A 122061-nucleotide genomic window follows, 5' to 3' on the forward strand; every position below is an offset into this window, starting at 1 on the left:
TACAAGAAACAGAAGAAATCACAGAGGAGAGAGGCAAAGGGGGAGAAGTGGATGTTGTTTGCATGTGCAGATGTATACTGAAGATTAAGAGATCGATCTGAGGCATGCAGATTTCTGTAATCTGTGAGGCTATAAAATGGTAGAAATGTCATCGATCGAAGACTGTAATAGCTGTCTGATTTGGATGCACGATATATAAGATCCGTATCTGAATTAAAATACTTTTAAGGAATATGTCTCTCAAAATGTCAAAACAAATGATTGTCAAATTTTGTACCATGTGCATTGTGTATGACGTGACTGATGCTAACAGTGTTTGTCTGTGGCTGTTTTTTAGTTCATCTATTTTAAGCTGAATAATACGTCACACTCATGCTACATATGCTGTTAACTTTACAGCTTCACAAGTTTGCTCTGAGAAAATGTTCAGTTTTCTTAGAGGACAAGCTTCTGTATTTTTCATGGTTACACACACACACAGCAGACCAGCTGGTCCTGAATCATTCTGACATCTGCATACAGTGTGCAGGGAGTTGAGTTTCTAAATCAGGAGAGGCTCAGCTGATCTAACCCTAACCCACTCTCAACCTGTCTGCTGCTTACTTGAGACAGCCTGTACCTGCGCTATTACCGTATGAAATTCTCTGTAGAGTAGACTTGATCTCTTTACAGAATGAAGGTACATTCAAGGGAACAGAGGCTCGAAAGGTACATTTATTTAAATAAAGCAATAGAGCAAAAATCCATAAAGCCTACAGAGCATATGAGGAAACATTTGTACAAAAATATGTCACTGTGTTAGTACAAACATGATACATGATTATCATCTTAGTTAAACAGATCAGTAATAAGACTAAAGTGAGCATGCTGTATCTCCTGTACAGGTTATAAAAATATTTACAGTCATTCAACATGAATGCATTTTAATCCCCGCTAGTAAACTCGTACCCAACTCAACCAATTAAAGCATGTTTCAATTTGATCTTATAATCACCTCTATAAACCACGCATGTGTCTGGGAGGACTAAAATTTAACAAGTAAAAACTGTAGAAAAGAGCAGTCATGTTCATGTTGCAGTCCTTCATCCGGCCAGCTTATCCTCAGCAGAAAACAGCTTCAACAAAGTCAAGAGATGATTTAAATATCTACTGTACACAACCCCATCAAACTCAATTATCAAGTAAGCCAACGATACTTTTATTTCGAAGTTGTGATATTTGAGTTTTTGTCTTAGATGCCCATTGTCACCTTTTCTTGCTCATGAATTGATATGTCATTGCAACTTTGTAGTTATGGAACACAACTGTTTCATTAGCGAATTATGAAGAGCGAAACCGAAATGTTTCATTCACTTCTCTGCCGTCGTCACCACCCTTTCCTGCTTTTCCAAGTTCTCCTTCCTCTCCCGGTGGTGTCTTCTGTTCCTGCTCTTCTTCATTTCCTGAATATGTTTCCACTTGCCCGCTCCTAAACCTTTTCCTCGCACCCTGGATGGCCTCTTCTCCAGCCACAGTGAATCACAGTACTCTTCCAGAGTACCGTAGGGGGCGCTCATCACTCTCAGGTAATCTTTGTAACGCTGACGGGACTCGGCTCCGTGACGCAGCTCCACCAAGGGGTCCTCGCTGGGCTTCGGCCTACTGTCCAGTTGTCCGTGTGTAACGAGTTGCAGTGTAAGACGGAGGAGAGTGTGTGTGAAGTCCGAGTGCTCTTGAGCCATGCAGACATACACACCGGCATCGGCGGGGTGAAGGGAACGGATGAGGAGACCTCGGGCTGTGTGTACGACACGGTCATCCAGCCGTACCTTAAAGACAAAAATACACAGCTTAAATACACAGGTCATGGGACTTTAACTGTCTTTAACACATTGCAAAAAACACTCCCATGATACCAGTCACCTTGTATGCACACACATTTTCATGCCTTATGGGTGTGTTAAACATGGTATTGACCCCTGAAATAAGAAACACATTGAAGTGGGTGTGGTGAGAGTCAACCACAATGTGGGGGACAAAGAACCAAGAGTCATTTAGTGTGAAGAGAATTTAGATGTGTGATGAGTGTGAGCCGTCAGCAAAGGCAAAAGATTGTTCTTGTTTTGTGCGTGTGTCCATGTGCTGGTCGTTAAGGTCTGAGTAGCATGCTAATGTTTATGGTCCCCTCTTTTCATTTAGCATCCAGCATGATTCATCAGGTGTCATGGCGGCTCTTAGGGGCTTAAAACAACACAGCTGTGTTAAGAGGACAGAGAAGGAGTGCAATTGTGTGTGTGTGTGTGTGTGTGTGTGTGCGTCCTGCGTGTCTCCATGCATGTGGGGATGCTTCAAAAGATTACCTCCAACAGCTCTGCCCCCGACCCCCCAGGGGTACAAGAAAGCTCGAGAAGGAGGCCCATGCACAACTTTGTGCAGGAAACCGTTGACATTAGACCAAGTGTGTATGCTTCATATGTGCTTTTTTTTTTGCACTCTTGTGAGGGTGCCTGTGTAGCTCTGTGGTTGTTTGTCTGACACTGATGATGTGGCAGAATCAAAGGCTGTTCAGATTCTTTGGACCTCGACCTTTGCCCAGTTTAGTCTTACCGGTCTGTCTTCTCATTTCCTGACGCACCTCACTGCCCTGTCTGAACACATGGGATTCATATTAAAATCGTAAAATCTCCCTATTGCAGTGGCTCCGGTGACATTGAGCACCTTTGGGATTATTTATTCAGTATTTTATTTGGTTATGTGTGTCAGATTTTCCAAAATAAAGGCATCTGTGACTAAAAATGCAATGCCAGACATTAAAACTCCCCCAGGTGGTCTGTCTTTATTAGTGTACCTGTTGACATCTGGACATGTGTTTGAGCAAACAAACTCCTGCAAAGAATTTCAAAACATATTTCCTGGAGTAGCACATTTAGAAGCACACATAGGTGATTATTTTTGGGTGATGCCTTCATTAAAGGTTTTTATAGTATTGAATAATCATTTTTTTTTAAAAAGTATCAGGTCCAGAGTGCCCTATGCTTTAAAGAAAGCTGTGTTTTGGATGAAGGTTACCATAATCCATTCTTTTCTGATTACCACTCTTCTAATGGGCCAGCATTCCCCGCTCTGTGAGCTGAATACACACAGACACAAACTCTAAAACATGCTGCGAGAAAGACAGTAAATTCTTTTCCAGTTCACATCTTTGACAGCTGACTTTTTTTTTTTTTTACGAGAGGATATGAGGAGGGAGTGTGAGGGAGTGGGATGAGTGTTTTGTTTAGAGCTGCAGGTGCTGCGTGCATCTGGTGGAGGACGCCTTGATCAAAACTCATCAGGAGGCAAAACGTGTGGAGAGAAAGGCAAAAGGGAAGAGGCTGTGGGAAAGTGTGGAGACAACAGGAAAGGCATGAAGGCACAAGATCGATGGATGGAGGAGCATGATGGCAGGAATTAAGTGAGGACAGATGAAGGTGGGGCTGATAAGGGGGGGGGGGGAAAGGGAAGAGGAGAAAGGGGGATGACAGACAGAAGGAAGCAGAGCAGGCAAGGAGAGTGAGAGGTAGATATGAGCCAGACACTTCACACGTCACCTGATCCAACAACACACATCCAGCTGTGAGAGCACATAGACCACCTACTTCTAGAAAAGTGACACGCATACACCACAGAACTCAAGATATAACCAGAATCAATGACAATGTGTTCATGACATGCTTCTATGCCGTGTAGATTTCTAATGTAATCTCTGCTTTCTTCGCCAACAGTAACAGACTTCCTGTGTTCAAGGGAGAAAAAAACAAGAGCTCAAAAGCACTAAATCTTTGTATGTCCTGAGGTGAGGACATTTTTTACATTACTTTTTTTTAGTTGATAAAAAAAAAAGCAATTGACAAACATATGCACGAGCCAGACTCAGACAGAGACACAAACAAATCTGGTCATAACTTATCTCCTCCATCGCCTACAAAGTAGACGTTGTGAATCTCTGACCTCAAACTCAATGTTGTTCACTTGACCTCCTTTACTCTGTGTTGACTAACTGCAGCATTGCTAATGTTCGGCCGAGACAACAATCAATCATGTGCTTATGTGATCCCACGTGAGAGGTGGTTCTTCTTTTACAGCTTTCACAGCCTTCACGGTATTAATCAACTATATCCATAAAAACAGTTTCCCCTCTTTATCTGATCCTTACCACAGTCTGTGGTCTAATTAAATGATCATCAAGAAATATCTCAGCATTTGTGTTGCATGTATCTTTTATCTCATTAAAGATATTAGGCTGCCTCATGTATATAGTTAAAGGAGTTTTGTAGTTACATTTTCTTTCGTATTATTTACGATTCAGTTTTTTTGTAAATCAGGATTTAAGGACACTCTGTGGCCACTTGAACCCTATTTTACAGTTACATATCATGATGGACCAACTTTGTTCAGCAAATTGAACAAACATTTATAATTGTATAATCAATAAAATACATCTCCAAAAGCTACTGTAGCTGCTGTTGATCAATCATTTAATGCACGGTTATTTTGATTTCTTTACCTTCTGTATCTATCACATTTGAATCCTGAAGCAGGAAGAACTCCTGTGTTCACTCTTTCATCACTTCGTCTGGAGTACCATAGGTCACATATCATTGCACGGCTACACACACAAACACAGAAAACACCCCATTGTGTTCATTACCCCGAAACACATGGCTGTCCCCAGGGAGTACTCTGTTATGATTTCTGCTGAGGGGGATCATAAAGGATCTCGCACATAAGCACGCATACAGACACTCTAAGGGGAAACTGCAGCATGGGCCCATAAAGGACCACATGGGTCTGAGGTGACCTCTGCACCTGTCAGTGTGTTTACAGTCACCCCCTGAGAGGACAGGCGAGCAGTTGTGGGCGTAAACAAGGGTTGTGGGAAGTTGCAATGGGGTGGAGGAGAGTTTGGATGTTTAGATAAGGGGGAGGGGACACTGAGGTGCTGAGTAAGCAGGTCTCTGTTGTCTCATTCAGGAGACGAATGTCATCATCAATGAGTTTCCTTCAACACCTCAAACACAAACACATTAGCTCCCTGTCCTTGTGTGTCCTTTTGTGTCCAACATCCTGTCTCTAAGGACCCAACTTTTAAATGGGACAAAATCTCCTATGCAATTACAATTAGCAACATTTCCCCCTAATTAAATAAAATTCCATTTTGTAGGATGTTTTAGGGTAAAAAAAAAACCAACACTGAGATTTGTTTTAATTTGGTGCCACTGCGAGGGTTGACATAAACTGGTCTGTCAGTTGGTTATGAATAAGGTGTGTGTAATCTTTAGTTTCTCTTTGACAATCGCTGTCCCTGCAGGGAAAGTCAGTCGGCTACTTGATGAAAAGAAAGAGAGAGAAGTGGTGGAAGTTCACAGTTCAAAACCATTCATGTGGCTGTTTACCGATTTTTCACTTGAGATGGATTACATCTCATCCCTGTCCCCTCTGGTGGATCTAGTTTCAGTTATTTGTCATCCTTTTCAAAAAGAGAGGAGCTGCTGCAGAAGAATACCCAAAGCCCAGGACACCTATACACTTAAAAAATGCATTTGTAATATGTGATGAGACCCTGGACTGTGATTTGTGGCAGTACAGTTACTAATGGGCTCATACATCACTGAGGGCAAGGCTGATGTCAAGTATGATGTTTTAGGATGCTTTAAATCTCTTATGTAAGTGCTGCAGTAGCCAACACCTGCCTTTGACTGTTACTTCCCTGTTTTCTGACCTTACAGAAAAGAAAAATGTAACCTCTGATGTATATTTAACTTGAAAAAAACGCAAAGCACCTTCAGACTTGAAAGAAAGTGGAAAGAGAAAGCGTGTGGATGAGTGCAATCGCTGACCTCCTCCATGCGTTCAGATCCAGGTCTCAGTTTGTACCAGCGGATCTGGGCCTGTTGAGATTTGGGGATGCACTCCAAGAAGGTGGAGTTGCTCTGTACCCCATATAGGACTCTTTGTTCCTCCTTTCCTCCAATAAGACCTGAAGGAAACACAACTTTAATTCATCCTAGGCACTTGTTTGCTACTCAAACATTTCACAGTTTTCTTCAATGGCTGATTACGTATCTGCAATGGCATAAACAGACTTTCTACTTCAGACAGAGAGAGGTTGAGAATTAAGTCTACATACTGTCCTCTGTATCCCAGCAGTGACTGGCAGGGTCTCCATGCTTGATGTCCTGTCTTCTGGCTCGCCTCGAGAACAAACACAAAAATTAAGATGTGATGTGTTTTTACTTGCAAGATGGCAGTTTCACAACCTCAGCTCCCACGTTAAAGTGGTTAATGAGGCGACTTAATAAAACAAACACACGTAATACTTGTGAAGTTCTTTTACCAAAATTAGAGACACATTGACATCTAAAACATCATCGAGCTTAAAAGAGACTCTCACCGTAAAACTGAAAGATGTTTTTAAATCTCAAATTTGCATTAACTGAAAAAGGGAATGCTTGCAAACGTGAATATTAGTTTTACCTGCAAGTAACAATTATTCATAATCACTGAAAAGGTTATGATGACCTCTGAATACTCCCTCAGTGCATTTTTCAGTTTGACTTTTATTAAACTTTACCGTTTAACCTTTATGAACTGCAACTGCACAGTTACTCAGCACACTTTTTTAGAAAATGGCTTAAGTGTTTTGTTTCGGGTTAAACAAGTCGCATTTGCCTCCAGCTGGATGTTGCTCATGTTGGCTCGTTGTATTTGTACTGATTTACCTCCTCTGCCTCCTGTCGTGCCTGTGTGATGGGACATCTGCAGCCTACACTCACTGACACTGTGAAGATCAGCTGTCAAAGAGCCATGGAGAGAAAATAAAGGCCTCCTCTACTCCACAAACTATAACAGCTTCCCTACTGGATAATAATGTGGCAGTGTGACCTCTAACTGTGAGGTATGCATTCTGAAGAGTCCTGATTTGTCCAAGCTAGTACGCACATGCTCTTGCACCTCATGGACCACTCTCTAGAGGTGTGTAATCATAGTAACTGTAGTCAAATATGGAAGAACATCTCAAATCTATGCCTCAAATGAACTCATACACTCAGGAGACAAGTGTTTTTCATAAATGGCACTGATACTATTGTGTGCATGCAAAATCATGAATTTTCTAAGAGTGTAGCTTTACCTTTTTGATGCAGGGATGTATCGCGAGCATGTGTTTCCATCCCAGGCACAGTAAGGATCACGTGCCAGGCAGCATTCAGCGCAGGCCTGACCGTACAGGTGACATCTACTGAGTGACACCTGAGCAAGACCTTCACTTGAACCCACGTAGAGCTGTTGCTAGAGGGAAACACACACCACAATCGGCTTTAGGGAAGGTAGACATGCTTATCAACTTCAAGGTCAGGTTTACCCTCCATAAAGTAAATGTGTTTAGTTGTTAGAGGGAAAGTATATGAATGGAAAGTAAAGCACAAACGATGGTTTATTATCAGAGAAATAAAAGATTTGTATTGTGACTTTCCATGTATTATTTTTATTCATTAAAACTTCCTTAAGGTTCCGACTGCACAAGAACAATCGGGCTAAAGCCAGTTAATGATTTTAGGATTCCTCAATGTAAGGATTTATTTTTACAAACATGACTCAAAGTATCTGCTATGACTCCTCTAGAATCAAGGAGATTCCTAAACAGAACTGAAAACAACCACGTAAAACACTTGCCTGCATGCACATACAGACATTCAAACACACGCAGGTCAAACTTTGTGGAAGATTAATGGAAGCTGTGATTGGGGCTGAAGTGTCTACTGACACCACTGACCCCTCACATAATGAGGCAGAAGGGGGAGTGAGAGCGACAAGAGAATGAAGGCTGAAGAGAGAAAGAGAAAAAAAAACAACACATAAATGACACGGAGTCAGAAAACAGTATTTCTTCTGCCACATGAGGCGTTTGCACAACTTAATGCAGGATGGGGCAGAGGGCAAGATAAGACATGCACAAATAAAACAATAAGGTGATCAAGAAAAAGGCCAAACCTGTTTTGAAGACATCTCCATACTAAGGATTGGAGTGGGAGCCTGGAATCGTAAAAGAAACAAACTAAGTATAAATCCCTGGAGAACAGTTTGAGTCAACACATGAGGCTGTTGGTTATCAGTTACTAGAAATCCATGTATAGAGTAGAGTATGTATAACGGAGGAATGACGAGTCAACTGTCCCACCAAAGACGGCTACAGAACAGTTCAATCATCAATCAAAAGCCGCACTACGAGAAATGAAAATGTGTTATTGCTCCTGTTTGTGGACTTGTGTTTCGCACAGAACCTTGAAGACTTGAAGTTCTTCCAGCACCACTTCTTCTGTCGACCAGTTCTCTTGAGTGATGCTGACCACCTTCAGAATGGAGCCAGCATCTGTGACAAAGAGAGGAGGGAGAGACAGGAGAGCAGAGGAGTGATCGGGATGAATCAGGCAAATAAAAAAACAACAACAATATATTTTTAATTCAGATTCATAATTTTAGTCAAAAGGCCATGTCTGAGTCCTACAGTTTTCACACAAAATGACAAAGAATGTTTTTTGTCTCTACACTGAAAACTTCTATGGGAAGCTGCACTACACTAGATGAAGTGTCCATAATCTATAAAAAAATATTGTAAGACATGAAGGTTAGAACTGCAGAGTCCATACATTTCTGTTTGAAGGCCTCTCCAAAGGCAATTATCCTATTTATATCACTATCACTTGATAACAAATAAAAAGCCAGCTGCAACACCAGTTACCAATTGTTTTCCCTCATAATATCTATATTTCTCTCTTCAATTTTTAACAGTTGTTAGAATTTCAAAAACAGTTCAAAAGTCCCTCATCAGCGAAACAGGATTGGTGAACATATACTACCACTGGAACAGCTCCTGAGGTGCCCAACTGAGGCAAATTCATTGACTCTCTGCTCATTCATGGTATAGTAAGCGTTAACATGTGCAACAGCAAGACATGAACAGGATCTGAAACATTGTCTGAGGCTGAGGACAATTTGTGGTTATCTAGTGCCCTCTGCTGATCAAAGAAGGAAATGTCAACAGTGGACATGGAGCAGAGGTGTGCGTCTCACCTGTTCCCAGGAACATGACCTCATATTGTCCATCCTCTGCCATAACTCTGTCCACCACAATCTGAGTCAGGATGTAGTCCACTCGGACCCGTGTGAACACAGGCTGTCCTGTCAGAGGGTAGACTGAGCGATACATGAGAGGGTGGAATCGAATGAAACTGACCACCTCATCTGGGAAATCTTTGGTGGTCTTGATCCTGGGGTCATAGGTCTTACTGGGACACTAGAAAAAGAAAACATAGCATTGATCTTGTGTAAACATTTAGCAATTCCAAGATGTGTCCCATCCCTTATTGTGTTTAGTCACTGTTCTACTCCTGTAAATACTGACCACTAGTTTCTAATTTACTGGTGCAGGTCTCCCTCTGGTGTTCATTTTAAGAACAGCAGGAGGCAGACCACATTTGGAACATCTGCGTCATTCCTGCTTCCTCTTTTGGAGTGAACAAAAGCTTAATCACTTAAACACCTGAAGCGTTCTTTTTATATGCTTGTACTTTTCTTGATTGTGTGTTTTTTTTTTTTTAAACAAATCAAACAAGAGTCTGATTAACATCGAGTAACTTGATCAGAACCAAAGTTACATCATGCAGCAGGAGGGTGTAGATGTGAGGATGCATAACCTGCGGCAGAATAACTATGCTGGCCTTAACTTAAATCATGTCCACGTTTATTATTGTAATTAGCATGTAGGTGAAGGGGTTGTTTCGACCGATCATTTTTGGTTAGAAGTCTTCAAATATGAACTCTGTTGTCTCTGTGCCCTATTTTGAACAACTCACTGTTCCAGGTCGCGGGTACGGTATCCTACCCTCGTATTCAACCCATCGGTGGTCGGGCCCTTCCTTGTGAGCATACGGTCCATTAAATGCAGCCCGTATGTCCATCATGCTGTACACACACACCGCTGACCCACGGAAGACAGAGCTGAGGGGAAAGTAGAAACAAGAGGACAGGTTAAGGCTCAAAAAAGAAATGGAGGAGGAATTGATGACATGTTGCGAATTTTACCTTGAGGTGGTGAAAACGGCATACACTTTTGGGTTTTTATCATCTCTGGTAGGGAGCAGAAAAACATCCTCTGAAACAAATAAGGGGAGGAACATGAAGCTGGTCTTTGTAACAATTTTGTGCACTGAAAACATTTTGTTGCAACTCCAACTTTATTAAATATTAAGCAGACACTAGAGTTGTACATTGACCTTTGTTACTACTGAGCCTACTGGTGCAATTAGACATTTCTAAAGCGCAATTACAAAGTAGTTTTTTAAATATAAAACTCATTTCATTGGCCTAGATATTCACTTTGGATTCACACATTCACTTACGAAGCTCATTAAAGTGTGTGTCCACTCCATCTGGTCCGGGGATTGAGCACACAAGTCTGGTTTTAAGGAAGGTGGTCCATTTATTGGTCAGACTCCTCAGCCCACCTACATCATTCTGTTTAACACAAAAACATACACTGTTACAAAATATTCATTGTATCCATCGTGTAGCTGTCCAATATTGCCAAAAGAAAACCACAATAAATAAAGCACAAGTGCAATCTGACTGTAATCCATCTAATAGACCTTCTAGCAGAGACAACACAAAGCACCGCAGCCTGACTCTGGTTTCCTGCACTCATTAGGAAAATAAACAGGTGAAGCACATGTCTCCAGTAAGGATCTGCTTATTTAGCTAACACAAAGGAGCCCTTCTTGTTAAAATAATGACAGTCAAAGTACTTGTAGATGTAGAGGGAGAAAAGAGAGAGAAAGAGGAATGAGGTAGTGAGAAACATCAAAGGAAAGGAGAAGCAAATGGAACTGCAATGTTGGAAGCAAGCACCGAACCCTGTTATCTTAGCATATGAATTGCTGTTTAAGTAGCGTCCTCTGATTGAGCTTTGCTAAGAGCATTCAAGTGTTCCTCTTTGTGATGCTAGAAAACTTTCGAGAGCCTCCTTATTAAAGTTGGCCAGCGCACTAACTAAGTCATATGAAAAAGATTGTTAAGGTTCAATACACACAATAACACGCTGTTGATCAAGAGACAAAGAAAAAAGTAAGCACTTAATGAGGATGTTTCACAATGGTGATAATCTTCAAAGAGGACTGAAGTGAAGGACCCTGATTCTTTTCACATGCAGAGTAATAACACACTTGGAAATAATGAATGTGAGCGAAGAAAATACAGAGACCAGAAGAGCGATGGCTGAAGGAGGAAGAGTAGAGACAGAGAGATGGCCGTTATGCAGAAAATTCTCCATCCAGTCTGCTTTACAGCTTACTCCCAAGTCATAAAGACGCCGAAAGCTTGTCCCTAAGAATGTAGCAATAGGCCTCTGAATGCTAATAGGAGACTGCTGTGTGGTAATAGTCCCCTATCAGCACACTGCATTACATTCAACGTGTAACTAAATTGTACCACAAATGTAAGTCGTGTCATGAAGAGTACTTCCCTTCAAAGTCAGCAGTGTCTTGTGTGGTACTGAAACAAAGCATTCTTTTTTAATTAACCTTTTATTAGAGACAGAAAGGCAATTAAAAAAGTCGATTTATTAGCCCATCGAACACTGGACTTTTAAAATGTATGTGAAGATGCAAGTCTGACTGAAATTGTACCAAATTTCACACCTAAATTTAACACACCTAGATAATGCATTATCAACAACGCACTGTCAGAGTTAACAACACCATGCCATTATCAATGGAGCTTTATCTTCAATGTATATACAGTACCAAATGTGGGTCTCTCACGTGTCCGTCCCCTTCTTCCTAAGTTATTTGTCCAACCATCTGTAACATTGTGGCCTCCTCTCTATTCCTCTGTATACCTCCAACTTTCACCACCTCTCTGTGTGTCCGCGAGGTAATATCTTACCTTGCACACACGAGCCACTCGGGACACGATGCTCTTGTCGTTGCCTTCCCGAGACACTTCCCGGAAGAAGAAGTATATCTTATCATCGTCTGGATTGTAGGTGTCTGCGATGGGGTGAGCAGCTATAAACCTGGCCTCTGAAGACACAGAGAGAAAAAAAGAGGGAGGCAGAGTGTTAAGTTGAGTACAGTGATGGCTTTTCCATTTGCTGAAGCCTTGGTGTGTCGAGACCACTGCTGTCAGCACTTGTTTGGTTACAGTGTTGCTCTATTACTAAAGAGAAATACAAACCTTTGCCAATACTGAACCAAAAAAACCTTTCTTAAAGCAGGGTTGGTTCATTCTTTTGGCCACCTACTGCAGGGCAGCAGAACGCTGCAAACAACACTAATATTCCACAATAAAGCTAAATTAAACATGAATGCTATGCTAAATAAATCTTGACTCTTCTTTTTGCTTTGTGTACACTACCATAAAATTAATACAAGTTTCTGCATTCTGCATTATCCTTCTAGCCAGCTAGTTGCTTATTACAACGGTCTTCTGTCCTTCATACGTCAGCAGTCTGCTGCAGCAAGAACCTTGGTTGAATGAAGTTTATTAGAATGAACAAAAAACACTGAAGTTAGCATTAAAGTAAGTCAAGTGAGGTTGCTGTGAAGATGAAGTACTTTTATTTTTTTTTATTGGGAAAAAAAATTTGAAAAACCAAAAAACAAACAAAAGTTTTGAGCTTCTTTTAACAACATGTAACCTGTTGTTAAAAGTAAACACAGATTTCCGTTTCTCCATTTTCGAAACCTCATTCTCCTTATAAGACAATCTTAAAGTGTTAAAAGACCAGTAGATGCATGACGAGCAGTTAACAGTACATTATGTCTTAGAGTGAGTTTTTATTTGTACCACTGCTTTAAAATAATAAACAAAATCAGGAGAATATTTAGTAGCTGAGAAGCTAAAATGCAAATGTTTTAAATAAAGAAATAAAGATTTTTGCAGCTTTAAGAGTAACATTTCAACATCGAAGTTATACAGTATATAATCTGTATAATCCAGTCTCTGTATTTAAAAATCTTAATCTTCTAAATATTACTTTCCATAGATCTCAAATGACTTGTAAACATGTGTAATGCAATAATTACCAAGCGTTTCCTGACTCATGCTGCATGAAATGAGACATCAGGAAAGTAATGTCTGAATTAAACAGGAAAGTTTTCGAAAAATATAAAATAAACTTTTCATAATGTTAAAAAGGAAAGGACCCAGCATGTTATCATCAGTGTTCTGGCACAGGAGGAGGGGGATCCAAATGTTGAAGTCTTGCAGTGACATTACATCAACATTAGCTCAACCCCTACGAGCAGAGCCAACCACCAGAGAGTAATTCTCCGACTGGAACAACTTAGTGTATGACTGCTAACACTTTGGACAGTAGGTCATTGTTAGGAAGAAGTTCCATGGGCTCACAGGGAACAGAAACACTGTAAGAAATTATACACTCTTCCTTTCTGCTCGCCCTGGGCCGACACATGTTGTATACACACACTGAAGGAGAGAGAGAGAGAGAGAGACATAATTGCTCCAAACATCTCTGACTGTGTGGTTGTGAAATGTGGAGACCATGTGTAAGGATTTAGATGCTGGTGACAAACTGTTAATACATGAAAACTCATCATTGGTTGAAAAACACTGGAGACCGGAGATGTATTCAGAAAGAGAAGATGACTGCGCATGCCTATGTGTGTGATGTGTGTGTGTGACTAAACCCGTGAACTTCATGGCAGACTGTAAATTCCCCTGTAGGTGTGGTCCCTCTTCAGCTTTGGCATTCATATAAAAGTTCCAGAGAAATGAATAAGTGGGCTGTTTCCTCTACACTGGAATGCCAATAACCATCCTGAGGCCACAGAGAGGCTCTTTGTATCAGTATGAGAGGCTGGAAGTTTGGAGAAAAAAAGCAATAACAAGTTTTGAGTGCACTCAGCGTGTTAATGTGGATATGTGCAGGCATGTGTATACCATTGATCCAGTAGTCTTCAGAGATGTCTGTGCGTATGTAGTGCTGGTCAGGTGGAGGGCCGAGGGAGCGTGTGAATGTTGTGTCCTTGCCAAGAAAATCAGAAGATGTGCCCGCGTACAGGTACTGATCTGGACCAAAAACACAGAGCAGGCAATCAATCACAACATTAGCAAAATATTCATTAAGTACAGGAAGCACATAAAGTCCATTAGAATACATAAAAAAGTAAAACAGTAGCTTTTCTGTTTAGCATTTTTTACCATTTACCAAGTGTGTACTTCAATACAGTACATTTTGAAAAACACAGTTTGAGGTGTATTTGCAGAAACATGTAAAAAAAAAAAGAGATGAGGCTCAAAACTTGTCAACTTACAGTTTACTATTTTCTCTAAGTTCACTTATTTTATTGCCTGAGAAATGTCTGCTTGCCTCCAACTTGGCCCATATATTGGCAGAAAAAATTGGGGGCAAAAAATGCACAAACACTTAAACACCTCAGTGAAGACTTGAGGAGAAACACAATTTAGTTCTTGGTAAATTGTGATGTTCAGAAATACATTTCTGGTGCATGGATGATAAGGCAGGCAGAGGAAAGCTGCAGAGTTTTTTTGTGATGGCTCATCTTACCTGTGAGGATTGAGGTGAATGACTGCAAGGGATCAAAAGGACATTTCAATCTGCCAGACTCCACTGTAGCAGAAAGAAGCTGGAACATACCATCCTAAGATGAAAAAGGAAGAATGATTTAACTTTCAAATATAAACCAAACTCCTAAATTGAGGTCTAATCATTTTTTTCTGTGGTTTCATTGACTCATATTAACACTACCTCTCTGCGCCCGGTGATTTCAATGAAAGCACAGCTGGGATGGAAGGCTCCCGTCCCACAGGCGTAGACATGTGTTCGATTGTAGTTGTGGAGGACTCTGACAAAGTTGGCACACTCCAACTAGTATTGGCAAGTGCAAAAAAAAAGTGCAAGAAAGAAGAAATACAGTAAGGCTGATAGAACACATATAATGCATTTATATGCATTTTCTTAATGCAAAAACAGCAACAATTCCATGTGATTTTTTCTTTTTTTTTTAGTATGAATTTTTTTTTGTTTCACTTCATTTCTCTGCGGCACCTACATTTGCATTTTTGCCTGCTAGTCTGCACATTTCCACTCGGTCCCGGGGAGCAGGCCAGTGAATCTAAGGATGGATAAACAAAAGGAGACATACTTAACATCTCATAATGTAGTGAGTTGGCCTTTAGCTTCAGAAGTTAAATACTTCCTTATAAGGTCATTTTTCATTTATATACTATCATTTTTCAGCCAGAGGATTGTAATGCACTTCATACCTGTAAAAGTAAAAAAAAAAAATCCATTAGCCAGTCTTACAACAATCCCCCAAAGAAGACTCTTTTATACTCCTGTTGAGGTTACGTTAAGCACTTGTGCTTTTTAAAGAAGAATATCATATTTTATGGAGCACTTTAAAGGGTACCACGTTGAAAGTTCCTGACCCCCCCCCCCCCAACTGATAGGAGCCTAAGTGCAGCCCAAGATCTGTTTGAAGTGTCTCTTTAAGGTTAAAACAAAAAGCATCATGGGTCATTTCCATCTGTGCCTCTAAACATCTGAACAAACGGCCAGAATAATTTAGGCATGGTGTATGTATGTGTATGTTGATAAAACACTTTTTAAAAAATGTTGGGAACAATGTAAATGGGTTAACCATGCCTCTTTTGCAACACCCTGGGGATTATTTTAAAAACTTATCGCAATAATGGGATTATTAACTCCTCCTGGTACTGGTATGGGTATCTCATCCAGCGGCCCTTCAATGTTCCCCTCCATCTATGTTCACACATGTGTTATAACAGGCTTATGTGCTTAGCCTGTTACCTCGCTTAAATCCTACCAAGGAGAGCTATCGCCAAACTTATTCATGGGTCGACAGAGCCGGAATACGCATGCAAACACACCAGAGCAATTATGGAAACATCTCATGATTTTGAATCATTGCATGCAACTGAGGAATTCCTAGAGAAAACCACTGTGCAGTGTGATGTGTTGACTAAGTTCATGGAGTGTCATGTGTCAAAAAAAAACAACTTAATATGGAATAATAAATGGCCTGGTATCACCATCTCATATTGTAGAATTTAAAGACTGTGGAAACAGTTTAAAAAGGAACAGCTATCTCCATCAAATCAAAGTGGGAACAACTGCAATCCAGGGAGCACATCCTCTCCCTGGATTGCCCAAAGGTCAGTTTTCAGGTGTCTCTCTTGATTAAATGATATACACAAAGTTTGCATTTTCAAGATCAAGTTCTCTGTCAACAGTCCCAAAAGCAAGAAAGAGTCAGACTTTTGCTCCATATCTTTCTGGCATCAGTATCAATGACCGGAGAGGCAACACTTTGAGAGCAAGACTAAGAGTTAAAACAACCAGATAGAAATCAAATAAACACACCATCTCCCCCCCTCCTGTATCAGCCTCAGCTGCATAAACACACACTCACATCTACAAACTCTAACATGTGGCATCAGTCCAAGTGCATTTGTGAGCTTGTGTTTATGTCTAAGCTCGGAGCTGCACACTCCAAAGTGTGCATACACTTGTGTGTGTACTTTTGGCCTCACACAAGATGACCCTGACCTCACCAGACAGACACTTTCAGACTGCTGTTGACTGAAAGGTGAGCTCTTCACTAAAACAATACATGGCTGAGTGCAGTTCAGCGGAGAAACACCACAAGGTAATGGAAATTAATACATTTCATCATTACATTTATCGGTAAAACAGGTACAAGCACTCTAAGCTGCTGCTAGCTGAGTATAGCATCCTTATAATAATGAGCTATTGGCAGTAAATAACAGAGGGTATTTGTGAGTCTTAAGTGACTCCAAGCATCAGTCTGGGGATGTGCATGTGGGGGGAGATACTCCTGTTCAAACTTGAATTTCTTCCAGCACAACCCTTCTGCCAGAGGGTGTGGATACTCTTGAAACTGAAGTAAACACTCCAAAGTCTACCTAAACAACCCTTCAAGTATAGTAAATTGCCCGAGCAGCTTCATAACAAAACACTGCTGTTTATTTTTCACACTTAACTTATTCTTGTCCTGAAACGGGGATTGGATCGTTTTTGTATTCTTTATTTGCACATTCCTGTTTTATGCTCTTGACATCATACTACACCTTTCTTGGAGCATGGGCCAGACTGTCAGGGTCAAGCAGGTAGATGTGATCCCGAGCCCCAAATAGAAGACGGCCTCTCTCCTCATCCAACAGCAGCGAGTGGGAGTGGAGACCATCAGAGGGGCCCAAAAAGAGAGACACGCTGCCTGCCTGCAGAAGTTCTAATCCAGAGAGAGAGAAAGACAGACACACACAGGCAGAGGTAAGACATCCCTGCAGCACATCATTTGCACCGACAAGGATTAAATTACAGTATGCTGAGTCTTTAACCAATAATGCTCTGACAAGCTCCAAAAGGTAAGCCATGGGTTTTCTCTGTCAGAGAAAAACATGTCTTAGCTTGACTCGAAACTGTCTAATCCTCTGTGGTTCAACACGTCAGCAACAAACGCTGAAAGACAAGATTTACAGTAGCAGACAATCTGACAGTGCAGTCCTACAGTGTATGCCATATCAAATATCTGTATCTGTAACTACCTCATAAATCATGAAGAGGTCATGGTGGGTTTTTTTTGTTGCTGCTAAAGCTACCAGGCTCACATGTACTTTTCTGACACATTTGAGGACGACTTGAACATCTTCATAAAAATGAACTGCAGCATTGTCAAATAAATGTCGACAGCACTATGATAAATATTATACAACGGCAGATGGAATACGTGTTGCTCACCCATTAGGTGACGCTAGAGTTTTCAGTTCATTTTGACATGATTTAACATGTTTACACTCTAAATAAACAGCATAAAATTAGTTTAAACACACTGTGCACTGAGCACATTTTTAATTACGCTTTGGTTTTTTGACACAAAGCTACCGAGATCTATTTCAGGGAGCTAAATACAGACTACTTTCTCAGTTCAGTGTTGCATCCTTGAGCTCACTGATGTTGAGGAAGTCTCTTCTATCACCAACTTCTTTTCATAGCAAAATGCCCTGGATAAACACCGGCTCAATGCGGGGGAGTCCTGCGGGAGTCATTCTGAAAGGATTGACATTGTGATTACCCTTTGGGTGTGAAGGATTGGAGAGGTTACCAACCTTTAATATTTGAACTTTGAAGAGCTCCACACACAATGCAATCCTGCTTAATACCTCCTACTATACACAGGCACACACACACACACACACACACAAACACACTTCTCCCCCACACATGTTCATATCGCTCACTCCTTCACATACATCATGCCCCGAGAAGACTAAACCCTACAGAGAGATTAGGGCCTGCTAGCCCTCGGCTAAAGCTAATCTGTTCTGTAAACACCACGCACTATGAGCCCATTCAAACAGCCTGCTTAGCAGTTGCTGCTCCGCATCATGCTCTTCACCTTTCTCCAAAGAGAGCCCTCAACCAGCTAAACTTCTTTTCATTAGCTTCTCTGCTGAGGCTCTGAAAAGGTCCTATAAAATATATGCAACACTATAAGACAATCAACCAGCAGACCCATTTTAATTCTTTTCTATATGATCCAATATTCAGTATAGGTTGCAAAAAGTTACACCAGTAGGCCTGCATGCCATTGGCTCCTTTAAGTCTGGTACTTCAGAGAAAAAATTATGTCAGCAAACATTAAGATCATAAAAGCTTTAAAATGTCTCTTTCAAAGCTAAAGGGACATAAAATATTAATTCTTGGGGTGGGACTTGATTAACTAATCAAAATTAATCAAATTTTAAGTGCGTCACAATATTTGCCCTAAAAAGCAACACTTCTCAATCTAAATGGATTTGTTGGATGAGTGAATGCAATGCATCCATCCACATCAGTTTCATAAAGCTGTTGGATCTTGTTTGAAATGTAGTTTTTCTGCACAGCAGTTGGAAATTTGGATCACACATTGCTACCTGTAGCACATGTTCTAACCCCTTATCTTCTACCACTAATAGTGGTCTACAGTCCAGAGCAATCAATTTAGCGAGTGAATTTGTAAGTTTATCAGACGTTGAATTCCTAATTTTGGTCCTGAGGCCAGTTATTTGGTCAAGTTTGACCTGCTAACGCTTCTTGTTTGTATTTGTAGTGCGGAGCTAGCATGGAGCTATGAAATACAGCTTTGCGCTGTTTATGAGTCAAACTTTGATTAAATGCGTCAAAAAAATGTAATGTGTTATTTTCTTGTAATAAATTAATCGTAATTAACACGTTAAAGTGTCACCCCTAATTAATTAACTTTGTAAACTTAAAAAATGAATAAATGGTCTTTAAAGGGAAAGATACACGATGATCATGAATCATTACACTGTAAGTGTAGGAGCTTAATAGAATTACAAAAAACTATTATGATTTGCTTTTTGTCGTGTTGAGCATTAGTCTTTAATTACCTGTTTTTATTTTGAGCTGATTGTTATTATATAATGTTTACATTGTACAGAAAAAGCACTGTCTACCAAAGTGAAATTCCATGAGTGTTAAACATACACTCCAATAAAACTGATTTTGATTCTGATTCTTTTGCAGAGAAGAAGACCATGAAACACAGTACATGGGCGGTTCTACACAAGGGCTAACAGGGGCCAGTGCCACTGCAACACTGAGCTTGGTGGAGTATTTTAGCTTGGTGGAGTATTTTTGGTTGTGGAAAGTAATGCTGTGCGTCACAATTTGGTATAATAATAAACAGATCATCTTTGTCTATTTGTCCTGGGTTGAATGTGCCCCTCTGACAAAACATCTGGCCCATGCCTGGCCCCCTCAGTAAAAGTGGTCTAGAATCGCCACTGGCACAGGACGAGTAAGGCAATGCTTCATTATCCCCAGTGATGTGTATTATCTCAAGCTAATAGCTGAAATAAGACCCTGTAATGTAAAAGTTAAATTGCGATAAGGATTTTTAAATGCTGATGTTTCTTTTGTGCATTGATGCTCAGTTAAGGTCACTGAATTGGTGTTGCTTATTCACAGTCTAACTCCAACATTAATATGCAGTGTTGGATGTTCTGCCCATCTGGTTTCAGAGTACACAGAGTTATGTCACAGCCCGGGTCAAATGCTAAACAAACAGCAATGTCGTTTCAGAAATAATGAGCACAAGAACAGCATGATTAAACTCTCTCAAATATGTTTTAATGTGTTGCTTCTAGGCATATTTTATGATCTAATGGAGGTTGTTTACAAATAGAAGAATAATGTCCTCTGAGTTGTCTCTCTACTGACTCTTTGACTAATAAACTGCAGCTTTTAATTAAAACAAGCCACAAAACTATGGGGAGAATGAAAGTGGTGTAAGACTCTCTCTGGCTGCACATTAAGAACAAGGTCTAACGACAGTTTTAATGTGCAGCACATTATTTGGCAGGAGGCCATATGTCTGTCTTTTGACTCTGGATGAAACCTGAACTTGTGACGTGCTTTTCAGCAGAGAGTCCACAAGTTCTGGAGCAGGGAGTAGTTGTTTTGGAGGTGTTCACTAAATCATGAATGATTGCGCTTTGATCGTTTCAATCATTGGAGCCGTGCTTTCACAGGAGGGCAACACGATGAAGTGTGAAAGAGTGATCAGCACTGGCCGGTGTTGCTTTTGAAGAGTGTGCACTGATGAAATGATAACATGATGTGTGCAATGGGTTGGAGGTGATTTTGCCTCTGATTAATTATTTTCTGCTTCAGCCATTTGAAATTAAGAGACCAAACATGGTCAATGTTGTGCTGTTGATAACAGAAGGGTCCAAAGAAGCCAAAGCCTATAGTCTGACAGCTGTTGTCTTGAAAGGACAGTAAAGTTTATTCAACCATGCTCAGAGGCAAAGCCAATACACAAACCCTGGTAGAGTATCAAAAAGAGATTGCTTGGATTTGTGACCCCATTAAAATACAATCATGTGTAACATGATAAACTGCTTTGTTTTATCTACTGGCTTGTTTGGAACACAGACCAAATGAGACAACCTGGAGAGCTAAATATGCCTAACTGCTGGGTAAACACTGTCCCTTGCAATCTTTATTCCTGTGGCTACTTGCATGTATTTACATTGGAAACCCGGGACCTACATGACATACGTCTATTTCCAGCCATTCTGGGATTTGGAAGTCTTTGACGAGAGGAGCGCTTTCAGAAGTGGAAGTCAAAGTGAGTTTACTTTAAGGTCACCACGGGGATTCACTTTTATGGAGCAGGACTGAAGTTCATTTGTGTGGTTTTTGTAGCTAAAACATAGCATGAGGGATGGAGACTTTGAAGTAAAGTTTGCACTGGAGTGCAGAATGGGTTTTAAGGGGAGCAATGATTTAACTTTTCTCTGAAGGTAAAAAGCAAACAGACGCAGTTGATGCAAAACCAAACACGTGAACGCATTGAACGGTGCTCGAGCTGGTTTAAATACACACAAAAGATTGAATGAAAGCATGCACATGAAATGTCTGTTCTGCAAGGGAATTTGTTTATGTTAAAAAAAAATATGTAAAAGTGAGGATGAGACATTCAGACTTAAGACATTCATGTTATACATAAAGTGTCTTTCAAAGTGACCAATGGAATTGTTTAGTAACAGAGCAAGTCCCAACTCTCCCACTGTACTCTCTCTCTCTCTCTCTCTCTCTCTCTCTCTCTCTCTCTGTCTCTCTCTCTCTCTCTTTACACTGATGTTTCACAGACTGTTTACTTTCACAGTACAACAGAGTCTACTTAAATCTCCTTATTGTTCCTTTTGGCTGTGAGCACGAAGTCACAAGAGAAATAGAGACCAGCAGAGACAAAACAGTTGGATGGAGAGACAGATCGAGACGTATGAATGAGTGAAATAGTGACAGAAACCAAAGACTGACCCACAAAACCCTTAACCATTACATTAACGTTTCAAAGGAAGTGTAAAAAAAACAATTAAGAGGAAAAACACTGTTTAACTTCTTACCTCTGTGGCTGAGTTTGACCCGGGGGATACTTTGTTTGATGGTTGCGACAAAAGGGAGGGTGGCCAACAACATCAATCCCACTAATGGGACCCCTGGATGGGATAGTAGTACCATAGTCCTCTTCCTTTTTCTGCCATAAGTACTGTCAGACATGGTGCGTGGAATAGTGGTCCTGTTCCGTATTCACTCTGCCCTTCTGTGCAAACCCTGTAGGGAGATCCCAGAAAAGAGTCAAGCTAGGGAGGAGCAATCAGAAGTGTGTGTGAGTGTGTGTGTAAGTGTGAGAGATTACATGTGTGTGTGCAGTCTCATCTAACTTCATGCAGGATATGCACACAGGTTTCTGCTGTGACTATTGAGCTGTTTCACCATGGAGCCCTAAAGGCATGTCTTCTCTCTTTACCCATCATACGTCAGCTGTTGCCTGTCACTGCCTTCCCTTTTGTGTTGCCTTTAAATCTGTTTTCCCAAAACAAAGGTCAGGCTAACAAAACAGTCACATTCTCCTATCTTTTCACCCCGCGATGCCCTCTCTCTCTATCTTCTTTTGACTGAGATAACTCATTTAATTCTTCAGCTAAATAATACTTTCCAATAGTTTAAGAATTGGGGGATGACCCTGACAGTTCCTCCTTTATATCCTGTAAAAGAAAATGGGCCACGTCCTGTTAAGGACTTCACAGCGTGTTAAAGAGAGACATTAATTCACACTCAATGAAAAGTGAGCCTAAAAGTGAGGGAACAGTCATGGGAACACTCGTGAGCTTTTGTGTTACGAATGACCAAAGAGAACTTGAGTAATGTGCTCTAATTGAACGTGGGACGGATCAGAGGAGTGATTGTGGCAGAAACTTGATTAGTGTCAGGAGGGAACTTCAAAATTTTAACACAATAAACCTTCATATGACAGTGTTGAAAATCTGTACATTTAAATCAATTAAGTTGAACTTTTTTCATCAATACTGATTTCAATAATCTTACACCTACAAACAAAGTCCTTAAAACAAAAATATGATCATCGCATGAGGTTTTACAGGACGCAAAACTGATTATTTGTGCGCAAAGAACATTTTATTTTCGTTGGCAGCACGTTAAGATAACAGTTTCTTGGAACGCCATTCTCTCAAGGTAATCTCCCTTCATATTACAATTTTTCATCACCTTATAAAAGAACCCTTTCCTTTGAGTTTCAATTTTCTTTTTAAACCTGCATTTGTGCGTATATACTACAGCTATCTGTCTATCAACCAATCAGAAGATACAGGAAGAGAAGGATAAATGCATCAAAACAAAGCCTCCCCACTTAAAGCAGATTGCTTCAACCTTCCTTCCACCCTCATCACAGATAAAACGTAAAAACCTGCCTTGTAACAACATAAAAAATGTCATTCTATATTACTTGATCCAAGTGTTGCATGCACACGTTCACATATTCAAATGACTGACTCCCAAAGCATATTGCTTGGCGTTATTCTACAGAAAGTCAAGATAAGACATATTCACCATATGTACAGTAGATACACTGCCAAGGTAAATATATCAGGTGACTGATGATTATGGGCAGTTACAGTATTCACACATATGTGCAATTCATTATCAAATGAAAAAAATGCACATTTGCAAACAGTCAAGGTTTCAAAGGATAACTTCTTTCACTTCCTTTATTTTCCTTGTCCAGTTTTATCATCTGTTTTTCAAAATTCAGTTCATTACTGAGAATCGGGGGCTAAGTGGCATCCATCCAAGTCCTCTGTGGCTCTAAACTGAAGAGGATTAGGTGATGATAAACAGACTGCTGTTTATTCAAGATGACAAATTGAGACACCTTCACACCCTTGGGGTTAGAAATACAGATTTAGAGCTGTGTGTGATGGATGGGCAGCTAAGAGGGTGAGAAAGTGAGATGGTTTAAATCTGTGCAGTCATTGCATACTCTCTGAGTGACAGTGATAGTTCCGGTGCTTCGGTTCATCCTCACTACAGTATCTTCAGGGGAGCAGTGACACAATTTCCCCCATGTGAGTGGTGTTCGAGTAATGTTCGTCTCTTTACCGCTTGATTGCCTACATCTATCAGAGATACAGGCCTGAACAGCGCCCCTAAACAAAGGAGAAAAAACAAGCATCATGAAACACCCTCCATCGAGTCGAGAAAACCCTGACAACAGCATATTGTCACACGGGAAAAGACATAATTTGTATTGCCAGCAAGTCAATACTTCTGAAAGAGTGGTTAAAAGAGATAGAGTAAAAAAAAAGAGAGAGAGAGAGAGAGAGAGAGAGAGAGAGGAAGGTGAAAAAGAGAAGAAAGAGACAGCTTGTGCCATGTGAGTTTAGCTAACACCCCTGTTTCCTGGCGGCCAGAGTCCCTGTTGTCTTTGGCAGCATGTCCGGCACACGGTGCAGGGGGTGATGGGAAACCATCCTGATGGGGACGGTGACAGATTTAAAGCTAGCGGCAAATATAGTGTTGCTGGCTTCTGATCTCACAGCCCAACAGACAGCATCTCATTTGTGTCAACGCCTCAAATATACTGGCTCATTCCTGAAGGCCTCAACGTCTTAGAAAATTCAGCATGCCACAAAAAACAAGCAATTTCAAGAGTCCGTTTATCAAGAATGAACACAAATCAAGGACTTTAGAGGCTTTTAAAGAAGTTTTAAGGAAGTAAACTTTTAAAAGACTGTAGAAGTTGCCATTAGACTTGAGGACAGAGCAGATGGTGAAGAAGTGCTCTGGATATGGGCATTCACACACAGAGACCACCCCTAATGAGGCATTTAGCAGCAACCAGCTGTCCCACTGAGCAGTCTATTATCAAGCTCTCCATCTCCACAGGACAGAGTGCATTAGCATGGTTATTTGTCTTTATTCCCTGACCACAGGCACTGACCTGGCACTACAACATAGGTAATTGTTTCTAACTCTCGAGACATTTGCTGTTTTTCTTGGCAATGCTCAATCATCTTTTTTTCACATTGCATTAAATGTGCATGTGACTCCACAGCATGCAGGTCTGAGTGAGTTCGTGTCTCACATGCAAAATTCAGAAAAGCCAAATTGTTTGTGTTTTCACTGCATACAAACTATAAAGAATATAAAAGGAGCTTTAGATTTTGAAGTTGTAACTCAATTTATATCAGTAAAAAGAAGGAAAAAGCAGTGATCAAATTCAGACAAGCACCAATTTTGCATTCATATTCTGGAACTGTCATACAGGATTTTCCTTTTCTTTAGAAAAGGGTTTTTTTATTTAACTTTCCATAATAAGCTAAAAGAAAACCACTTTCACTTCTGTGAGTGCAGGCTACTAATAAAAACAGGTAATAGTCATTCGGGGTCCAACATCAATATACCTTCCAACTCCTGTCTGAACTATTTAGCTTAACAATGTGAAGATGTCACATCGTGTACCGATCTTACTGTGTTTAACTGTATGCTGAGAATGAATTGCACGTAGTAAATATGAAACATGTGCTCCCTGTGGCCATGTAAGATCATTCTGGACCAAAATCAATAACCTCAACCTTCATATACTTGAGGGTTTTTTTTTTTTTTTTTTTTTGCAACTTTAATAAAATCACTGGCTTCATCCCCCAAAAAAGATGTGTTTGCTCGGGTTATAAAGTAAACATCAAGACAGCAAGCTGTGATTCATTTTGGATTTTAACCTCAAACATTACCCCACCTGATCTGAGCGAGTATCTGTTAGCACAGCATGCGCATCTCGAGGGAAATTACATATCTATCCAAAATATGAATCGCAAAATAAATTGCCAAAGTATCACCTTACACCGAAAACCATGATATAGAGACAGAGTTGAAAAGGTTGCTTCAAATTCATTTTGCTATTCATTTGCCCTAAATAAGGACAAATGAACAGTACAAAACATGTTAGGTAAGGATACCCGATACCATCTGTGGAGTCGAACATTTGATCCCTTGCCATTAGGGAAGTCTGCACTTCCTGCACCAATTTACCCATAAATAAATCCTATAAATCAGAAATCCAGAGGCAGTCTGATGACAGAACAACCTAGTTTAACAACAGGTCACTCGTGTAAATTCCCCTGCCCCTTTTTTACACGTAAAATGTCCTGTCACATCGAGAGTGAAAACAAAAAATCTCGTGAAAATCCCAGTTTGAGTATAACAACTAAGTGTGAAATCAATGCATGATGCCAGGACATCCGTTTTGGAACTGAAAAGTACGTCTTAGGGGAAAACCCAAAGGAGGTGGATAAAATGTCCAGCCCTGAGGTCCTGTCTGTCCACATGTTGACCCTCCCAACACTGTTATATCAAAACACTCGAAAGAGAACACTCAGGGCAACTTCTGATAGTAACTAAATACAACAAAGACGAATAATAGACATAAATATGGTCTACGTCTTCACCCGTCAGGTCAAAGCAGATGGTTCACCAATGACTGATTCTGCCTGAGGTGTCTGCCTTCCCTTGAAACTCTTAGCAGGTGCTTTCTCATGGATTAATGTTGTGTCGCTAAACACAGTCTGGACCTTCTCTAAGATACATTTTGTTATGTTTCAATACAAGATGAATATGTCGATCTACAGATTGAGATGATAATGCTAGCGCCGACTTTGTTGGGGTCTCTTTATGTTTAACATTGCATTAATAATCGTCAAATATTTTCTGCAGCAGGCAGAGCCCATACTGCTTCTTCGCCTGATACCTCAGGGTGAATAGGAAGGTGGGAGAGTGGCGTGAAGAAGTGATACTGGATCTGTAGTCTGACTTTTCTCAACAGAGACTATGGAAACAGAAAGGAAAAAAAAACTGTTGGGAACAAAGCAGGGAGGCAATTCAAAACCGAGAAGCATCAATAGAAGCATAAACATGAGATTGGTTTGTTGATAAGGGACAACAACACAAGAAAATCTACTCAAGCTGAAGAGGTCATGACCTCTGAATGTGCATAAGAGTCTTCATGTATAAACATATGTGTGTAAGCTAATACCATCCTGAGGTAAGCAGATGGGAGCGAGAGGATATGAAAACAGTGAGTGACAAGTTGGAAGTGCTCTCACTTGTCTGCTGATGGCCTGAGGATAGGGGGGTACACCCAAGTATGCTATGCAACAACTCCTCTCAAGCGCATTACGGTTTTCTAGAAATGTGGGAAGTATGCGCTTTTGTTCTTTCCCAGTCCTGGCAAGGCTTAAGTAATGTGGTCACCTCCACACGGGCTCCAGGCTTCACCACAGTTCAGAGGAAACACAGAGGCCACAAAGCTGCAGAGCAGGCAAACTCAGTCGAGCTGTCTGTCTGCAAGTCATTGGCACCTAGCCGTTGTAGACTCTCTAAACACAGTAACTTCAGCACTGAAGTAATGGTTGAGCTGCTTTGTCTCTATGCACTGAAGTATTCTGGAAACATGACCATAAAAGGCTGGTCTAGTGTGAAGCATGGCTACAAGAATACCTTAATAACATTTTCCACCCAAATCCTGTTGAGTTCTGAAAAAAGGCTCTTTCAGTTTTTACTCTTCATCTTCTTCCAGGAAAGATCCGCTGCTTGAACCGAATTAAGCAGGATCGATGCTGTAGACCACTTAAAACACAGATGATGTATCAACATGTGTTTACAGGCCATACTAAACGAGGCCAAAGGGTTTGCATTGCATGGACAGTAGAAGAGATATCTAGAAGAGGAACCCACACAACCTACCAAAAACTCTTCGATGAGTTTTACAGTATGTGTATTTATCAAATCCACTTTTCCAATCAGCTCAAATTGAAGTTGGGTCAAGGTCTATTTTCATACAAACAATTGCTTTCACTTGTCAAAGGTCACTTCAAAGTCCTCTAAGCACACATGTTCTCCAGACTTTCATTTCAGCAGTCTGATCTGAACTGAACCTTTAAACTGTCTGTTTACATTTAGCAGTCTGTTTGAAGGAAGACACACTTAGAAGACTTCGCCTCAGTGACAAACTAAAAAAAAATCAGAAAGGATTGTCTCAATTATGTCCGTGATGCCATACATAAGTCCTCCATGTGCCTATGTCTTGCTGCTTTAAAACTCATGCACTCGATGTACTAGAGAAAACAACACTACACAATCGTCTTTACTAATCTCTCTCATAGCACTCACTCAATCAATCCTCCTTGTACTGTAAGATGCTGGATTATTAAACCTTTAAAGTGTACTAAGTGGGGAGTTTGTCCTTGACTAACTTCCTAACTTTATAATTAACAACTTAAGGCAGTGTCTTTTTCTTGTAATTAATCAAACAAAACGGTTCACTGCAACACGTTTGGCAATGGCAATGTGTTAGATTAGGAACTAGAAGCTGAGCCAAAAAACACTGAATGATAGTTTTTAGAGACCATACATTGCTTAACTTACTTCTATATTAACTGTATCTGTGTCTTTAAATCTTTAATGTACATTAAGTCATTAAATATCATCAGCCCATTGTTGTTTAAACAGTTAAGAACTGAATTATTTCCATTGTAATAGAAAGATTATTAACTGTAACAATTTGAGTATTTTAAAAGGACATATGGCCCTGATGTTTTGAGAAAAATCTTCATATGATACTTCAATCTTTTCAGAATCCATATTTAAAAAGTTAGTGTCAGTGTTAGTGTCACAATGCTTTTAGCAACGCTTTTTCAACGTTTTAGTGTTGAGCTTTAAACATGGTGATGTAAAAGACGGAATTTAGAAATAGTGTTGTATACAGCCTTGATATAAGTTAGGAAAATTGTCTTAAAACCAGGCATTTGTCAACAACAACAAAACACTTATCTATATCTATAGTCAAAAATATTAAAAGTAAGTTAAATGTATAGGGGGGACTGTGAAAGATCTGTCTGCCCTATAGACTATAACCCCAGGCTGCACAGAGAAACTTGAGTAACGATTAGCCGACTCTCTGAAAACAATAAAGTCGCATCTATAGCGTGAGGACAGGCAATCTGATAAATAGTGCAATTATTCGAACTGCGCCCTTATGGGAAAGCTGGCTTTTCCCATTCAATGAATTCAATAAACTATTTAGGCGACAGTATCTTTGTTGACGATGCTTGTTTCATCTTACCTGCGCATCCAGCTCTGTCTCCTCTCTCGCACGCAGCACATGGAGCGCAGTCGCACTCTCTTTAATTAGCTGACGCAAACAGAAAAGTATGACACTCGCGCAACCGCGTCCCGACCAAAAGTAAAGTGGATGAACAAACAGAACACTTTCCCAAAATAACACTTCTACTCTCCTTAATTGTAGTAAACGCTCACTGTCGCTTGAACACTTACTCTGCGTGTGTGTGGGTGTGTGCACTGGATGCCGAGCTGCTTCCTCTGTGGCAGTTCGCTCCGGGAAAGACAGACAGTAACTCGCAATTAAGCTGTTGCTGGAGGGGAGGGGCCCTCAGCATCTGTGCCGCTGTCATGCAGGACAGACAGAGTAGCCTCTATGCTTAGGCTTCTTAAATATTATTTATATTTAGTCCGTATCATATTTTTTTTGTTTAGTCCACAGTTTTTTAATAGTATGTGGGATATTGCACTATGGAGTGCTTTATGGCTAAACACATACAATTCCTTGAAATAATCCATCAATATTGTAGATGCAACATGTAAAGCTTAATGTATTACAAATAAATAAAATAACCTTTTTTTGTGCAGGAATATGAATTAGAGCTGGAAGATGACAGAATACAGAATAAAGAGCCTATACAAAGCCTTAATGCTACAAACATAAAAGGCTGATTAATCCATAAACAGTTTGAATCAATTAAAAAAAAGAGGTAACAGCTGTACAGTGTGCTTTATAAATGTATATTTTGCTTTTGTGATGCATTGTCAGTGTAATTGTATTTAGTGTAATGTTTGTTTTGTTTTTGATTTGCTCCTGCTAAAACGAGCGAGTTCCCTCATCGCTTCCCCAAGTTCCCTGGCATCCAGTGCAACACTTGGAGGATTTTCCTCAATATGGCAAAATAAAACTTGATGCATAAGATCATATAAGAGCCTTGGGATCTAGGAAACATGAGTGACTAAAATGGATTTGAATTTGAAGATGTGTCATAGACCTATTTGAAAATCCCATAATTGTTATGTTTAGCATAATTGAGCATGTCCTGTCAAGGCTTGTGCTGATTATCTTTATAAACCAGATATTAGCGCCACAGGGGCTGGTGAAAGGATTGAAACAGCAGCTGTATTTGGGTTCATTTTGCAGATCCTGCTGGGTGGGATGCCTGGGCCGTGAAAGGAGCGTGCAGTCCAAATCCCCTGCTTGATTTTGAAGTAAACATGGCTTTCTTTGGCATTCTTCTACATACACATGCAGACATTAGTCAGTCCAAATCCACAGTATTTTTTCTTTGTAACAGGGTCAGAGCCAAGTACATGCAGAGGTCAAATTCATATGAGATGAGAGCTTGTGATGTTGGAGACGGAAAATAAAGTTGCACACCATGTCACTAATTGTAGTGGATTTAGATTTGTATGTTATTGGCCTTTGCTAGTAATAAACCTATTTCTGCTCCAGCTTTGGGTGTGTATCTTTAGCAGGATGTGACTGAATCCACAGTACCTCGATGGATCAGGTTATAGGTTGTCAGGTTAAAAAGTGTCCTCCCTTTCTTTGAGGATGTGTACTTTCTGAAAACAACAGATTTTTCTTTTTTAAATTTTTCTTTTTGGGATATGGACCAGGGGCATAAGGGTTCCATTTTTTAAAGTTCTATTGTTGTTTTAAAAATTTTCATGATTTTTGAAAATACAGTAAATGATTTGTAGGGGGGTGATAAACAGAGTTGGTCTGATAGCTGGAGAGTTGCCAGGTCATTTCACAATTACTGCCGAGGTGCCCATGTGCACACCAAACAGCTCTGGCACATTTACGGTTTAGCAGTGATGCCTGAAACACAATAAACTACAGGGATGAATATAGTATGTAAATAGTTGTTTGTAAACATTAAAAGTGATTGTAGAGTCTTGTGCCGCTGTCATGCCTACAGTCCGTGTGAAGAAATAACAAAGCTACATTTTTGGTGTTGAGTTCAGAAGGATTTTGGCAAAGTTCCCAGAACATCTGCCAAGTTATGTAAAAATCAAGAATAAGGTCCAAAAGAAGCCCAGCAAGGGGTCCTTTGTCCAATTAGTGGAAGGGGCAGTTAATTGACAAGAGAACAGATGTCATATTGTCTATTTGTCTCTTTGCAAAAACAAAAAACATTCAGCTTAGGTGAATGTCTACACAGACTTGTCCTGTAAAGTAGTAGTAGTCAAAGCAAGCCATGGTAACAGTTTGTTTTATAATTTGGCGACTTAAGAGATTTGGGTTGCAAAAATCAGACTTTAGTCACACTCAAATGGATCCAAATGCATATACATATACTGATTGTGTTTCTTCCCATTTTAACTACCTCCCAATTTATTGCTCTTTTGTCTTTTCAAATCCCTATGCTTTGATAAATGGAGTATGAGGGAATAGAGAGGATTAGGCAACGCAACAGATGATAAAGAAACCCTATGAATAGCCCCTTAATCCCCTCGTATTTCCATCATACGTTTTTCCAGGTGATCCTCCATTAAGGAGGATCAACCGCTCACTGTGGATGAGGAGGAAAGCTGCAGAAAAGATCTACTGCATGCGGTTTTCAGGAGTATACACCATCTTTTAACGTGAAGATTATTCTCCCCACAGAACTGTGACAGTTTAGCTCAAATGTAAACAGGAGAAGGTTGTAGAAGTTTGAGGAGGAAAAGGATGTTATCAGAAATCACAGAGGAGCAGAAATTTATCCTCAAGGATGTGAAGTCCTCTCTCATTCAAAGGGATTAAGGCTTGAAGAATTGGACACTTTCACTGGTGCATGATGTGTTTGGGATATGTAAGTGTCGAATAAATCATTTCACAGTTTGAGGTCCATGTTCCCTCTCTTATCTTCTTAATGTTTGGCTATAACACTTGGCAGTTAGTGAAACAATGAGGGTTGAGTTATAGGGATATAAGGCAAAAATGCAGAAATTCTTATAAACTTGGGCATACATGTTCCATTAGGCGGCTTACAATCCCCAGTTGTTTAAAGAAAGAAACTTTCCCAACATGCATGTGGTTTCCTTGTGGGAGAGGGACTGTGCACAATCACACAAATTGTGCATTAGGGTAAAAAGTAGTGCAAGCTGTGAGTAATTTTTTTTTTTAACAGTAATCGTGAAAATCTGCTGTAAGAGGGCAGTCAGCCAGGCCTGGTCACCCAAGGAGCGACTACTCTACTTGGACACACGCACGCATACACACACACACACACACACACGCACACACTGATGGAGGCCACTTTCGTGCCAATAGAGTTGCTGTGATAAGCTAATCGCGATTACATGAGATGCCACCAGGCTTGTACTCTTACACAAGCAGCTGGAGCAGAGCTAATTATCAGTGACTGTAAATTGTTGATAATTATGGATAAGGATCATTCATTAGATCTCAACTAGACATGTCAGCAGAGATAAGAGGAATTTGAAAATGCTGAGAAAAGCGATTGAAGAGAGCATACAAACTCAATACTTGAAAGTTTATGTCTATTAATGGAAACTTCTATTTAAGTAGTAAATAAAATAGCACAGATCATTTTCGTTTTGTTTTTAAATCATACAAACTTCATTGCAGTTTTCTTATCAGTTATGGCTTTGTTTAGATGACATACCAGTTTGTTCCACCCATAATTTGATTGAACAAGAGAAACTCCATGAGCTCATATATACAGCGATCAGCCACACAATTGTAACCATCTGTACTGCCAAATATTGTGTATGTCCCCCTTTTTCCTTCAAAACAGCCCTGATCTGTTGAGGAACTTTGGCATTCTGATACCTTTCTATTAATAACACCATAAACTCTTTCAGCAATGTAAGCAACAGCACAGCAGCTCTCCTGATAGATCCAACCACACATGACAGTCTTTTCTCCATACACCCTTCATGAGACAAGGCCTCCCTTGACCCTGCCGCATGCGCTCCTGTTTTCTTTCATAAAGGGGCAATATGTAAATCTTACTCCTAGTGTTTAAAACAGGTCCTACAGTCCTAATTCCAAACATTAAAGAGAGCCGTCTCCCCCCCGCCCCCTCCTCCCTGGAGTCGATGTGCATGGAGGTTGCTATGTCGGTTTCTATGACACAGAAGCTTCAGTGTTTAGCCGGCTCTGCATCTATCTTGAAACCTTTGTGCCTTTTTAACCTCTCTCCATTTTCAAGAGAATCTCTAATATTTATCTTAGTTGTATAACGTTTCTGGCCATGAAGCTATGAGAAAAATGCAGAGGCTTTTTAGGATAGGTAGAATCAGTTATACCTGAACCAGTCCACATGCCTTTCATTGCTGCAACAACTGTTTTTGCCGTTTGCCTGGCAAACCAAGGAGTGTCCAACTACGTCTGAATCAAAACTTGCTGCTGCATTGTTGATCATTGTAGAACTCAGTATTGCTGGAGCTTTCAACTATATATCACTTCACCTAAAGAGGTCTAACATTACAGTAAGCAGTGTTTGTCTTGAGCAGTGTTTGTCTCGATTAATTGGTAAATTTTTAAAAACATTTTTGCTGCACTGTCAATGAAGTCCTTACCTTGTCTGCTTACTTTTTGTAACTTTCCATTATTTGGTTTTCCCCCCCAATAATTTTGTAGCCTAAAAAAAACAAACCCTTTGGTTTCTCTCTGGCATAAAAAAAAAGCATTTTCTTTGTTACAACCCCATTAAGTTTTCTCGTTTCCTCTACTGCTCACATGCTGACCCAAACAAAACACCGTAGCAGACTGCTTTTCCCTCACTAAATGGAAGGTAAACAGCTTCAAACATCACACTCTAAGCAGTCTAAACAATAAAACCCACAGCCCAATTAAATGCTTTTCACAAATACACACATTCACTCACTCACACAGTACAGCACAAACATTTCTAAATTCAGCAAACTAACTAAAGGTAAACACCAAACATACTGGCCCATTAGACAGCAACTGTAACAAAGACAATTAAACCAAAGACAGAGAGAGAAAGCGCACACTGAGAAAAGTTGTTACTTTTTCTCTCTCTGTCTCTTTTTTGTTTATTTATTATTTGAGCTAGTTTCTCGTAGTCAAGTGTCCAAGCGTAGGATTATTTATTTATTTATTGTGTCCCCAGAGAGACAAGCTCTGTAGAAGAAGTTAAGCGACCTGACAGTGTAAACCGCTCTGGATGTCTAGCGGCTGGTAGAAGAGAAAGATAAACACACAAAGACTAGAAAGAAACAAAAAACAGCTTCAATAGAAAATATCGATAACGTATTTTAAAGTGCTGCACAAAAAAAATTGGAATATCTTCTTTTTTGAAAAATAATTAACAGTTAATGTCTGAAATTAGATACAAATAAAAGAAACAATCAATGTATGTAAATAAGAAAGGCATCCTTACTCAGCATGTTTTACCTGTTGGATGGAGACCTGCGCAGAAAAATAATACGCTTAAATCATTTTGATGCAGTCAGGTGAAGTTTTAGATCACTATCAGTTTACCGCAAAAAATAATTGGTGGAAATTCAAAATGCATTTGGATTTAGGAGGAACATAATTCAGACACAGGTACTGAACTATATTAGACAGAAAGAAAACCTGATGGACAGAACATCTAAGTAAAAGCCATGCACACTTGACTATTTGTTTATACTTCTGATTGTAATTCAATCATATAATGTACTGTATATTTTTTTGTACATAATGCAGACATAGTTTCTAGATTACATAGAAATAGAAGAAATGGTTTATTTCCTGTTTTATTCATTTGTTCTAAAGTTGCTGGAAAAGCAATAGAAATACTCTTGCTGCATCTCTTCTTTCTGATTATTTCCTGTCTAAGCTCTTTGCTCAATAACGTGCTGAACCAGCTTTTCCTCTGTGAACAGTTTAAAACTTTTCTGTAAAGCAAAAATTCTCCTGCTGAGGAAATAACCAAAAGGAAACCACAATGCCTCGCTCAGGTATTCCCAAATGTTCAGAGTGAAGTACTGCCAATATCAGCATCACTCTCTCTAAAGAATGTATCCTTATCCTTACAGCAGAGAGGAGGAAGGTAATGATCATGAAGAAGGGAGGGTCTGCACTAGGAAATGGACAGCTGTTATCTTGCCATGTTGTGTAAGTATGAATGTTATTCTAGGTGGGAATCATGAGGAAAATGGGTGTAACAGAAATTCAGACTGTAAGATTAACGATGTTAGGTTGTAACTCATGTTAGACACAACTGACATAACTCCAATATGTCAAAAGCATACTGCCCTTCATGTTAACTTGAGACACATTTTGTCGAAAGTTTCACTTTTTTGCCATGGTACCCAGACTAAATGGTTAAGCAAACGTCCATCTGAAATCTTGATATTCCTGAAATTCCTCTTCAGTGATATAAACATCTGTGGAGCTCATAAGACAAGCCGATACCGCTCTTTTGAAAAAGACGAAGACTGGAGAAAGGACTGATAAGAGGATCGAGTGTAAATGAAACCTTCAAGGGAGGAGGCTGACGTGCAGCCTCAGATGATCTGTGAGTCTTTAAACAAAACACATTTAACAACATCCTCCCCTGTGTAGTTTGTGCGTGTCTGTACGATGCAGCACAGCTGTGGTTTGTGTCTTTTACATCAGGGAGACTCCTCCCTTGATCAGCTGTTATCACTGTAAAATAAATCCTCAATCTGCAATAATGGTTTAACCACATGGGGGTTTCAGGTCCTCATTCCATTAACTTGGAGTGATAACCATTTCACAAGAAAGACAGTGGATAATTTTAAACTGGATTCGTGTTTGTTTTGTTACCCTTTATGTGAGGTAGGAACCAAAAAAGGAACACATAATCTCTGCTTTTCTTTGGTGTGTTCAAATCAGAGATATGGACAGACAAGTCAAAAGATCACAGACGAGACATGACTGTTTTTCATCGGGTTTTATTCTTGAGTTGTTGTCAGAGAGGATCAGATGCTGGTAGGAAGTCAAGACATGGAGGCATTTGCACCCAACTTCCTGTCAGAAGGCTTAATTGTTGTGTGCCAGTGGGGACAGTAGAGATCCTTCTTGCCTCATTCTCTCTCTTTTTCACCTTCCCTTGCTCAATCTCCTAAGGCTTTTCTTTTACTGCTAGAATGTTGACATATGATTCATATCTACACTTTGAGGCCATCAAACAGCGGGAGTAGAATAGATCAGGAGGGAGAGAGAGGACTGCAAATAGAGATGAAGAAATGCCTGTGGCCCAACAGGGCTAAATTTACAGCTGAGTTCTCACAGCTTATCGAACATCACAGTTCACTCAGTCAGGGCTGGTAAACATTGAGACAGCGCTCCTTTAAAGATGGAGTCGGAATTTGAAATGTCAGAGTGAACAGTGTGAGGTATGATTCCACCAATCAAATGTTGTGTGCTTGGTAGCCTTAGAAAACATGTTGTAATACAAGTATTTATGATAAGCAGCAGACCTTAAAGGACAGGGTTTTAAATGTGCATTTACAGGAAGAAATGTGTGTATCCAATCAATGCCCTTTGTGGATGTGTACAGTTAAGCATAACTGTACATTTAATCTGTTTTCGTGTATGTGGGTGGGATGCAAGGCTGCAGTGGGACTATGCGTTTCAGTGTGTCAGCTTTCTGCATTCCCTAAATGAATCATTTTAAATCACTGCTGCATCCTGTGCTGGCTTTAGCTTGTAATTGTAGTCACTCAAGCATAAAGAGAGAGAGAGAGAGAGAGAGAGAGAGAGAGAGAGAGAGAGAGAGAGAGAGAGAGAGAGGGGCAGACAGAGGAGAAAAAGAACAAAATAGACTGGGAGATGGATTCTTTGATAACCTTACTGAAGACAGGAAACTTTTAGGTTTGGACATGGAATGCTAATGAGTTTTTGCTTTAGCTTTCCACCTTTTTACCTCAACCTTTTTTAAAATCCTGTCAACAAATACCAGACACGTTGTGATTACGTTGTTTATATTACAGTATCAGGAACCACAATTCCTCAGTCTGGCCTGCGATTACTTCTCTTGAAGTTAAGGGAGCAACCCAACATACTGGAGCCAAAGTTGGACTGTACGACAAATTACTGATACAGCATCAGTGTTGTGTTTATTTCTAATCTTCTCATCGACACCACTGATTTCTCAATACAGCCAATATTATTAGGATTTAATTCCTGCAAATTTCCCATTCTATTAATGGGATAGCAGCTTTCATTAGTTCTCAAAGAAATGTGTTGGCTGCAATGTTTGTGCTGACAAAGAATGACTTTCTAAAAGTCTTCCTCAACTGTGTTTCTTATGGCTTGATTTTGGGTAACACAGTGTTGACATTTTGTGCTGGCTGGCTGGCCTATTAGAAGCCATAAATCAATCTATTACAATATTTCACAAAATTGAGAGAAATTCAGTGCAAGCTTTGAATTATAAACACATTTAGCTTATTGAGGAACGTCAGCATCATTAGGCCTACAGAGAAGTTAAACGTGTACATTGTCTCAGTCCAAGCTGCAGTGATTTTGTATGTCACTTACTTCCATAAATCTAAGATTTAACTGACCAATTTGGACTAATTGGTAACAATTGACAGCAGTTAAGAGTTTCAATAAAAGTGAGGCCACTCACAGAATGCTTCGGCAGGGGCCTATAATCGGGCCACATAGCCAAGTGTGCAAAATCCCAGATTCCAGGAATGGTGGGAGAAATTAGAAATCACATGTGTGTGTGTATCTGTAAGTATTTGTGTAAGGAAATCTGTAATAAGGGCCTTAGAGAGAGTCTTGTGTGGCACTGACTTGCTGAATGGGCCAGACCACGTCATTAAAACACCTTCACCTCCATTAGGCCATAATGAGTGCTGTGTCAGGCTGGTGGATACCGCGCTGTGGCGGCTACCAGACAGCGTAAGCCTTCAGTGAAGAGGAAATGAGGAGTGATTGGTACAATGACTCACTGTGAAGTGAAAGTGGCACTGGGACAAGCCAGAGATGTATGCTGGGAGTAGTGGCAGGGTTTCCATCTAGTGTGATGCTTATTAACCTGCAAGATGTTGGTGCTGAAACCAGAAGCAGCTTGTTGCTCTTGCATCTGTAAGTGTGTATGGGCGCAATAAAAGTAGTTTTGAAAATAACTCTCTGGCAACATTCTCTTCATTGCTCTATGTTTGCACAACTCTTGTAGAACACTGTCACAAGCTGGTAACACCGAATTATGTCACTGAACTATAATCTCATATAGCTGATAACATGAATACAGATGGATTACTTTGTTGGTAAGGATATGGAAAATATGTGGTGTTAAAAAAGCTTAACAGCCTAAGTATGTGACATAGAATCAAACTGTATTTCAACATTGTTAAAGCTATGTTTGTTTACATGGCAGAGCAAATCCTCAGAAGTTAATTGTTTTGCAATCATATCATTGTAATTCTTATGTATAAGTTGTTTTGCTGCTTGTGAAAACTGTGTGTTATGAACGTTTACGAGACGGGGCACAAAGCTGCTTGACTTTGACACCAACATTAAAGGAGCAGGTCAATAAGTTGTAAAGAGAGAAAGAAGAGAGGAAAGAGAATAGTTACACAGTGATAAAGTTTGGAAAATGAAACCTTTTTTTCTGCTTTTTATGTGCGGTAGTGGTCATTAGCAGACTGTGCTAGTCGTCAATAAAAAATGTAACCTTTCAATCACGGGGTCATAACTTAGAATCAGGAGAAGGAGCAAGTTATAAATCTAGAGGGTTTTATTTTTGTCCACATGGGATAGCTCATTAGATTTGAGCAGTGCAACTGAAACCAATACCATATGGCTGTTAAGAAAAGAAACTCAATTAGCAAGCTTACAGGGTCATACGAGGGCATCGAGTTTCAAGAGAGAGATGAACGGAAGGAAAAGAGGAAACTACATGTTTCAGTGGACCAAAATAAGAAGAGTTTTTCTTTTGGTGTGTGTTTTGGTCTTTCTTTGAGGAATCAGAGACAAAAACTTTTGAATGCAAATTCTAAATTATCACTGTATTTTCTTGATGCTTGAAAGGATCAATAACAGTGCCATTATTTTATGGTTAATATGAAGCTATAGTCAATAGTCTGTTAGCTTAATTTAGATTTGTTGAGCTTTGCATAAAGACAAAAAAAAAAAAAAAAAAAAAAACTACGAACATTTGTCTTGGAAGCACATATTAACATGCATAACTCATTGGGCATTGCTGATGACTGGCTTTTAAACGTGGGGATTGAGCCGGGCAAGCTGTTTCACCCTGCTTCCTTCCTTTATGCAAAGCCATGGAAATTCTTCAGGCTGTTTGCAATATAATTAGTAGGGCTACCGTTGATTTCAATCTCTCAGCACAAATCAAATTAACATTTTTGTCAAACTGTTTAGATAAATTAACCACAATTCTCAAACTGTTATATAATGTTGGGTGGGTTTTTTTTTTTCTTAAGTTGTTATTAAGTTGTTAAGTTATTAAATCTTGCTTTGAATCTAACACCACACTGTTCTATATATACACACACAATGCACTTGAATGCACCTTATATTAGGGGTCTTGACTGTTCAATGCCAATAAACATTCATAAACAGTAGAGAACGATGACTTGTGTCAGCCGTTTTAGTTTAGCAGGTGCTTTTATCCAAAGCCACGTTTATCAGAAAATAAGTGCAACAAAAGCAAGAATCTAGAAAGCAGGACCCAACATCAGTAAATGCCAACAAACAGCTGACAAACAGCAATGAGTCTGATCAGACAAAGGTGCTGACAGGCCAAGAGACAAAGCACAACATTGATATTCATCGATGCAACATTATCAAAGAAAACCATCATCATCATTATTGTCATCAATCATATCATTAAGTGTGTAGGTATTTAAGAATAATGTCTTATTCTTCAAAGTGCAAAGGGAGTCTGCCGATCGAATGGATTTCGGAAGTTCGTCCCACCATCGGTGGGTGACAGAGGGGGTGTCTTATATTTGAACCATTAGGGTAAACAGAGCAGACTAACCTTTTGCTCCTCTGGAGAAAAACAATGCTGCTCTTAGACCTACCTATGCCCTCTGGTCTCAACCTGGACCTCAGCTTTTCTCCGGCCCTTTCTTAACCCACCCTTTAAGCCCCTTCACCCTATAATCAAGATCACCTGGGAAACTGTCTCTAGTCTTTGGTCCAACGTCTACCTGTTTGAAAACCCCAACATGAATCATGACTTCATTCTGGCGGGTTAATCACATCACAGAAGCAGTGATCCTCGCAGGAACAAAGATTTAAAAACCAGGAAGTTCAGACACAGGGATAGCCCAAGGCTGGTAATCAGTCATGTGGTGTGAGGTAATCTGTGTGTGTGTGTGTGTGTGTGTGTGTGTGTGTGTGTGTGTGTGTGTGTGTGGCTGTGTGCCGCTTGTGTTTAGAGGATTTGTTTGTTAAATAATGTACTTTATTAAGGTTCCTCATAATCTCTGATTATCGTAATTGCCTCTATATAATATTTTACCTGGGTCAAATATTGTATTAAAGCTAATGAATAAACCTTTTTCGATGTGACAAAAATCACCTCAGTATTTGCTCAGTGAAATTTGGATCCGTCCTTACACAAATCCTTATGATGACTGACCAACAGTATCAAGAAAAATAACTAGTAGCATATGTTCCACTGACTGTCATATCTGTGATTTGGAAAATCAGTTTGTTCCCTTGTTTCCAAGGCTACAGCATGGCAACATCAAATTAGAGGCCAATGCTCTGACTGAGCGCTGGCCACAGAAAGAGCGATCATATTCTCTCTAAGACAGAAATGTGTTGATCCTTATACAGCATGAATTCAAAAGATCACCATTCGTTTTCAGAATTAGTTACATAACATTGGATTCTTAAATATGTCTGGAGATAGGAGTTTGTCACCCTTGTTCTGTCACATGAATATTAAACAATTTAAACAGGAGACTTTGTTTACATTCATCATTCACAGTAAAACTAGAGCAGACCTCTTCCATCGCACAACCCCTCGGGGTAAAACAGAGGAACACAAGCTGTCAGCAAAGAAAAAAAAAAAAGAGCACATCCTGCTGCCTGTGGCATGTGTCGTTAGTTAGAATTGAAATAGATTCAATCCCTCTGCTGACGGTCTGCAAGATCAGATTTTGGCTACACAGCAGTAATAAATCACATTAATAAGGAATGTATTTCATTTGATTAGCTTCCTGCCGTCATGTGCACACACGATCACACAAGAAGCTTGCATTTTTCATGGAATGCCCTGGAAACTATTATAGTGCTCAGGTTAAGTCATATAGAGCTTGATACATCCCACCTGTGGCTGACATATTGACTGAATGAAAGAACAGAGCAAGTCTGTAAATGAACACGCTCCTGCTGTTTATAACTTTGCTCTGAAGTACTCGTACCCTCTGTCCGCCTTTTTCTCCCTCCCTTGAAGCAGCCTTCGTCAGGCCCTTCTAGAGCTGGTCGCTTTGGTCAATGTAGCGAATCATTATATGTGACACATCCTCCTTTCATCATAGCTCTCTACCGTACGCCAAATGTTCAGTTAAGTTGTTTAGTGTGATAGGGTCTAATGTATAGAGCAGATTGTTTACATGTTGGTAATGTGTCCCCAATACCAACAGCCTGTGTACAGTTCTGAGTTCACAATATGCTTTAATTGCTTATAAAGAAAATTCATTAAAGTTTAGACATCTATACATTTTTGAAAAACCCATGAGGTCAGAGCCTTAAAAGCCATGTAGTCTAAACTTATTACACAAACTGAATTTTCCCTTACCTATAGGAAACTTTTTCTTTTAACAAGTAAAGTCGTGTTTTATGTTCTGCAACAATTGTGCACAAACTGCATAAATGCTTTCTATTTGGGCTGTATGAGCGTCTTCTGACTTATAAGAATGCACTTTGTTTTCATGACGAGAGCTGTATAAGAAAATCAACCTAACATACATTAATATGTTAAACATGTGTGCCACGAGGGAGTTCATTAACTCACAAAAAGACTAAAATGAGGCAAAGAGCATGTTGCTGATTGTTTTATCTGTCAATGTGTCAAAGAAGCAAGACATATGCAGGACTATTAACTGTACAGGACTATAAACCATAAACCCGTATTACATATGCAGGAGGACTTTCTTGGCTGGGTGCAATGGCTGTCTGTTTTGGTATGGACTAAACAACCAATATCCAACCATCCATTATCTATACTGCTTATCCTGTCTGGGGTTGCAGGGTCTGGAGCTGATCCCAGCTGTCATTAGGCGCGAGGCGGAACACACTCTGGAATGGTCTCCAGTCAATCACGGGGATGAATTATATACACAAACAAACCTTCATGCTCACACTCACACATACAGGCAATTTAGAGTCACCAATCAACCTAACACATGCTTTTTTGGATGGAGAACATGGAGAGAACAACAGGGCGAGAACATGTAAACTCCACACAGAAATGCCCCTGACCAGGGATTCAAACCATAAACCCTCTTGCTCTCAAGGGACGGCAGCAACGACTGCTCACCCATCAGTCATAACATTATGACCACCACTGCCAAGAACTGTGTAATTGCTTCGAAAGACATGAACTCCACTAGACCTCTGAAAGTGTGCTGTGCTAACTGGCACGTGGATCTCACTTGGTTGACCAGCACATCCCTCAGATGCTTGATTGAATTGAGATCTAAGGATTTAGAGGCCAAGTCGATATCTTGGACTTAATGTTGGTTTCTCCAGCCCATTTTCCCATTGCTCTGTTTTCCAATCATGATGCTCACATGTCCACTGTAGATTCTTTCCAGAGGATCCACGAGGCCAGGTGCTTCCCATGACTCTTTTGCAGGCTCAATGGTTTGCCTTCCTTGGACCACTTTTTATGGATAGATATTGACCACTCCAGACAGTGAATACTTCCAGACCTGTGTTTTTGGATATTTGGATATCTTGGTGGATATCTTACCTGCTTCCACCACATCAGCCTTTTCATGGTTAAAATACCTCTTGCTGCCTAAAATATCTCATCCAGGTGCCATTGTAAAGAGAAAAGCATTGTTAGGCACTCTCATGTCAGTAGTCACAGTGCAGTGACTGATTGGTGAATCACTACAGAGAGGCAGACTATAACAAAACTATTTCAACTTTTATTAGATTTGGATATAAAACTGTAATCAAGCAAAACAATTTCCCAACTTACTTTAAGGTTTTTTGGTTTACTTTTTATCTCTGCCTTTGCATTGAAATGTGCTTGCACTTTTGTAATCTTCGAAATCTTTTATTTGCCAAAGCTTAGAGTTATTAATTTTTTTGCTGTATGCACAGGCTTCAGAAATCCTAACAACACCTGGCTATGCATATGGTCAGTCTCTTTATAATACATCTGGTTAATTTCTTAGAATTGAGCCAAAAAAAGGAAGAAGAAAAACAAGGGGAAAATTGCACAACAAGCAAGACTGGCTTTGAAACATCATTCCCCTGTTAAAGGGGCAAACCTTGCCCCCAGGTGGTTCCAGTACTGTACAGTGAAAAAATGTAGTAACAGATGATTACTTTTCCTTTCAGGACTGCAAGTTAAAAGGAGTGCGTGAACAAATCTGTGGCCCAGAGGTAGACATGTCAAGGATTAAACTAGTCCATTGTGTCAGAGCAGCCTTTGAGCTGTTGACAACATCTTTTAGCTACACCCCTGCTGACTTAGGCCACAGCATTTTTGAAGACTCCATCAGTGAATGTCAGTTTTGTAAACCTGTTTTCATGGACTCACTCTACTCCATGGGCCCATTTTATTATGACTTTAAAAGGAAGTGCTCTGTTGACTGCCTATCCCAAAGAGCTGATACAGTCCCTCTGGGCCTGCAGACTGACTGGAAGGAATGAAAGGACAGATGGTAACAGAAAGAAGTGAGACCTTTGATGTGGGGTTAGTGATAGAGCTTCAGGTTGATGTGTTTGATGTCTGTGAGCTGGACTGAGTCTGGTAGGTCAACCAGTCAAATCCAGAGCCCACACCTGGAACATTATCAAGTAGTTTTATCAAAGGAGAATGCAATACATAAGCTAGAAAGTACAGTCAGTGACTGATTTTTCATATTTACTCACTAATAACAATGTAAGCTTTTTTTTTAAAATGTTGTAACGCATGGCACAAATATAAACAAGAATGTTGCTCGGATCTTTCTTTTCAGAAGTGTTTCAAAACCTCCAGATGCTAACTTCAATTTAAGAGGTTTTTTTTCCTTATACAGAAACTCATTTATGTCTCACAAAGCAATGTAAAAGAACCTCTTTGTCATTGTTGTAAAAGTGTCCAACCAAAGCTCCTGTGACAATTAAACAGTGGGACTCTGTATATAGACACAAATGCAACCGCGCGCGCGCACACACACACACACACACACACACACACGCATGCACCTATCCACACACACACACACACACACACACGCATGCACCTACTCACACACACACACACACACACACACACACACACCTACACACACACACACACACACAGACTTCCATATAAAGACACATAGAGATTCAAAGACTCCCCTGATGATGCCCCAATTAAGCTCTACCATATGGAAGCCATTGAGTGTGAAATTGAAATCTGTGACAGGAACTCTATTATGATCTCAGTGGTCTCACTTCACAATGGTAGTTCAGTATAGTCCTTGTGCAGACGGACAGACATTTCCAGTTTAAGGTCTTTGACAGCTCTGAAGAGTTGATGCTGATAATTAAGACATCATAATTGTGTGGTTTAACAAACAAGTCTTGAATGTGAGTGTTTTTTTGGGCTGTTTTGTTATATAACTGCTGCAGAACTAATTTTTGGCAACACAATATGTGAAACATGAATGAGAAGGAAATTACCCTGAAAATGCTTGCCAAAAAAAGGGTGCAGCTTACGTTCAAGTGGTTGATATAAATGTGCAAAAGCAGTCTTTGCTGAGCCAGATTTGCAGCAGTAATTAACCATATCAGCGTTAGGAGGCCCAAAAGGAATCAGACAAAAATAATTAAAGTCAAGAAAAGACTGAAAGGTTTTTTTCTAATGAGCTCTTTGACAACATCAGGGAAGGATTACAGGCTTGGGCACGGACGACAGAGAGAACGAGAAATAAGAGAGCAGAGGAGGGTGTTCCATGGATTTCAACGGACCCCAAGGGTGGCTTCTTATCTCACAGTATTCTGTTCCCTGTAGACAACCCAAAGAAAACAATCTACATTTCCTTAGTTTAATTTAATATGGAAATTCATATCAAATTTACAAGCTAATCAGCAGAAAGAAATAAAGAACTAACTAGCTGAAGAAAGAAAGAAAGAAAGAAAGAAAGAAAGAAAGAAAGAAAGAAAGAAAGAAAGAAAGAAAGAAAGAAAGAAAGAAAGAAAGAAAGAAGGAAAGAAAGAAAAAAAAAGAAAGATAGAACAAAGGAAAGAAGAAAGAATAAAGGAAAGAAAGAACGACAGACAAGAAAAGAAAGAAGGAACAAAGGAAAGAAAGGAATGAAAAGAAAGAGCAGAAGAACGAAAAAAGAAAGAAATGAATGAAAGACAGAAGGAAAGAAAGAATGAAGGAAAGAAAGAAAGAAAGCTAATAATATTTTGCTCTGATCGTCATGTGCTAGAAGTGATTAGGCATGAGCTGTTTTGATATTATCAACTGTCACCGTTTTTTTTTTTTATATGAATGTAACGCTCTTAGATTTAGAATTGTTGTTCTTTTTTAGCAGCCTTAGCGCTCCAAAAACTCTCCTTTCCCAGGTTACAAAGGGGGTGTCCAATGAAATAGTTGCTTACAAGCCCCTGGGCTCTAGTCTTGTAAGGAATACCCAGGAGAACCACAACATTTTGCCTCTTTTAACCTTCTTTCCCCTCGTTTGTCATGAAGACACTCTGATGACAGCCGAACCATTGTACTGCTCACACCGTGGGATTCTCCACACTGAAGGTGCTGGGTTGTAAGTCCACATCTCCGCACCTCAGACCTATAGCCTCTCCCACATAATATATTTTTAATCAGACCTGAGTTCGCACTGTCAGTGCAAACTTGCAATACTGTCAACCTCACCTGTTTACTACTTGGGATTAAACTGAAGGGAGGGACAGAGAGAGTCTGCGATGTCTGCTGGGATTCCTAAGACCTCAGAGGCCGAGGCATTGATATACTGATCTGTCATCTCTTCCTGCCTTCTTTTATTCCATCTGTCTGTCTGCTCCCTGATGGGGTTGCAATGCATCTCCTTATGTGTATTTAAATTCTCGTCTGCCCTGTCATCACATAGTTAGGATGATGTCTACCCTGCCGTTCTGCAGGACTCGCTCTGAGTTTGATGACAGGGGAACCGCTGCGGTACAATCTGCTGAGGCCTGAAGCTCTCTATCTGTCTGCCTTTTCATCCCTCCATCCATCCTGTACCTCCATCCTACAACCCTTCCTCTCCTGGGGTTTATATCTCCTCATTCCTCCCTTTGTTACAGCTTGTCCTGTCATTACTCACCCTGGCTATCTGATGACAGAAGAGGACAGATGACAGAAACATGTTTTTTATGTGTATGTGTGTGTGTGGAAAAAGTGGGGGGTGTGTTTGTGTGCGTGTGTGTGTGTGCACACTCAGTATCTTATTACGTCGTAATCAGTCGTGTAGCAGCCAACAGCAAGGAGCAAATCACATTAAGATAATTGGGAAACACTTCATGTTGGACAGCTGGGGTTGTGCCGGATTGATTAAATAAATTTGATGTCACAGAGGAAAAGCAGCCTTCCAAGAGCTACAAACACAGTGTGTGTGTGTGTGTGTGTGTGTGTGTGTGTGTGTGTGTGTGTGTGTGTGTGTGTGTGTGTGTGTGTGTGTGTGTGTGTGTGTGTGTGTGTGTGTGTGTGTGTGTGTGTGTCTGCGTGTTTGTGTGCGTGTCTGTGTGCATGTGCTTACATGCAGTGATTAAAGACCGGAGAGAGAAAGATGGAGAGGAACACAACAAAGGTTGCTTGGCTTGCTACATAATAGATTCAACACTGGGATGCTGCACACCTTTTGGGAGCAAAACTGTTAAACTTAGAGGTGAGCTGATCTATTGTTTTTCATTCATTCATGCTTCATATTTCTCTCCACTCACCACTAGATGTCACTATTATCTATGTGTTAAATCTCAATATTGCCCCTTCTGAGGTCTGTGGCCCACACTTCCAACATTTGTCTGATGTGATATGCAGCATTACACAGTTTATTTCAGCACACTTATTTGATAAATATTTGTCCCATCAACATTTATTTGAATGTTCACAAAGTCGATGGTGAGGCTAAACCTCACAAATAAGGAGTTTTTTCTTACATAGGCGCATTATATGTGGTAAATACGGAATTTGTGTGAATTCTTTAAAGTCACCTAAGTCACCTCAACTCTGCTGGCGTAAGAGCATAATGGCTCAAACTAAGAGTATGCAAATGAGCAGCAAGTAATCAAAGTTCACGCTGAATTGTTTAAGAGTTCATTGAACTGGAATAAAAAGATGTAGAGGAAATTACTTCAGTTTGTCATTGCTGTGGTAAATTAGGCAAGGACTGAATAAATGGATTAGCAGAAAATGTGTGAGTGCTTGGGCGATGTGTGTTGGAGGGAGAAAAAGTGTCGGTGTAAGTTATGTGGTTGTGCATGCAAAAGCATTTTTTTGTGCACACTACATTTTATTCATTCACACACATCATTTTGGTGCTAGCACTAGAGATGAGAGATACCAGGATGCACAACGTTGCTTCCATGTTTTTTTTTGTTATTTTTTTTAATGGCGTACGTCCTACTCCTCCCTGTGTTGTCATGGTGATGTGTCCCTTCCCAACCTTTTTTTAGAAAGGTATGCAGGGTTTGTTCCTCTCTCTCAATCCGACACACACACACACACACACACACACACACACACACACACACACACACACACACACACACACACACACACACACTATAGAGCAACCATGAACATATCCGGATAAACTAAACACAAATGACAGCATATGACAGACCTGATGTTTAACCTTAACAAACCTTGAAAGGATTTAAATAAAGTCACATTTCTCTTTGAGGGTTTTTTGTTGTTGTTGTTGTTATGTGGGCCTTCCTCACTCAAAGTTCTTCTCATTTAAACTGTAATCTTTTATAACTCCACCTTGCTCCACCCCCTGAGGTGCAACTTAACAGCGTAGAACACTTCTCACAAGGCGTTAGTAATCGATTAGGAGGAGAAATGAGGACTTGGCTGCTGCCAAACTTGAAATACGAGGCTGATCTTATTTAGATTTAGTCAAGGACAGGAGAAGGGAGAAAAGAGAGGAGTGGATAGACAAGCTTGACTTTCTTATCGGCAGCCTGTGGTAACATCCTCTTTTCACACCTGCTGTTATATCTGCTGCCCACGCAAATACGTAAGATCACACACAGGCACACACACTCTTTAATACAAGGTGGGTTGAAATCAATAGCGAAAGATTAATTGTCACACATTATCAGAAATGATTTAACCCTGTTAATACACTGATCGGAACAACTGGCTGTAATCAAGATCTGGCTGGAAGTAATCAAGATTTACTTGGCTTGAATGATTTGTTCACAAGTGGTTTAGTCACAAGAAAAATGCTTACAGTATATCATTGTTAGTATGTAGAACATTTAACACACCTGTAGCAACACTATTATCATCAACCATAGCCTGGTCCTCTTCTTTCTGATTTCCCCTTCCTTGCACTTTAATAAGCTTTTGTACCACAGCCACGTTCAGCAAAACCTCATTACACATTATTATCAAGCAGACAAAACAAACCATATTCCTTTATGAGTAGTTTCCTATTACATTTAAACAGGAAGCAAATTAAGGTGAGGATACTGTTGCTGATGAGAAGTGTGTGTCTGGATGCCAGGTGCGGTGGAGAGCTCATTTTGCATATCACAGAAGTGCTATTATGAGTACAGCCATGCATTTGTGGATGTAATGGCCAACTGAGGGGCGACTAAATGAGGGGTTACCATTCACACCAACCCACATATAATCACACAGTTACGGATGCAGTACATACACATACACACACACACACACACACACACACACACAATCAGCATCAACTCGAACACACTCAGTCGTCTGCTGGATGTGGAGAGAGCAGGGTCATCAGTAATGGAGCAGACTATGGGAGCGATAGCGACAGTGATGGATCCACATCTCCATAAAATCTGTTCCCTCTGCGCAGCCTCCATACATATTCAGACGGGACGACTGAAGCCGTGCCACGTCGTTAGCAAATGAAAAGTAGTTTAGCATGAGAATGAGCCCAGGGGTCAGAGGAAGAGAGAAGCACAAAGACTGAACAAATTCCACTCTGCCTGTAATTGGCCCAAGAGGAGAAAAGAGGAAAAGGAGAAGGTGGAAAAGGAGGATTTGTTTCATTTATTTTAAAAAGCATTTCATTTGTAGCGATGGTTTTATCTGGAAACGTTTTTGTTCGGAACATCTGTTTGCATAATGGAGGGTATTGTTAATAGACTGTGCCATCTGATATTGAAATCATAGTGGCATTGGTGAGCTGGGTTTCATATTCAGGTAGGGTGATAGATTTGCATCAGTGAGAGCTAGAGTTCTGATTGGACACTTTGAATAATATGACTAAACATTCTGCCATGAAAACAGTCACTTTTCGAGCACCTGGCATCCCGCTTTTTATAGAGATCCATTTGGATGGTATCAAATCTACTGCTCTACTCACCTTATACAGGGGTGCTTCTAGGGTCTGTTGGGGGCCCTTGGCAAACATTCATTGGGGCCCCCTCCAACCAGCGTCTATTGTTATTTTCACAGCAATAATGCATGTGACCCTTTAGCAGAGCATTGAGAGTATAAGTGCTATCAGATGGGGCGTCATTAGGGAAGTTTCCAACTGTCAGTGCAAAATTTGCACATTTTGAGGCAATGCTATGGTTTAAAGTTTGTCAGCCGTTAGGGACCCCTCTACTGGCCTCGGGCCCCTAGCAGTTGCCTACTTTGCCTCTTGACAAGTAGTGACTCTGACCTCATATAACTCACTGTATACTGTATACTCACAGTATATCCACAGCATCTCCGCGTGGTTTCCATGCTTTTGCAATTTTGTAGTTTACAGACACTAGCGGCAGGTCTGATCCGGCCCATTCAGAAATAAATGTAATTCTGATTGAGAGGGGTGATGTGTACCGTTTGCTGTTTGGATATGCAAAGATTGTTCATGGATACTGATCCATGGTAATACATGCCGGCTGACGCTGTCCACTTTGTTGATGTGTTACCACCGAACAGAGATATTTTTCTCACATTTAAGAGCACAGTTTTCATTTATGGTCAAAGGGAGGAACAGCATCTTTTCTTGAAACACACTCTTGAAAAAGAGATTTTTTTATCTCAAAGAGTTTTCTCCTGGTTAAATAAAGGTTAAATGAAATAAACAAAATATGCATATTAGACCTATTTAATCAGTAAAGTCGTAATCCCTAATCATGTGTTCTTATAAGCCTTGATGACAAATTTAAATTTAGCGCAAGTGTTCTGTTTACTGTGGGCTCGATGGTTCAGACACTAGAACCAATAATCCAGATCAACCCCACCAATTTACACCATCTTGGAGAACCTAGCATGCTTCAGTGCTCACCCCAACCTCTGTTTCTGTCTTTCCCTCTCTCTCCCCACTTTCTTTGTCTTTCCCTGCCCTTTTCCTTTTCTTAGTCCTCTTTATATGTAATCTTCCTTACCCAAGTTGTCCAAGGAGCAGAAAGTCATTAAGTGTTGGAGAGGGGACAGCACAGTGATGGTTCAGCCTGAGAGAGCACGGTCTCCCTGAGCAGGCCTGAGCACGGTTGCACATGGATTAGCTTATTACAGTTTGCACACTTTCATTTTGTGCAAAAGCATAGAGAGAGAGAGAGAGAGAGAGAGAGAGAGAGAGAGTCCACTGGGTGGCCAGGTGATTGTTATTTTTTATTATTATTGGAAAATAAGTTTGAGACTCTTTTCTTTTCTTAGTAACTTTTCTTCATTTCTTGTACTTCTTTTTTTAAAACTCCAATAAGTGACTTGTGATATTACACAGAAGTTAACCACAATGTGCTGCTTTATGTCCTTGAACTTACCCACTGTGTACCTAGACACACACTTATATACACACACGATACAAACCTAGGGGTGAAAATAAGAAAACATTTCCCAAACCCCCTCAAACTACGCCCTGTCAAATGTTATTGATTAAACATAAAAGCATTTATGCAAACTTCAGGCCAAGCAGCCATCACAGCTCACATCTGAAATTGCATGTGATGTGTGTGTGTGTGTGTGTGTAGATGTTTGTGTGTTTACCTCATTAGCCCCAGAGCAGAGAATAGTGGCCTGGCCAATTACACTGAATTCCTCTCTTTCCTTTCCTTTTCCGCTTCTTCAAACTCCCTCCTCTCTCTCTCTCTCTCTCTCTCTCTCTCTCTCTCCCTCCCTCTTGTCTCCATCTTCCTTCTTTTTTTAACTGCCTCTGTCTTTTTCAGACTTCCCAAACAAGCACAGCCATTTGTACATTGCTTAATGGATTGCAAATCCTCCGACCCCCCAAAATGAGCTTAATTGAGGCAATGCATCATTCTGTCATTCGAATTAAGAAGTATGATCATTTTTTATGTCATTGAAAATGTTCCCCATTGGTATGTATACAGTTAGTGTGAAAAGGGTTCTGTGAAGGACTGGAAGTCCATGTCAATACTTGAATTTCTGAAAAAATTAACATTTTAATTACGTGTGATTCTCAAGCCCAAGTGTAAGGCTAGCATTTACCATGTGGGTTCCCATGTTCAATTGTTTATGTGTTCTCCTTTACGTTTTCAAAGACATCACACTCTCACAATAGTTGGTTGACAAAAAAATACACCAGAAAAAGATGAAAACTTGCAGCCCTACTTAAAGAATTACAAAATACAGGCTAGGGCATGTAGGCGTATAGCTGTTAACTAGTTGGCACAAACAACTGGTGTTAATCTGCCCAAGAGGGGAATGTTGATTCTGGATGACAGAGCGACAGGGAGAAGCACCGTGTGACACCACAACATCAGATGTCTGTGTGTGTGTGTTTCGGTGTTTCGTGGGGGTGTGTGAAGAGATGGCCAATGGAGACCACGAGAGAGCAGGTTCCCATGACCTGTTTGGTGTAATAAAAGGTGTCCTCAACTTGTAAAGACGCCACTCTGCCAAAGCGTGCACACCGATAAACACACACTCATCCATACACACACATGCGCACACATGCATGCACACACACACACAAGGGGAATAGGACTACCGCACACACCAATCTGATCTTGGGCTAATTTGGCAGACAACATCCTCTCTATCTCTTCTTCCTTTTCATTCTGCGCCTGAAGATTTCATCTGTTTCTGAGAGACTTCCCAGGCATACTTGTCTCCACACGCACAACACACGCGCACACAAACACACAGTATATCGTTGTTCGTTAAGACATCAGTAAGCTCTCTCACTTTCCAATGCAATACACACATTCATTAAGTATTGTAGTTGAAATGTTTTGATTTGTATTGAATTGATTATTTTAGTAGTCTCATTCACAACAAATAGCAGATCGCTTCCAGAACTGTAGATTTTCACAAATGCAAACAAGTGTCCCTCATAATCATCCAACTAATTGTCAACATCCAATGAAAGAAGTCCAAAGAAACTTTTGAGATACTGTACATTACATGTCTGGACAGCAGAATCTTTGACAGAGAAGTTCTGTCTAGTCTGAAATATTCCGGGGCTATCATCTGAAATGATGTGAATATTTATGAGCTGGGAGAAATGAGACACAGTCATAGCTAAAATATGAATTTCCTAATCAGAGCTAATAAATATTTGACTTGTGAAGTCTATCGTGCGGATTAATAGATATTCAGGGCTAAATTCTTAATGTGAAGCAAGCCATACAGTATGGTTTTCCATTATGATCCAAGTCATCTCTGTCACGCTGCAGTGATGAACTTTTGACTTTAACTAGATCTGTCAAATACAGTAGTTCTGTATACTCTTGATATTTGAATTTGGGTATTTACAGGATTCATAATAATATGTGTAGATTATAGATGATATTGAACTTTTTTTAAAAGGAAATGTCTGGGAGTGGGATATAATGCAGTGTAGTGTCCTTGATGTCTGACCACAGCATATTTCTTTCTGTAGTTCTTTGAGATTAATCATGTGATTGTCACTTCCTTTCCTTTGATCTGTCAACCTGTTACTTCACTGTAGTCCCAATTTTGAAATCACAATAAGCAAGATAATTGGAGAAAAGAGATTCCAGAAAACATGAAGTAATACAGATTTGATATATATAGTACATTGCAAATGCTGCGTTCAAATGAGCAGTTCGAACCAATGTTTTTTTCATTACTCATAGACTGGTTTAATATAAAAGGTATTTATTCTAGTGATGTGGTGACCAGCTCCACAGGCCAGAACAGTGTTTTATCTCATTGTTGGCTTCTAAGTCCTATAACTATACAGCCTTGATTCCTTTCTACCATGCTTCCTACCAAGCACAAAATGTGGGATTGACAAAGACAGTTACTGGCATTTGAGCTTTAGAAAGACAAACACTATTACTATAGAAGTCAGTGTACGTCAACATAAAGCAAATGGAAATTAAATATTAGACTTAGACAGACAAATACAACTCCAAATGTGTGCTAATGCTGCAGTGTGTTGATCAAGTGTTTGCCAACACTAGATTTTCACTTAAGTGTCATCACATGTTAATTTTGTGTACATCTTGGTTCAGCCATCCTCAAGTGGCCAAATAATCAGGCATATGATTAATGCTTTAACAATTACCAAGTCTTATACCTTTTCTATCATTGATTCTGATATATTATTTGAATTTATGACAACTGTATAGCATTGGGGCTGTGGATTTAAGAAAGAAGTAAGATTAAATACAATGCCAATACATAGCCTAGTTTTTAGAGAAACATATAAGAAGCTTTTCTCTGGACAAAAAGAGTGCACTACAGCTTTTTGATATTTATAAGCTGGATATTCTAACAGCTTTTCATGTGATGAGAATAAGAGAGACTGAGGGAGTAAAAAGAAAGGTAGCCAGTCTCTACAAGTCTAACAATAGAAACCCAGAGCCAGAGCGCAGTCGATTTGAGTTCCCCTCTCAAGCTGCCTATAAACAGGACCACATATTGAGAGTGATAAACCAGTGGATATATTCTTCCGTCTCATTCTTACCAAAGTAGCAGTCCACATGTTGGATTCCACCCGACTGAAGGAAACTTAATAAAACACCAGAGAGAGTGGCTAATAAAGTAATAAAAATAGGTGTTTGTTGGTGTCTGTCTGCCAGGCCGTGTTCTTGACTCACCAGGAACGCCAATCCAAGTATAAGCTTTAACAGTGCTCCCCCATTCATGGTCGTAAAAACGGGCAAGAACTCTCGTAGTTATTTCAAGGAGCATGAGGGTTTAGGTAAGCAAGGATATTTCAGATCACACAGGAGAAGTTCCTTTTAAGAATTTAGAAATAGATAAATATAATAATACAAGAACAGAAATAATGAAGGTTAATCCTGTCCACAAACCATTCCCATTTAGGAGTAAGATCTTAAAAAAATAAATGCTTCTTTCTGTATTGTGTCATAATTAGACTAACTGTCCCATGAAACATTAGTCTTTCTGCAACAAAGTAAACACACTTACACAAATGAGATCAAATGTCGTCAAATCAATATGGAATCAGTTCTCTATAATGGATTAAAACATTTGTTTCATAAGAATACAAAGAAAATTAGGTGCAAGTGATCTTTGCCTACCTTTCATATTTAAGGTACAGCTTCATATCACTCTTTTATATCCTACAAGATTTATGTGTAAATGTTGTATAGAGTCATACAGAATGTGTTGAGTTATAGACATAAGCATTTTGAGAAATCACTATCATCTCTAACCTTTAAACACCAAATTATAAACTATTGTTGGAGCCAATCCCATGTTTTATCCTTTTATTTATCTTTGGAAAATTTGATGTAAAGATTTGATGTAAAGAATCCTCCAGGCATTTCATGATGTAGTGTTCACATACTGTATAGGGATAAGCAGACCAATGGATAGACAGACAAACAACCGCAAAACATGAGGCCCCTTAGGCATGACCGACTGGTATAGAAGCATACAAGTCAGTCCACCTGTGGTAATTGCTTGCAAAACCCAAATCATATATAAATTTCTAATGATATGGAGTCAATGTTTGTAATTAAGTAGGTTAAGAGAACCTTGTGGGGGAACCTTCACTTTCTTAAAATACATGCATGGTATTAATTCAATGAGTAAAACATTGAGAATCTTTAAAAATCTCCACATTATATGAAACATAAATGCTTGCAGTAATACTACTATATCAGTATTGCTTAGTTATCAAATTGAAATGGTGTTACAAATTAGCTCAAGAAGAGTAATGTGGAACAAGATAAAGAAAGCCCTTCTTCAACACCTTCAGTTCTGACACAGAGAGTAAAGTCAGCTTTCAATCATGGCTTAAGGTGAGGTTGAAAGAGCCCCACTGTGCAAAGAAGTGTTACCGTAGGGAATGTGTTGAACATGACAGTCTCATCGGATCATCAAGCTTTTTTTCAAACACTTTAAGAGGTTGATTCATGTTAAAGTATATAGCACATTTTTTTGGATTTTTTTTTTGCTTGATTTGAGTTTATATTAGCACAAGTGTTTTTGTCTCTGCATGGTACTTGGTTCAGAGCAATATTTCAAGCAACTTATTTAAGAATGAGTATGGGAAAACAGTTTCAACTTCTGAAGTCAGCAAGCTCGTTCAAAATTCAAGCTGCCGTGCCTAAAACAGATTGTATGTGTCAGTATGTTTGTGTCAAAGGTTAAATCTAAGGATTTTTTTCTGTAGATATTATTATGGTTAGTTCTATTAACACCCGATGCAGAGTCAGTCATGGTTTTTGGTGAAGAATCTTTTAATATTTCAGTTTCTGTTAACGTAAATGTTTGTTACATTTTAGTTTTCATTATTTTGTTAGTTTTTGTAAATGACAATAACCTTGATGCAACACAAGGCCTGGAGATCTTACACTTCAAACACACAATTGAAAGTGCAACAAAAATGTACGAACAGTATATGAAAAGCACAAACACACATACACACACATATACACACACAAAAGCCTGGTAAAATGTACTGACTTCTGTTTAAAATTAGAGAGATAAACCTACATTTTGTGCACATAACTTGCATTTTTTCAGAATAGCCTTGAAATTCTTGTAGTGTGTTGAGATAGAGGAGGGGGCTGAGACCTACGTATCATAGACAGCAGGAGGATTTTTGATTTGTAGAGTCAAAATCAAGGCCAAACACTGTCGTTCAATTATTGTGTTATGTAAGAGAATAAAAAGGCACAATGATGTTTGCAGGGAGCTTGTATCACTCAATTTATTAAATGTTCCAGCTCATCAGTAGAAGCAAAAGTAGAATGCTGATTCAAAAGAAACCAGGCCTGTTTTTGTCTGTAGCAACCAGGCTATAGAATAAGGTATACCTAAAGAACATTGTTTAAAAGTTGAATCAACATTTTGAACCCCTCTCAATCTTCATGTCCATTAAACAAACTCAAGAGAAGTGTTTCCACAAAATAACCATGACACATTCTGCCAGTAACAAAACTGCTTCATCATGTTTTCTTTTCAGCAGTATGTTCTTCTCTGTTCTTCAGTTCATATGGTGGCGTCAGGTAACATTGATATAAAGTCAGAAATTGTCATAATAATAATAATTTAGCAGACACTGTTTCTTCAGAATCAGAGCGCAATACATGCAGCAAAAGTTCTGTACCTGGCATTAGGAAACGATATTAGGGTCCAGCTAACACACAACAATGTCTATAATGAACACATGCAAGAAAAGAGCTTTTACTCTAAATATAGAGTCCACATTTCCCGTTATGAAGGTGTAGACTAGAGACAAATAATTAAACTGGACTTAAACAACATTCAAGAAAGCATACTGTACTGTCGATAAGCTGTGTAAGTAGCATATTGCCACAGGAAGTAACTGGCCTGGTAAAAATAATGGCAAGGGGTTGGTATGCAGAATGGAGTGAAATACAGATAAGCGAAAAGGGAAAAAAAACAACCCAGTTATACATGTGAGAACTCCAACTCAGGAGGATTTCATGTTCAGTCCACCTGGCATCTTGTATACATTTTCAGGAGTGCATATGTGAAAACAGCAACAGACTCTACCAACTGTTCAACTCCCCATGATTTTATGAGCAACACACAGGCAGAGTAAGCAAACTCAAGTTAACTGCTGCTATGTGTAAAAACCTCCAGTTATGAGGCTCAGTTGGCCATGCAGCTATACATCTATATATTATTAGCTGACTCTGCCTAGCGTCAGGCACTAAGGAAGTGGCTGTGTTAGCGTCAAAGCTCAGTTAGCCCTGCAGCTAGCTTGAGGCATTCCTGGTCTGCCCCAAAAGATCTCAGCTTTCTCTCCCTCATTGTCAGAGTCCAGGCTGGAATTGCTTTGAATTTCACAGCTAGCTATTGTAACTTTGTTGTCGACATAAATTTGATACCATACTAGGTGTCTGCTTTCAATCAATCGCTCTTTCGAATGTGTGCCTGTTAATTGAATTAGGTCAATTTACTATATTTAAAAAAATATGTACAGCTACACAAGGACATGATTATCTCCTGAAGGATAAAAGTTGCTATTTAAAACTTTTCCTATGTTGTTAATAGGAATCTGACGCCTCTAAATAATTACCTCAAATCTCTGCGCATTCTTTTGATGGGATGAGAGGAATGACTGAAGACGTCTCTTTCAGGTTAACAGAGTTTATTAACCCGATGAATCAAGAATACAAGTCACAGAGTCTCTGGGTTCAACACTACGTGTCCCTGACAACAGACAGATACCTGGTCAGTTCGTGAAGTCTGAGCCCCGACTATCTTTCCCTGAACCCTTTTATACATTAGACAGAGAATATCTAACCAAATTATGCGTTTGAGAATGTGCGGTTTCCTTCCTCCGATTGGGCAGCTTTCCAAATTATGCGCCTCCTGATGTTTGGTTCCGCTTCTCTCATTGGTGCATCATACTCCCGAATCCTTTGTCCAATCTGTAGGGGAAGACACTTCCTACCTGTTTCTTATCACAACCTGACATCTCGTCTAGTAACTAATTCTTTTTAAGGAGAAGACAATTTAGGTGATTAAGAATCAAGGCTCACTCAACCTATATAAAAGTGGGTGAGTGATTAACTGTTCAGGGCCTTAAACTAAACCCATGTTTGATTTGGTGAGTGATTCAGTTTAAAGGGCCACATCAAAACACATGTTGGAATGTGCACTCACTTCTGCAAGCCCTCTTCACAGAATACCTTTAACCTCTGAACTAAAATCTCAAACAATGAATATAATATAAATTTTCTGTTCTGTTCGTCTACTATTTCTGTTCTTTAAGCAGTCATAAGTGCTGTGCTGTCAACATTTTTTATCCTCCTCATATACCCACGTGTTTGAACATGCACACTCACATACACACACATAATATAGATTTCCCAAGCACAGCAAGTCATGCCGTCTAGACTCCACTCTAAAAATCAAACTCCTCACGTCTCAAAGACAGTACACTTCTGCTACCCTGCCCTGCACCCGGTGTGGTGGGGAAGGAGGAGGAAAAGGTTGGTGTAAGTAAAGAAGGATGGGGCAGGAAAAAGGTGAAGGATATGTGAGAGGGAGAGAAAGAAAGAAAAGGTGGTGCTTTTCTGCCAGCATTTGAAAGTTAAGCAAGACTTAAAGGATTTAAGTCAGCCTGAAAATACAGGCTGAACTGTGCAGCTAATCAGGCTGTGATCAGCCCTTGACACCCTGTACACTGCATGTCAAGTGACGCGCAATGGAGTTGAAATTCAGCCAAACTATAAATGAGTCGTACGGCTACCACATCAGGTCAGATGTGGACTCAATTGGCACATATGCCTGGCCTAAGTATAGTGTAAGTTAAAGGCAAGGACGTATGGCTAGGTGTAAAGAGATACATCTTGGAAAAAATATCTTGAGACACACTGGCAAACTCCCAAAGTTAGATTTGTTTATTCTGCCCTTAGGAAGATTAGCTGTAAGAGCTGACACAACAGCCCAGTTTACAGTGCATATAGTTGTTGTGATGCTTTATTCATTATATCGTTGGCAGGCTCATTACATTGGCACTTATCTCTTGAACGTATTTCATAACTATCCATAGATCAGCCCTTGCCCCTTTAATACAGAAATGCTTTCTCCACAGGGAAGAAAATCTTTTCAACACTCACAAGACACACAGAAACTTTACAAGAAGAAAATCCTCAGATACAAGCAATCGGAGTTGTCAAAGTGACCTAAAGAAGACAAAGTGACTGTTCTGTGTTCTGTCATTAATGCTATCCTGGGTTACAATACCTGCTCCTTGGTTTTGTTTGTCCCTTACAGATTCAAGCTTTTCAGCATTTGTGGTACAACTTTTGTCCGATATCATCTGGTACATCATTTGGATTCATAACCAGTTCCACTTGTTTATGTAAATGCTGATATGAATATCTGTCATTCCACTCAATATCACTATGATTAATGTATGCTGCCCCACATACTCAGCTAAGTCTTCATGGCAGAGGCTGCCAGCAGTTTGATAAAATGCAAAAACGACAGGATTTTTGTATTTAGCACTCTACATGAGGATTTGAGATGTTTAGCATGAATGTTCTAAAGACAGATTAAGAACTCAAATTAGTCATTCAAAGACATACCGTACACACTAACAAGGATGTTGGCAAGAAGGTACCTGTTAGGATTTCTAAAATGAGATAGGAGACATGCAATAATCCAAAACAAAACAAAACAAACAGGGCTTGTACCAAAGTGATTCACAGAAATGTTATACTGTATGTTCTGTGTATATATTAACAAAGATAGTACTGCAACTAATAATATTCAGCAGAAGGTCAAAATACTGAATTTGGAAATTGTGGAGCACAACACAAACCTACAAAAACAAATTCAATAGAAAACAGTGCATATTAACTTATCATAATTTAAGTTCTCAAGGCCTGTAGTGGGCACTAAGTGGAACTTGGATAGGCCGAGAAACACCAGACCTGACTTTGGTTACTTTGTGGATAAAAAAAATGCCGAGGGTTCTGAGTGAGGGCTGGATCTTTCTTAGTACTGTGCAAAAACAAAACTTTAAAATTTGGACAAAAAACCCACCCAACTTACGTTTCTAACTGTTTAGAAACAATAATATGTTGGGGATAACTATATACTAATGAACAGATATCTTTGCCAAGGTGAATTATGGAAATAAGGCAGAGAAATATAAAAGTTGGAGAAATGTACAGGTTGTTTGGTAAATGTTTATAACGCTATTACACAAAACTTTCCTAAGAGGAAAATTTGGACTGTTTGAAGATAAAATGCTACATGATAAGTTATGGTGGGGGCCCTCAACCGAGGAACCGTAACTCATCTGGTAGCTTTTTAGCTCCAAACAGTGTTCCACGGACCTACTTTTTTTACTTTAGATAGATAGATAGATAGATAGATAGATAGATAGATACTTTATTGATCCCGAGGGAAATTCAAGTCCCTAAAGTATCTTTAGATAAAGTTTGTGTATTTAGTTTAGAAAATACAGCTTAGCTCTTCTCCAACTTTCAAATTTCAGTACCAAATCAATATAGTGCATGTAAAATGACAATTAAATTAATCTGTAAAAATTGTTAAATGTAAGTTTGCACATCACAGCAACAATGTAGGTGTCTGTCTCTCTATACACATAAAGACAAACACACCTTTGTGTCTATTTATTAAGTTTTGTATAAACACTCTTTGCTGAAGATCATATTACTTTTCCGACAATAAATTGCTATACAAAATGAGGTTGTGGTTTTAAGTATTATTTTGTGCTCTTATGTGTTAACATTGTATGGATAGGCAGACAGTGGGGCTTCTCAGTCTATTTCACCCCCTTTTTGGGGGTCATGAGATGTAAAGTCCAATAACCCCTGTAACAGTAGATACACTCTCACAAAGTTTGTTCTAGAGAAAGAAGAAGGTGTCTCTCATTTTCATACCACAACACATATATACCTATGCCTTAAGCATGCAATTACCTGTGTGTATGTGAAGGACTGGTGGTGGTGTCTTCATGGCGTTTGAGGATATTAGCCTCAGCAGGAGTGGCTCACATCTTAGTGCTGCCATGGGGCTGTCTAACAGTGCAGAAAATAAAAGCTGTGAAACTCATTAAGGCTCATTTACATTGTGCTGCCTCTGAGTGCTCTAATTCAGACATGTAACTGACTTCAGATCTGCTCCTACAAACTGCACTGCAGCATGCAAAGCAGATTTATGCCCCAGTCTTGCTTGAGCCACAAATAGTCCACTTGCTATTTCAACCGCAGAAAGAACACAAAGAGAATGGATGAAGAGAAGAAGCAAATGCAGCATATGTCAACCAAGAGGCTATGAACGCCCTTTCTATTTTTTTTATTTTTTTTTAATGTGGATGCATTTTTTTTTTTCAATTAATGCTCTTGAGCACATTTTAAAATTGATACTTGTGTTTCTAAAAGAATGAATTGAAGAATCAATTTACATAAAAACAACAAAGATCGGTTTTAAAAAAGTTTTTTGTACTGTTTGGCAGTGTCTGATGTTTTTTTTCCTCAGAAGGCAGCTAGTCAATGTCGATTCATTTATTCCTCACTTTATTCCTTTCAAGATTTTGTGAGCTGATCTTGTTGCGAGAGAACCTCCAATGTTAACAATGTTTATCTATATCCACTACTGCAATAATATGTTACACATTATGGTTTCATAAAGATAATAAAGCCGTGGGAAATAAAGCTTTTAGACGAAGGTGTGTGGTATTGAAGAGATTCATGGTTAAATACTTATTTCTATATGTCTTTCTTCTTTCTAAATCACAGAGGCTTTTTAAGGTAATTTTTCTCATCTAAAATGTCTATTCATCATTTAGTCCTTTTATCAGTGCCAGGCAGACGATAACTCCTCTATCTATTGCTCACCTGGTGCAACACAGCAAGTCTTTTCTTTCCACCTTAAGGGTGAAATTTCAAATTGTACCCATAGGGCACAATGACAGAGTTCACACATATCCTTCACAGAACACAAACTACACAGCCTCACACACACTGAGAATATACCGGAAATGAAAAAAAACAAAACAAAAACTGAAATTGTCATGAGCCAAGTGTGTGTACTTAGTCCACATAGTCTTTCATGAATAAAATACATTCTGATCTACGATATATGTATTTTGTCATATGTGAGCAGGAAATGATTTATTACCCACATAACTTTGGTGCTCTTGTGGAAGCAATCTGCTTGTGTTTGCGTGTACATACAGGATGTGAATACATTCATGTGTTGTGATAGAAAGGTTTTGTTTTTCATTTGCATATTCATGCTGGTATGTTTAGAAAGCATAGGTCCATGTTTGTTGATGATTATGTGCATTTGGTGCACCAGTACTGTATACCAAAGCAAAAGAAACACAACAAAAGGAATAATGTAAGATATGGAGGAGAAGAGGCTTAACGTACTACCAAAAATATATACAACAGAGTAGCAGCCGAGTCAGGGCAGGGGGAACTCAAACACTAACATAGATATAATCATGTGTTTTGAGCTCATGTGTTAAGAGTCGACAGAAGGGCCAGATTTTATCAAAATGGGAAGTCAGTTACACAGTCTGCATATGCACTGTCCCCCCTACTTTAAGATTAGAGCAGAGGAAGTCCAGGAGGTCCATGTCCGACATTTGAAGGAGCCTGAGGAGGTCTGTGAATTTTGATGGGAACCAGGGTTTAATACAAATTGCCCCTCTTCAAGATCAATATATACAGTACATAACATTTCTGTAAATCACAGAATGTTGGTTGGTGTTTGATGTCAGGCTTTTATACACACACACATATATAATTATAGATATAGATATATAGATATAGAAGCATTGATACGTTTTAATAAATTAGTTAAAAAAGGGAAAGTTTTCATATAATCTTTTAGTGTATGTCTTGATGTCACAGCAGTTGCTGAAAAGGTGGCTAAAGCAACGTAATGTTAATGTCTGAATTCAATAATTAATACTTACAATCTGGGCCTGAGCAGCATAGAAATATGTTATGTATATGTTGTTATTATATTAAAGGGAACAAGGGTCCATAAAAGCCTTTTTTTTGCTAGAGTATCCCCAATTGATTTAACACTGCTGGGTAACTTTCTACGAACACATGGGGGACACCAATATAATATGCCATCTCACTGTGTACAAAAACCAAAATGGCATATAAATAACTGTTTTAAGGCTTGAAGAGGTTTTCATTCATTTAGTTGTTCCCTGAACATGGAATGTAAAGGATAGGCATGTTGCCAAATCGAGGCTCTGGCATTTAAGGCTTTAAATAGGTGGTTATGTATTCATCATTACATACATTGTCTACAACTTTACTTTATACCACTGTGGTGAAGTTATTTTCAACCAAGTCACGGAAAGGGTCTTTTTGGACCCTACCTAATGGTTGACTTTCCCTCTTTTACAGAGGCAGACAGTGAGACTATTGGCCAAAGACAAGCTCAGTGTAGCCTTGTGAGGTATCATCAGTACACAAAGGACCTGTCCCCGTAGGCAGTCGGAAAAAGAAAGAAGACCAGGGGCTCTTGGAATCAACATCAAGTACATTTTGGGAGCCCCTCCGAGGATCTGTCAAGTGATGAGCTCAATTTTTACTGTTTCCGCTCCACAGTGTCTCTGAATAGAGCGGCACACATAATTAGACACACATAATTACACATACACACACAGGCGCATATGGTCTCATCTGTAGTCTGTCTATGTTTTTACTGATTAGAAGAGGGGAGGAAACATTAAGGTAGGATTTGAAGGAGGAACAAAAAAGAGGTGGACTGAGAGAAGAGCTTAAGTCCAGGGAGAAAAAATAAACTGTTAAAGCTCTTAAGTGTTTTTTTGTCCATCGTGTTTGAAATGGTACCAAGGGAAAGTTTTATGCCAGAGCAATTGTCTGTTCCTTTTTAGTTCAGTCCAACTTTAGAAGTCCAACTTCTATTTTAATATTCGAAGTGTCCATTGTTTTGTATACCTAATAGAGAGTACACGTTTTGCTCCATGTTTACAGTATTCGTAGGTATGTTGAAAGGCATTGGATTAAGTTCATGTGTATGTGTTTGTGAGAGTACCTAGGTGTAATTTCAGTGTGGATTTGAGCATTATCCATTACACTGCAGGGCAATTTGAGTACCAGAAGGGCACTCTGGGTTGTGAAAGAGCAGAAAAAGCTTTGCCATTGCCAAGCTCTCACCTGGACAGCTCTTCAAAGCAGCCCTCTCAAAACAGCCATCCTGGAGCGACTGGCATGGGCAGAAATAGCAGTATGACAAGCAAGGGATACATAGCCAGCGCCAAGCGAGGCAGCCACTGAAAAAAAAACGGAGGGTGGGCGGATAATCTAATGGCAGCGCTAAAGATACATCGGATCTCACTGTCTGCACAGGACTGAAGGTTTCCTGTATTTTGGGCAGGTTTCCAGACATTTTTAATCACTTTTTTCACAGCTTAACTTCTTCTTCATTTCAAGTTTTCGATGCAGCTGTCTTACAGCCATGATATAATCAGGAACACAGTGAAAAAGGGTGAAAGACAGGAGGGGGAAGAATACAAAAAGGAACAGGCAGAGTAGGTCGACTTCAGTTGAGAGTTTTGTAATTAGCAACTGTGATAATTAACCAAATGGGAGATTAATGGACAGGGATGAAATTATTTCTGTGCTATTTAAAGCACACATGCAGAAGTGGAAAACACAATTTCACACCAGATAATACTGATTAAGAGATAAACCTAAAATACATCAGAGGAAAACAACGTCTCTGAATAAAACTGAGCATAAGAAGGACAAGACATGGATCCATTTTCTGTATCACAGTGCTGCTTTGGATGACTCTTGATATCCTGGGATGGATAACCTCATTAATGAAACATAATCTTTCATCAAATCATAAAATTAAATATTAAAACGTGTTAATGATCTGGCCTGCCTCCTTAACAGCTCTGACTGTCAGGAGCAGAGACAGATAAGACGCTTGAATAGGCAAAGGCATACAAATAGACACACACACACCAAAACATGCATGCAGACACACACACCATTTGTTGATTGAAAGGGGCAAACCTGCCTCTTATTCATCACGGAGCACCTACGACCAGGTCCTGCCAAGTTCCAGTGAGTTTCATCAGCGCTGACAGAGGACATATCTCACCGTAGTCTCTCTGATGAGCTCTGCTCTCTCAGCCTGACGCCACTAAGGAGACATCCCGCTCTTATTTTCCCTGCTAGATGACTGTCATTATCCTAATTTTCACTCCATGAGTGTCAGCATAACTACTGAAAGTGTGTGTGTTTGTGTTTGTGTGTGTGTGTGTGTGTGTGTGTGTGTTTTCTACATACACAATGCATTATGTCTGCTTGGTTTCAGTTCCAGTTGTAAAATAGATATTATAATATGTAATTATTATAATAGGAGGAGACATCTTTTCAGTTATTTACCACAACATTTGATATATTCAGAGGTATATCATTTTCCCTGCTCTCATCCATCAATCAGTCATCATTTGTATAGCGCCAATTCATCACAAGTTTTATCTCAAGACACTTTACAAAAACAACAGGTCATTTTGTTGTATTGTTACCAAGTTGAACAAAGCCATACTATTGAGCAGATGTAATATGTCTGTGCACATGATAATGTGAAAGAAAGCATTCATCAATAAAGTTGAACCTTCATTATTCTAGCCATGTCTTTTTAAGCATCCAATCACCTTCGCGACAGACAGCTTTAATGAAACTCTGTCTAAGCACTTTTAATGAGGCGTTCTGCTTAAAGGCTTTTAATAGGGCCAAAATAATCACTGGTAGAATGGGAAATTGGCCAATTGGTTCCCAAGCACAGATCGGTCCTGTTAAATTGTCACTAAAACTACTCAGCATATAAATGTAAACAACAAAATTATCATTTCAAAAGTATATAAAGCTACATTCCAGGTGCTAGTGATTAAATTAACAGTAAACTCTCCAAAATTATCAGTTGCATCCTTGTTGAAGGATTTTGTTAATCATCAACTAACAATTATCTATCACTTTCTGACGGTCAACTGTTTGACAATGATAAATAAGTTCAGTTAAGATAAGATAAGATGCACAATCCTTAGGTAGTGATCATTGTGTACTGAATGTCAACAACTTGCTGTTCAGTGTAAAGCTTACAGCCTGGCCTCTGGCAGGTCAGGACATAAAAAAAGATATTTCTCTTTGCCTTAGAAAAATGCTGTTCATGTTTCTTCTGAAACCAAAAGTATAAGCCCATAAATCACATATTGGGGTTTCCTCATCTTAACCAAAACAAAACTTCACTTTAAACTAAACTAAAACACTTTACCAAGACTCAGCACTTGACCAAAACTTAGTTAAAATACACACCTCCTAGCAAAGAATAGGTACAAATATTGAGCATGTTAGACCCATCCATTCACTTTACCTTATTTTTATTTTATTTAACCAGAAGTCAACCTTAATATCACCAAACCTTTACTATATTTCTTCCTGTTTGATAATGGCTGCTAATAATTGGCTGATAATTGCCATGGCTACTGTAGCGACAACAATCACCTATGTCTCACCATCTCTTCACGTCCGCCATCAACGAATTTGTATGAGGAGGTATACGTCATTTTTCTTTAAACCCGCCTACAGAGCAGCGTAAAACTTTGCACCTCAAACATGTAAAAGCATTTATTTTTACATTGGTAGCATTTATTTGTTATTAGGAGGCACTAACAGATGATATTGTCCTGGCAGTAGACACATCAGAAAACAGCTCTGGATGTTGGAGGTGTTGTATTAACCCAGCACCATTCCTCCTCTTTTTATGTGTGAGTGTGTGCACGTGTGTGTGTGTGTGTGTGTGTGTGTGTGTGTGTGTGTGTGTGTGTGTGTGTGTGTGTGTGTGTGTGTGTGCGTGTGCGTGTGTGTAGGTGTGTGTGTGTGTGTGTGTGTGTGCGTGTGCGTGTGTGTTGGTGTGTGTGTGTGTGTGTGTGTGCAAGTGTGTGTGCAACCAATGCACACTGTCTAAAAAAAACTGAGGAAGAATCTAATATTCAGGCAGCAATAATCACACTTCAGGGTACCTGTTGGGACTGACAAACTGGGGTGTTTACTCTGTGAAATTGGGTTCGGGTTCTTTCCAAAATGAGATACAGCATCAAACAACTGAAAGGGCTGACATTGGCTCCAAATCAAGACGAGAGAGGTTATGTAGCACAAAGTATGTTACATTAGTCTCGAAAATCTTGTTTCAAATCAGGCAATGTATCAATGTGTAAGTAGTTTACACTTAAGCTAAAAATCCTGCACTTGACCACTGACATGATAAAATTGTAACTGACTGACTGACTGACTTGCTGACTGAGCCCATGTGTCTCTGTGCGCGTATACATCTGCGTTATGTGTCAGGGCCCTGGCTCAGCGTTGCATTGATTGGGCATCTCTTTCCTCTCATCCATGTACTCTTATTGTCAGAATGCTGCTGCAGATCGCCTCATATCATTAATCAATTATTCACCAGTAGCCTATCAATGTTTAATGAGTGAAGCTGCTGCGGTCAATTACTAATGAATTGTGGTCGTGGTGAGAAAGCTCAACGGAGAGGCCAGATCAGATACCATACAAATTCTGAGTGTGTGTGCGATTGTGTACATACATAAACATTAAAAAGGCACATCTGGAATATTTCTGCATTTGGATGTTTTAAGTATATTTTGATCCCACACAGTTAAGGCCCATTGTTTGTTTTTTGTACATATTTTTCTCATCAAATATCCAGATTTTTGCAATCACATCCCAAGTTTGTTGTGTTATCTTGAACGTAATGCAAAGATGGCTTAGAAAACACTACTCCTGAGGCAAGGCAAATTCAAATAAGCTTCTAATTTGAATTGGTCTTTCAAAGATACATCATTAAAGTTTGCAAATTCTGTGACATGGAACATAATTCTAACTCTTGGAGAAACATTGCCCGAAGAACATAAAATAAATGCTACATTATGTTGTCGCAGCAACATTTTTTTCTATTGGGATCTTAAATTTCTTCGACCAAAGTTTGGGGCATAAGGGACTTTTGATGGAAGTAATTTTAAGTGAGTTACTGTTCAAAGAAAAGGTATGTATTTTTGTGTACATTTCTGTGTGTGTGTGTGTGTGTGTGTCTGTATGTGTGTCTGTGTGTGTGTGTGGACTGGTGAGCAGAAGAAAATGAGACAGGTCAGTGGTTGTCCTATGATGTTTGTGCCCCGCAGCCTTTTGGCCATGCCTCTGTAACCAGGTTAATGAGAGAGCAACCCCCTGTTAAGAGCCATAAACAGCCTAAAACAGCATTACAGACCATATGATATTACCACATGTTGTTTTTCAGTCATCTGAAAAACATTTAGGGAAAACATGATATATGTCATACTTAATTTTCACATATAGCCATTGCATTCAATTGCTAGCTGAGATCACTAAACCTTGATGATGTCTCTGTTTTATTTAGTGAATTGAATGCATTCTAAAGTAAATAAAAGTCACTTTATATTGAGACTTTCTAAAGGTGGATAAGAGGAGAGGAATAATAAATCAAGAAGGACAGTAGTTGACTTTACACTGAAATTGAAAGTTTTTGCCTCTAAATCCTGTCTTTTAGCATCCAGACACATTTTGTTCCAGGCTTGCTGATAAGAGACATTGGGAATCTAAAATCAAATGTGAGGCCCACATCGAAGGAGCAATCTGTAAGATATCTAGTGAATTAAGTCATAAAATAACCTTACTATATTGACTTACATTAAAGGGACATTATGTAGGGAGGGAAAAACTTCAATGCTGTATTTTCTGAACTGAATACACAAAACTTTACTCAAAGAAGAAAATGGGTGCCACCGAATCTATACATTTCTCCAACTTTTACATTTCTCTATCAAAACTCCATAGTGCACCTTTAAGGACGAATTGAAGTTATGGTCTGTATTTGGTTTTCACCAGAGAAGGTAGGTAGTTTAAAGGTACTCCAACACTGCCGTTTTAGACGTCCAATGATTTCCATGATATGCAGTTATCACAGCAAATCAACAGGTGGCAGACAAACAGACTGGTTCAAAGATAACTAATCCAGTCCAACTTTAAAAGCCACAGAGATGCTTGGAGATTCTTCTAAAAAATGGAAAGGTTAGAAGGAAAGAAAGTTTCAAGACCAGTGCAGAGCTGGCTAAACACTGAAGCTTCATTGTCCGTGACATGGCAATCCTTGTGGTCATCGACTATAGAGAGGAGGGGGCAAAGGGAGACAGTTCTCTCTACTGTTTTGAATTTGGACTGCAGTACCAATTTCAAATGATACGTGTCAGGGGTACATATTACTCCTTTAAATTAGTAAACATTTGTTTTTTCATTGCAAAGCTAAACAAAAGAGTTCAGTATGTCAAATAATTACTTTTCTATTGTTATCAATATCAGTCATTTTGGCAGATTTTTTTGTTTACCACAAGCAACCTTTGTTTTCTTTTTACAGGTCTTCCTGAACAGATAAAAAAAAAAAAATTATCTGCTAAGTATGTTTTTTGTTTTCAGAAAAATGTGATCCTATATCTGGTAAAAAAATGAAACATAAATACACAAATACACCTTTCACAATAACTGAGTAACAAGTCTTTTCATTTGTTTTAAGCTCATTACAAAGTGTGTTCTTTTTCATAATATTTCAAATACAAATTTCCTAAATTTAATTGGAAGTGTCAAAACTCAACGATAATAAAAAGTCCTCTCATCCACTTGGCAACATCACAAGTGACCAAACTGACCAAAGCAAATGGATGCTCATGGTTGTAACTGGCCGTGTTGTCGGTCTAACATTGGGCACACTTCTAAACACACTCACTCCTCTGTGTGAAGCTCAATCCATCACGGGGCCAAGACAGAACAGAAGACCATGGGAAATGTAGCATGGCTAATTCTATTAGTGCAGGGACACAAACAATCTGTGGGGAATCGAAGAAGAAGGAAACAGAATCCCGGAGGACCAACTTCCTGCTGTATAAGTTGGAGCAGTTGGCAGTTATCAGGCAAAATCACATGTAAAATTCCTTCACACTGGTTTTTTGAATGCACATACATTCAGGGCCTTTTTCCTGTAGATGATTTCATCTGGAGAGTTTGAATTTGTCCTTATTTACCATCTATCACATTATGTTTTCTTTTTCTTTCTTTCTTTCTTTCTTTCTTTCTTTCTTTCTTTCTTTCTTTCTTTCTTTCTTTCTTTCTTTCTTTCTCAGTCTTCTTTTTCTTTTAGTCTTTCTGTTTTCTGCTTTGCTTTGCTGTGACCGAGTCTATGGGGAAAGGCCAGGCACAAAGCTCTCTTGCTGAGGGACCCTTATGGGACAAAGCTGGCTTTCTGGGCTTTCTGCATATATGCATGCCATGCAGACAATGAGGCCTTTATTAGAGTAGCCAGCATCTCCGAGGCCAGAGCAGCGGGTATGAGGGATGAGGTCCGGGAAAAGCTGTGACTGACACTGGGGCTCTAGTGTGAGTGTGGAATCACTTCCCACCTCATGCCCGTGCATGCATGTGTGTCTCAGAGGTGTGAAGTGGATGCTCTTACCCTTACTTCACTGAACTAATCAATCTCTGCCAATCCAAGGCTTATCCTCAGAGACAGTAATCTAATGCCATATGGTCTCATAAGATGGAAACATGGAAAACACATGAGCTCGATGGAAAGTCCAACATCCTGCCGTCATACATCTGCATAAAAAACAGACAAAACAACATACTATGGCCTTTAGCTGCAATCAAAAATCTGCTTTGAGCAAGCCCTGCAGACTGTGTATGTCTACACACTTGACTAACTTAACAATGAAGAAATCAGGCTCCTAGACTGAGTGGCTGTGTGTGCGTGTGAATGTGTGCGTTTCATGTGTGTGTTTGTTGTAGTGTTAAGTTGTGTGCGAGAGCATTTTTGTGTTTGTGTTGAGCTGAGAGAGAGAGAGAGTGAGAGAGAGAGAGAGAGAGAGAGAGAGAGGGAGAGAGGACGCTCTGTGACTCAATCATGCATGAAGAGGATTTTCTGTTCAATAGGAGCTGCACACTTGCATACTTGCATTTTAATGACTCCATGTACATAATCATATAAATAAGCACACATGCATTGATGTGTGTGTCCATGCACACTGATATAGACACACACACACACACACACACACACACAAACACACACACACACACACACACACACACACAGAGTGTGTGTTACTGTTTCTGTCCTTACTGAAGAAAAAAGGGGGAAATGGGGAGAGAGAGATGCCTAAGTTGTAGAAAATAGAGTTAATGTGTCACGTTAGTGTGATGTATGATTAAAGCTTCAGATGTATGCTTGTAGCAATAGATCCTTGACAGCATTTAGGTCTTTAAGTGTCGTATTGAACCATGCATGCAGCAATGTTTTTTTTTTTTCAAATTTGCCTGAATAAGATGAAGCATGGACAGCATTTTTACTGCTGCTCAGTTTTTTTTCTGTTCTGACATCATAGAGTGTAATACTGCGTTAAAACATTGATGGAGCTACAGGAATTGTGTCTATTTCACAATCTATGTTTTGGATCAAGCACAGATGAATGCGTGTGTACTCTCTACATTATTTTGCACCTCAAACATGTCAAAACCTTTGTCTGGGATCATGCCTATCTCCTCCTCTCCCCTTTCTTCCTCTCTTTTCTCTCTTTAAACCAGGAGTTGTTGTTTTGAGCGGTGTACATGTGCTAAGGGGGTGAATGCCTAAGTTTTCTTTTTATCCAATAAAAATGTCTCCTTGCCAGATCGATTGTTGTTGCTAGGAGACTGAAGCATCCTTTGGCAAGGGGCTACAGCTCTCACGTCTGTTGTTTCCCTCCCCACCTCTCTCTCTCTCTCTCTCTCTCTCTCTCTCTCTCTCTCTCTCTCTCTCTTACAATCACTCTCTAACACGTGCACGTGCACGAACACTCACATACACACCCACATACAAATCTACAGAGCTGGCGCGCAGAGCAACGGCGCCCATCCTCTCTCTCAGTGCGACTCCTCCGAGGGATCAGGAGTAGACTAAGTCAAACTTCCAGCAGCTGAATATTTGTGCGCAACATTTGAATGATCCAAGTCGTAAAGGTAGGTCATTTACAACATAGTAATTTCTGTTTGGGAAATGTGTTGCAGTGTTAGACTCGGGGTTAGGCGACAGAGTGCAGTGAAAATTGTCAGTGCAGGATCGTTTAAGCGCGCGTGAGGTACCCAGTAGCGGACAATTTGCTTTGAACTTTGCGCAGGATTTTAACACAGAGTCGATCTGCATAGCCTACATGTGGTTGTGGTGAGCTTCTCCAAACAGTATCTTCCTACTGATCGCCGGTTGGGAAAAAGATGGTTGCTAATCTCTGCAGCAGATCTATGTTAAAGATACAGAAGGTGAAACAGAGAGTATCTGCAGTTGCGTATGATGCTGCGTGGAGAAGTTATTTGGGTTTGACAGACCGCACCAAATCGAGCGAAGCAGCTTTAAGCTTAAGCTCTCTGAAAAAGATGTGAGGATAGTGCGTCTCTGGGAACAGGCATACAGGTGAATCTAAACACCGTGTTTTGCTCACTGTTCATCAGTGGAATGACTTTCCTCACACTCAACACCTTGCGCCAGGGAGAGGCGCGTGGACCTTTTCGAAAGGTACAGCATGAGCAGGATGTCTTTAAGGACATTAAATGATACGCACACAGATTTTAGACGTAGACTCTTTGTGGTGCAGTAGCACTTTAACATCCACTATGACTCTCGAGGTGTGAAGTGTGGTGGACCGTAGACTTAGTTTATGGCTAAACATGTCACTGCAAACAGCTGCAACTACACTCCAACTCCGAATTACATCTTTTGATTTGGGCCCGTTGGCTGTATTTCAACAGAACAGGTGTAGCTTTTTATTTGTCAACAGCAAGCTTAGCTTGTACTTTCTTTTTGTAAACAGTGTGCATTATATTTAAAGCTGTCATAAACCAAATACTAAATAATCTTTGGACACCATATATCCTTAAAAACAGAATCTGCTTTTTAAAACAGAATAACCTTTCAAGTTTTTACCTTTTAATCTGTCTTTTCCACTTAAAAGTCTCACTAACATTAGATTTTAAAGGAGTTTAAAGACACAATGGTGCTTTTTTTCTAAATGAACTCTTTTTCCTCATGAGTTATCTTAGACAAGAGTGACAAAACAAGCATTAAGACAGAGCAGGGCATTGCCTTTGCTTCTGCTTCATGATAATAATGCATGTTTTGTGGGCAATTAAAAGGAGTAAATCAAGATTCCATATGTCTTACATTTGGATGTTAATGTTGCATTTTTATATGTCCATTTTCTGTTTAAATGCAGTGTGGGACTGGGCACAATGTTTGTGCGGGCATTTTTTTTTTTTTTGCTTTGTTAAACCTTTAGGAAATGCTTACACATAACTTGTTGGATGTATTTCTGTTTGCATGTGTGTAAGGAAAATGTGCATTCAGTGCTACTCAGGGGGCCAATATCTGTCAGCAAATTGATCCAGCCTTGAGTTTCTGAATTTTTGTGGCAGTAAATATGCTTACATGAGCTTGTGCTTGTGCATTATTTGTGTCTGGTGTGTATACAAATGGCCTTGTAGCCTCCGCACAGAAACACTCACCGGACTGCATGCAGCACTGATGCTCATCACAGCACACAGCATAAAAAAAGGAAGCACCTGCAACTGTAAAGATCCTCTGTTTTGATTGGTAATGTGTTTGTGTGTGATAGAGATGTTGAACGCATAAGCAGTGCTGACCGTTATTTATCATGGGTCGATGTTTTCTTTATAGTTTCTGGCGATATATTTGATCTGTTTATCAATGCGTTTGATAAATCAGATAACTTTGGAGGAAGCTTCTCTAAAAAGAGCAAAGCAGTGTTGACTGCAGCAACATCACAAATTAAAACCAGGGCACCGAAGGTGAGAAGAAAAGAAAGACAGTGTTCTTGTATCACTGTATGACTTATGCCTTTATATAGGCCTAATATTCAAGGGAAAAGTCATTAACTCAAAACTCTGACAACATTTTTTCCAGTATTAAATAATCAGTATAAGCTTGAAATTCTGTCTGAATTTGTTTCAGTGGCAGTCATTTTCACAGTACTGAGAAAAATATGCATCAAAATCACACCTGCATCCTGAGCTGTCTTTGACTCTTCCACATATTTTTTCTAAATGTATAAACACAACTGTTTACAGTGTGCATTTGGAATAAGACAACATTGATGTAACTGCCGGAATTCAAGTCTGCTTTCGCAAGTTTTCACTGTAATTCCTTTTTTCCAGCACATTTTCCACCTGACAACATCCACCATGCTGCATTAATGGAAGTCTGTTTATACAAGCTTAACAGTGATAATTGATATTTGAATAACACAACAAAACAATCTTACATTTTTCGAACATTTGCCAATTGAAGTGTTTCAGTTTTGTTTAATGTATGCAGTGTAACAATAGCAGCATAGATCTGGATCAGCTGCAGTTTTGGTTGCTGCAGTACATATATAGTCTATATTAAATCTGGCATAAAAGAATGAAATGCAATATAATTTAGACAAAAATATGTAGTAGTTCATTTTACGTCTGTAAGGCCAGCTTAATGACTGACCGCAAACTATAATTGGTTCCTATATATGTTACACATACAACACAAGTTCTCTGTAAACATTCTTTATAGCTTGTTAAGTTCTTCATATTTGTTTTCATGTACTATGATCAATAGTTACAGATTGGAAGTCCAAATTTTCTATTGGTGTATAGTCACTGCATTTCTTAAAATTTAAACAGCCTTGCGCTGTGCTTTAAAGGGATAGTTTGTGATTTTTGAAGTGGTTTGAGGTGACCAACATCTCTGTGGGCTAATATCCTTACTATTGATAAGTACCTCATCCAATCCCACTTTAACACCACCAAACTATCCCTTTAAACATACAAAGGATTCAAGTATAAAGTACGACTCTAGAGATATCTTTTGTAAGTGCTTTAGAAATGGACAGCTATAGAGACATAGGATATGTGGGGAAGAGAAACAGGGGTGACACGCACACAGGGAGACTCCCTGTCCTGTGATCAGTGTGATGAGGACTATAACCTCTGCAAATGATGAGCCTGCTATATCAACTCAGCTTAACCAGCAGGCCTGGAGTATGTTTCTTAAAATGTGTTGCAATTGTTTTCTAAGTAATTATTATTATTTATATTTCTTGTAATCTAAGTAGCTGATTTGTATCAGTTTTAAGTGAATGAATATCATGCAGCGATTTACAGAAGTATCAAAAGTATCCCAGACCGGAAGGCCAACTTTCCTTAAAGTCACCTTACTAAAAGAAACAGCAGCTCATTTATCATAATGATATCATAATGATATATTGGATTAATGTGTTTTAATATCAGCCTTGAAATGTGGTTTAAAAATGATACAATTTCTCTTCTTTTGATTTCCATGCACACATAGTATGTGTAAATATGCTGGTGGAGATATGAATATTCATGAAACTTAGTAAACAATGAGTTCATGCTTAATTTACAGGAATGTATTTATTTAATTATTCATTATTTGTGACCTAAACAGTCCTTTCAGCTTTTTAAATATTTTGCAGAAACATTTTGCCCGTACTTACAGATGTTTACGTTACCCCATTTGTAACAGAAAAAAAGAATTCAAGAATTTCTTGTTGTTCTCTATTGATGCTGATAATGAGCCATATTTCCCATACAAAATCAATCTTATGAGATCATATCAGGGCTGTCGGCTTTAACTAGTTAACTCTGATTAATTAAGGTCTGAATTTAAAGCATCTTTTTTTTTTTTTGCGGTCCAACGTATGCTATTTAGTTCTTTTCAGTACACTGTGGATAATCCTCCACAGTGACTCTCTGAAGTCACAGTGATGGAAAATAACAACACACCTGCATCTTTGAATGTCTCATTTCACTTAAAAAAAACCCAGACAGCTCAGTTGACGAGTTAAAAGTAATATCCACTTTTTGACATCAAACATTTCACTTTTTTGCCTTTACTTTGAGCTGTTTTCATTTTGTTTTTGATGTGTAATGAGTTCCTTCTTCCAACGATAAGTTAAATGTCAAACGTTTTTATTTACCAGAAGATCCTCACTTAAAAAAAAATAAAAGCAGGGTTTGGGGCACCAGTTGCCTCGTGGTTAGTGCAGGCATCACATGCACAAGTGCTATTTCAAACCAACCTGTGGCTTCTTTCCCGCATGTTATTCTCCACTCTCTCTCTCTCTCTCTCTCTCTCTCTCTCTCTCTCTCTCTCTCTCTCTCTCTCTCTGTCTCTCTCTCTCTCTCTCTCTCTCTTTCTCCCCAATTTCTTACTCTGCAATGTCCTATCTCTCAATAAGGACATAAAAAGCCCCAAAATTATCCTTTAAAAAACACATTAAATAAAAGCAGCACTAAATTAAAACAGCAAGTTAAGAATTCTCAGCTAAAGACAATATAAACTATTTCTTTTAAATGTAAAAGAATGAAATTTCAGGTACTGCTTTAGGTTGCTGTCCATGGTTCTGAACTCATGTCAGAGTTCCTGTAAGTCATTGTACCAGAGTTTTTACATTTAGAACAAACTGTCACTTCTGTTAAATGATATCCATAAATAAGTTTCACTGATTGGTTAATATAACAGAATGATGAAGAGTCCTCTTCTTTTTTAAGGAAATGAAAACATGGAATCCAATCTCTGCAGAGTCAGGACGGGTCTAATACGCTTATGAAACAAGTAAGTTATTGGAACCTTGTTTATTTTTTTTTCTCATGTTTTGTTTTTAATGGCCCTTAGTTAAGTCATCATTATCAGGAAGTTTTAAGGGCTCATTTGCCCCTATACTGAAAGATAAGGTATTTATCACTGGTTGAAGCGGTCACAGCACAATGCCCTGTTTGCAGTGTATCTCTCTTGCACCTCTAGAAAGCAAGAAAAGAGGAGGACACGGGTGTTAAAATGAAATGTTGCTAACTTGATGCATTTAGGTGTATACATGGAAGACATAAAATCTCATAAATCTCATGTTCAGTTCACGTGGTTAGTGCCAGGATTAAGACCTTATCACAATGTTATCTTGACCTGAAGTAGATATGGGAAGTTGTCCAGGGTAACAGCATTTCCACAAGTAGAAAATATAGAGCATTGTTTTTGTTGGCAATCCACTTGCTGAATAAATCACTGCTGCTTCTAACAGTTCACCTCTCACCAGAAATGAGCCCCACACACTCTAGTTGTAAGCACTGCTTTGTTTGTTAACTAACAGAAATGCTTCCCAAAACCAAAGCCTAACCAAAACAAAACACACACACACACACACACACACACACACACACACACACACACACACACACACACACACACACACACACACATAGACTCGGGGGATGAGGCAGTGAAAGGGCAGTGGGATGTACAGCTGTGATGGTGTCTCCGAGAAAGATCAGACTCTTTAATAAATGATGAGCTTGAGGAGGAAGCAGTGTGTCAGAGAGTGTGTGCACACTGTGTGTTTGTGTGAGATAGAGTGAGAGAGGTGGCTTGCTGGTCATGAAGTGGCTGCTGTCAACTAAAGTGTTAAAATGAAAGTTACACAGTGCAGTTTACTCAACAGCGACACTCCCAGAAATGGTTGCTTAAATAATTGCTTTTTAATAATAGAAAATGTTCCAGCCAATCCTGTTTAGTGTTTTTAAACAATATAAAACCGTTAAAAGATAGTTGAAAATATAAAAGGAAGGTGAAGTGAGATAGGAGTATCAGAATGGACACAAAGAGGTGGGAAAAATAAATAAAATATATAATAATAAAACAAGAAATTCATTAAAAAAATTGGGCAACTATACATAACCATATAATGAGATGCATTAAATTACAAATCTTCAAGTGTAAACATTATAATGGTCAACGAGTGGCTGCTGTACCTAATACAATTCATTGTCTGAGCCGTGAGTGAGAAACTGAGTTTTCCAGCTTGAAGTGAGCCATTACATCATTGACCCAGTGGCTATACAGAGAGGGCAGGTTAGACTTTCAATTTATCCAAAATGAGATGACTGCTAGGAATGATGAAAAGGCAAAAGTGTGTATGGGCTCAGGAGAGACCAAGATCTCTTTGAGCCACACCAAATACTTCCAACTGTGGCTCTGGGTCAATGTCCTTATTACATGTAACTGAAAATGCTTTAAAAATCTTGTTCCAAAATTGCATCATCCTTGGGCAAGCCCAAAATGAGTGGAAAAGAGTCTCTCGGTCCCGGTTACACCATGGACAAGTTGGATAAAATTCAGGACGTTGACAGGTGAAGTACTTTAAATTGAATAACATTATGTTTGACACGCCAAGAGTCTGAGTGGATCTCATCAACAGCCAACTTCATTCTGTAATCCTCTCTCCAAAATCCTCCTCCCTTTTTGTTTAAAGAATGTCTGGGCATGGAGAGGCTACAGACAGTAAGACACCATCAATTTAGAGTTATGCTCAGAGGGAGCTCCGTGAATACAATCCTCTGGCCAGCTAATGAATTTGAGAAGGGAAATATGTGTCATTCTTTTCATCAAAATTCCTTATCTGGAGACACTGAGAGAAGTGAGATTGTGGAATACCAAATCCTCTAACTACCTGAGAAAAAGACTTTAAAAAATGTACAAACAAATCTGTCACCTTGCAGCCACCTTGCCAAGATGCATAGAAAATTGAGGGTGCAAACCATGGGTTATTGCATATTACTGCCATAAGCACACCACTCAAACATTAAAGTCTACATCCTAATCTCAGCTATTTCAAAGGTTCAGCAATGTTACAAGTGAATTATGTTGTTAATTGTAATGTTACATATAATCATTGTTGCAAAATTAATGAGTGAATATGGCATTTTTTTAAAATCCTATCAATTGACGTGGTTCATGGCACGAGGGATTACATGACTCACTATTTCCACAGCAAATAGAGCTTCACAGTTCTCATTCAAAACAAAAAAAACCAAACTGGTCATTGCTGTTTTCCTCATGTTGAGGAGAAAAAAAATTATAAAATGTAAAAACAAAAGATTTGATTTCTATTGAGCAAAAGAAATAGGCAGTGCAAAAGCGTTCTGTCACACTTCCAACAATTTACCTGCTAACATTTTAGGCAACAAAAGCTGTTTTAATGTTTCTCTCCTATTGCATCAGGTATAATAACTACACTGGGAATTCATTTCTAATGCAATAGTTTAACCCTCTCACACCAGCCCAAACAAGCTAAGGAAGCTCACTGCTGTGTGGGCATCTGCCACACACCCAGGAACGACACATCAGCTGTCAGAGTCACTGTGAAATAATCAATAAACTATAACATCCTGCAAAAAAAAATAAGAAAATCAAGCACTACCATAGACTTTTCCTTATTAAATGTCACTAACTTGTGACTGTCTTTTCTGTCACTTTAAGACAATCTTTGGATTTTTTCTAAGAAATAAGTATATTGGTTTTACTTGATTGAAAATGGAATGTTTTATGAAGGCTTGCTTACTTCCTTGAAATGTTCTGCACATCACCAATGGAGAAATCAACTTCAGAAGTTTCAAACATTTGTTACAGTATGCCTGTCAGAGGCATTGAATGACGTCTTATCTGTCCATCCATGTTCTTTGTTAATTAGTAAGTGGCTGCATGGCTACGCCCTGGAAACGTTTCAGCAACAACTCATTTAGGATAAACTCTTTACAAAATAGATTTCATTCATTTTAATATTGCCCAATAAACATTTCTTTATTGCTTCGATGAATGCAATACTGTCCTCCATGTTACGACTCAATGTTGTGTTGTTCTATAGTAACATAAGTCCTGGGGTGGGACAAGACATTACAAAGTGCATCTTTTTGAATTCTTTTTGAATTCTCATCACCTGTGACATCACCACATCACCAGAATCAAGAAAAACAAAATAACCTGTGTGTCTGTCCAAACGATTTACTGTACATGTATTGTTCTTTGTGTGGTAGTTAGCTGTTGTCAATACACTTCATTACTCTCTACCTGTCGTGTTGTAACCCCCTGTACACCTCATGTATCGACAACAGTGACAACATACTGGCAGGGTGTGAACATGAATTAAGCAGTCTGCAGCAGCATCCATGCCATGAGAAGGTTGACTGATGCTCCATGATGACTCCCAGGGTCATTACATGACGAGTTTAGTTGATGGATGGAAAAAAATGCCATCAACAGAGGGATATTTCTTCCTCTGACAGGCCTTTCTGCCCTAAACAGTGATGAAATGCCGATCTGAAGAATGCTTCCTCACATTTCACAACCCTGCTCTGTTTTAGGCTGAACAGTCCTTTTTAATCACGGCAAGTGAAATGAGATATGGACCACCAAAACTATGAAGACTGAGGAAGCTGGCTGAAACCCAATGGTGAGACACAACAGATTCTTTTAGGCATACAATGAACCATTATGCACGATCCAATTACACAGAGCCTATGAGTTTTGTTTTGAAACGTATTTCTTGCCACGTGTTGAAGTTAAGAGTCCTCATGTCACACACCATTTCATGAGGTCTAACTGGAAAATGTGAACTGTGTAAAACAGTATGCAGAGCACTCTGTAGATTGTGTGTGGTGCTTAAAGGTTAAAAGCTTCTTTGGTGGAGAATCTCTTTGGAGTACCCACTGCACATAGAGCACAGTTTAGTATCTGAAGTGAACCACTTCTTGTATCGGTCATTCACATTTTAACCAAAACATGTATTTATTATCTATTAGAGCATATGAATTAGACAAAAACTGAGTAACTCTTTTCCCCCCACACATTTTTAACATGATATTTCTTGGCAAATGCATCTTTTTGATATATGGTATTTCTGTCCTATTTATGCTTCATCACTCTTTCCTGCCTTTAACACACTTCTTAAATAATTGATGGTCATAGCCCAATGCTTCCCCCTGACTTTCATGAGGGTGGGAAACCATGTCTTCACACATACAAGTGATAGTCATGTGAGGGTCAGTATGAAAATATGGAAATAATTACACATGACATTAGATGTTTAAAAAAACGTACAAAATTGAAAAAACTCTCACATGGGAACATGCAGCGTCTTCTCATACGATTAGATCTAAGTCAAGACAGTTGTGGTTTCTGTAAGGTGCAGAACAGACCAAGAAAATACACACAAACAAACATGTTCGCACACAAAGACACATACAAAAAGAAAACACAAAGAGAGGACTGGATTGTAGGGCTATCTCTCCCCTCAGTGTTCTGCGGTCTATCGACCTGCATGGCTGCTCTCAGTTGGATACGTGTCATCCATGGCAGTCCTGCCTGTTAGGGGTAGAGTTAGGGCTGAGGAGGCTGTAAGATAGCTGGAAATACATGGGAGAGGAGGAAAGGAGGAGAAGATCCAGGGGGGATGCCGTTGAGGAAAAAGGGGCTAAACACATGAAGCAAAAAGAAAGTGTGGTGGTGCACGCAACCAACTCAGCTGCTTCAGATCTGAACAGGGTCAGAGGTGAAATGGGGTTGTCTGTCAGATGTTACTCTGCATCACAGCACTCAGGGAGAAGGGTCAGTAGTCAGGCTCCTCCTTAATCTGATCCTCTCTTGTCTTCCTCCTCTTTTGAGAGTCAGGTTGTTTTCTCACTCTTGTTTACTTACCTCATGTGTGTCCTCCTTGTCTTTTTATAGGTGTCTATGATGATGTTGCCATGCGCCAGCTGCCATATAATCATTTCCCTCTCTATTTAGGTAAGACATTTGATACACTACATAGTGTACGTGTGTGTGTGTGTGTGTGTATATATATATATATATATATATATATATATACGGTATATATATAGTTGGAAAATACTTACATGCAGTAGGGCTGTCAAATGATGAATTGGTAGATCCAGCCCCAAGTGGAGAACTCAAGAAACTGCATTTTATTGAACTTCTGCATTGACTTCTTTTTTTTTTCACACTGGATGGCCATTCCCTTCATTCATCTTACTTTCAGTAAGAAGGCAAACGAGCTTAGGTCTCAAAAATGGTTGACCTTTTCTTGATGAGACCATGCTGTGTTTGCATCATTTAAAAAAAGCAGATAATCGCCTTCTTTTGAGGAAGGTCATGTCATACTGCATTGTGTTTTTTTTCTCCCCCAAGGCTGGTCTGCCATAATTTTCATGCGTGGTCTTCTCTTTTATGCATGTTAAATATGTATTTGAAAATGTGTAAGTGACATAGTTTTTTCATGTATTAATGAAACTGACGAAACATCAAGCAAGCAAGCACTGACACAACGACAGGTGGTATGGAGGCAAACGCAGACCCAGAGGGAAGTTCAATAATCAGTCCTTGAATACAAAACGGGTTCGGTACACGGGAGGTCAGATGTGCAAACAAAATCCAGAGGAGCAGGCTAAGGCAGGTAACAATAAACAGGCAGGAGTCCAACACGAGATCAGAGCAAACAATACCAAAGGAGCAGGCTAAGGTCTGTAACGAGGGACAGGCAAAGGTAATACACTAGATCAGACAAGAAAAACCCTAGGACTAGGTACTCAAGGATACACTACGAATGGCAAAATGAAGGAGGAAACACAAGGCTTAAATAAGGAAAACAACCAGGGACCACGAGACACAGGTGTGGGTAATCAGGAGTAACAAGACACACATGCAGGTAATCAGGGGCGGGGTCTTGACACACAAGGTGAATGCAGTTTAACATGCATTCCAGTGTAACAGAAGGAGTCAAGTCTATTCAATTTCTTCATAATCTCCAAAGATAATATTTTAAATATGTGTCAATCATATTACTCACGAAAAGCATGCTCTATCATGTGGATAGTGTAACTCTAGCAATTTCAGTTTTTTCAGTATGCTAGTTAGTACACTTTGTATCAAATGACATCACCTTTCTGAAAAAAGATTTCATCAATCGGATGTTCATTGTAGTATACTGAATATAATATTTAATAGTTGTTTACTTGCTTTCTAATTAACTGCCTTAAACACGAAGATAATGTCATCATCTTTAAACACGGGATGTTTCACAGTGGGAGGTGTGCTTGCTCAGTTCAGACAGGAAGCTGAGTTTGGGCACTTTCCAAGAGGTTATAATGAAGCAAACATTCAATTTCAGTGGACACCATGAAAGCAGGGTGTAAATGCTAGGAGACATCATTTGGCACATTTCTTGGAAATTGACTCTATGGGCTGCCAGTTACATTAAAACATGCTGTTTATGAAAGGTTTTGGGTCAAATTGTAGATTCAGTTTTAGCTTTACAAATACACCTTTTTTTTTGCCAAAACAGGCACATACATGCTTGTACATCCACGCACAATCAAAACAAACTCACAGCCGCATCTGAAGCCTTGTTACAGTGATGTCCCCAAATTGTGTTCATAACTTCCTCCTTTGCGTTTTTTATTTTTTTATTTTTTTATTGGCCTCTGATGATGATGATGATGCAACTACGCTCCAATTTTTATTTCCAAGAACTCCAGCTATTTCTGCAGGACACTTGAAAAAAATTCAAAGAGGCTTTACTTCTCTTGTGCACAAGCATAAACACATACTCTTGACGCACATACGCATGCACACGTGCATCAGTTACAGCTTGATAGATCCCCATCAATGTAGGTAACAGATATTAAGTACAGAGTCGTCAAATACATGTCAATGTTTGCTCCTGTTAGTTTTTTATTATCTGGCATAATGAGGCAAAACTGTGGTTTAAATGAGGCTATTGCACTAAAATTCTTTATTGAATGTTCGTTTATCATATTCTAATTTAATTTGTCTCATTTTTTAACCTAAACACACAGCTTCAGACTTTCAGATGAAAAAGAAAGGAGCTAAAGCATAGAAATAGTCTGCTTTTAGGTCAACCCCTCAGAGAAGAAGAGGTGTGTTTGTGCATGCACATGAGTGTGTATGTCTGAGTGTGAGTGGGTGTTTGTCTGGATTCGTGTGTTTGTCTGTATGTGTGTGTCATATTACAGAGCACAGAGGTAAAGGTATGGCAGCTGCCTGCAGGAAAATCTGAGCTGCCTGCATCTAAGAGAAGCTTTCATCCTCCTACCTGCCCACCAAAGAGAGGAGGAATACACTCAGTCTATCTATCTGTCTTCCAAACATGCACGCACGCACACATGCACGCGCACGCACACACACACACACACACACACACACACACACACACACACACACAACCCAAGGTCCAGGCTAGAGATTCCAGCAATCAACAGATGTTTCACTATGAGCTAGCGTCTTGGTCTAGGTTGATTTTCTTTGTCGACGTGTCAACATCTGTCTCATCCTTCCTTAAAACTAGAGAATTTTCATGGGAAATAAACAGATAAGATAAGATAATCCTTTATTAATCTCGCAAGCAGAGAAATTTACAAGTAAACAAAAAAAACCTTAAAATTATTAAGGTATTTTCTACTTATAGTGTCTTAGCGTTAACCTTTATTTTACCAGAAACAATTTTCTCATTGAGATACGAGATCTCTTTTTCAAGAGAGTCCTGAGCAGCGTTCGCTATCATATTATAATATATATAGAAAAAGAGGAAGAGTGACTAGAGTAAGAACCGGTTATTTATTATCTTCATGTCAGCTTAATAATGGAACCCTTGGACATGTAGTAATGGGTTTGCATAAATTTGTAGAATATGCAAGAAAGAAAAGGTCACAATCAGTGCAGCAGGGGCTCATATATGCTGACTTTCTTTCTCAGGTTCCCTGCTATTAACATGCTATATATCTGATCTCATCTGCAATGCATGTTAATGCAAAGTGTACAAGTGCTGCAGAACTCATTACAATCAAATTGCAGATATAATTAATTATTCTTTATTTTTCCAATGTTTTTACAGGTTAGCAGAAAATGTTTGTGCAATGAACACAAAGGACAGCTAAGGTTGATTTTAATTTAATAAGTTTGGGAATTTAAAAGTGTCAGCAATAATAAATGGTGGCTCATTTATTGTAGTAGTTCTTAAGGTCCATTGTCTGGGAACCATTAAGCAATTGTTTTAACATATTTAGTCCATGTTGACATTTATACCAAATAGTTCAACTATATGTTTGCTTGCTAAACATGTCAATTTCAAAATTCAACCAACTCTTGAGATATGCCAATCTGGACACAACTTGTGGATCATATGAATAATGGATAACTAGTACAATAAGACTATAGGTGACAAAAAAGCTTATGTCATTATACTCCCTCACAAAAATCCGGGTCTGAATTATCGCAAAAGATCATACCGATATAGGGCCATGCATATGTGGATTTCTGTACATGGCTGATAAAGTATCAAGTCAGAATTTAACTAGTAAGCGAAAACAGGGTTTTTTCATTCGAGGAATAGATTTTTACATTACATATATGACATATTGTTGACATACAGCTGAAGCCTGACCTGAGACCTAATGGACTTAAAATGATTCACAACTTATCCTGAATTTCTCCTCTTTCTGCTACACAGGTATGTAAACAAATGTCAATTTTTACATTCTAACTTGTATTTTTATTTTAATATAAAACACTGTTGGAATCTTAATCAGAACTAGCCACTGCTAGCTACATTTGATAACAGAACTTTTGTAACATTTAGTAAGCAAAGCGAGCACTGCTACACTTTAAGTGATGATGGGCTTACATTCACAATGCTAGTTTAGGCTGAATTTGGTGATTATTATACATACCTACTACAGTCGGACAGTTGGGTTTAGGTTTTTCGATATTGCAAGTAAATGTGCAATATTACAATCTAGCAAGGATCCCAATTATGCTAGCTCCCAAAGCACAACAAGAGTCAGGAGTTATTATTGAGAATCATCAGGATAATTATTGTTGTTCAGTAGCTATGTTAACATGAATGTTAATTAATATACTGTAGTACTTATATTTTCTCATGATCTTCCGGTAAAATAGAAGTGGTCCTTTGGCAGCTGTGACTATGGGACATTTGAAAATGCATCCCCTTACAACCCACCAGTATATGAGGTGAGTAATGCCATGAAACCAACAGTTTCTGTGTTCTAAGGAAAAGATGCATGCAAAAGTGAAAAACTTTATCGTATAATAACTCATTAATCTTTACCAAAACCCAGAATAGTAAACTCTGTTTTGTAACAGGAACAAAAGAATGGGGCCTCAACATGGAGAAGATGCCAAAAGAATACAGCTCCAAAGTCATCAATGGAAAGTGATTAAAGCATAATGATCGGAGAAGAGCTGAATAAGAAAGACTCCCAAAAACAAGACTGTTGAGGCCATGATGACCCAAGGAGACTTGTTTGTCTTGCTGTGAAACCACCACTACTAAAGATACACACAAGCAAGCATCAAATGAGGACAAATAGGCACATCCACATTATCTATGTATCATTTACCCACTGAATCACAGCTACAAAGAATATGTTAAATATTTCATGACTGATCACACAAGTGTGGCAGATTTTGTTTTTTCATAAACAGAATACTACTGTACTTTGTGGGTCAGCACAGACACAGTTGATAACTCTCAACATATTTTTCTATGCTGAGCTAACCAAACACTATACTGTATCTTATATTCCTCTCTTACTGTATCTTCCCTTGTACAACTTTAAAGAACGTTACATGCTGCCATTACACACTGTATGACAGATATTTGTCTGTTGTAACAATTTGTAAATGTTGTGTAATTATACATATTTGTCATATATTTGTTTCCTTGACTTTGCTCAAAATAATGTATTTATGAATTTCAAGAAATGTAAAAAACTTGACTTTGCAAACACAAGTGAAAGGGTAAGCATCAGAAAGATGTAATAAAAAAGATCAATAAAAAAGGCACTTCTTTTTAATTTTAAATTTTTGGGGGGGAAAATGTTGTAAGCTGTCAAGGTATGAACTAAGTGTAGTTACTTTGTCAGAATAAGTGTCACTGATTCTCCAGGGCATCTGAGGATTACAACTATGTTGCCTCTACCTTAACATCCGTTATACCTGGCTCCTGGTCTTTATCAACAGTTAAGATGTTAAAGAGGCAGAACCCCTAATATAAAATGCTGTCCTAGTTCTACGGGCTCTTTCTGCAGCATTTCTGTTCCAAGTCAGGAGGCATTCCTCTACAATTAGTGCTCATGAACCAGTTTCATCGTGCTCCGCTGTGGGTTTCAGGGTTTAGGTCAGACTCAGAGTAAGTAATTGAGTAAGTCCAACACCAGCCCTGACAGTCTGAACAGGACCATCTCCAGGAGCTGCTATTTGTGTGCAGAAGTCAATTATAATAATTTATTCTGAAAATATAAATCAGTCATGCATTAGAAATCATCTTGAATTCACAGATCAAATATTTTTTTGTTTGTTCTTTCACCTTATTCAAGGCTGATGTTTATTAGTCTTGCTCACTTGGACCCGCCCCTTGCTTAACCACCTTAACCACCACTTCTCCAAGACTCCAGGCTCAGAGAAACTAGGACTGACGTGTGTTTTCCCTTCTTTTTCAATGCTGAGATCAATCAAGAAAAATGTAGGAATTTAATGAATTTTATAAGAAATTGTCCTATTCCATTCATTTGTTCCCACAAAAAAAAAAAAAAGCAAACGTAACATCTTTATGCTTTGTTGTGCTCATGGGAATTGCAGTCTTCAATTGTTACGAAGCCTTCAAAGAATAAAGAATCCCTTAAAACCAAAAAGTTATCAGACAGCTTTTTACAAGCGGAGTACTTCTGTCCTGACATTCACTTTTACTTGTAATATACTGTAGGTTTAATGCCCCTTTAACAACCACATAATAGTTAATTATATTGTCCATTAAAGTAATGCATTCTTTCTGTGAGGAAAAAAAAAGACAAACACACACACAGTGATAGCTTCATTGGCAATAAAAGACAGGATATAAATTGCATTGGCTGTGGTTGGCCTCATTGTTTTCAGCGTGGTAAAATGCATTCATCCTCACACTGTAATCATTCAGCGTGGAGGGGGAACAATCAATCTGATAACACAAACACGCACACACACACACATGCACACACACACACACAAAGAACCCACATAAATATACTTAGGGGTACAAACTTATGGACGGGCAGGGAATTGTTGGAACAGAGATTAGAGAAGCTTTTCTGATCGGTTGAAAGAGAAGGGTGGGCTCATGTATCAACCAGCCATCTAAGCTGGCTTATCCTGATACAACCAGGGGCAAAGACACACACATACACACACACACACACACACACACACCACAAGAAGAAAGTTTACTGGGTGATGTGGTGGGAGAACAGTGTGGTACAATGCAATCTCCAAACAATTCCATATCCCTTTTAGTCATGGCCAGGCTTTGGCTGTGAAGCGGAAACAACTCTGAGCCCTTGTTAACATTGTCCCCAAGTTCTTCCATTGGTTTCCTTTACTGCCTTTACACTTTGTAGTCACTCTTACGAAAGTATTATATTGGGGAGATCTTGACAGCTTCCTGATTTGTCCTGTATCACATTGATTGACACTTACATTTCTTCTCTCTTCTCCAAGCAGGACAGATGTCCAGATGGTGTGCCCCTCCAACTGTGGATCACTTCAGCTCACCCTGACCGTTACATGGGCCACATACCGACCCAAGCATCAACAACCACTGCTTGACTCAACCCCACCTTATACTGAACACCTCGCCCACATCCCCTCACCCCCCATCTTCACCCTCTGCCCCACACCTCCCTGCTTGCCTCTTTCTCTAAAGCCTCTTCTCACAATTTGAAAATCCCTGCCCTCCCTGAGCCCAACATGGTCGTCTGCATTCCTGCTCTACTCCTTGTCATGATGTGTCGAGGCGTCCTGCTCTCTGTTGGAGACCTGTCACAGCAGTCCCGCAAAGAGATTCGCATAGAGGGGGATCTGGTGATTGGAGGCCTGTTCCCCGTGCATGAAAAGGGTGCCGGGATGGAGGAGTGTGGGCGTGTGAACGAGGACAGAGGGATCCAGAGGCTGGAGGCCATGTTGTTTGCTATAGACAGAATCAATATGGACAGTACTATCCTGCCTGGGGTCTCTCTGGGGGTCCACATACTGGACACTTGCTCTAGAGATACCTATGCATTGGAGCAGGTGAGTGAACATGTTCACTGCTCATAAACTCTGCATGCTTGTTGACTTTACTTAAATGCACTCTTCAGTCAAACATCATCCATTTAAAACGCTTTTCAGAGGGTGAGGTGAATTCTTGAATACATTATGAAAAGCTTATCATTCATTTTACCTGTCAAAGTTTATTACTTTCAAACAAACAAGGATTGCTTGTACAAACATATGCGTCCAAAATCTTTTATTATTTGGTGAAAATCTTTTATTGGTTATGAAAACAGATTAGCAGTAGCACTTTTTGAGTCATGTTTGTATGAAATCACTGAGCAGTATAATATGTATAGGTTTTCTATCAATTCAAATTAAGTTTGTGAAAGTGATTAAATCCTATAACCAAAGTGAAATTATAAGCACATCACTGTAAAATAGCTTTTAGAATACTTATTCTCTTTGACAGTGTGATCTGCTCTGTGCCTTTAACGGGGAATGCTGGCACGTCTTTCTCAGATAGTTTGTTAAATAAACTGTCTGCTCTTTTTTGAAGGGAGACTTAAGCTACATTTTCTTATATAAAAAGTGAAACTGTGGGGTAAGTTGTAGTGCCACTGAAAAAAACCACAGTGCTTCCATTTTAAATCAACTGTATGGTTTCATAAGAGGATATTATACAGCTAAAGTAAACGTACCTTGAAATGATTTTTGTATCTAGCCTGAATAAAGAAGTTTACCTGAAATGGATAAAGCAAATCCTTGAAGAGAAATAAACACTGAAGTTTCTGCAATGAGGGGAAATGAGCCGGATATGAAAAATATGATAGAAGTTTCTCTAAGGGACTGACATCTTCTGAAAAATATATTGTTTCTCTTTGCCGAGCTAATCCAAGCCGTGGCATCTTGTGAGAAAAAAGGGAACTCACGGACTTTTAGTGTATCTGATGTTCACCTTTCCGCACTGCAGGTTCATTTAGCTTTTTATCCACAAACTAGCTAAATGATAGAACGTGTTTGATCAGCGTAATGCATTTGCATATAGGACCCTTTTTGTGAAAACAATGTAGGAGTATCTGTTCTATGTAAACAGAAAGTCCTTTTTTTTACTGCTCATTTTTTACACAGAAACGTAATTCAAAGTATTACACACTCTGATGAAAAACAAATAGCCAGCATCAATCAGATGGTATAGCATTGTATTTCATGTGAAATGTATGTTTGTGTGTTTCCTAGGCTCTGGAGTTTGTTAGAGCCTCCCTCACCAAAGTGGATGACACTGAGTTCATCTGTCCAGACGGATCTTACGCTTTGCAGGACGATAGCCCGCTGGCCATCGCTGGAGTCATAGGCGGCTCTTTCAGCAGCGTCTCCATACAGGTAATACACAGTATGCAGGTAATGGATTTGTAGAATCACATTTTACAATCGTCCTCATCATTCATTCACAAATGCAAACTCCCGAAATAAATGCTGAATTACGCTGCAAAGACACAAACACTCTGCACAAATGCAAAACAACTGCATTAACATCAAGAAAGTACTAAAACGAAACAAGTAGAAAAACATATTCGGAAAACAACAGCAGATACATAAATACTGCAAGTTCAGCCTTTAACAGAAGTGTGACAGGCCTGAAGGGAACTGTTTATTTACGGGAGAGAGCAAGACCTTCCGGCCATTGTATATAAGCCATGTGGTATCTAATATATAAAAAGTGGCCGATGCCTTTAGAAAGGGCTTTAGGAGTGGAATTTAGAATGGAAACTGCTGTTCTTAAAAAAGACATTTTTTGCAAGGTTAGGTATCAAAATAAAGGAAAATTACCGAATTTCAGAACTTCTTCTGAAAAACATCAAGAACAATTTCATAAATGGCTTTGCCAATAAACAAACTCTACAAAATCTATTCTCTATTCTCTAAATAACCAAAGAAACCACAAATGCAAACTTGGTCAGTACAGAGTGAAAGTCTGCTGTTGGTAAGTTTTGTGTGTGTGTGTGTGTGTGTGTGTGTGTGTGTGTGTGTGTGTGTGTGTGTGTGTGTGTGTGTGTGTGTGTGTCTGTGTCTGTGTCTGTATCAATGTCTCTGTTTTTCTGTCTGTCTGTTTGTGTGTCTGTCTGTGTGCATCTCTGTGTGTGTGTCTGTGTGTCTGTGTGTGCATGTATCTGTGTGTGTGTATGTGTAGGTGTGTGTGTGTGTGTGTGTGTGTGTGTGCATGTGTGTAGGTGTGTGTGTGTGTGTGTGTGTCTGTGTATATCTGTCTGTGTGTGTGTGTCTGTGTCTGTATGTGTGTGTGTGTGGCTGTGTGTACTTATTTCTTAGAATCAAGTTCCATTGGTGTGTTCTTGTGTGTCTTCCCAGCTCCTGTAGCTCTTGTCATAGAGCCGGGTAATTTGCATAGTTTAGCATAAAACCTCCTTCTCCTTTACTCCTCCGTGGCTGCACAAAAGCATCTTGCTATCAGTCCTTAAATCCCTAATCTTTGCAACGTCTTCCTGTATTCTTCTTTTCTCACTCTCTCTCTTTTCATTTTATTTTCCCTTTCTTTTTTCTTTCTCTTAAGTCTTTGCTCTGCTCGTTCTCATCCCTTTCTTCTCTTTTTCTCTGTCTTTATATGCATTCAGAGGCACCCCTTGTGGCTATTTAGGCAGAGCTCAGTGCTTGCTGACCTCAGCCTGCTTATTCTCTTCCTTCTTTTTCCCGGGGCAGCCACTGTTAACACATCTTTTGTCTCTTGTCCTTCATCATGTATAATTATTCCTTTTTTTTAACACTGATTCTTGTTGCCCTTTGTTGATGTTTCTTTTAACTGTCTTTACTGCGGGGCAGCACTGTCTATGAGACCTAAACTGATCTCTATCCAGTGATTCTACTGCTCTCACTCCAGACTAAGCTCTACGCTCTCTACAGCTTTCTTGCTTCTTAATGAAGTCGTACATAATTTTTATCTCCAAGCACAAGCTAATTCCAATATTTTAAAAGCATTTAAAAAGAATGCATCATTCCTTTCCACCACTCCTACACACGTGCTAATGTGTCGCGGTGTGTCTGCGTGCAAGTGTGTGACTTGCATTCCAAGCAGAAAACGCACAGCACTGCACCAAGTTTTTGCTCCTCTCCTTTCATTTTCTCTACTTGTCTCCCATATTCAACCCATTCCTACAACACACCTCTTTGTCACAGGAAGGAAGCAGCGTTCACTAACAGAGTCAACTTTCAGTGTCTTTACAGACAGGCCTCTTAGCTAGGCGTAGTCATTGATCACTGGCAGGTAATGGAGCAATGCAGGTACATTTTGCAGCATGACCTTCCCTGACATTTGAGTCAACTGCCATCTGAAAACCATAAAGCCTTCAGCGAGTACTACAAGCAGCCTTTTTAGGTGTGTGTGTGTGTGTGTGTGTGTGTGTGTGTGTGTGTGTGTGTGTGTGTGTGTGCGTGCGTGTGCGTGTGCATTTTGGTACATATTTCATTGCAGGTGTTGTGATGTGTGTGTCAACCAGCCTCTGTGCACACAAGTTTATGTATATGAGTATGCTTCCTAATCTTCTACATTATTAGTCTAATGAGATTCTGACATGTTGTCAAAACAGCTCATCAACTGAGCTGTGAATGAAATATAGAAAAGCCTAGAGTGATGCGCTCTAAAAGGATTAAACTGAAGCTAGAACAGAATGGCAGTGTAGTTTGTATTTATTTGCATGCGTATGCATGTTTGATTGTGTTTGTTTACATGCACACATGAATGCGGATCACTCATGTTTGCACTATGTCCGCGTTGGCATCTGTGACCAAATTTGTAATCAAGAGAACATGACCAATCAGCAGTAAAAGAAGATATTATATAGACATCAGTAGAGCCATCACTTACGCATGAGTCAGGGATTTATTGAACTCCTGTGTGTTCACGTTTGTGTGTGTTTGTGTTTCTCCATGTGCATATACTGTATGCCTTCACTTGCTGCACTGTCTTCAGCAATCACTCTGTGCATGAGGAAACATGGGCAGCTGTGGCTCAGAAGGTAGCTGATTTCAAGATCAGTGGTTTAATTCCCGGCTTATCATTGCACCTGTCTAAGTGTTCTTTGGCAAGCCATTGAACCCAAAAATGTTAACAGCCATCGGTATGTGAGTGTGTGAGAGTGTCTAAGTTAGATAGGATCCCTATTTGCAAGTAAGTAGTTATTTAGTGTGTGACTGGGGCTGTTCATATAAAGCACTCTGAAGAACCTGACCTCCAAATCTGATAACATGTATTCCGTTAATGAAATGCACGTATAATGCTCATGTTGAAAGAGTGCACACAAAAAAATAAAAATTCTGACTTTGATTTAGACCACAAAATCTGCTGGAGACCTCAAATTAATTATGTTCGATCAAAGCAGGCATAAAGCGAAGCGGTTTTAGGGAAAACAAACCACATACTGAACCACAAATCACTGCACGTTCTGTTATCTTCACTTGTATTACCAGATAATTGTACGGAAGGTTTTGGCTACATTTGCAAAACCAACATACAACCATTAAGCATACATTAGAAGAGACCAATCAGGATAGAACGCAAGTTCGGATATTAGGGAAAACAAGAAGACACTGTTTTGAACAAAATTCTCTCTAATAGTAAAGTATCTGTTAGGAAATGTTTACTGTCAAACAATCAATGTGAAATCCAGAGTTTTGCCAACACATTTAGAATCCATGTAAAAGACAAATAGTCTCTTTTAGTTTTTGTGATACCTCCTCTCTTCTACAGTGTATCCTCCACGTTGTGTGTACTTGTCTGTGTCTTCATACACCCCATTGAACGTATTGTACAGTAATCAGCACTGTGGCTGCAACCTCATTTTCAAGTAGCTGCTTCTGCTACTGTACAACTCTTTTCAAACAAAAAAAGATGCTAATAAGATGTTCTTTCCTTTGATATATGACAGAATCATTTTTGTTCTTTTTTTAAGAAAACACTTATGTTATATCGATGAATTTTAAAAGAGTGTTTGGAAATTATTTACCTTGATTATGTCTAATTTTATGTCTCCCATCAGGTTGCCAATCTTCTCAGGCTTTTCCAGATTCCTCAAATAAGCTATGCTTCAACCAGTGCCAAACTTAGCGATAAGACCCGCTATGATTACTTTGCACGTACAGTTCCTCCTGATTTCTACCAGGCCAAAGCCATGGCAGAAATCCTCCGTTTCTTTAACTGGACATATGTGTCCACTGTGGCATCGGAGGGGGATTACGGTGAAACTGGTATAGAAGCATTTGAACAAGAAGCACGCATGAGGAACATCTGTATTGCTACTTCAGAGAAGGTAAGACATGACATGCAGTAGAACACATTATATGAGGTGCTTATATCTTCATGAATATAAGCAAACAGTTCTCAGAGCTAGATACCAAAAAAGCCAAACTTTTATCAGTGGTGTCACACTGATGTATGGCCTGAAGCTGCACCAGTAATAACAAACACAGCATTTAATTTGTGAGCTATAAAAGTTTTTTATCCAATTCTTATCTTCTCTTAAAAAAAAAAAACCTCTCTCTGAGTGCTTTCACACTCACATTTTTCATCTCATTTACTCTGGAGCTTCACGATGGGGGGTTGCACTACTAAAGTGGTTTTTGCCTCGTTTCTTAATGAGAATTGTGCTGTCATAAATGTGAGCCAAGGCACGAATTCTAGAAGTATAAAAAGCACATACAATGCATCCTTCGACAGACAAATGTCTTCTCTTCATTCAGGTCGGGCGTTCTAACGCTAAGAAGTCCTATGAAGCTGTTATTCGCCAGCTCCTCCAGAAACCCAACGCACGTGTGGCTGTTCTTTTCCTGCGCAGCGACGATGCCAGAGAGCTGTTGGCAGCTGCTGCCAGACTTAACACCTCCTTCATCTGGGTGGCCAGTGATGGCTGGGGCGCACAGGAAAGCATTGTCAAGGGTAATGAGGTCACCGCTGAAGGAGCCATCACACTTGAGCTGGCAGCCAATCCTGTCCCAGAATTTAATCAGTACTTTCTCGGCCTAAACCCGGTCAAAAACCATCGTAATCCCTGGTTTAGGGAATTCTGGGAGCAGCGGTTTCAGTGCTCATTGGGAGGCGCAGGAGGAGATGGAGTGATGCCTCTGCCACAGTGTGACAAAGACTTGGTAATGGACAAGAATAGCTTTGAACCAGAATCCAAGATCATGTTTGTGGTGAACGCAGTGTACTCCATTGCCATTGCCCTCCATAACATGCAGCGGAGCCTTTGCTTCAACACCACTAAGCTGTGTGACAGCATGAAGGCCCTGGATGGACGCAAACTCTACAGGGATTACATCCTTAATGTCAGCTTCACAGGTAAGAAAAGTGGAGCATTGTGAAAAAGAGTGACGAGGCCCAGATAAGGGATTTGAGGTGGATAGAAGGTTAGAAGAGCTAAGAGTGGAAGAGGACATTTGTAGGATTGGAGGAAGAAATACAAATTTGAGTGCTGTGCCTGTTTAACAGTCTTCTAATGGACAACACAAGGATGTTGTCCTTCTCCTTAGTCAAAGCAAATGCCAAAGAACATAAAAAGTAGCGAGACAAATCCACTTAATTGCTATGTATTGTCAGAGCCAGCCTGCCATTGACACCTATTACCCATGCGTAATTGATATGACACTACAAAGTTGCTTTGAGGAAAGAGGGCTGTAGTTAATCCGTCAGCCATATTCTTCTCTCTTGCAATAATGAGATTGTGTGTGTTATAATAGCTTCTATAGCAGGCTGCCAGTCTGTCTGTCAGTCTCTGTAGAGTTGCAAGAGAAGAGACAGAGGATTGGCTTGACTGACAGATGGTGTACAAAGGAAGCGTTATAAATAAACTGCTGTGTCTTGGGGACTGACACAGGTTTAGAGGTGCTTATTTCTCCACCAACCGTGACCAACAGCAGACATCAAAACAGCCAAACAAACAGCACTTACACGGCAGCTTTGCAGCTTTGGACGCTGGGGAGAGAGCAAGGGGAGTAGATGGAGGACGAAAGAATGGCATCACCAAAGAAGGGAGGGAGAGGAAGCTTGCAGATAAGAGTGACAGGCAGACTAGAATTTTTAAAAAAAGAGAGTTTAGGGTGAACAGGAGTTAGGGGAAAAAAAGAAGAGAAAGGGAGAGAAGCAAGGAACAAGGCAGTGAGGTACTGCCAGAGTGGGACAGCATGCGTCAGCAGAAGATGAGGCTTCTCTTTGAAATTCCCCATCTTCATTTCTGCAACAAATCAAAGGACTTGAAGCATTTCTGCCTGAGAGGAGGGGGATGGCATGGAGGAAAGTGAGAGGAATAATATATGTTAGATAGAAAGAGACAGAGAGAGAGAGGAAATAGTTAAGGAGATTGCAGTCACGGGATAACCACTCCCTTGTAGGATGCTTACGGAAATGGTTGGAACAGATATGCAGATTCACATTCACACAGACATTTTAGAAAGGCTTAGGAGCAAGTTGGAGAGAAGAGCAGGAGTGAATCCTGCTGTGGCTTCCCTCTATCACTTCTTCTGATCCATCTCCTTCCCTGCATTCTCCTCTCCCGCTGCCTCCCTTCTTTTGACTACTGATGTACAGTATGTCCATGAGGCACATCTCGACTCTGCAGCAGGGGAAAAAAAGTAACAGCATGCGCAAGGATCTTGAGTTCTTTACAACTCAGCTCAACAGTGACAGCATGGCAAAACCCTGTATTGGTTCATAAAAAAAAAATAGAGAAAAACCTGTGGCTGTTTGTTTTAAATGTGTGTTTAGCCCTGAATGACGAACTCAAACTGCTGTACGTATACATCGTTCCATCTACAGTATGTTAGGAAGGAGCTGGTGTGAGTTCAGAATGAATGTGAGGTATAAATACTGCAGCATCACCATCCGCAGTGCTCTCTCTCTGAACTGTAGCGGACACAAAACCAACACTGTTCTGCGTGTTCTATCTGTCTCCAATCCCCTTCTCTTACCCACACATGAATGTTCATTAAACAGACGTTAAGGTAGAGCAAACTTGACCTCCCTTATGCTTCCAAACACTGGCCTTAAATTTGCATTTAAAAAAAAACTGCTGATGGTGTGTTTAACTGATATCATGCTATGAAAACAGTTTGATATCAGTTTGTTTCTGATAAGGTATGTAATGCTAGTAGCCAGTATTTTGTCCTCTTAGGAGTGTGGTTTCATATGCCGCTCCCTCCATCTAGTCTCATCTCGCTAGTTGCTATGGTAATGAAACCAACTCTATTGCCAATTGTTGAAGTGATCTGGAAGATCATGGGAACTGCTCCCTGCCTACCAGTAACACACACACACACACACACACACACACACGCACACACATTATGCATTATTATTATAATCACAAAACACATACACGTAGATGCATGCAAGAGACTAATACACAAACACAGTCAGCTTCTTTACAAAGAGGCAGCTCGATATGCTTGTTTTTTTTTACCAGTATGAAATTGCAGACACCCGAGCCCACACACTTCTCAAAGCCATCATTCAACTCCCACCCACCCACCGCCTCGATCAGCAGCAAACATATCAGTATATACACAACATGCACACACTTTTCTGTTGAAATAGTGGCGATAGTGTGTGTGTGTGTGTGTGTGTGTGTGTGTGTGTGTGTGATATGTCTATGTTAGCAGAGGCGGTGTGCCTTCAGGGCCATATTGAGCAGCAAGTTTACTGCAATGTTTAGATGCTAGAGAAAAACCTTCACTCTATATCTCTTCCTCATTTTTTTTATACCTTCACACTCTTCCTATCCCTGCGTATTTGAAACATTATGTCCCTCTCTCTTTCTACATCTCTCTCTCTCTCTCTCTTTCTGTTTATCTTTCCTTCTCTCTTCATCACTCCATCACTCTATATCTCTTCGTCTCGCTTCTCTTTCTCACCCAGAAATATTCCTACTCTCTTTACTTTCCAAAACAGCACATCCCACTCAGACTTCACAAGGTTGCTCTCCTGCCTCCACTGCCTCTCTGTGCCCGTCTGTTCCTCCACTACTTCCCTTTGCTCATTCCTCCATCCATCCTTCACCTTTTCTCTATTGATTCTTCCGTCTTAAGGTTTTCCTCTATCCACCAGTATCTCTTCTAACGTCACATTAGTCTCCTTCTTTTCTCTTGTACTATCTCCTCTCTTTTTCCCTTGTAATCTTCTGCCTCTTTTCCCTTGTCCCTTTCTTCATTTATTTGCCCCTTATCTTGCCACCTGGCTCATCCTCTTTCCCAGCACCTACTACTTTTGGCCTGTTTTTTCTCTCCTTTGTCTCCTATCTCAACACCTTTCTTTCCATCAAGCTCAGCTCTCTATGGTCATACAGCTCTCCCTCTCTTGTTCCCAACGTCCTCTTCTTCATGGCTATCCTCTGCTCCCCTGTGGCCTGTTGGTCTGAAGTAAAGGCAGTGCCTCCATCCCCAGAGAACAAATCTGCAGGGAGAACAAATATAGCTCATGTGATCTGTGTTTGTGTTAGTGACATGTGAGTGCATGTCCATTTAGGTATATACTCAGGGGTGTGTGTGTGGTTGTGTGTCTCTGTAGGGCACAGATGTGTAAGGTTACCAAGGAACAAAAGTGGGTCAAAAGGGTTGATTATATTACAGTATAAGCACCCAGAGCTGTCAAATATTTATATTTTAACTGGAAGACACACACTTGTGCATGTATAGATATGCAGACTCTGTAAAACTTATATCAGTACTAAGTCAGGGATTCTGGGGTTTTTTTCTCCTAGAAATATAATTTTGATTCCCAAATCAATAACTAATCAACTGCCAGCTTTTAGAACTTTAGTTACACACTCTTCCAAAGAAAAGGTTCCTCTTCTCTCTATTTGCCTGTACATCTCTCTTTCTCTATCTCACATTGCTTATCCCCATTTATTCCTCCCAAGCCCCCTTGCCTCCTCTCTTTCTCCCTGCCTTTAATACCCACAATCCCCCTTGGGCTTCGCTTTAGCCTAACATGGCTGAGAACATAATTAATTTCACAGCTTCTGAATGAAAAGCCTGTTTTCACCATGCTTCTAATTGGGCTCGAATAATAAGGTGTTTCTCAAGTTAGCAGGAATGCACGTGTCTTGCAAAAATAATTGGATTTAGTTGCTTTAAATCAGCGGTTTGTCCCAACTAACTTTATTTATTTTCTTTCTAGCGATTTGTATTATATTTTCGGCCCCAAGCTGTTTCAATAGATCTGCGATCAAAACTTGGGCAAATATGATGGACATTGAATTATGTCACATAAAGAGCAGTATATTTACAGTTAAACCAAAGTTGCACAACATAAAAGATTGTGGTAAATTGCGGACTGACAGGGCATGCTCCACCCCTGGCAATAGCTCAAAAGACATGAAGAGTAAGTCAAAGTTGCAAGTAGCACTAACGGCTAAACCTTCTGTGGGTCTCAGCTGGAACAGTCATGTCCAACAGGAAGTAGTGCATGGATGAGGTCAAGCAGAATCATCAATCATCACTGCTTAAAGGCTTACTTGTGTCAATGTAAGTGTAAGTACAAAGCAGGAACGCCCAGAAGCTGCTGTTGGAAAAGTCACCCCATTCACTTCAAAGGATCGGTTCAGTTCATATGTTATCAAAGTTACACAACGACATGCAGTAGAAAAGAAGCACAGAAACAAAGTTCTTTTTAGCCGCTCATGTAGATGGGGAAAGGCTATAGCTGTTGGTCTCCCCTCTGAACATTTCATCACAAATTGACATTTTATTTAGTACTTGTGAAGTCCTTAGAACAAATCACCCCCAAATATGCACCAAATTGCATACAGTCAAAAATACTTCCTAAAGGGTTGAAGTATGTCATCCTTTACAGTACTCCTGACTTCCCCTCTGGCAACAACTGTTGATAAACTGCCATGACATTTATTTCAGATATTTTTGCCTCAGTAGGTCATACCAAATATGATTTGAAATGGAGTGCTTTGTTGTGTTCAAGTAGCCAACGTAGTACATCAAGTTTGATCTGTTGAGGGGTAGAAAAGAGAAAAGCAGAGCATGCAGGATGCTAAGTTTACAGACGGTAGCTCCTTTTGATGTGAAGAACCGAAAATAAACGGTCAATAGACTCACAACCCCAGACTCGCACGTTTTTGTAAGGTTTAGGTAAACTGAAGGATTTCCAGCTTGATGGTCTTAAGACGGTAGCCCAGAATGTTTGCAGATTACCATTTAGCGTGAGAAAACAAGTGGATGAGAAACAGGAGATAGATGTCCTTAAGAGTAAGTGGACCAACACCAGGGTGTCTCTGCTTGTTGTGGTGCATGGTAAGAAACAGCCAAGACTTTGTATGGACATGCGCTTTGTATGGACATCCCTCATAGATAAAATTTCAGGGGCACAGTGTTTTCAAAGTTGGAATATCATCAAATAGAACAGAAGCCTTATCACATTTGTCACACACACAGGGTTCTGGCCTTACAAAAAGCTGTTGTTTGGAATCTCATCTGCAGCGGAGATTTATCAATATAACATCAGACAAGTCTTATTAGGCTTTCTTGGAGTGCACAACATAGTTGATGACAACCATTTCAGGAAAAACCATTCAAAAGCACAATGAAAGACTACACTAAGTCAGCTACAAGAGAGACAGCTGACAGTTGACTTTCGGATGTGAAAACTGGAATTCATTGGTCATGTACTGTGCAAAAATGGAACTGTAGCAGCTCAGTCAAAGATAGAGGCATTGGAAAACCATCATCCAACAAATGTGGCGGAAGTGAGGAGTTTTTTGGGACTTGTGAATTACTTCAGAAGGTTCATTCCAAATCTAGCCACAACATCAAAACAACTGAGTAGGCTCACAAGGCAATCCTGCAAAGGGACATGGGAATCAGAGCAGGGAACAGCATTTGTGGTACCGAAGAGACAACTGCCCAGTCCACATGTAATGTTGTATTTTAGCCATGATGCAAAGACACTTGTCACTGGGGAATTCTAGTCCAGTAAGATTACGAGCAATATTGAGCAAAAGTGATAGAATATAAAGGCTGTTTATTATCCCAGTTATTATGCCTCATGGTAGAGAGCACCACGACTATCAGACTAAAAGAAAGCACTTGCCATCATGTGGGCATCTGAGAAGAACAGAAAGGTGGGCTTTGAGACTGCAGCCATGGTGCTTCAAAGTTGTGTCTAAGCCAAGAGCACAGAATGCAGCTTACTTGCTGTCATGCCTCACAGTCAAACTGCCAGTACCGAGTGGCACAATGGAGAATCATATCTACTTTGTGGCTTAACATGCAGTGCCACATGCTTTCAAGCCATGAAAAATTGAGGAACTCTGAGCAGAGGATCAGGCTCCAAGTACCTGATGGAATTGCAACTAGACTGCTAACTGGAGTGCCTCTGACCCTGCTTATCAAACTGTTATAACTGGGCTCTCCAATATAGGGGAAATAGGGCTGAGAGTTCCTGTATTATCGTTCCTCAGGATGCACAACGCCAGTTGCCGATGTAAACACAAAAGGAATATTAAGTTATAGCCAAAACAAAGACTGAGAACAAATGTGTGGTAGCCTGGGATTGACCAGGAAGTACACAAGTTTCTAAAGTCATGTCATGCTTGTCAACTCAACAGCTCGAAATCACAGGATGTCCCAACTATAAGGTCCAGGCTAAACCATGGCAGACATTTGCTATAGACGTGTGGACCATTTCAATCAGAAGACCATCCACTAGTACTTACAGACTAAAGCTATAAATGCAGCTTATGCTGAAGTCAAGGACTGGTGCTGTGAGGTTGATATTTTCCCGAAGGCCAATTACACCACCGCTTACTGTGTCACAAGCCAAACTCTGGCCAAGCAACTATTCAACCGCAGGATCAGGACCACGCTTCCTTAACACTCAGTTGACTGCCAGCTGCACCCTGCAGGACAGGCTGCTGCTGTTCACATGACGGATGCTGCAAGGAAGGAGAGGGGATGTGTGGATCTAGACAGAGTTAGGAGAGTAAAAGAGCACAGTGAAGCAGGGCAACAAAATCATGCTTTGCTCCATCAGCAAAAACAAAACAAATTTTCAACACCATTTGATCAAGACCTTTACACTTGCTGTAGGTGAATCAAAAAAATGATGAATGCTTAGTCATTCTCGAATGGGATGGCAAAAAGATGAAGTGCTTGTGTCACTTGTGAAATGGAGGGTTCAGCCTAAACTAAAATTATGCCAAACTGTTTGGCTGGAGAGAGGCTGCACCACCAACCTGCTGGAACAGCACCAGTTGAAACCCCTCAAAGGGACATTAGACATCAGAGTCAGGGGATTGCCAGCTCACGGTGTGGACTATTACTTCGACAGACATAACCGTAATGGGGCAGAATAACTCTTGGCATGTATCTTAAAGGGATACTTCACCCATTTACATGAAGCTTTGTGTCATTAGAAACATGGTAGTAGTGTTGAATGGTCATGAATCCAGCCCTCATTTTGCCCTGAGATGAGAAAAATATGTTTTTCTTTGCTTGAAAGTTTTCTTCATGTGATGCAAAAAGCGTCATATTGCATCACATGAAGAAAACTTCCAGGCAAAGAAAAACACATTTTTCTCGTCTCAGGGCAAAATGAGGGCTGGATTCATGACCATTCAACACTACTACCATGTTTCTAATGATACAAAGCTTCATGCAAATGGGTGAAGTATCCCTTTAATGGCAGATAGTCCACCCCTCACTATCCAGGTAGTGTTGCAATGTTTTCAGTTATACGATAGATAGATAGACGGACGGACATACAGATACAGTAGATAGATAGATGGATGGATGAGGACAGTGCTAGAGATGGGCATCCATCAGTCCAGAAACTGAGCTGCCTGTTTCAGCTCTTTATGGTCACCAGAGGAGACTTTGTGGCCTTCACCAGCTCGAGCTTGCACCCTTATACACTTTCTGATAATCCGTTCTGACACGTCAGCAAGGCCGCTGGTATAGGTAAGAGAGGAATCACCCGTCTTCATAGTCTATTCTATTGCTCTCTCAATGTGATTTGTAGAAGGGAAGTCAAGGACAATATAGCCCCTTCAAACAGGTCTATTAGCTGACACTGTAATCCTGTTAGTCTGTATTACATGTATTTACCATATACAGCTTGTTAATCTTCAGTACACATCGAAGGTCCTAATAAGGTGCAGTTGTGATCATTAGGTTGTGGTAAAGTCATTCTATAAATGTGCATGGAGGTCGAAGAGGAGGAGGCCCAGCTATCTAGCTCAGCTTTATTAGCAGACTTTATCTGCCAACTTGCAGTCTAATGTCTTCATAACTCGTCTTCATCTGAAGATATTATCAGTTTTTTTCTTATTGAAATCCTATTCATTTAGCTGTCACATAAACATTTAGCCCCAAAAAAGATGGCTTGACAGTTAGAATTTCCTGTGATAGAGAAGAGGAGGGCGAGGGAGGTAGGGAGAGAGAGAGAGAGGAAGAGAGAGATAGAGGGTTGTGCTGTCTCTGTGATTTATGGATTTCATAAACCCTAACCCCCCCTACTGCCGTCTGACACACCATTCTTCTCTGAACACTCTGAGCTTTAACAACAATAGCACAGCTTTAGCCCTTGTCAGTACTTCATGCACACGCACACACACACACAAACATATGCACACACACATTTACCATTACACATGAGCACTAACAGCAGGGTCAAAGCTTTGGTTCTGTCAGCACAGCCTCCCACAGTGCTCAAAGCAAGCAATACCTTAACCCTCACTATAAAGTAAAACCTAATGAAACTTCCACTGGCATGTGTGTCTGTGTAATCATTCTTAAACACTACTGTATTCTGCTCAGCAGAATATTCCCAATCTGTATTTTTGCAGAGTTTTTAGAGTTTAGGGAAAGAGTTTAGAATAACTTGTTCACCTGCGTGATGGCATACAGATTTCCGAAAGGCAATGCAGTAGTAATGGTACATTGAACCTTGTTAACATTAAGAAGTGATGCTGTATAAACCCAGTGTACACTACGCCACACACTCCCCTAGTCACATCATCATTTGACAAGGAAGACAGCAGAGTATCACACTTTTCCCTGTACAGTATGTCAGCAGCACACAGTTGATTGCTCCGCTGTAAGGACAGAAGTGGCACTATTGGAGTGACATGTAGTTTGTCTGTGTCGAAAGGACTGCGTGTCAGCACTGTCAAGTCTAAAATTGCCTGCTTCCCATCAAGACCTTACTTTTTCCCAGCCCTTAGCTGCTTTTCTTCTCTGATTTTTAATGGTTTCAGCTTCCTGCCAATTTCACAATGTCTTCTGTTCCCACATCCTCAGGGTAGATGGTAATCCTGCCATAATATCTTGTATACAAACCAATTTGGCAGTTTCTGCAGTGTAGCTCTCACAAATAAAAGACCCAGAGGCTAATTCTATGTGTGTGGGTAGCTATAGTACTGCCCAGGGAACCGGTCATGTGCATTTATGCCTATACGATTTTATGGGCATATTTTTAATGATGCATTTGGTAATAAAGTTTGTCACTTCAGAATTTAACGTGGTGTTTGTCCCTATTTGACCCTAGGGAAGGTTTGGAGGGCATTGGCACACACAGATATTACCAGGCATACCAGACATTTATAGCCTCTTAGCAACTACTTATGTGACTAGCTGGTCTTCAGTAATGAAACCACAATTTTAATGTCCCTCACTATCTTCTTCTGTTCTCCTAAACTGACCACAACTTATTGTCTCTGTCCTGACTGTTGCTTCAAAGAGGGTATTATTGAGACATCAATAGGATAATTGTTAGGTTTTAATCTCCTTATTCCATTCTTCTTTTAACTTTCTTTTCACTCTTTGTCTCCTCCAGCACCTTTTGCTCCTCCAGGCATTGAGACACTTGTGAAGTTTGATACCCAGGGAGATGGCATTGGCCGATACAACATTTTCAGCTACCAGCGCTCTGCTGATCGTTACAGCTATGTGCCAGTTGGAGAATGGGCAGAGAGTCTGAGTCTGAGCAGCGATCTGATTCACTGGCCTAGAGAAGTGGTGCCCACCTCACAGTGCAGCGACCCCTGTGAACGCAATGAGATGAAGAAAATGCAGGCAGGTAGGAGGCAATGTTCCATTTTTTTATTAAAGCAACACACCATAGCAAGCCTTTTGAAAATTCTCAGACTGTCACACTCTGCTGCTCATAGGCGAGTACTGCTGTTGGATCTGCACAGCCTGTGAGCCTCATGAATACCTGGCTGATGAGTTCACCTGCTCACCCTGCGCACCTGGTCAGTGGCCCACTGAAGACCTGACATCCTGTTATGACCTGCCTGAGGACTATATTATGTGGGAAGATGCTTGGGCCATTGGTCCAATTACAATTGCCTGTGTAGGGTGAGTGAGAAAGGGTTGTCAACATGATGTCGGTTTCTGGCTATGCCTAAGAGGTGTATCAGAGTGTGTTTGTGTTGTTGCATGGATGTTGGATTGGAGGGAAGCAGCTGACTGTAGCTAAACCTCTCTACACTTGCAATGATTGTCAGATCACAGCTTAGCAACCATCACGGTGTGCCTGTCAAGTTTGGATTTTAAACATGCTGAAGCAGTGTGCATGAATCTCTAAGAAGAGCAATACTCAGCAGTAACAGAGTTTAAAGGCTGTAGTTTCGTAGCCTCTCTAAAACCAGGAACACAGTAAAAGTGTATAAAATGGTTAAACTGCATACTCATTTATTTAAACTATAACTGTAATTGACGCTTACTTCCAAGACCAAGAAGCACATAATTAGCTTCGAACACTTTCTGGTTTTACAGACACTTATTTTAAATGATATTTCATTCATAAAGTAGATTTGAAAAGAAGTTGACCAAAGTGCTATGCAATCAAACTTAGAAAACAATAAGTAAGCAGTGTCAGAATTAAGCTCTGGCCTGCTATAGGACGTTTATATGCTACTGCAAGAAGAGTGCTTCTCTGACATTTCTCTATGTCTTTTGGTGATGATTTTGTCTGATGTGAAACAACTCTCAAGTGTATATTCATGTCACTTTAACATGATAAAATGAATCTACTGAAAACAAAAAGTAATTTCTCAACCCACTCGTAGTTAACTTTAACCTCGTATACTAAATTGCCACAGCTCAACAATCAAACATTTACTAGAAGTTACAAGTGATAGTAAAACTGCTTTTGTTATTTCTAATGTCAACGACCTCTTGTTTTTAAAACTTTCTCTATACTATAAAACTGCCATGCCTTGTGTAGGGTGACCATATTTCTTCACCTCCAAAACTGGATACTTTAATTTAACCTTACCAACATATATCAATCTAGACTGGCCACACAAGGTGCCCTCCTGAGCTGTCTAAAGTTTGTTGTCACCAGTGTTTGCCTCACTGAAGTTTGGTCCCAACAGCACTACTTCCAGTCCATACCCAGTCTTTTTATTTGCTTGTTTTAATATGGCTTCGGATATTAGCATTCATTGGCATCTAAAAATGGACACAGTTGGTTCAAAATGGATCATATTCATTGCCAGATGCTTTTGCAAGAATGATGTAACTCTCCTGGAGCTCTAAGAAAAACACTGACTTCCTTTGTTTGTATGATAGCTAGCCTACCTGTTATTACGCAGCAGGTCTTGTTAGTATGATAAGCGAGGCTAGCTAAGCAACAGCAGCAACCCTGAGATGTATTGACACAAGAACAGAAAAATCAGTATAGGACATTAAACTTGTGGTGAGAAACATCGATTGACATATATATAGACAAATCAGTGTCACAAACATAGTGTATTGTTTTGGGTGGTTAAAACCAGAACAGGGACTGCTCAAAGCTGGGACATATTAGTGTTTTGTCGATAAAGTATGTGTGTAGACTTGGGACACATAGCTTGAACATTTCTGTTTGGCTGCATGTCGTTCCCCTGTCCACAGGTTTATGTGCACCGGCCTGGTATTCTGGGTGTTTGTAAGACACAACAACACACCACTGGTAAAAGCCTCGGGCAGAGAGCTTTGTTACTTTCTTCTCTCAGGAGTCTTCATGTCCTACGCCATGACTTTCCTTTTCTTGGCCAAACCCTCTCCTGCCATCTGTGCCCTTCGGCGCCTCGGCCTGGGCACGTCATTTGCTGTCTGCTACTCCGCCCTCCTTACCAAAACCAACAGAATCGCCAGGATTTTTAATGGGGTAAAAGATGGAGCGGGAGCAGTGAGGCCACGCTTCATTAGCCCTTCCTCTCAGGTGAATGATTGCAGCATCATATTAATCCATCTGCACCAGTCAGATGGATGGACAGATTGACACACGGAGGATTTGGATGACCTCACGTACCTCTTTCCCTCTTTTTTCAGGTGTTTATCTGTCTAAGTCTGATTTCCGTCCAGTTAGTGATGGTGTCAGTTTGGCTGCTGCTCGAAGTTCCAGGGACACGGCGCTTCACGTTGCCAGAGCGACGGCAGACTGTCATCCTCAAGTGTAACGTACGCGACTCCAGCATGCTGCTGTCACTGGGATATGACGTGCTCCTGGTCATCCTGTGTACTGTGTAAGCATGTCAGAGAAGATTCTTTGTCAGCTTTGTTTTTGTTGCAGTCCTTGTTACAGGTTGCTGATTTAATATATTCCCATACATCCATTTCAAGAATATGCATCAGTTTTTCTTGGGCTTTTATAAGTTGTTTCCACAGCAGCAGTTAACAGTTGCTAGCTAATAAGAAATTATTCTGCTCCCTAGGTATGCCTTCAAGACCAGGAAGTGCCCGGAGAACTTTAATGAGGCGAAGTTTATTGGATTCACCATGTACACCACCTGCATCATTTGGCTGGCATTTCTTCCCATCTTCTATGTCACATCCAGTGACTACAGGGTATCTTCTTCTTTAACACACACACACACACACATGCACAACTACTTTTGTCTGCTTTTGAAGAGCATTGAACTTACCATAATGGAATTTCATTTTACAATCGTCTACCATGACTCATACATGTCTAATTCCACCCTAATACCCAATTTTGGATATTTCAAGCTCAGAGTAAATTAAAAATGAATACCCCTCTAATTTCTCAAGTCTACAACAAGCAACTACCAGGTTTATCTCACATCATGACTGAAACAGGTGAAAGCAGCTCACTTGGCTCTGTGCAAGAAAGAATAATAAGGCCTTATATCTCCTTTGTGTAATTTGTACAAAAACCTTAATTTACAAATGACAAACAGTTTCACAGGGGACAGTGAATAAGACTACAGTGAGTTGCTTCATATTTACAATAAAGACAAGAAAAGAGAGGCTTCTCTTCGAGGGACTTGTCCGTACTTAAACAGCAACAGAACGCTAATAATGTAACCATAGCATAAGATAAGGTGTAGTAAGAACTTCAACACTTTCTAATCTTGCTATCAAAAATCCCAGTTTTGCTGTGTTGGGATGACAAGCAGACCGGTTCAGTCAAACTGCTGACACACGTCCAGATTTGATAGCAAAGGGGAGTGAGTGTTCACCTGATCCATACAAATCTTGAGCATGCAGTACACACACACACACACCTTTAGCACACACTTCTCCAAACACACAAAGTGCACTGTATCAAAGGGCATATGAGAGGAGTGCTGATGCCAGGGCTGTACACTCTCATGATTTCACTTTGATTTGATGTTAATTAATTCTGTTTCCATCTCTCAGCCTCTCATAGTAAGACACAGAAGTGGCATTGCAGAGAATAAAGTGAAAGCTACCACTGAAATGCCTGTGGCCCCTGTTAATTAAGTCTTTTATTGATTTGTCCTGTAGTTTTTATCCTTTGGACTGTTGCAAGGTAACATTGTCTGCCAATAGAGAGTAACACTCTATAGACCTCACTGACTCTATGTTTACAGATTGCTTTTTACTTGAGGTGTTTTTATGCTCTATTTTTTATCTTGTGTTTATTGAATTAAGCTTCAATTTATCTTTTTTTATTTCAGTTAGAACTTTTTTCTACTCCTCTAAAAGTCCCTTTGAAATCTGTTCATTATTACAGATTATTATCATCAAATTAGCTCTTCACAGCAATTACTTTGTACCACATTAGATTTATCCATCAATGTCAGATTACTAATTACTGTCTCCCCTTTCTTTCTCTGCAGGTTCAGACCACCACCATGTGTATCTCAGTGAGCCTGAGTGGTTTTGTGGTTCTGGGTTGCATGTTTGCTCCCAAGGTACATATAATTATGTTTCAGCCACAGAAGAATGTGACGAGCCACAGGCTTAACCTCAATCGCTTCAGTGTCAGTGGGGCTGCTACCACGTACGCATCCCACGGTAGGTTACATGCTGTTACCTCATTTTTAAAGAGACAGGGTTTAAAGCAGTATTCTCTTGGTCTTTTTTCACCGCCTCCGTCAAATTACTTTTCCTCAGTATTCAACACATGGACTGTGTTACCGTTTTTGCTAGAGGGGGATAGAGAATTTTGAGGTATCCGGGTGTTTGGCCTTCCTCATTCTATCTGTATTTTGTTCCTATTAAACAGCCACAGAAGTCAGAAAAAATAATTATCAGTCACAAGACAGGTAGGTCTCCAGATGAAGACCTCAATATATTTAAAAGTGTTATCTTTGGCAACAAAAGAAATGACAGAGTTTTAATCCAAAGTTCCTGCACAGCAGGGAATGGCACACTGCTGTCACATTTGCATTGTTTAGCAGTACAATGAGACACCAAGAAAGAAGCAGGGCCCAAGAAAGGTGACATATTTCAAGTAATAAGGAAATGTATATTCAACTTGTATGAATTATTATTACAACATAGCTAAAATTGCACAAATGACTAAATACAAGTACAGATAACTTCAAAAAAAGATCATTGCAGAGTTTGGTGTAATTTCAGCCTTGCTGTTCCAAATGACTGGCAGGTTTATTTTACACCACTAGCTACTAGTTAATGTAGCTGAAGCGATGGAAAGTTTTAAACAAATAGGCTTTTTCAAACTTGCAAAAATCTCCAAAAAAAATGTATTTACTCAGGAGGAGCTGCATTATGTGAACGCAAACCGCCAAATATTCTCATCATAGCGTTGTGTAAAAGACTATGTTGTGCTTGGTCCTTGGTCAGCATCAGAACATCCATCACTATAAATTATTTTTAGATTCTTTTATATAATAATGATTTCTAAACTGTGGCTAACATTGTAAACTTGTTGTGAAAATTAATCAGATTTATTCACTTCCTGGTTAATTATCCCCTCCTTTATTCTTTTTTCTTTATCAAGCTTCTGCCAGCGCCCAACCTGTCCCAACAGTGTGCAATGGGAGGGAAATCGTCGACTCCACTACATCCTCTCTGTAAACACATCCAGTCCACTCTCTGACTCTGCCCCTGTGACTGTTAGCCAATCCATGAACATTATTTCCATCCTCCTGCACCAACCATAATTCCCCAACTTAAACAAACCCTGGATACACTCTCACACACATATACACATGTACTCACACACACAGAGACACACACAAACAAACAAAAAACCCTCCTTGTGGACTAGGACTGTATTGTTTAAAAAAAATGTAGAAAGTGTGTAACTACAATTAAAATTATTTTCTAGGGATGTACATACATGAAAATCAACATTGTTGTAAGTAGAGAAACAAAAGAAAAAAAAAAGTTTTTAGGAAGAATTTTTGGAGCCTTTGTTTTTGATAGCTTTGTTATGATGCGGTGTAAATAGACATGTGCTTAATCATGGTAGGAGGGTGTGTGTCCCTCGATCTGGATGCACATTTGTGGCTCTGCTTGCCTCACCTACAATATCTCACAGACTTTTTATTCTCATGCTTTTTTGTAGGTATCATTGTAATACCCAATTGTGTATGCCTTTCTATCGTGTATTGTACATTTGTAAATTCTACTACTGATGGTTTAAACAGCACAATGTTGACAGTATTGTAATTCTAGAATGAATGTGGATACAAGGACAGTATGAGATGGCTGGGACAGACGTACAGAAATCCATCAAACTCATCACCTCACAGCGACACTGTGCCAGAAACACAGTTTTTCATCTCTTTGAAATATTTGCTTTGCATCCTAGATCAATATAAGGAACTTTTTTGTGGCTGTTTTTGCAGGAAAATGTTTTGCTTTTTATACAAATGTTAATTTTTCTATTTCTGATTATTGAATCCCTTTATCTAAGTGACCATAGTTACAGACATGTGTTCAGAGAAGCACCAGTATGTTCACTCCCACTCTCAAACTGTTGTTCCTCTCGAGGAGTGTTGTACAGATTGCTGACGATAATGAATTGCTGAGCTGAAAAGATGTAGAACATGAAACTTATTTTGCCATGAACTTGTCAATACACAAAACTAAATGGCAATTACGAAAACCCACTAAAAGCCCTAATAAAGGGAATTTGTCTGCCTTTTTGAACACATGTTGAAATTTTCCAACAAAAGGAAGTGGTAGCTTTTGTTTTAGTTCCTCTTTCGTACAGCATGTGGTGATGTTCTGAATATGGCTATGTGCCTTAATATATGTTTGGTTGTGCTTGGGGAGAGGGTGGAAAGAGATCACTTTTACATTACCAGCCAGGTGAATGTAAAAGTACACCAAGTTTAGGATACATGTTTCAGGGCGACACTATGCCAACTAGTTGTTTTCCCTTCCAAGCCTGCTGCCATTGATTGTGTGTCTGAAGTGTTCAAACATGAATCTAAGCAATCCTTAGGTTGAAATGACTTTCTCTACACCCCTTCTTTCTTCGCATTGTCCCCCCCCCCCCCCCCCAAAAAAAAAAAGGGAAATGGTTATATTTCCGATATCTCACTTATTTAACTTTACGTTTTTTACAGCCCAACAGCTCCAATGAGAGAAGGAAGGGGAATAGAAGCACGTACACTATTAAGATAAAGTCATTGACTCGCGACTTATTGAAGTGTGCAGTTTACATGTCTGTAATAAATGTGTTGACACGGAGAGGCACAGTGGAGCAGCTGGCTTCAGCAGTCAGTCCCAGAGAGGCTCACACGGGAAGGCAAAGCACACAGTGTCAGCTGCTGGCAGATCCCATCTAACAATAGGCTGTTAGCAGTGGAAATCATATGCATAACATAAATCACATTTATCAGAACATCTCATCGCTAGTTATGGCTGGAAATATCAGAGATGGGGTGATGAATGAAAACTAAAGAAAAAAATTGAATTGAATTGAATGAATTAGACAGTTTAAATAGCCTTAATTAATGAACTTACAGTATAAAGCACTGTGGCATACTTCGTTTAAGAAAATGGCCTACCATGCAATACGTTTTAGAAAGTTTATTAATAAACCTATCCTAAAATGGTTAAAAAAATAAAAGTCTAAAATTAATTGTTACTATTATCAAGTATTTGGGGAAATACTACATGGGCAAAATTGTTTATTTGCTTTTGCAGAGGAGCATTTTGAATGTACTCTCTTCATTCTAATGGTCATAGAGTACAGGTACATTCTTCTCTTGACTGGTTAACACCTCTCTAACAGAGCCCCTTGATAATAACACTGAATGAAAGATCGAAAGGATTTTTTAGAGGATGAGCCAAGACAAGCCGACCTACATAGGGGTGTGTGTGTGTGTTAGGTGCAGAGAGCAGGAGGAGAGAACGCTGTGGCGGAGCAGAGGGGTACTGCTGCTGCTGCTGCTGCTGCTGCTGTTGCTGTTGCTGCTGGATTATGTAAAGCACTCCCACAGCCCAGAAATCACAGCGCTTCTATGAAAGCTCAAAAGCATCTCTGAGATTCGCAGTCTTTGTTAGCAGAAGGCTTAGCCATTCATTCTCTGGTCCTGCTCCTACAAGATACATCCCGCATAGCAGGTTGCTATGGACAACCAAGGGCACATCCGCTGTTGGAATGTCTGTCTGTTTGTCTGCATGGTGAGAAGGGAGGGAGGGAGATGGAGGAGGGGTAACACAGAAGAGAAATAGAAAGAGGATAAACAGGTTGCTGGTTGAGATTCAAATTGGCACTGACTGATGAGATTTGGCTGAGCAAAGGCTCTGGACTCTACTCCCATCTTTTAAATGGTTGCACAATTAGAGCACTTAACCCTGATTCTGCTCTCATTTAGTCTAGGGACTTGTCTTCGACAAGAGTCTCACAACCCCTTCTTCTGACCCTTTCTCTCTCTCTCTCTCCGTCCACCTCATCACTGCAACCTCAACCCCGACTCGGCTCCACTCGATGTGTGAAACTGGTTTCTGAGTCGCTCTCAGTCAAGACCACCTAAGCCGGACAAACAGATCGGTGGACCACACTTAAACTTAAAGGATGCTTGCTGCAGAACATGCCAATACGGGGAACTTGAGGAGGCTGGATTAGGGAGTGGTGAATAAAGAAGTAAAAGAGAGTATGGGAAAATGAAAATGGGATTCAAATGTTAAGAAAAATCTCACAACAGTACACATCTCATGTATCTTAAAACAGCAGCCTCCGTGGCTTACTTATTTGGCTTGAATCATAGATGTTCCTTTCAAAAAAACCGTCAACCAAAGACATTGTTCTTCTGTTCAGCCTCAACAAAACTGCCATGTGCTCTACAAAGTAATGGGTGCTGTAATTCATGTCTGCACAGCAGAATGTGTCCTCAGCCTCTGTAGGCATTGAAACACGAGAGGATCTCTGTGAAGAAAGGAAGCACAGGTCAAGCTGAACTCTGGAACTTGTCAATCAAAAAAGCAATAGTTCCATATGTGTGATGCGTGCAATAACGACGCTCTGATGACATCATAATAAATAACGACAAGCAAGCAGCTAGTGTCGTCTGCTCGTCCTCCTGTGTCTTCTCTGAACATTATGTCAGTGGGTCTGACTTTATATCCAAAAGTTGATTGTCAGTGTTGAAGAATTTGTCTCTTCTGTCACATTTCCCGCCCCTGGCCACCACTTTCCATACACACAGACTCTATTCATAGACTGTGTTGGCAAATGTTGAAAGATGGCTCTAACACTCTTGCTTAATCTGTTCCCTAAGTGATGGCACTCCAATTAAGCCATCCACTGAAGTGCTTCCTGCCTTAAGACAAGGAACACCAGTGTGTAGATTTGCTCTTCTCATTAAAGAATGAAAGGAAATACATAAACCAAAGGAAAGAAATGACAAATAACAACCTAAAATGGCACACTATCAGCATGGTAGTTTTTTTTTTTTTGTCATTTTCTGTAAGAATTCTGGATGGACACAGTGATTGTTTGTTTTGTTTTTCAGAAAAGAAGAAAAGCAGAGTTGCTGTTTCAGTTCATTGCATGTTCTCTTGTTTCGAGCAATAGCATAATGCTGACAGCTTCTACTTATTTACATTTATATCATCATCTTATGAGAAGGCAATGACTGCCCTCTGGTGGTAAGCTTAAATAATTACACAAACAAGGAACTAATACGTTTAAACATGATCATTTATATGGGTGGCTTGAGTGGAAATAGTTCTCAGAACTTGAAGTCAGTCCTTGATAATAAAAGGAATTAAAGTAACTATGAAAATAATCCATTTCAAGTATAAGTTGTCAATACCAATGAGGAACTGTGGACATGTTACTGCTGGAGAGTTCAGATTGATCTGTGGGGGAAAAGACAATAAACAAGTTACTGCAACACAATATTCGGCTTATATAATATTTGTAATTAATGAAATATTAGAAACCTTTAACTTTATTTTATTTATCCAAATGAACCAACTGATAAGTTTTGAACTAGACAAGCAGCCACTGCTTGGCACTGTTTTTCTAACGTCGTCACAATGACAAAATAGGGTTTAAAATCACTGATTTAATCAGTGCATTGTATTTTTAGAGATTATCAATTGTTTATTAATGGGGATAATGGGGTAAACTTTTTTGTTTACCTTCAAAATGTTAGTGGAGTAAATATAAATATATTCAAGTTACCGAAGTACAAGTATCTTAATATTGTACTTTGGTGCAGTATCTAAATTGCAATAAATAAATAAAAAAAACACATTTGTCGAAAACTTGAACGCAAACCCAGATTTTATAGCACATTCACAAAACCTGTGATTTTACCTGCCAAAATCAAGCAATAATATTAAAACGTGTTTGTCTGTGCTCAGTGCTCAGAATCAGATACTGTTTTCACATCATACACACAGCAGTCAAAATAAAAACACCTCTGAGCAGGCATCACACTAAATCAAAAAAAATAAAAAACACAGTGGTCAGAGATCGCTCCAAGAAAATCAGTTTCTTTTTGAGGCAGTAAGTTTCATTGCAGTAAATGATACAACAAATTCTGTGAAATGTGAAAGGAATGTTGAAAGAACAAAAGCTGGACAGGTGGCTATGAGAGAAGTCAACAATCAAAGAAAACTCTAATCTGCACACTGTTGTCTGCATTTTTCAGTTCCAGGGTTGACTGTATTGCTTCACAGCATTGAGGTAGTCTTCATCAGGTTGATACAGCATCAGTGAAGAAATCCTTGAGTATTTTCAGTGGAAAATTGTTGCGTTGACAGCAGTAAGAGTAGGCTAAACCACATTTTATATTCAGCTCATGAGAAGAAGAGATCAACCAATGCATCGACAATTTGAACAAACAGAATGAAAAACTTGAATCTCTCTGACTCTGTGCAGTAAATAAAATACAAATACTTACACTGAAACCTGCTATATAACACCAACTTGGACCTTAATCACAACCATAAGTTAAACTAGATCTTTCATGATGAATTGTGGGGGGGGGTTTCGATTGCTTAAGCACTAAAATCAACAGTATTTCACAATTACTAAAACCTTACAATCAAGAAGCAAAACATGGCCCAGATGCGCACCACTAAACACAATTTCAGTGTCACAATTTTTACAAAACAATACACACACTTGTATACATTAGACACAGAAGTACAGTATATCATAAGGTCACTTACTTGCATTTCCAAAGCACTGACTGTCAAATTACTACACCAATAAGCCAGTCAGTAAAAACACAGCCATCAGGTGCTCAAACACATGATTGTTTAATTGGAGACACAGTAATCAGGTTCAAGCGCTATAAAAAGGCAGCAGGTAAGTTCACCTGCCTTTACTGTAACCCAATTGAAGAGTTTTTCTCTGCGTGGCAGTGGAGGGTTTCCCTCATTCAAGCCATGGATGATGCCTGTGACCAAGTCATCATCATAGCTGTGCAAGGGTGGATTAGACATTCAAGGCGGTTTTTCCAACGTTGTCTTGCCAATAAAGATATTGCCTGTGATGTTGATGAAATTCTCTGGCCAGATCCAGCTTGGTGAAGAGATAATGTCTAGTACGTTCTGTTTTATTGATCAGATTTTTTTATTTCATTTACTGTATTATTTCTGTATTTTTTAACCTGAACCGGATACAGTATGTGATGTTTGCTGGGTTACAGTAACAGTTACGCACACTACTGCAGACGTGTTGTGATTCTCCATGTTGACTGATTTGGGTATATGGAAAGAGATTTTCTTCACTCTGCAGCATTGGTCTTGTCAAGTGTTTTGGTGAACTTATTGTATGTTTGCACTTCTTCTGTGTAATACAGTACTCCAATCAATGAGAAGTAGAAATGCTAAAAGGTTTTTTTCAAGTTAAAAGAAGCAGTGTTTAACTGGTTCAAACAGAATTAAGTTATGTAAAGCATGTGAGTTTTTCATAGGGTGAAAAAAAAATTTTCACCCTATCTTTCACCCTAATTTTTTTTTTTTATAAATTGGTGTATAGTTTTAACAAGAGTATTTCATTTAGCAAAGGGTCTGAGGTGCTCTGCTATTTGTGTAGCAGAACACCTCAGTTTTTGTTTTTTTGTGTTAATTGTGTGTAGTGTTTTGAGAAAATGGAACCCATTTTCAAAATCGTGCTTGAAAATGAATCTTTCACAATAAATGCCACACATCAATCATTTACTCTTGACAACATGGTACTGGTGAATCAATGCACAGAACAGACAAGTACATCAGACACTTAAGCCAAACTCAGGAAGGTTTCTTCTTCAAGGTGAAAAATATTTGCAGGGTTGCCAGAGAATCTCTTGGTCCTTGTGTATATAACCCTGGCCTTTCAGTTTTCTTTTTCAAAAGTTTTTTTTCAGCAGGAATGTTTTTCTTTCTCAAAAGGGGTTTAAGGTAAGGTTAGAGCTACTATTTAAGGCCCTATCTGCAGATATCTTGGGCACTGTGCTAACCTGCCCTCCCTGAACTTCTTCAAATATAACTGCACTTTCTGCTTGGCTCATTGGAGGTGTTCATGCAGGGTTTGTATGTCGATCTGCAGACTTTGCATTTTACATCTCCTTTAGCTGCGCTAGCCACATCTCATACTTACCTGCTTGGAATTAAATTATTGGCAAACAAGAAATAATTGCAACGAACATCCAGGATTGTGGGTGCTTGACTTAATCAACAAGCTCATTTGGTTTTTGTTCGCAAATACTCGCCGTATATCTGCTAAGGTAAGATGGATAAGAAAAGCCATTCTTTCCTGCAGGGAAACGTGGTCAAAGTCAAGCTGAACCTCAGCTTCCTATGGTGGGCCTTGGTTTGCATTTTGCTTCTTAGGTAAAAGGAAGCTTAGCTTTTATTTAATTGCATGAGGACTGCAATTTTTTATATCTTCAACTGACAGGAAAATCCGGCCCAAGGGATGAAGCTGGTTAACTGCACGTTATCCTTGGATAAGTATACTTTTACATGCCAATTTGGGCAAGGACCTGCAGGACGCAACATCCATGCCTAAGGGGTGGAGCAGCCCCATAACACAGGTGGAGGTCACAGCAAGCAGAGAGGCCACACAGGGCAGATGGCAGCTACCAGGTTAACCAAAGAAAGCCCACAGTCAGCACCACAGTCGCCACGTCAAAATGGTAGAATCCGTAACTGCACATAGTCAGCGAGTAAAGCTCTTTAGCACAAGGCCCATGAGGTATATACTCAAACTACAAGAAGAGCACCACCACCTTGGTCTGTGTGACCTCTGAGAGTGAGACCACCTTGTACAGGCTGCATGGAGGGCAAGTGAGACTTAGGCAATGAGGTGGAGAAGAGCCCCCAGTGGAACCCTGAATTCAGCTGGAAGGCTGAGGCATTATCCTTCCCCACTGGATATTGTATTGTCTTCAGAGGAAGGACAGATCTAATATCAACATCTTACTCATTTTTTACTCCAAACACTTTCTTTAATCCTTTGTGGTTTCAGCCACTCTCCTTCTCTTCTTTCTGACAACAATTTATATAATATTAACATTCTAAAGGATGGAAGAGGGGCTTCCATGTTCAAGGACTCCCCATGCTGGCAAGCTGACAATTGGTGGCCCTGAAGGATCCAATGAAGCATTGGATCCCACCAAACTTTCAATTCAAAATCACAACATGGATCGTACATACACTGCTCCCTGACTCATGTGGAGAATAATTAGTGATTGCGTGCCAGCACACTTTTGTATACTATTGTACTACTAGAATAGCTGTTGGGTAAGACATTATGTCTCAAAGTGGTATCCATGGCCTTTGCGCAGGTTGCTCAAGTGGAGGATAGTGGACTAAATGGACTAGAATTTATTTCTTATTTCATTAGGATTTGAAATCCTGGAAAATTCCATTACCTGTCTCACCTGTCTCACTAATCTGTTACTTTAGACAAGAAGAATCTCTTAAATCAACAATTTTATTTTAGATTTGACCTCTTACTCAATAATGACATATCCTGCCATTTTAAAAAAAAGTACATGCATGTATAGCCTGAAAACATGTTTTTAAGTTAATTCATTGATGATAAATCATTGTCCTTATTTTTCCTCACTTTTGTTAAAGGTTTTTCATTTCTTTAAAGAGGATGACTTGGCTGTAATAGTTACCTTTAAAGTAAAAAGTGACTACAGAGTGTTTGGGTAACTTTAAGAGAGAATGTAGCAGAGTTATTAAAGCTTATGTATTATATATTATCATTATTGCAGTAGTTTTTAAACTACTTTTTTTTTAAAAAGACAACCTTTTTTAAACTCACATGCTGCAGATTTACAGATTTTACTCTTCAAAATAGTAGTGACACGGTCTTTCAAGTTAAATAGAATAATATTTAATAATAAGTCTCTGAATAAATTGACAGAGTAAAAATATTAATTAAAATTATCTGAAAAACCCAGATCAAAATTCAACATCATGTTGGCGTCAAAACCTGACGATGTTAGGTAGCATAAAAATACAAGATTATATTGATTTCAAAATCAAATGCCTGTGTTCATATCAGAAATATAAAATTGATGCAAAGTCCAATTGTTGCATAGACCCATCTCCATAATAGGTTGACATCAATATACAACGTAAGGCAGATGCTTAATCTATTTCACAGTGAAACCTGTAGCACCTGTAAAAGAGTTCATTTTTGTAACTAAGGCCAAGCCACATATAATTCGACATGTTGTTAATTACATAATGTGACATTACAAGCTTCTGTTCAGTTCATTATTTCTACATTCGCCAGCAGGTGGCAGCGTAAGCTCTTTGTTGCACATGAAAGTGAAACTTAAACAAGTGGCTGGTGAAAAGTAGCCTGAGCGCGTACTCTGGCGCGTCCACAAAAATGTGTGCATGGTGCGGATGTACCGACAGCTTCTATGTCTTGCCTTTTTGACGGTGAAGTAATAAAAGGAACGTTTTCCTCACCATAAATGCCATTGCCGCCTGTTTTATCTTCAAGAACTTTTTATCATCAAAACATTTAGAGAACATCAAAGCCCAACATCTTTTACATTTAACTTAACATGAGATTGATGTCCAAACCCAGAGTAGAGTTGACTAAAAAAAGCAGCATCAGGTTGGCATTACAATAAAGGTCTGTTTGATCACAAACACCAGTCCAGTTTCTTTTACACATTTTGATGGAAAACAAAAATATGAGTACTGTAGAAATTGTACACATATTACACATTGAACAGCAGATGGGAAAAATATCATTTTGCAGACTACAGATTACAGTCTTATGCTGTTGATTGTCCAGACTGCAGATATATCAGCTGACACAAGAGAGTGTTGTTGCACTGCTTATACATAGCAGCTCCATGGTTGCCGCATATTGTTGAACTGAATGTTTAGCACAGAGAACACACAGACAAATGTTAAAGCTTGTATAATGTCTCAAAAAATATAGAACATGTAATCAAGAATAAAGAAAATAATACAATGAGCATCAATCGTATCAAATATGGAAGGTCAACCAAACTCACCTTAAGTTAATCCACAGAACAAGCTCTGTGTTGTAAGCATCCTTACCTGTCAAGTAAAGGACCCTCCAGTGTTTTCATGCATGATTGAGTTTCAAAATCATTGGAAAAAACAGTCTGTTAGTTGGGCAAAGTAGGGCTCTGGAGTGTGCTAAAAATAGCTCTTATTTACATTAATGTACATTGGATATTATGTTTAGATCTTGTTTTTAAAAAATAACAAAATAAAAGGGTGATACATCCTGTAATAGGTCAAACAATGGTACGTTTTACTTTGATCAAACACAGTGTAATGAGGCATGACAATAATGCTACTTAAAGTCTGTCTTTTGGCTCAGCTTCCATCATTCTGCCATCATTTCTCATAGTTTGAAGGCAATTAAGACTGCGTATAAGAGTGTATATATTGGCTTTACAATAACTGGTTCCTTTTAATCACCTTTGACGAAAAAAGTGTTTGCACTCGAAAACTGTTCATTTTTACCAGACTGTATACAAAGACGAGAATTAAAAGACATTTGATTAAGTAACCAATTTAACTTCAAAAAGATAATGAGGTCCCCAAACATCACATATATAATGAACTGTCTAGTGTTACTTAATGATCTTCTGCCACACCAGGGAAAGCATGGCGTGAAATGCCATGTTAAAACTGGCAAGCATTTGGCTCATCCTTTCTTATTCTGCTGATATGGAAACTTGTGTATTTATTAAGATCTTGATTTTGTATCTCTTACACTCTCTGTGAAACTTGGGAATAACTTGCACCTCCTGAGACGTGCTGTATTTTTCTAAAACAGACTAATCTATTCTCACTCATTGCAGCAAAGGTCAGGCCGAATTTATTTGTGAAACTGTTCATGAGGGGAGGGAACTCAAACAATAATATCATTTAAACAAAATACCATCATAACAGCTGTCTCTGTAATGTTGCTGTGCCTGACGTTTCTGTGACTGCACGTACATGTTACTATTAAAAGATTGACTGTTTGATGACGACATGAGTAAAGGTATTGGAAGAGAGAGCATTCTGTGATGAGAGATAGTCAATACATCTAAAGCTCCCTCTTTAATTAGACACAGAGACGAAAATCCATCACCATGACGACACAACAAAAAGAAAGAAGCAAAGAACGGGTTGGTGTGCATCTCCAGAGGCAGAAAGGGCACTGCATGTAACCATACATATGGCTATGATTTTTTGATAGAATCTGTGTTCTATTAATATCTGCTGCTAATTTATTTTGACACAGTCTTCAAGTCCGCCTGGACCACACCGTGACACATGATGTCCTTCTTCGATTGATTACGGCTTCACACTGGTGAATATGGAACGGTTAATGAGATATGATTACTTTCAGGATATTGGAAGGGGGGTAATGGCAGGTTCATCATATTTAAAGCAGGGGTGTGTGTGTGTGTGGGGGGGGGGGGGGGGGGGGGTGAGAGCACCTTAAATTGAGTGGGTACACATTTCACATCATATCAAGCCAACACCAGACCACCC

At 39.6% G+C, this 122061-nt stretch overlaps 2 protein-coding genes across 4 annotated transcripts; one reads left to right on the forward strand and one right to left on the reverse strand.

The window, feature by feature from the left end:
• Positions 1-684: 684 nt before the first annotated feature.
• Positions 685-22177, reverse strand: sema3d (sema domain, immunoglobulin domain (Ig), short basic domain, secreted, (semaphorin) 3D). Its single transcript, XM_079347095.1, has 17 exons — positions 22021-22177; positions 17173-17333; positions 15111-15173; positions 14807-14926; positions 14606-14699; positions 13978-14106; positions 11959-12095; positions 10419-10533; positions 10102-10171; positions 9873-10017; positions 9091-9313; positions 8301-8389; positions 8011-8052; positions 7151-7308; positions 6149-6213; positions 5859-5998; positions 685-1808 (listed from the first exon to the last, which is right to left on the reverse strand). The coding sequence occupies exons 1-17, from the start codon at positions 22172-22174 to the stop codon at positions 1350-1352; spliced, it is 2364 nt and encodes a 787-aa protein (XP_079203221.1). The 5' UTR covers positions 22175-22177; the 3' UTR covers positions 685-1349.
• A 49978-nt stretch (positions 22178-72155) lies between these two features.
• Positions 72156-112110, forward strand: grm3 (glutamate receptor, metabotropic 3). 3 transcript variants are annotated; one of them, XM_079347089.1, is made up of 15 exons: positions 72156-72401; positions 76998-77061; positions 80637-80725; positions 82000-82059; positions 88840-89409; positions 90610-90753; positions 94419-94688; positions 95119-95716; positions 105215-105457; positions 105549-105738; positions 107281-107590; positions 107701-107894; positions 108084-108216; positions 109476-109653; positions 110603-112110. In XM_079347089.1, exons 5-15 carry the CDS (start codon positions 89089-89091, stop codon positions 110677-110679), a joined length of 2658 nt encoding a protein of 885 aa, XP_079203215.1. In that variant the 5' UTR covers positions 72156-72401; positions 76998-77061; positions 80637-80725; positions 82000-82059; positions 88840-89088; the 3' UTR covers positions 110680-112110. The 3 variants fall into 3 exon arrangements, with proteins under 3 accessions (XP_079203215.1, XP_079203216.1, XP_079203217.1); XM_079347090.1 differs by having other exon boundaries at positions 88843-89409; XM_079347091.1 differs by lacking the exon at positions 76998-77061.
• Positions 112111-122061: the final 9951 nt, after the last annotated feature.

Source organism: Symphodus melops (genome assembly GCF_947650265.1).
Source record: "Symphodus melops genome assembly, chromosome: 6".
In the NCBI taxonomy this organism is placed as follows: Eukaryota; Metazoa; Chordata; class Actinopteri; order Labriformes; family Labridae; genus Symphodus; species Symphodus melops.

Bases quoted from the DNA above. Each gene is read 5' to 3' on its own strand.
- grm3 (XM_079347089.1), top strand. From the start codon at position 89,089: ATGGTCGTCTGCATTCCTGCTCTACTCCTTGTCATGATGTGTCGAGGC. The intron at 107,591-107,700 runs GTGAATGATTGC...CTCTTTTTTCAG, and splicing joins TCATTAGCCCTTCCTCTCAG to GTGTTTATCTGTCTAAGTCT. The intron at 108,217-109,475 runs GTATCTTCTTCT...CTTTCTCTGCAG, and splicing joins TCACATCCAGTGACTACAGG to GTTCAGACCACCACCATGTG.
- sema3d (XM_079347095.1), bottom strand. From the start codon at position 22,174: ATGTCTGACAGTACTTATGGCAGAAAAAGGAAGAGGACTATGGTACTA. The intron at 10,018-10,101 runs GTAAAATTCGCA...CTTTCCCCTCAG, and splicing joins GCCGTTTTCACCACCTCAAG to CTCTGTCTTCCGTGGGTCAG. The intron at 8,390-9,090 runs GTGAGACGCACA...TCTTTGTCACAG, and splicing joins GGTCATGTTCCTGGGAACAG to ATGCTGGCTCCATTCTGAAG.